At 37.3% G+C, this 144,179-nt stretch overlaps 3 protein-coding genes across 3 annotated transcripts; 1 reads left to right on the top strand and 2 right to left on the bottom strand.

The window, feature by feature from the left end:
- Positions 1-8,135: 8,135 nt before the first annotated feature.
- On the bottom strand, positions 8,136-9,920 carry LOC140240370 (uncharacterized). Its single transcript, XM_072320140.1, has one exon. It carries the CDS (start codon positions 9,918-9,920, stop codon positions 8,136-8,138), a length of 1,785 nt encoding a protein of 594 aa, XP_072176241.1.
- A 4,683-nt stretch (positions 9,921-14,603) lies between these two features.
- On the bottom strand, positions 14,604-31,678 carry LOC140241091 (leishmanolysin-like peptidase). Its single transcript, XM_072320858.1, has 8 exons — positions 31,475-31,678; positions 29,068-29,202; positions 19,975-20,168; positions 19,169-19,277; positions 18,362-18,459; positions 17,580-17,694; positions 16,915-17,028; positions 14,604-14,795 (listed from the first exon to the last, which is right to left on the bottom strand). Exons 1-8 carry the CDS (start codon positions 31,676-31,678, stop codon positions 14,604-14,606), a joined length of 1,161 nt encoding a protein of 386 aa, XP_072176959.1.
- Positions 31,679-44,706: 13,028 nt separating this feature from the next.
- Positions 44,707-117,006, top strand: LOC140241089 (uncharacterized). The gene is made up of 12 exons (XM_072320856.1): positions 44,707-44,711; positions 45,712-45,863; positions 50,579-50,890; positions 52,015-52,356; positions 52,815-52,940; positions 54,497-54,565; positions 55,624-57,170; positions 68,886-69,047; positions 87,676-87,858; positions 90,288-90,470; positions 92,931-93,113; positions 116,851-117,006. The coding sequence occupies exons 1-12, from the start codon at positions 44,707-44,709 to the stop codon at positions 117,004-117,006; spliced, it is 3,420 nt and encodes a 1,139-aa protein (XP_072176957.1).
- The last annotated feature ends 27,173 nt before the right edge of the window (positions 117,007-144,179 follow it).

The following is a 144,179-nucleotide window of genomic DNA, read 5'->3' as shown; positions in this document are numbered from 1 at the left end:
AGGGAGTTCCGTGAGCTTTCAATGTCTTATGACTGTATTAAGGTCACCAATGTGAAATCTTAAACGTTTGTGTAATACACAATAATGAGAAAAATTAAGCTGAAATATTACTATTCTAAAACATCGTGCAAGGCTTATGGCTTCAAATGTGATTAGATATTCTTGTATGTATTAATTGACATTCATTTGGACCTTTTGTTTGCTTTTTGTGTGCAACAGCTCAAAAGTGCACTATCTGAATTCATGACCTTTGTAACATCAACCAAGAGGAGAAAGGGTACACTAGAAAAAACGTAAATATTTGACGTGTCTGATATTCTCACCGACACATGTCCGTCCTGATCGTTCCACTGAAGAGCTGACGTCATTATATCCAGACAGGCAGTCGCACTGGTAGCTGCCCATACTGTTAGTACACTCAGCGAAAGGCGAGCAGTCATTCCCGCCTTCGCTAGCGCATTCATCGATATCTAAACAAAATACAAGAAAAGGTCACGCCTCTCTGAGAATGAATAAGAGAGACTTTATATCTGCATTACTTTCCAACTTCGACTGACTTTACAGATCGCTACATCTGTTGACCAGTGGTCTATTTCAAAGGTTACACTACATTATACATTATCAAGTGATTATGACAGCATATGTTCCTTTCAAGAAAACATGTAGAATGGAAAGGTGAGGGCGTCCTGGACAAATGAAAAATTAACGGAATACAATGAAATTTCGTTTGGAATGTCTGTTACCAATGTTTATTATTGACATCATTGATAAACCAGGAGTCCTTGTGAATAGTATTGATAACATTTTGATTGTCTGTATGTACTCTGAATGAAATTAGATTATGCTCTGGTTTTCCATTTAGTGTATTAGCATACGAATGAACTCAAGATGTTTCATCACATATTCCTAATACAAAATGGATAAATCATTTAAAAGATTTTCAATACAAGAGTCTTATTGAATCATACAAGTACGCTTACCATTAAGTGTCTTAGCATGCTAATTTAGCCCTGTAATATAAAATACTCTCACAAAACTGATGAATAAACACGTTTTTACCCTGAGCTTCGATGGATTGAAATCCCTATACATTTAAGAACGAGTTTTGTGCTAAGAAGATTGAAAATTCCGTTTAGTCCTGCAGTCATACCAACGCACACCCTTCCAACATCATCGAGGCTATTTCCTTGATCGCTGTAACCATGGAAACAAGAACACTCGTAGCCTCCAATGGAGTTATTGCAGACTGCTGCAGACGCACAGTCGGACAACCCAGTTATATTGCATTCGTTAACGTCTGCAAGATGGACACAGGAAAAAGAGATAAAATTGGAGGAAAATGAAAATAATAGGCTACACATGATGATGTTTAGCAACAAACGACTAAGGCAAATTTTTGGCAAGTAAAAATCATTTAGACAGGAGGAATAAGATACGCTTGATGTGTTCTTTTCATTTAAATGAACCATTGATATCTATTATCAAGTATTTCATTGACCTTACGGTTTACACCGGATTGCAGGTTTGCAGGTCGTGACCTGAATGGAATGTTTATCCCATCGCAGTGATACACAAGCTAAATACTAAAGTAAAATGAAAATTAGTGGACAATTTTCAATTTTTCATGCGGTGAAAACAACGGAAACCTTATAGGTTAAATGTCCTTGACAACCCTGAAAGAGTAATCTATGTGAAAGGCGAGAAATCAAACTAAATATTTGATTAGTCACTGCGTTAATAGCAGTGATAATCCCAAAGACGGTTTTTGTTTGATTTTCCTGTTAATGCTCTCATATTATAAAATGATGTAAATTCGTTTGGTGTATTATATTTACGCATTGCTATTATTTTTCAAACTACGTACCGACGGTGCATGGATAAGCACCTCAACAATAAACGCTGATCCTGTACCGTTTCTGAGTCTCTTTCTCGGTATAATATGAATTACATCATTTGCCGCATTCAAAATTAAGCATCAAAAAAAAAAAATCAAGAAATTGAATCTAGTCTCATAAGATGATCAAAAGAGATACCTGAATGAATCTGGACGAACATATATTGGGATTCTTACCTTGTACTTCTACCAAAGATACATTGATGATGAAAGTGTAGTTGTCGTAGGACAGGTCTTCAGCAGGGTAGATTTGGCCGTCGGTCATTGGACCTAGAATAGTGACGTCATCAGCAGTGCTGGATGGCGAAAGAGTCAGCGCCAGCTCCACCACGTGATTTTCGTTGGAGACCGACTCGATTTGGATATAGAGCACCGATGTAAGTAATTCTTCTACTCTTGACAATCGATTCAGTACCTGTAGAGTTTAACGATACTATGTTTTATGCTGCAGATTTGTAGACCAAGGAATTTTGCAAACTTATCAAAAGCATGACAAGAAAATAAAAGATAAAAAAATGCGGATGTAAACAATTACTATGATTGTGGTCGAATCTCTTTAGAGAAAAGTACTTGCCCTTTGAAGTAAGAAAAACTTTTCAAAAATGTAGACAGTTTATGGATACATGTTTGGGTGTTATACACACTGTTATATATACGAGTTAATGTATATATATCAGCGCTCTAGTTCTTAAACACCTTGTATTTATTGACAACAACCTTTTACACTCTTCTTAAAAGAGTTTTCTTCTCTTTCAGACTAATTTGGCACATACCGCGACTTCAAGGTCCTCATTAACACCGGGCTGCCCGTTTCTTGATGGCTCCGAGAAGTCTGCTGGAGATCCATCGCTTTGGGTAACAGTCAGCCACATGTTGAATCTTCTCGGTACTGGAGGAAGAAAGTACCAAAAATTTCTACATTGAAAATTTAGAAAAGTGAGCCCGTTATTACAATCGCACAGGGAGCAATTCTATTTAAATAGATAGACCATCATCTGGACACAACAGGAACTTCTCGAAGACATTTTGTCACTGCTCACGTGAGTCCTCAACTGCCAGTCACTGACGCGGCCTTTTAGTCTACTCCTAGCAGCTTCTACAACAGATTTGCATTTAGCTTATAGGACTACATTGCCCAATGATGAAAATGTTTCGAACGCTGTTAAAATTAGTAAGAATTTAATTACAAATATTCTTCGTTCCCTCGAGGATTGGAAATCAACAAGTAGGTCTACTATGTTGCCCCTCTCCAGCTTTCACATTATTTTTTGACTTGAGACAACCTTCGTCGTCCTACAAAATATCGTAGACCCGCTGATAAAGTGGAGGCCATTGATTAGTTGTAAGTTAGCTTTCCTTCCAACACGAGTTAACTTTACCTTGACACGTTTCGTTGATCCTAACTCGTCCGTTGGCGCACACACAATAACCGTCGAGACATTGCTCATAGGGGCTGCAATTCTCTGATGAGACACACATGGTCTCCGCTAAAAGGCAAATGAGATAAGGATGCAAATCAACAATTTAGCAAATTTGTAGATACAGTATTGCGTCCCTATTAGAAAAGATTACCTTCTTTACTTCCTTCAGTGGCTGAAATTTGACTTCACAAAGCTGATGTTGTTAATAGAATCAGAAGTAAATGACAAGACCAGGGGCCTGTTGCATAAAAGTTACTATTGTGGTAACTTTACCATCCAATGGTAACTACCATGGCAAAAAACTCAACAGCCAATAAAAATCAAGAATTTCATGGCAAGTTACCATTGGATTGCAAAATTACCATAATAGTAACTTTTAAGCAATGGACCCCATGATGTTGTTGATCATTGTCTTATCCAGGGTGTGATGTAATTTTGTCTGAGATTGGTAATAGCAATTATAATTACTCATGACGGAAATAGGATGTTACTTATCAGTAAATATATCCTATATTGGAAAGTGGAAATTACATTTGTAGTAGTAGAAATGATAATGATAATAATAATGATGATGATAACAATATAATAATAATAATAATAATAATAATAATAATGATAATAATAATAATGATAATAAGAAGAAGAAAATATCATAATAATAATGTAACAAAAATAATGATAACAGCAATAACTATGATAACAATTACATGTATATAGCGCTTGATACTGACGTTTCTAAGCGCATTAGTACGGAAATATATTAAATCAAAATACATCAATAGGTACATATATGACATCAACAACGAAAATTAGGATGGAGTAAATGTATAAGTTTTGAATGAAGTAAACTCTTCATAACATAATAAATATATTATCGGTCTTTGTACCGTATTCACAATGAGTCCCGGTGAATCCCAAAGAGCAGCGACACGAGTAACCGGTTATGAGGTCGTAACAGGTCCCTCCATTGTGACAGGGGGAACTGCTGCATTCATTCACATCTGTAGCATACACACACAACATAATTTTTAAAAAGTATTTGATCTAAGGTGCAAAGGCTTATTGTAATTTGCATTTGAAAAATCTTTACTAAAAAGCTATCAAAAATTTCTCTCCTGTGTACTGTATCAACATAGTTTCGCGAAAGTATGTATATACCTGCATAAAATCGCTATATACTCAGACATAACAACTCGACATGAGTATATCATACGAGCATGTATTAACATCCTAAAGTGAATATGCACAGTTCATTGTGGCACAAAATACACATTGGTTGGTTCATTAGACACAGAATCTCATTACTAGATTCCAAATCAGCAATACTAAAATAATCACATTTCATTATATCTCCCTTCATTTCACGGCCGTGCTCCTTATCATTTTAGTCATCAGAGGCCACACAAACAAATTTCAATAAAGGAAAAATATAACACATAATTATTATTTACCTACTTCACACGTTGTCCTCCTGTAGTCGTTTCCCAACTCATATACATTCCCCTGTTTACAAGTTATATACAAAAATAAATATAAATATAAAAAACTGATAAACAAACACACAAACAAACACATCATCCTATAGCAGATATCCATATGATATTAAGTAAACAGATCTACCTTGAGAATGAATGTTCCTTCAGCAACTTGTGAAAATCTTGATTAAGACAGGAAAAAAACTACTACAAAGGATTATGAAAGATAACTGGCTCTGCTGCAATATGCCACATTAACCCTCACAGTACCATTCGACAATCATATTCACATAAGATATAAACATACTTAGTACGCAAACATGATAAAACATGTTAACTCTTAGGCCAAAGGAATTGATATCATGGTTGCGAAATCCAGCAAGGCGACAGAAAAGTCGCAGTTTTCTGGAATCCAAATCTTCTCTACATTTAAGATGATTGACAGATGACAATTGTTATGATTGACATCTTTAATTATCTAAAGATACAACAAAACTCCTTTTTTCAGCTTAAAGTAAATCTACATTGTTAATTACAGCTGCTCTGACTTAATATAATCTTAAAACGAAAGAATAATACCGCACTGACACGTTTAATATCTAATGAATTGCTTGACAACTTTTGAGTGTGAAATGTATATGATTGTACAGGCAGAGTTTCAATAAAGCATGTATAGGGTAATTGAAGAAAGAAAACACAATGTAAGCAATGAAAGTAAACTTGAAACGTCATTGTAGTACAATTTGGTAGCAATAAAAAAAGTAATGTTAAATCTGTATTCCAAGTAAGCCAATGCGAGTTATCTTCATTTCAGTTCAACTTACAGTGACATACGGACAATGGTCAGCCGTTCCATACCGTCCGCCATAGTAGGCAAGCTCGGTCTCGTTCACGCCCGGTAAGGAGTCAAAGTACTGGAACAAAAAAGTGTGTTTTTAGAGGAAATGCGTTTAAAGGAAACGTCTTTCTGATTTATAAAACCGTGCTCCTTATCATAGTTCACTGTTCATAGCAGTATATATCTATAGTTTTGTTTTGGATTGAACAGATATTTCTCGTCACTTTCCACTCATCCTTTCTGTGCCGGGTCTGTGGGAAGCGTGTACGTAGTTTTTTCTGTACCAGTCGGGAAACTCAATACAGTGGGACTATTTACGAAAAAAAGAGCATATAGTACATGAATATAGGGTGAAACTCTGTTTCGTTGCTATTGGATTAGATTAAATTCTAGCTCAAATAAGCTGGCCTGGCTCATTTTATTCATCAATTGTTTTAAGGTACGAGAAGCTTTGTTTCTTTTCTGTTTTCCCCCTTTTGTTCTTTTCATTGGATAATTTACCCCTTTTTTCTCTTTTTTGTAAGTTCGTACATGTAAAATTCATCTATTGTTACATTGTCATATCCCTCGAGCAATGCTGAATAGATTGTATCATTTGAAAAAAAATAGAAAGATGTTACGTTAAACATTCATCGTCCAGCCATGAGTCTCATCAAACATATTGTCGGAGAAAGCGAAATGGCTCTTATTACGCATTGTCGGCAGTAGTCATATCCAAAACAATCTCGACTGCATGCTTCTTACGTTTTTACAAAGAAACTTCCAATTTTCTTTCCTCTCTAGAGTCAAGGTACGATCAGTAATGAGAAGCATTTTCGAATAATCATTTTATGAACAAACAAAACGCCCCAATATCTCGAAATAGATTGTTAGTCGCTTGAAATATGATGTGATAATCATGTAATCTGATATCTGCTAAATATTTCTGCCGACAAATCCGAAGAAACATCACTGCTGGAAAGAACACAGGTTCCTACAGTGTGTTCACAGTGTGTTCTGCCTGTCGGCTGTGTGAAAACACTCTAATCTAAATTGTGAAAAATGATTTGACATTATATACCCCTTTCATAAACTCAATAATGCGGATAATATCCGCAACATTTGGTCGTAAAATCGGAGCGGGGACAGAATAATGCGCTTTTTTTCGACCCTTCTATTATCCGCATAATAGCAACATCGGGACCAGATTTGGAGTTTATGAACGCAAACCCAAATAATGCGGATAATTGCCAGGGTGCGGTCAAACGTCACCTGTCTTTCCCGCAGGAGGGACGTGTGCAGTCACCATGACGATTATCCGCCTTTTTCAGGACTAGCGCTCGTAAAAATAATGCGGATTATTTTCAGAGTTTGTGAACGCATTTTTTATTGAATTGTCCGCATTATTCTTATGCGGATAATTGAAGGGTGAGTTTATGAAAGGGGTATTAGAACACTCAACGTTCTGTTCCACACTATGACTCGATGATTCACATTGTATTCATAATATTAAGACGCTTGAATTTAACAACATGAAGAGATCTCATACTGTGTTCACATTTTGTTCACACTGTCATTCACATTGAGCCTCACACTGTGGGACACTGTATTCTTTCTAGTATATAGGGAAAAGACATGTACTATAGCTACTTTAGTGATTGTACCAATATTTGCACAACCACTTGCACGCAGTCTGGTAAGATATTTTTTAACATTACAAGGGATACACTCGAGATGTGAATTTCGAGATATATTTGAATGTTCAAATTGTACTTGAAAATAAATGCTATTACGTTATGATTGATTTTTGAAAAAAGAAACAGTGAAAAATTATTGATTTCTATGTATGTTAATTCATTCACAAACCCTAGCTGCGAGAATAGTACGACAAAGAATGATTTGTAATACGGCATTTATATACCACTGTATACTGTCGTGACTGTATCCTTTTCAACGACTTCCGTCATATCTATACCAAAATGACCATAGTGGAATAAACTTAGAGAAGATGGCAAAGGAACTGATACTTTGCAAATATTGAAAATAGGCATTCGTTGATGATTACCAGACTTCATAATGAAATTTGTACGATCACATTTTGCTAGAATACCCTGCAAGTGATACGTTATATACGTTGTGTTGATAGGAGTAATTTGGAGATGGTTGGGTAGTTTTCTTGAAGTACCTGGTAAAGACTTGGAAGAGGTTGATCAAATCGCATTAGGTTACACCTGCCTGAGAACCCTCTCTCTGCGTCACACTGGGGAGCGTTGATTTGGTCACAGAAGGGCTCTATAGACTCTTCTCTTTGCAAGGGAAAAGTAAAGAAACTCAATTTTTTTTTCTTTTCTTTTTTTTTCATTCAGTATTTATTGGTAAAAAGCATATGCCATTTACAGCAAAGAATAAAAAAATCAATCGAATTACAAATCACATAATAAAAAAGTGCAGCAAAACAAAGTAGATACTTAAAATATCACATAACAAATATGACAAAAATACCTTGTAGAAAAAATATACAGTGCAAATTAAATGTCAAACCTCCATTTTTGAAAATGAATGCCAAGTTTGCCTTTCTTTTTAGAAATTCTATATTCTATTTCTTTATTATTATTTAAGTAAGCCTGGAAAGATTCAAAAGTAGGGGTTTTATTCTGGAATTTACAGACATATATGAAATACTTTACAGATAAAAAAATATATGATATATAAGAGTCTCCATAGAGACCGAACATTTTCTCAAAATTAGAAAAAATATAATTTTTCTTTTCCTTGTGATTTATAATATCTATTATCTTTTGCCATAGAGGTAGTATATGGGGGCATAGAATAAACAAATGTAAAAAAGTTTCAGGCGATTTATTACAAAAGAAACATAATGATGAATCTTTTCTCTTGATTTTAAATAAAAATTCATTTAATGCTATTGCCCTATAAAACAGTTTTACAAAAAAGGATCGTAATCGAGTATCAATGGTGCTTGTCAAATTTCTCAAAAGGATTTTTTCCCATATGGGAGAATTTAGGTTAAATGAGTCATTCCAAAAAGAAAGATGATTAACTGGGATGACCTTTTCCAACATTACATCATATACATACTTGGAAACCTTACGAGTTTGCATAAGTTTACCTACAGTCGTTTCAAAAATAAGATCTTGATTTATTTCTGAATGTGTGAGCCATTCTTGTGGAATATTCTTCATTAAAAAATTATACTTCCTCCTATCAGATTTATCTATATGATAATCAAGCACCAGCTCTTCAAATAATTCACTCCCAGGGTGAACAGGATCCAATAAGTCATTAATATAAATCAAACCCTTCTGTAACCAGTTATCATGTACAAAGTATTGTTTTGATCTGGATCGAATATTCTTATTAAACCATAAAGACTGGCATGCACCTATTTCAGAATAAGCTGATCCAAATTCAATTTTAACCAATTTTTCTCTGAATGAATACCAGGACCTTAAAGAATCGGCTAACTGAACAGATGGCAATTTATTTAAAATAGATTCTGGAGCATTAGTTTTCCACAAAATATCCGTTACCGGAGAGAAATTCTCTAGAACTGAAAGCTCCATACGTTTCCAGAAACTGTCAAAACTTTCATCATGTAACATTTTAACCCAATTCAATTTCTGAGAAAGAGCAAAAATCGAGGGGTCGATCATTCGTAAACCACCCTGGGAGTAATCATTACATAAATACTGCCTTTTAATCCTATCATTGCCCCCATTCCAAATGAACTTATACAATATAGTATTCAAAGATTTGAAAAACTTACTAGGAATCTTTATACACAAGACTGAAAATTGATAGAGGAGTTGGGGCAATAATAGGGTTTTTACAACACAAATCTTCCCAATTAAAGAGAGATTCCTAGCTCGCCAACAATTAAGTACACTTTTAATTGATTCTAATTTGGGCAAAAAATTCAAATTAAATAACTGATTTACATTCAAAGAAAATGTTATACCAAGGGTTTTAAATTGATTTTGTGTCCATTTAAGGCCTTTTTCAGAGAAAGGAAAGTCAAGGCAGCCTTTTCTAGAACCAATCCATACAGCCTCAGATTTTGAAATATTTAGTTTACAACCAGAACAAACAGCAAAAGTGTCCAACAAATTAAACAAAGTATTGAAAGAATTTATAGATCCATCTACAAAGCATGTGGAATCATCGGCTAATAAGGATATCTTTAACTCTTTTCCCTCCACAGGGATACCTTTAATATTATCATTTTGTCTTACAGCTTGAGCCATAGTTTCAATAACTAACAAAAACAAACCCTGAAAGATTCCCCTTTCCATGTCGATGGGTTTTGTTAAAAAACCGTTATTTAAGACATAGCTCTTTCTTCCAAAATAAATTGACCTAATCCAACCAATAAATTTATCTCCAAAATCAATTTTTTTTAAAACTTTCAATAAATAATTATGGTTTACACTGTCAAAAGCTTTTTGAATATCTAACAGAAGAATTGCTCCAGGTATTTCATGAAAATCAGTATACTGAATTGTATCAATTAATAATCGAATATTATTCCCAATATGTCTCCCTTTCATAAACCCAGACTGATCAGTATGAATTAATTGATCTAGTATTTTCTTAAGACGGTTTGCCAATGTTTTGGCAAGAATTTTGTATTCAACGGTTAATAAAGATATCGGTCTAAAATTCTTTAAAAACAAAGGGTCCTTATCTTTTTTTGGAATCAGAGTGATTATACCATTCCGCTGGGAAGAAGACATAAAGCCATTTTCCATGGAAAAATTTAGGGAATTTAAAAGTAAATCAGAGATATCTTGCCAAAAAACTACATAAAATTCTGCGGGGAGCCCATCAAATCCCGGAGATTTATTGTGTTTCATTGATAAAAGCGTATCATATAATTCTTTTTTAGAAAATGGTTTTTCCAAGAAATATTTATCATTCTCGTTTAAAGTAGGAATATTAATGGATTCCAAAAAATCATCCACAACTTCTTCATTATCCTCAATATGATTTTTATATAAAGTCTGAAAAAAGGTATAAATTTCATTCTCTACTTTAGTTTGATCTGAGATAACAACACCAATTTCGTTTTTAATTCTATATATACTTTTCTTTTCACCCATCCTTTTTTCAAGATTACAAAAATATTTCGAACTCTTTTCTCCTTCTTCTATCCAACGAACTTTCGAACGAATGATTAAGCCTTGGGTTTCATAATCAAAAATTTTATTTAATTGAGAATTCAAATTTTCCAGTTCTTCAATGTAGTGTTTATTACTTGTATCTCTGCTTAATTTCATCTGAACTTCCTCAATATTCTTAAACAACTTTTCTTTTTTGGAATTTCTTTCCTTCTTTTTCCGAGAACTATACTCTATACAGGTCGCTGTAATTGAGCATTTCAAAGAATCCCATATAATATTAGGATTGCATTCAGAATAACAATGTACAATTTTAAATTCTTCAATTTTCGCTTTTACGGTGTTAATGAAATCTGAATCATTATGTAAATAATTACAATTAAGTTTCCAAAACCCTGGCCCCCTTTTTACTTGCGAGTCCTTAAAATTTAAAACAACTATTGAGTGGTCAGACTGAATCCCAGGAAGAATCTTTGAACTAACACAATTATTAACAAAATTTTCTGAGACTAATATAAAATCTAATCTAGAAAGAGCTATAGGATTCTTTTGGTGTCTTGTATACTGTTTTAGGTTCGGGTGAAAGTCTCGCCAAATATCATGTAAATTGAATTCTTCCATTAAAACTGAAATCATATCCCTAGATTTAACATTTGCATGAGTTTGCTTACCACCTTTATAGTCCAAGTGTGTCAAAACAGCATTAAAATCTCCAGCACATATCAGGGGGGTATAAGTGAATTGTTCAATCTTAGCAAATATTTGGAGAAAAAAATCAGGGTCATCATTATTGGGACCATAAACATTCACTAAAGTTAAAGGTACATTACTAATTACCACTGATAAAATCAAATATCTTCCATTAGGATCAGCAAATAAAGAATTAAGAGTAAATGAAATATGATTACGAATTAAAATAGCGACACCCCTACTATTAGATGTATAGCTTGAAAAAAAGGCCCTTTCACCCCATTGCTGTTTCCAATAAGATTCATCACAAGGAGAAGAGTGGGTTTCCTGTAAAAAAATTATATCACTGTCAATTGACCGTAAGTAATGGAACACTTTTCGCCTTTTTATATGATCGTGTATACCCCGGCAATTGAAAGTTGATAATCTAACATCCATAATGTAAATATTTAACACACAATGAATTAGTACACATATGTATAAATAGAGATAACAAAAATATGTAATCCATAAAATCAGATTGGGTATTATGAATTTTAGCACTGAAAGCATTCCACAAGAAAAAAAAAAGCTGCATAAACAAAAAACTTATTCAAAGTGATTGACACCAACATCATCAAACGAAAACAAATTTAGGACAACTAATGAAGAAAAAATAGTTGCACTAGGTTACAAGGTAAAGGGCCTCAAATCAAAAAAACAGCCCAAACCAAAAGTGCAAGGCATGTGGCGATTCGAGCAGAACTGTAACTGAAAGATGACTAGAGTGCCTTCAAACAGAAGGATGCAAAATACAATACATGCATAAGTTTTGAAATTCAAACTCTAAAATAACAAACAAAAACAATTTAACGGTCTTATGACCCCTGTCTCCACCATATGAAATTTATACACACTAAAAAATACAAAAGTATTTTCAGCCCCAGATTATATCTTAAATCATAAGATATCACTACTCACCTTATCCTGACACTCTAGGGGTGACTGTATACAACTGTATCTCATCATTTAATAAACACACAGAATTCCTCAAAAGGTCAACCATGTTTGTCATCTTAAACAAGTCAAATAATTCCGGAAAAAATAGTGATACAAAATGTAGTTACCTTTGTACAATGGAAACAAATCGTGATTTTTTTATCATAATATTTGAATTGTGTCCAAATATGACGTGTGATAAATACCTTTTGTGTTTATCAAAAAACAAAAAACAAAAATATCCTTCAAGAAATAACAGTAGAATCTACTCGGTGCTCACTGGTCAAACTAGTGTAAGTGCTACTATTTTTTTATACAAGTATGGTACCGGTAATGATCATTTTCTAAAATGATGAAAGCACACATCTTTCCTGGTCACGACTATCTTAATGATAACATAGCAAGGTATATGAACCAATACAAAAACAATCAACAAGGGTGGCGATGTGATAATCGACTTTCCAGAAAATATACCATAGTGTTAAAGATTATGCTGTGGTGATCTTTCCGTCTGGATTTCTAAAGCACAGCTTGTCAGGAAAAATAAAAAAGGGGCGCTTGCCCTCCTCCTTGAGCCGCTTGAATGCACCAGCCTTGGATTTTCGAAGTTGAAGAACATGTTGTGAGAGATCCTCTGCAACGAATGCTTTGTGATCCAGGTACAGCGATCTTGTAGCCTTCAGCTTGTTGATACAAGCCTTGCGTGCCCTCTCCTTTGCAGTAAAGGAACCAAAACCTATGTGGATCCTTCTTGGATGATGTGGAGCATTCTCCTGTCCCTGAGGTCGAAATGACGGTGTTCGATGACATCGCTGGATATCATTGATGTCTTCTTCGGGGACATCTGCGAAGCGCAGGAAATCTTGAATGAGTTTCTTGCAGTCCTCCTTGTTGTTGGACTCCTGAATCCCAAAGACAACAAGATTATTACGTCGTGAACGATTTTCAAGATCGTCCAGTTTCCTCTCCAGCTTTCCATTGTCAGTCTGAAGCGCCTGTACAGTATCTCTCAGGTTAGCGATATCAAAAGAGAGGCTCTTGATCTTCTCATCGTGCTCTGTGACGATAGATGTGAGGTCGCCAAATTTTTTGTCAAGGAGTGACTCAATGCGAACATCCAGTCTATTCTCAAATTCAGTGAAAAACTGTACAAACCATTGTGGAGGTTGTGAGCTCGATAGGCCGGCGGCTGTTACAGCAGCGTAGCACGGCTTGTCCGTAGCAGATAGAAGCTCTCGTCTAGCAGAGGGGTCACGCGCTAGAACGTTCCCGGCGGCTCCGGGAGACTCACGAGGAGGAACCGCAGTGTCCGCATGATCATTGATCAACTTTGGTTTCTTTGCGTACGGTGAATTTTTCTCCATGATTGTGACCACAATTGCATACGAAATCCACACTGAGTTTCACAAAAGTTACAGAAAAGTAAGAGGAAGAAAATTTACCACTTAAAAGTCACTCTTGGTCATATTCGTCACCGATAAAAGAATTCTGCTCTCACCGTGAAGTACTCACGTCCACATGCGAAGGGCGGCCATTTTTTCCTCAAGAAACTCAATTTTGTTGATGATGCTGAAGGTTCACAGCAATATGGCCCCATCGTCTGATTAAAAAGCATTCAAAGGAGCAGACTTCGAAGTTAATCTGAGAAGTAAAATGGTCAATATTTTCACTCGCTTCAGATTTCGTATGAAAAATTGGTGAATGGGGTTATTGTCTGCACTGGGATCAATTTTATTCCCTTTTATCAGATGCAGTGTCATACACACTATACACATTTCGTCAGCACTTGAATTCATAATTGATATCATTTACGTATGCTTGGTTGTAGGCTTGATAATGTGTTCTTTTTATCACATTGTTGAATTTCATTCAATGCTTGGTTAGAAAGGATTTCTTTAAAAGAAAAACATGAGCTTGGTCTAAGCATAAGTACAGCATTTTCTGGTGCACTATAGAAGGGGCGGATCCAGGAATTTCGTAAAGAGGGGGCGCGTTTACAAAATTAAAGGGGGGGGGGGGGGGCTCGCACGCACCCCTCCCCCCATTTTTTTCTTTTTATTTCAACAAAAAATAAAGGGGGGGGGGCGTGCGCCGGTTGCGGTCCTCCCTGGATCCGCCCCTGCTATAGTGAGGGATATACACTTTCCTATAATGTCAGTATCAAAATCCGAAGGTTGAACTTAAAGAATCTCACCTGGATCTCTTAGTATCCATCCACCACTTGCAGCTCTTTGTGACGAAATCACAGCCAAGATTCTTGCCGTAATTAAAGGGATCAGCCTGGTCGTAAATGGCGCTGTACCAGCCCGTGTCTTCGAAGAAGGCGAGGGAGAGGCGAGAGAAGATTCGAAGAAAGCTGATAAAACCCGTCATACTCTCTCCCTACAGTGAGTCAGAGGAAGAGAGGAAGAGAGTGGAAGAGAGATGGAGAAAGAGAGGGAGAGAGAGAGAGAGAGAGAGGGAGAGGGACGGGAAAAGACGACGACAGCAATGATCTCTTTGTTTGTTTGTTTGTTTGTCTTAGTTCCGTCGTAAACATACATACAGATATAAAAAACATCATAAGGTACAAGGAAAATGATACATCATGCATAAAATGAAACATTAATACATAGCAAATGAATAGTATGAGGTGTCATCGATATACGAAAAAGAATAGAATGTAGGAATAGATAAAGATAACGGCTGGATAGCCCATAATCAGTTGCAATTTTCTGGTGGCGCTGGTCTCCCATGGGGACCCATTTATAAAGGTTAGGAAAGAAAAAAGAGAGTAGAAGGTAACATATAAAAATGCAAAATTATAATATTCTCATCAAACATTGTTTTATATTGCAATATTGTACAAGATCTCAAGGCAATATAAACTTTCTTGCTGTGTAAATACATTTCTTCTGTATCTAAGCAAATAGGTGGATTTATGTAATTGAGATTAAACTCGTTCAATGACGTGCAGTGGACAGTAGGCGGAAGGCTGTTATACGATAATTTGGCTCCCCTGGATAGAAAAATGCACGTTTGCAAAAGTTTGTCCGAGGATTTGGAAGGCAGAGGCTACGGTGCCGAAATTGGTAGGGTAGGGGGAATAGAATATATTTTCGTGTAGGTAAGTAGGCCGTAGGTGTTAAATTATTCAAATTTCGAAAATCATCACTCCGATATGAAATTTTTGACAAGATTTCAACGTTTCCCACTGTAATATGCCACGCATTGACATAACAGACAAGTGTAATTTAGGATTAATCTTCAGAATAATTCTTCCTGCTCTAATTTGCAGTTTTTGCAGTTGATTCTTCACATGAGGACTCCTAAATTACACCTGCATAATCGAAATGAGGAAGAATAAAATTTCTGCATATCAATTTTCAAAGAATTCCTGTTTACTTAATGTCTCAAACGACAAAGGAAGGAAATCATGCGGTCTAAGTTTTCACACAGATGATTTACATACACGTTCCATCTGAGTTCGTCATCGATGGACAGTCCTACAGGTATGTCAAGCTTTTCACCTGAATAATTTGTGACCTTTTATACTCAAATCCAATCTGTTGTATCTTTTCAACATTATGTCTACTACCAATGAACATACTCACAGTTTTGTTATAATTAACTCTCAGTCTGTCCTTACACATCCGACAATCTAAGATAAATAATTCCTTATTCAAAGGTGTTTGTACTGTTTGTGCACGGGTCTTTGTGAGAAAAGTAAACTGACGGTGTCATGTGCATATAAATACACTTTACATGAATTAAATACGAAAGGTAAGTAGTTTATAAAGATAATAAACAACAATGGACCCAATATCGATCCCTGTGGCACACCGAGCTTAATATCCAGTTCTTCAGAGGTACAATTACCTATACTAGTTACTAAACAATTTTCAAACCATTTGAGGGAGGGACGGTTAATACCTATCTGAAACGTATATTGACAAATATTTTAATCTCTTACGCCCGATGGACACCTTAGTATCTTGCGCCATTCATATATTTCACTGTAAAATGGATGAGGACAACGGAATTAACCAGGAATATCAGCAGTACTGGCAGGCCTGTTAAAACAAATTCAGTGATACATTCAAAGACACACAAAAAGAAGTCGAATTCTCAAGAAGCAAGCTTTCTATAGCTATCGATAATCATTAAACAATCTGCTTAGTGTAGTCTTATGTACTTCTATATTCGTGTCAGTCTGCTTCATAACACTTCCAGTAAAACCTCAGGAGACATCTTCCAAGTTCACAAAACGCAGAAGAATTATAAATACACACTTCGACTGCAAGTTATGACCTTCTATAAAGTGTAAAATGTGGAGGCGAAAAAGTAAAGACATACTATTCTACTGACAAGGCTTCTCCCTGTTGTAAAAAAAAAAGACAACAAACAATTTTACTGTTTTATTTCTATGCGTCATGTACGCGAAGAGAGAGAGAGAGAGAGAGAGAGAGAGAAATGGAAAAAAGAAATCAAGCAACATGAGAAGAGAGGATAGGAAACTTACTCCCATGATTCGTTGCTCGAAGTGTGAGAGACCGGTTCCTCCTGTTTGTCCCATGTTATCTTCTATCTCCACTCCTTCGAGTGTCGGACAGCCGAAATGTTCCCGCGCCTCCCTCTGTAAAAAGACGCAAAGAATTATCAGAATTTTGTGTCTACCTGCCCCTCTTTTTTCGAAAAACTCTTTCTCTCTCTTTCTCTCTCATATAATATATCATATACAAACATATGAATATACATGAGAGACATAATGCACTATGATAACAAAAGGCCCTCCGTTTTTCCACAGAACTCTTCTAGCTGAGCCAAGTTTTACATAACCGCCACTGACCGAGTAGATTTAATGAAAAAATCGTCCGAAATGTTAAATCCAGACCTATCATTTATATATATATATATACAATTCTTTTTTCCCGGGGGGGGGGGTTCCGTCCTCCTTTTTTGAATTTCTTTAAAGGTAATGTAAATCTATGGAAAGGAAATTGGAGCCGGATATTTTGTTGTAAAATGTGACAACGATATTAATGATGTTAATAATCATCCAAATAATGACATATCTATGCAGCCCATGTCCAAATACATTTTTCAATAAAATCATTTACGAATTCCATGAGATAATTACATTGATATTATGTTGTAGGAGAAATAGTTTATTCTGATTCAACTCACCACTAGATTTGGAGTGACGAAGAGTCGGACAGTACGATTGAACACGCCGTCTCTGACATCCCAGTCTAATGTCACTTCCTTAATAACAGCATCACTCCACTGGTATACACCAAGCCTTGAATAATAGTAGAACACAGTATGTTGATAATGAAAAAAGACACAGAAGATAAGAAATGTTGTTTATACACTCCAACCAGTTCTATAACCACCTCAAAGTACCGAAAACTATAACATCGCCGTAATATTCCCACTTGCCGAGCCCCTTATTCACATCTTTTGTCACTCTTCGACTCTTCTGGCAATAAGCGTTGCTAAAATCCGTCTAACGCTTATTGCAAGAACTAGACGTCTAAAAAAAATAAATGTCTTGAATCATACAGTCCTTTATAATGTCTATTGTCTATTCCTTAAGTCATATGTCGTGGACTAATCATTCTCACTGGCACTTTGTAAAACAAACGTGGCAGAGAATAGATTGACGCTCATGAAAAATGTTAATCTTCCTCGTGCAGCTTAGGATCTGTCGTTATAATAATTATTATACCGTCCTACAGTTCTATATAGGTGATTTTCTTCAGGCGAAAATTGCAATACCTCATGTCATCTTCATAGCAGACATTGAATCCTACTAAATTGCTCATTAGACACACTCTCAATTATGATACGATATTCGTATAAGGTTTCCAGTTTAAGAGGGTCAATTATAAAGGCATCACTTTCTCCAATAATTCCATGCTTTTTTTTACACCTGAATGACTGCCCACAAGCTGGACGCAACTTACTCGTAGTTGATTTCAGGTAGACCTGTTGTTTCGTTGACGGGAGTCCTCGGATCACCGTTTTCATCTCTGAAGAAGGCATACAGTGCGGGGCTAAAGCCCTTGACAAGGGAAAGAAGGCAATGGTATAAAGTACAGTACCATTATAATATGTATTGACAGCTTACAAAGAAATTGACTGAAAGTTTGCACACTTATCGACGGCTGAGGTTCTGTATGACATGATGTCTCTGAGCCCAACTCGTGTGCTCACAGCGTTATGGCACTGTCAAGGTGTTGAACCGGGAGACTGTTCGGAGCCAGTCCAAGGCTAGCTTGTTGTGGTTTTTGAAAATGAAGGTTTAAAATGTATGGCCATATCAATAGCCATTTTGCTGATTTTGTTTTTTTGTCTCGGCATTTTTTGAGTGTAGAAAGTAAGCGAACCATTGTTTTTTTTAATCAATTTACTTGAGGCACCCACTGTCATTGTTGTTAAAAGATTTTGGTGAAATGCATATCACCCGTAGTAACCCTCTCTTGTAGTAACTTCTCGACAAGGAACGAGTTCAATGTAACTTTAATAGTCTGACAACTAACGTTCCGGATGTAAAATTTCGCCTCATAATGTTTTTTGAAAGTGATTATAATTATGAAGGTCTACTGCTTTCTCAAAATGAATGACATATTGCCCAAGCATATCTTTTTGTGTGCTATTATTAGGTGATTAAATGATTATAAAACCTCAACAAAATTCTCCAACGTTTAATTTTATTCAAGACTTAACATGTGAGACAAAGTGGGAAAGTGGTGATTTGAGACTATACTTACTAATGCATGGAATATTTCATGCTGAATGATGATGTCAAAAATGTCCTCATCAAACTGAGCAAAAAAGTCTATCCACCGAGGACACATATTAATGAAGCCGATCAATGGTCTGGAGATTGGATGATGAGAACAAATAATCAAATGCAATGAAAACAACTCGAGGGAAGAATTTCATGAATGTGAATGAGAATAGATAAATATTCATCTTACTTTATCATATACAGTACAATTAATAATATACAAAATACAATCATAATATACAAAAATAAATATCAACAGGACATTACTAAAAAAGCACACAAGTCAATAAAGATTGCTGGAAATAGATTAAAAAAGTAAAAAAGAAATAAAGTTGATGGAAGTGATGAATCCGGAATAATATTATGTGTAATATATATATATGCCATTATACACACATGTGTAAAATGTCTTTAATTTAAGAAGTATGTTTCTCCCATTTAAAACTCCAGCACTCTTATACTGTTACCAGTCTACATTGATTTTGTTTCAAAATTTTGTTTGAAATCTGTCAATGAATAAAATGAATGCAGGGAAACACGAAGAAAACAACACGATAAATATAGATAGGATAATACATAGAAAAAATTGAGAACAAATCCTGGACATCTTTCAGAAAATGAAATTTATTCAAATTGTGATAATTATACAGTAATTGGTAAGGTCTTAACGTGACATTCATGTAAAATTGACGTTATCCATACCGATGTGACACATAAGACACTGTTGACGTAGGTCGTTGCTTTTATTTGACTAGTCTTCAAGTGACCAACAATACTGCAACACACCTGTAATCACCAGTTCTCAAATAACACGGACTAGCAAAGGCCAAGATGCCTCCGACACAGGAATCCGACAAGGCAGCCACGTGTAGTACATAGTGAACGTCTTGGACCCCGTAGCTGGTCGTGTCGTTTGCCTGAGGTCCTCGGCAGTCGTACAACCTCCCCGTTCCATTCTCCACTTCACACGTGTAACATGGCTATGAAGCGCAGTACAGAAGGGTAGTGTAAATTAATGATGAAAAACAAGTAAAATGAATACACAGCGACAAAGTTGATAAAGAATTACAAGACTGAATAGATAACTGACTACCGTAAATTCCGGGGTATATAGGCCTCGAGCGTAATGAAAACCTCTCTCAATCTTCAAATGAATGGTGATTGTTACACTTCATTGTTACTATAAACATTGTATTTTTTCACCTGTTTTCGCGAAGCAATGATACCAGTGGATTGGGTATCATGAAGTTATGATGCCCCTCCATAAAACCGCTCATTAAGGCTGACAAAATTTATAATTTTGGTAAATGATTATTCAACTGTCATAATATGTATTTTTTTAATGTTTATTGATATAATATCTACGGTATATAATGTTATACATGACATATAGATATAATTTTACATTCATATTGTTATATATTCATATAGCTGAGGTAAGGCTGAACACATCCATTTTTTGAATGTTAATAGACGGAATCTACAAACAGTTGTATAATTCTTTTTAGTACTGAATCTAAGTAACTTCCATAGGTGCTACGTCAACTTAAATGCAAGCAATGCGTCATTGTCGATTAATAATATTTCACAATGATCCTCTTTCTTTGATTTGTCTCATTCGATAATTTCACAAATACAATTCTTGATACAATTAACAATTAAAGGGTGTGTGCAGTTCTGGTCGAGGTGAAGATTTAGCTTTTAACGTTTTGTGAGATATTCAGAAACCACTCTATGAGATGTCAAAGAGCATGCGGTTTTAAGGGGTATCAGAAGTTTATTCGATGAAAATCGCATTTTGAAATGGCTGAGATATCCAAAAACAAGGTGAAACAAAGAGATACTAATAAAGTTGGGGCATGTCGCCTTTTATTATTAGCACTTTTTTGGATATCTCAGCCATTTGAAAACCAATTTTCATCAAATAAATGTTGAATCCTTCTTAAAATGACATGCTCTTTCATATTTCATAAGAGGCTTTTCATTATCTCAATTAGGAATTGTTCAAAACATGAATCCCTACCTCAACCAGTACTGTACAGTCCCTTTAAACAAACTAAACAATGCAAGAGAGATCGACGTCACCAAACTCACCTCAAGGTGCCTTTCAGGCAGGTCAATCCGACAATACGGACGAGCGCATTCGTGGATGCAGTATCTAGTTCCGTTTTCGATCTTAGCAGTGCCTTGGGGACAAGCCCTGCATGGTGGGAATCATCAAGACTGTGTTTAAGAATTAACGAGGCTAGAGTTAAAATCCCCATTTCCCTACACAACAACACCACCACCAACAACGCCATCAACGGCAGCAGAATAAAGATACGATCATGGCCCCGTTTCATAAAAGTTCTTTATCATCAACAAGTTCCGATAGTTGTTATATAACCTATTGGAATCCTTGCATCTGATTGGCTGAGACGAAATTTGTTATAGAAATGTGGCAGTTGTTACTGATAACAAGTTTGAGTATAAAACGGGACCCAATATTTATGTAAGGAATGACAACTTTCTGAACCGATTCCGGCGAGAATGAAATAGGCAGTTGCCCATATAGGCACCTAATGACATACTTGTATTGCATTCTGTATCATGTCCACAAGAAATCATAAAATTTCCATTTTTGATTTGCTAAAACGCAATTGTACCTAAACCTCAGATACTAATATCTATATCTAACTTCTCACTATTTCGAAATTATTCAGCCGTGGAGTAATACCGTACTTTCATACTAAGTACAAGAAAACCTGAATTCACTCATTGCTTTTTGTATGGTCATAACATAATAATGCTTAATAACTACAAACATTCAGGTTATAACTTTCTTTATTCTTATTCGATTTAGATTACGTTTGCCCTGCTGTGCTCACGAAATTTGACGCTTTATTTTTTAACTAATATTCAATCTTGTTCTTACTTACCTAACAGAGGAAATCGTACTTTATTTTCAGCTATGTACCTAGGGCCCTACGACAACGACGAATTCATTGAATAACGTGAGTGTGTATGCATATTATTTTGTTGCGTTGTTTTGTTGCGTTTTTTTTTTTTTTTTTTGCAAGAATAAGTCATCGAGTTTCTCGTCAAGAAAACCAAGAAAGGGTTTGCGATTTACGAGCTACAGGGAGGTCGATTCCTTGAAAAAGAAAACGAAAAACCCATGGGCCCGTATTCTACTGTAGACCAAGGTTTAAACCCATTTTAGACTCACCTATGGTTTAGCTAGACCCGAGGTTTAATTTTGTATTCTGCTAGCGAGGTTTAGTTAAACCCAAGTCTATTTCGGGTTTAAATTAAACCTGAAATAGTCTTGGGTCAAGCCACCATGGTGTCCTCTAAGGAAGAAGAAATTCTCCCTCTCTGAGTACTTTTCTCTCCACAAATCCACTTAAATTTATTATTGGCAGTGTATCAGCCACATGAGCGTGACTTTCTTGGATTTTGAATAGTTTTTACGGGTATTTATGTCGAATAAGGGCATGTTGTATTTTTGCTTGCGACGACTCGTGAAGCACTGTACATTACTGTGCAGTTTGTGTACGTGTGCGACGCACATCACAGGATACATGGTAAGCGTAGCGCTTAGCGCTAATTATTTCTGGCTAGCTAGCTTTGAATGCTCAGTACCAGCAGAGCCAACGCGCCGCGCCGGCCGGCGGCACGGTTGCTGTGTGCGCTGGATGGGACATGGCTTTTTGTGTCGATTGAATCGTGAATTCGGAATGGATTGGCGATTGATCAAGCCAGGACTTTGAGGTAGGAAATTGAATAAAAGCTTTTCTCTTAAGGCGTGCACTTAAGCATCAGAAAGATTGTCAGTTAATAAAAATGGAAACCATTCTAAAATATTTAGAAATAAATTTAGGCCTAGACTATATCAACCCTGTCTCGATATCATTATTAACGTTAGAAGTAGATTTTACCTACCGCACTAACCTAACTTTAGATCTAACATTAGTCCTGACGTTACAATAATGTACTCTAGCTATTCGAATAGGTTCTACTAACGTTAGTAGGACCCTACTCTAGCCTGACCAGACACTGTGAACAGGGTCTGACATGTGTTAGTGTTTCAACGTTGTAACCGACCATCACTATTGACGGCAAAATCACATAAAATACCTTTTATTTTGTATGATTTTAAGAGTAATATAATTGCAACACTTACCTACAGCATATTTTCCTGATTGTTGAGTTGAATTCGGCGTTTTGTTGGTATCCAGACCTTACTGTTGAATTTTTCGGAGTATAGATCGTGCGGTGGCATCTTTTCCTTCGAGAGCTTCAAAAAAAATCAACAAACTACCACGCATGCGCATTCAGAAGTGGTTGCTTTTTACCTACGCCCGTGCGCCCGTGCGTTTCATGTGTTACGTAAAACTTGTAGTAGATCCGCGCGTGCTGCACCGGCAATGATTTGACCTTTTTGAGTCGGGGTCATCCGACTATCTCCGACTACCTACGTTGTAGTATACGAGAGTGAATGCTATTCATATAACACGCAGATGAGGAGTGAAGCAGTAAGGACGTTTACAGACCTGATTTCAGCCATAGATTTCGGTAAGTCTTAGACGTAATTAAACAAAAAATCGCATACCGGTTATTGAATGATGATCATAGATTACGATAGTTCCTTATATTTTAGTTTTCCACGATTAATAAAGATATTCATGAAGGAAACAGTGAACGATATAAGCGCGATAACAACGTCCGCGAAGGAAAAGGGGTGCAGCGCTGTCGCGATTCGCGACAGCGCTGCGTGTAGTTAGACCCTACTCCTACTCCTAACGTTAGTCCTACGATCTAGGTTCTCGATCTAACAGTTAAGTCTATCTATGCCAAATCGACCTCGGGCTCAACCTACCCTCTAGTCCTGCATTGAGTTCTTGGTCTAGTCTTCAGGTTACTAGTATTTTCATCGTAAAGTCTAGACTAACTGCAGGTAGTTCTAATACTAGGTAGTAGCTAGTATTTCTAACATTTATATCTCGAGTCTCTTCTAAGTGTACAACAAGTAAGAGATCTAGTATGTTGATGTAGTAGGCGTATCTCGTGTGTACATGCGTGTGGCCGGCAAGCTAGCTGCTGTACGTATCCAGCCAGCCACCCGTTTTGTGCCATTGACATTGATCTGTGTGCTGGTACCCTTATCAGTCATCGTTAGACTCGATTTAAACTTGAAATAAACCTCCTCCTGGGTAGGTTTAATTTAAACCCAATTTAGACCACAGCTGGACTTAGTGGAATACAAATTAAACTTGGGTTTAAACCTGGGTCTAAACTGGTGGTTTAAACCCAGGTTTAAACCTCAAAAACCCACTTTAGACCCAGGCGTGGGTTTAAACTCGGGTCTAAGTTTTTAGCAGAATACGGGCCTTGGAGTTGCAATGATAACACCCATGAGACGTGTCGCTCTTGTTCTTTTGTGTTGATCTGATTTCAAAAGCTATTCATATGAATCCAAAGCTAATGCATGAAACAGACCATCAAGAAAAGACTGATATCGTTTGTGTTCTCCATTAATACCAGACGTCACTATAGTTCCATCCGACCATGGAGCTACGTAGCTCCATCATCCGACAGAGTCAAGGTTTCGAAAGCATAACTTTGCGCGCACAAGTAAACACATTCGTCAATATACAAATGATGCACAGGATAGAGTGTGTTAGTGAAGGTGCGGCGCGCTCGAGAGTATTGACAATGGTGCGACATGCACGAGGCGCAGAATAATCCTGTGCATCATTTGTTTTATAAAATGGGTCGAAAACTAACAGCATTATTCACGTACCTTTGTGGGTCAATACCAGTCAGCTACATGTAGCACTCGCTCAAAAGTCAAGATGTCCGAAGATGTTCGTCCCAAACATTTACGCACGTGGCACTCGGAAATCCCGCACATAAGTACTGTACGTACGTATAAGAGTATACGTACGCCATACGTGTTATGCACAAGAAAGGCCGCCGGCTGTTGTGGCAGCCCGAACTAGAAGTTGTTTACAGGATTGACAGCGCGTATAGTAGCGCGTGACGCACTTGTAACAACTGATTGAGTGCGCACTGCTAGTGTAAACATTGTGACGTACGTCAGGCCGTGCATTTACTGAGAAATTAATGCACGCGCACGTGGCTCATTTCAGCGCTTCCAATTGGCTACATTCTTGAACCCACTTTATAGTATACTAATGATGCACAGGATAGAGTGTGTTAGTGAAGGTGCGGCGCGCTCGAGAGTATTGACAATGGTGCGACATGCACGAGGCGCTGCCGAGTGCATGTTTGCAACCGTTGTCGCACCTTCACTAACGCCACGAAATAATCCTGTGCATCATTAGTTTTATAAAATGGGTCGAAAACTAACAGCATTATTTACGTACCTTTGTGGGTCAATACCAGTCAGCTACGTGTAGCACTCGCTCAAAAGTCAAGATGTCCGAAGATGTTCGTCCCAAACATTTACGCACGTCGCACTCGGAAATCCCGCACACTCTACTGTACGTACGTATAAGAGTATACGTACGCCACGTACTGTTATGCACAAGAAAGGCCGCCGGCTGTTGTGGCAGCCCGCGGCCCGAACTAGAAGTTGTTTACAGGATTGACAGCGCGTATAGTAGCGCGTGACGCACTTGTAACAACTGATTGAGTGCGCACTGCTAGTGTAAAACATTGTGACGTACGTCAGGCCAGGGAGGTGGAAGAGAGACTCTTCTTAGTGCTTACCTGAAGAAAATAATGCACGCACACGTGACTCATTTCAGCGCTTCCAATTGGCTACATTCTTGAACCCATTTTATAATACAAGTTTACGCTCATTAATATGTGGACCACTCTGAAAAGTAGCTCTGCTGATCAGGATGTTCTACCCCGTGACCTGGAAATAAATTCACTTCAATTCAATTAACGTTAAGATTAAGAAAACAACAACAACAACAACAACAACACCGTTACCTCGTCATATTTCTCTGACATTGTTCGATATTATACAGGTACTAATGATGCACAGGATAGAGTGTGTTAGTGAAGGTGCGGCGCGCTCGAGAGTATTGACAATGGTGCGACATGCACGAGGCGCAGCCGAGCGCATGTTTGCAACCGTTGTCAATACTCGAGAGTGAGCCGCACCTTCACTAACGCCACGAAATAATCCTGTGCATCATTAGTTTTATAAAATGGGTCGAAAACTAACAGCATTATTCACGTACCTTTGTGGGTCAATACCAGTCAGCTACATGTAGCACTCGCTCAAAAGTCGAGATGTCCGAAGATGTTCGTCCCAAACATTTACGCACGTCGCACTCGGAAATCCCGCACACTCACCTAGTATGGTAGGTGGTCAACCCATCGACCGGGTCTATAACGACCGACCGCGCATTATAATGGCATTGCGCGTACAGACAGAAAATGTACGCATGGGACTACGCGCAACGGTGTTCGATTCTTCACTGGGCTACGCTACCGAGTAAATGGGGCGAAAACAACTAGATTCCCTCTAAATTACCGAAATTTAGCAAAATCGAATAAGGTTTATCGTGTAACTATACATATAACTAGGCCTACCTTTGCTGACTCGTTGTCAGATGTAGCTTGTTAGAGTGTCCTTCCGTAATAAATTTGACGATTTTGACCGCAAAATTGTCACCTCCGCTTGTACGATCGTGCACACACGTTACACATACACATGACATAAACATTTTGTCGCCCGCTACGACCGTACGAGTTGATGCAGAAACGAGAAATGAATGTGAAAAAACAAACCGACTCATCTAATTTATTTCAATTACGATGAAAAGTTTCCTAATGAAAATCAAGTCAAATTCATCAAACAGTCCTTCAAAAGTAATATCGAAGGATTCAAAATATATTCAAATGTTATTGGGGAAAAAATGACGGCTAGAAAAAAACAGCGGCCTGTCGAAAAAAAAAAAAAAAAACGCATTTAAGTGTCCTTTATACGTATTGTCAGGGTGGTCGGTTGAAATGAGCAGGGCAACTGAGTGCGGAAAAAATGACACCCCACGCGTTCGAAGCCGCCATCAAGAGCGCGTACCTCAGATCGCATTTTCAGTGCGCGCTTGTGAATCCGGAGTATTTTCTCTACACGTGAGTAAAATTTCAGGCAAATTGTGAGATTTTTCACGTTTCTATTGATAGAAAAACGTTAGGTGTCCGGTATTATGAACACCCAACCATACTGTACGTACGTGTAAGAGTATACGTACGCCACGTACTGTTATGCACAAGAAAGGCCGCCGGCTGTTGTGGCAGCCCGCGGCCCGAACTAGAAGTTGCTTACAGGATTGACAGCGCGTATAGTAGCGCGTGACGCACTTGTAACAACTGATTGAGTGCGCACTGCTAGTGTAAAACATTGTGACGTACGTCAGGCCAGGGAGGTGGAAGAGAGACTCTTCTTAGTGCTTACCTGAAGAAAATAATGCACGCACACGTGACTCATTTCAGCGTTTCCAATTGGCTACATTCTTGAACCCATTTTATAAATGTGTCTAGTGCAGGACCCGAAATGAATTTACTGATCAGTGTCTGGAAAGATAATCTCATTTGGAATGCTGGCATAACGTCATGAATGAGATGGTGTCTTCTAGACAGTAGCTATAGATCTGTGCATTTTCGCATAGCGTGTTTAACGAGTTCGGAATGTCATGATCAATTCATTTTCCTGTCGATCAAATTGATCAAATGTTATACATTTATGGGCCTTTATATATTGAGGGTTAACCACGTTGCATCATGTAATGTATGTGTGGTGTAACAAGTTTATAAAAACTGTTTTCTGTGTCACTGAAGGGATTAGGTCATGTAGGTATGATACTAAAGTGAGTCCTGTGAAAAGAAATTGAAAATGTTTTACGTATGATTAAACGCCGTAAAATTGATGAGTAAACGATTCGATCAGGGCAATAGTTCCAGCATTGTTCATCCGGGGCAGTTTTAGTAAACTGACGGAAACGAATGTCCGTTCACGCAATTGATCTGTGCTCAGCTACTGTGACAGTAAAAATTTGAGTTGCAATTGACAAAAAAAAAAAAAAAAAAACTAACACGTGTAACAAAGCTCGATATTGAATGACAGTGTTCCATAGCTGGCGAGGCAAAGGTTGATTGTTCATGTGAATCATGTGAATATTAATACCAGAATTATTATTCAGAGTGTGACATACCAGTCGACAGCAATATCTGCTCTCTCTCCCTTTACTTGAAGAAGGTTGGCTATCCGATTTAGTGTTTCAGTAGTAATCCTCGGTGTAATATGCAAAAGCAAGAACAAGAATTAATATGTCAGTTAGCTGGACGATTTATTGGAATCCTACATAAAAAACTATAAGAAGATGAAAGATATACCCGTTGCCAGATAAGTGTTCAGGTTCAAAAAAAAAATTCCATTAGGCGATGTTATGGCCTCCTTAAATTGTGAACCCGTGTACAACTTTGGTGTAATGGGTTGCTGTCAATATCTCTCTTTCCCAAAACAAGTGGGCCTTTAAGATGGCACATCAAAATAACAAACTCACACTCATACACACATTGTATGAACAGACACACACCCACACATTTATGTGTCATGCACTGGCGAATCGCTTGCTAAGTGGAATGGTCTGAAAAGAAAGAGCGAAAAAAAAAATACAATTTGGGAGATTTGCAATTGTGAAGTGCTGCAAATGTTCTCAAAACAGTTCTTCATATAAATATAGAAATGAAAGAGCTGTCTGACCGAATTAGGGGAAACTTCTAGTGTCATAACTTTCTATTACAAATTTTCATTTTTAATTTTATTACACTTTCCTCTTTGAAATATTTCACTCTTTTTACTCCTTCGTTTTTAAACTAACTTTTATCTGGTCCGACATGGCCCTTTGACTTTACCTGTATGGTTTCATTGTACGTGCTTCCCAGTACACTCTGGTGGTACTCGACGTGTATAGCCATCCTCTCAGCATCGACGCTGCGACGCGACACGCGAGGCGAGGCGGAGGGATGGGTGTGTGCGTGGTCGATGAGCTGAGCAGGCGAAACAAAATTATGGCAATGTCAAAGACACACGTTAGACACACGTTATATACTACGCAATGTTATTATTTTAGGTCCAAGGAATGCATGAATACACGCTTTTCTTTACATTGTACATTTTGTGAGCATATTCCCCAGAGATGTGGATAAAAATGCCATTTCCCCAGTTACCGTAGCGTATTCTAGTAACTATCATGTCCTGGGTAACTTGTTTGAGTATCTTAGTTACACAGAAACATAATTTCGATTTCTGAAGAGGAAACATCGTTCTCAGAGAAACTAAGTAAATATAGAGCTGTAAAAACTGCAGGCTATAGAAGGAGATCAATTAACATCGAATCATGACACAGTCAGTAAGACATCTCACGTGGGTTCATGCAGTAAGCGCCAGACAAAAGCCATCATATTTGTAATACTCTCTGGTATCTCTCGCGTAAAGGAAGACCCCCAAAACAACGACGACAACAACAACAAGACAAAGCAAAGCAAAGCAAAACAAACAAACTAATGAACCAACCCGCATTTTCATCAATGATTGTAGCTTTAAAAATGGAGTATCTCTTTATATATGTATGGGATTCTAATTTGTTCCTTTTCACATTTAGAAGGGAGTACATGACTGCACGATATTCTTAATACTTGTAATAAGCTCCTGACAGAGTGGTGGACGAATTATTTTATTTAGATTTTTTGGAATATTCGTATATAAAGGTATTATTGTTGTAATAAGGAATGGCTTAGGAATATCTATCTATCTATCTATCTATCTATCTATCTATCTATCTATCTATCTATCTATCTATATATGTATAATGTGAGAGATAGTTCCCTGGGTCCCGAACGTGCGCGGTGCCGCATTGTCGGTTGTATATAATTGAAAGAAATTGGACTGAGGTGGGACGTTGCTCTCGATCTTAGACTCCCTTTTATTTGTCAAGCTTTCGGCCCGTCATTGGACCTTCGTTAGGACCTACCAACAGAACGATTATGATATGAATAACCTGAAGTGTCATAATATATAATGCAATTTCACATAATTGCCAATCATTTCCTTTATATACACAAATCAATCATTCAATTCAATACAAATATCCAATCTAACCTCAAATCATCATCAGAATAACATCATATGTGACAGTGCACCTCAAAACAAACACAAAGTCGCCAGGCATGAATTTTAAGTTAAGATCATATTCTGAAAGAGCAGACCTTAAGCTTTAAAATGATGTATAACTCAAATCAAATTGACTCTCCTAACCTATCTAAATATTGGAAAGAAAGCACAAACTCAGGAAAAGTGTGAACCGAGAAAAGAGGCTCTGAAGTACAGTGTCTATTCAAGCGCTTAATCTTTACCAAACCGTGCTGGCTGTGCAATGAATGGGACAAAAAACAGGAAGTAAACCACCAGAGTAACAACAATGAAGGGATTATCAGATTAAACTGAAATTAAGCATGCCTTATTGACACATTCTGTCCATAATTAATGCCAACTTTCAAAGCAGTAGCACTATCCTTTCAAAAGTTATTAGAGTCGAAGGTGAAGAGTGTGGACAAGGTTTTTCAGAAATGAAAAAGGGATTCTAAAGACACACCTAATCACACTATTCTACAAAAAATGTTCGAGATAAACTGCTAAAAAAACACACTTTCCTGCCCGTTTTATGATCCCAAATTTTAGCATAATGTAAAAGAAGACCCGCTCTTTCAGAAAATATGAAAAAGTCAAGTTCGGCTAGGTTTACCCATTTGACTTATTTTCAGTCCTCACGCAAAATCAGTGTGTGCGACTTTATGTTCGTTTTGAGGTGCACGGTCACATATGTCCAATATATATATATATATATATATATATATATATATATATATCTATATATATATCTATATATATATATATATATATATATATATATCATATTCTTATATACATATATATGTATGTATAATACATACTTGTTACTTGTTGAAATAATCCCAAAACTGCAACTCCGTTGAAGCTATACCGGGATGAACAATCCCTGCTGTGTGTCAACAAGGGTGCATACATACATACATACATACAAACATACATAACAGCGATTGCAGTATCACTTTGTTGTATTTTATAAACGGCTCTAAATTGCTAAATATTTGCTTTGTTGATGATATACAAACAAAGGAGAGTTAGTATTCAGTCTTGAGTCTCGGAAAATGAGGGGAAAAGGCTAGAAGATGACGACGAAAACTGTCACACATGGACCACCGTTACAGTCCATACACTCACCTGGTTATAATCTACACGCGGAGTAAAACACTTCCCTTCAAGAAGGCCTTCATGTGATAATCCCATGCATTGATGAAGGAGGGTTAACAACAGAGTAGCTCGCATGACCCCAAGGTCACACGAGTACGCTGAGGTTTCCATCTGCCCGCGATTTTTGTGTTTGTACCCAGTACCCATTGTATTGACATCCACGCTCAGCTGCATGGTCGAAGAATCGTTTCTGGATCAGTGTGATCTACAAGAGTTTTCATTTGCCTCCTGATTTGCGAATGATCATCCAGTACTTCAGGAGTCCTACGTTCGTAAAGCGCGATTGAAAAGCGTGTAAATGAAACATCTGTCCTGTACGAATGGTTCTCGAATCAGCTTGTCCGTGGCTGGCGCCACCGTTCACTTCTTGGGGTCATTGCCACTGGACGCCGCAAGATCTACACCTACTTCGATTATAAAAGCAGCAGCAAGTTTCACCCCGGCTGTAGACCCATGACAAGAGGGAGCTGCCGACTCAACGATGTGGTACATTCATTATTCCGATGCACTCATTAAGTGCGTTTCTTTACAGTCTACCCCAAAAGGGTTGCGTGACCCTTACTTAGTAGTTCGTTCCGGATAAATTGCTCGATATCCTTCAGTTCAGTGATTTGGTCAATGAAATCCCTATGTTGGATTCACCTTTAAAGAGGTCCCATTGACAACCATGCCTTACACTCTCCACGGTCTGCAAGACCTTATGGTCTCACTCTCAAGGGTACCTTTTGAGTCTTCTTATTCCGTCGTACCAAAGTCACCAAAGTAATACGGGGAAAAAGATTATTCGTATAAACAGATTAACATTGATTAAGGAATGTCAGCATGGTAGGAAATGATTACTTGTGGTTGCCTATGGGGAACGCCTCTTTATATCAAGCCCATGAAGGTTGTTTGACGTTTACACAATTTATTTTACTCTACAAATTTAACTCTAGACTCTACGATACTATTCAAGGCAAACTTCTAACAAAGACAGATTATACCGTATTATAGGATGTCGTGAAGTCGTTACCGCTGTTCTGACTTTTCATGGCAGGTTAAAGAATGAAGCTATTCTTACAACGAAATCGGCTGAAAGGAATATGTATATGAACAACGAAGAAAAAAAAGAAAGCTTAGTAAATAAATTGTTTAATTTGATACAGCAAGAAAGATTTTTTTTTTAAAGTTCATTTTTTACTGATAATCATAACAGCAGTAACAAGTACTGTGTAAAATCTGACGGGAAGATCAAAGAGAAAGGCAAAGGCTTGAGACAAATATGATCCCCTGTGTAGAGTCCAATATAAACGAACATTGATTTCAGAGTCGAATTTAGAATACCCAATGAAAGTAACAGATGGAATACACAAATAAGTGAAATTTATGAAACATATGTTACTTCACTAAACACACGAGTAGAACAGACAGAACAAAACTAACAAAGATGGAAAGATGAATTTGGTATAATTTAGAATGAACCAATAGGGTGTCTTTTATGATGATCTAGACTTGAAAACGATTTGAATACCTGGTCCAGTAAAAAAAAAACATAAGAAAAATGTTTGGAAGTTTTAGTGCTGACCATATACTCTCAACACATTCATATGAGGGATGTAATCCTCTACTAAACACTTACACAAACACATACGATGCCAGTCTTTGCAAATATGTGTTTGTTTACTGTATTTCCTTTTATGATTTTAATACAATACAATTATACATTCACATTTTAAACTGCACATAGAATTGTGAAGAGTGTCATAAATAAAATTGTGTTCTCATAATATGGGCACAAGTGCTAATGTTCATATTATGTACGTGTTTCTTGAGTTTGCTCGTGTCAGTTTTTTTTTTTTGTTCGCTTCGTGCATGGCATCCGTACCTCAAACTCTGCCCATTAATACATTTTTCTTCGCATTCCTTTTGGAAATTAGGGGGAATCAAATCATCCTTAAAGGACAAGTTCACCTTCACAAACATAAGGATTGAGAAAATGCAACAATATTAGTAGTACACATTAATGAGAGTTTGAGGACAATCGATGCAAAAGTTATGAATTTTTAAAATTTTTGTGTTGGAACCGCTGGATGAGGAGACTACTACAGCTTGTGAGTCATATGCGTACAACAGGATAAAGAAAATGTAAAGAAAATTCAACATATTTTCACTTTTTTCGCATAATAAAAGAGCACTTGACTTGTCTCTTTCTAAAAGCAGGGGGAATAATATTACCCCTAACATATGTCGGTAACGAGTCAAGGGAATATGTACTTTTTTCAAAAGATAGAATTTTGTGAAATTCTCTTTATATTTTCTATATATTGTTGTACGCATGTGACATCAAAGTTATTCATACACTGCAGTAGTCTTCTCATCCAGCGGTTACTACACAAAAACGTCAAAAATTCATAACTTTTGAACGGGTTGTCCGATTTTCCTCAAACTTTCAATGACGTGTTCTCCTAATATTGCTACATTCTCTCAATCCTTATGTTTATGAGGGTGAACCTGTCCTTTAACATAATATACCGGTAACAAGTCGAAGGCAGGCACGCTTTTCATAAAAACATGGGAAGACAGGGCCACGTACCACCAAACCCATAAACATTATACCTCGTCATCGGTCTTTTTTAGAATTTTACACTCAACAGGGCTGGACTAAGTCGTGAGTGCTCACAAGTTCCATTTTTTTACTGCAATATTAGTGCAAACTAGCTTAAACTGCTTTATTGAGAAATAGAGATTCAGTAAGATATGCATTTCATGGTTCTTATACCTCATTGTGTGTGCTGTTCCAAAGTGATGCCTCACTCGCGCACATAATGCATTGATAATTGCTAATTATGTCTATGATCAGTTAGACTGCAGAGTGGCCCAACTATGATCAGTAGCCGCGATCTTACAAAATTTATCTGTAGAGGGAGACAAAGCGAAGAAAACTCGCACCTCATCCCCATTGTTGTTGTTGTGGTTGCTATTGTAATTTTAATACAATAATGCAGTCAGCGGTGACTTGTAGGGGATGAATCTGAAAGTGTTGGAAGGTCTTTAGTTTACTGGTGGCTCCTCTGCTCTCAAGTTGGATTTCTGTATTAAGGGCCAGGTGACCAATATCGTTTCTCTTTGACACATGTTGAGTTAGGTCCACCGAATATACGTTACGTCTTGGGGAAATAGATACAACAGATGCATATAAAAAATGTGCAGACTTGTTGAGAAGTTTCGGAAGAGGGCGCTACCTCTTATCGTCACACAGGCGGCGGGGAGGCTCAGTAGGTAGAGTTTCTGCATGCCTTTGAATCGAAAGGCTCGAGTTTGGGCTCGGATTCCAATCCCAGTTTAACCGAGCAATGTTGTGTGTTGCCATTCCGTCCTCTCTAGAAGATGTTAAACAGCAAGTATCTCTGATAAACACAGGTCCCGTGTGTGCGATAATCACAAAGTATGCATTAAAAAAAAAAAAATCCCGTTTCGTTCATTTATTGTAAAGAGCAGAGTGCATAACTCGTTAAACTGGTCCACCCCAAGCACTCACAGGTAAACCCACGAAGGACCATTCAGAGCAGCTGAATATGGACTATCCAGCCATTTTATCAGATGGAAAAAATGATTCCCCACCCCCCCCCCCCCCAAAAAAAAGGGGAAGAAGAGAAAAATAAGCAACATAATACGGATACACGAAGTGATAGTTCTTGAAATTATATCGGTCCTCGGTTTGTTCATATGCACTAAACACCTGCTATCACTGTGTTAAAGTTTCCCTTGGCAGTTCAGTATAAACCTATTCGGTTATAAAGCACTCTAAGTAATGTTGTGCATAAGTGTAGGGGTGGGGCTTCTAAAAAAAATAATGATTCAAATTGCTATGCAAGTGAATACATCATGTACTGTTAAGTATACTGAAATCCACAAGTCATGGCTGAAGTAAAGGTTAACATAAGAAACAGTATACAAAAAGCGAGGACAGGATGTAAAAAAAAAATAACCTTTCATTATTATTCTTAGGAAGATTTCGCATTTCCTTTCTCGATCACCATATTTGATAGTATTTATCTTGCATGATATAGTATTGACATTCAAACATTAATCATAAACGTCAGATGACTTGCTATAAAATTCTATCTGTATAACAAAGTTATTAAGGCAACACGTTAAGGATGACCCATCAATAATGTCGCTTTCACAGGTGAGGCCAAAAATCTAAATTATTTCCTCATTCGTAAACAGTTTTGAGAGGCCTATATTACTTAATAGGTAATGCATTTTTGATTTCATGTACTGGCATCCGACCATCAAAGGTAAATGTTTAGGATACCAGCGCCTGTAAACGAGAGAGCTATACAAAAATGATCCGGTCTCTAATGGGCGTTGGCTTGATTTGACTTTATTTTTATATCTAACAAAATAATTGTTTCATTAAAAAAAATAATAATAATAATTGTATCTTAATAGTCACCAACAATCGACATTTGCTTTGACATGTTCTGCATGTAAATGATTTGCATCCCAAAGTAATTCTGTGGCTTTCAATGGTCAAATAGCATGGATAGTCATAATTATATACAGTTGATCCTGTCTACGCCATAATAATGATGATGAGAATGATGATGATGACAATGATACTACTACTACTACTACTACTACTACTACTGATTATAATAATGACAGTAATAATACACAGACATTCAGTCATACAAGGCTTTGACGGCGGCTCAGAGAAAGTACGAAAGTATCTCAACTACGTCCGGCATAGGTTGGCTGGGGCACTTTGTGACTAACAAGACATTCTTAGAAAAACAAAACAAAACAAAACAAAAAAAATGGATCTATGGTAGGGTCGATTGTGACAACGTTTATTTCTGACACAGGGAGTTTTCAAAAGCTAGCTATGGGACCCAAAATGTAAACATTGACGTGGATATGTGGAGATAAAATTATGGGTTATGACTTTCCATCGTTAGTGTTAAGTGTTATATCTATATTGTTAGGGAAAAAATGAAATTGCGAAGCTGAATGACAACTTCTCGTTGCTAAATTGAATGAATTTCTCTTTTAATTGTATGAAATAGAGTTCATTAGGAATGATGATTACAATTTGTATTTGTAAGGCTCATTTAATCGAAAATGAAATAAGATTCGTTATTCTCAAGGTTTGTAAATATGGTAACATTTTCGTTTTTGTGAAGGTTTGTTTTTCCGATAAAACGTTTATCCGAAAACGTGGAAAAAGTTTGGTTTATACTCCGAAATTGCAAAAAGAAAGTACAGAAAGCAAGCCATATTTTGTTTTCGATTAACAAGCTTTAGACATGATGAACCCATTGACATGAAATGAATTGAATGCTTAAAGATCGAAAATGAACCATGTAGAGTGTTGATAAAAATTGATTGAACTTGAACGTCTTTTCTTAATTACGAATGGAAATGTGATGGAAATAAAAAGGGACAAGCTATAACAATGATGGTTAACAGTATAGGGAACAGGTCGACTTTTCGACGCTCATGCCCCTTTGATGCAGGCAATAAACTACAAATGACATGATACACAGGAACTGAGGAGCAATCCAACAACAAGAACAGATGAATAATTAAAAGTTATCTGCGTTATTAGTTTTTATATACATTAGCCTGTTGCGAAAATATGGCAAAGAGTCTTGTTCTGATTGTTGCTAAGTTTTGGACTTGTGATTGAAATACTCGAAGACCCCAAAAGAGTTTGAGTTTTGGCGCATGAAATACGGTGCACCTGCGTGACATTGTAGATGTCGGATTGTTTGTACAATGTTAAAAATTTACATTCATTATCAGGAGAAGAAGATTAAACATGATTAATCGGCAAAACGATATTGAAGGAGATTTGTGTGTGTGTGTGTGTGTGTGTGTGTGCGTGTGTGTGTGTGTTTGTCTACTAAGAGACAGTAAAGAGACTTTAGAATCGGCAAAACACTGTTTGTTTGTTTTTTAAAACAGGTAGTTAAATGATATCAGAGTTTTGATTTGTATAATCTAAGATACGCTGAATGTAAGGACAACTCACTTGAAATATGAATTGTTAGGATGAGGTCGTCTCTACCACTGTTCATATACTATGCGACCATACTAGAACTTCTGCGACCAAGTAGATACAAAAAAAAATATACATCCGCACAACTTACATTATCTTCCTTACATCTTGTTTCGACAATACAGTTCATCTTACACGTGTCTTACGGAAAGTAAATGTTTCTTGATTCATCGCAATCCTCCCTGCATGTATAGTCTATCCCTCTATGAATGGCCTTCGTACGCCTCTTTACTTCATTACTGCCCTCCATTTTTTTTTATTTGTCGTTTTCGCATCGATGAGTACAAAAGAAAGACACACACAAAAAACCCCGATATAAACAAGAACAAAAGTACAACGCTAGCACAAGAACACAAATGATGTACTTGTCTCAATACTTCTTTAACATTTCACTTGATCTTGCTTGTAATCATTCTTATTATGTCTTTGTTCTTTACTCAAATGAAATCATGATAACACCCTCCCGGAAAAAAAAACACTAACAACGTTAACTATAGAATCATTAATGCTTTACTGTTTCCACTGCATGTTTTGCGTTTCTGCCTTTGGTGAGCCTTTTACCCAAAGCTAACAGTATAAGAGTTTGCAAGTGAAGACAATGGACATAATGGGATCCTTTAAAATTTCTGGTAACTTTTATTGTATATTACATACTGATATTACGTATTTTACGATAAGACATTGATTTGGCATACCGCTATATTTTATAATCCAGTCAAAATATAAAAAAGGAGGTCAACCCAAAACAAATTCCAACAGAAACCATTCCAATTGCTTTTGATCTGGAAGAGCTATCAAAATAACATATTAAAAATTCCCTAAAATTCGATTGGTGGATCAATGCCTTATTTGCATATATTTGTTTGAGAGATTTATTTTCTGCAAACCAATATACATAAGTTACATAATCATGAACATGTGGGAAACATACAAAGTAAATTTAATACACAGTCGGTTAACTTGCATAAACCACGATATAAAAGGAAATCAATGATATAATACAGTATGCATGTCTATGCAGCAGGGATTACAATAACAATTGTAGTTAAGAAGCGATTTTTGTCATTGTAAGCATTGCTTGAAAAGATGGCCGGCTCGAGGAAAAAGTAGGGACGTACTAGATAAGTAACAATACAAATTCTGCTGCGAAGATAGCAGGGGAAAATAAACTCTGATGTGTGATGGTGGTGAATGTGCGTGCAAGTGCTTGAAAGTGCACAAGGGCATATAGGCTGGAATTTAGAATAATAGGATTGGTTTTCTGGAAGAGGGAACGATATGCGATGTTGCTATCGGGAGACCAACATTAGTCGTATAGATTATTTGTTTTTAGTTTGTATTTGAAGTATACTGTCATAAAATATGCTTCTTTAAGTTTGCTTTGAATGAAAACAAGGAGACACACTGTTTCAACTCCTCAGAAAGAGTGTTCCATGTATCCGGACCGTGATGTCTGATCGACTTTTGGGCAAGTAGAAGCTTTGGATTACTTAAATGAAAATCATGGGAACGACGGGTAGGTATGAATGAATATGGTCATTGGTTACTAGGGCATTATGAAAACTAGAAATGTCGCTATGGCAACTGATGCCTCCGCCATAATGCATGATTCTCCCAATAGGTGTATAGTACAATGTCTTCACAATGTGTGATGACAGTTTCACATGACTGGCAAAATATCGAAATAACAGGTTTGACACAAATATCTTGAATGTTCACTTTCCATGAAGTGGGTTTGCTCTGATTGGCTAATAAAGAGTGCAGGTACACATATTCGGGGAATTGAAAATTTTTACTTGACTTCTGACCGACCTTATTATAAGTTTAGTGCACTGAGTATAATTTTGAAGGTATGAAGAAAGAGTGTAACTACAGTACAAAATATATCTTTTTTTTCAATTAAACCTGACCTATGACCCTTAACCTTTGACCTTTGGCCTTCTGGCTGAAAATTTCCAAGAGAATCTCCATTAAGTAATACATGTACATATATTACATTTTAAAACTAATAATGCAATCATTGCATATACTAGTATAAGAGGGAAATAGTAACATTTGTAGGAGTTGACCTTGACCTTTGACCCCCCTGACTATTGACCCATGACCCCTAAATTTCCTAGACAATCCCTGCCAGTCAGTACATGCATACGTACCAAGTTCCATGAAGATACATTGAACCATTTGCGAGAAAAGTGATATTGCAACATTTTCACCTAACATTTGACCTTTTGACCTTTGACCTTATGACATGAAACTCTCTCTGGAGAATCTTAACGCGGTAGTACATGTCTACACTAAGTTTCAAGAAAATAACTGCGGGCATTGCATAGATATGGGGGAAATAGCAACATTTTTAGCATTTGACCTCGACCTTTTGACCTTTGACCTGTTGCCAATGTCACTAAAATCTACTCAACTACTTGTCCCATCATACATCATCCTTGGACCAAGTTTGGTGAAAGCTGCTTCATCCAGTTTTGAGTTATCACGTAAACAGATACATTTCAGGATTTGACCTTGATCTTTGACCTTTGACCTCTGTCCGATTTCACTGAAAAACTAACCAAGTAATTGTCCCATCATACATCATCCTCCAACAAAGTTTGGTGAAATTTGCTCTATTCAGTCTTGAGTTATCGCGTAAACGGATACAATTTCATGATTTGACCTTGACCCTTGACCTTTGACCTCAAGCCGATTTCACCGAAAATCTAATCAAATCATTGCCCCATCATACTTCATACTTGGACCAAGTTTGGTAAAATTCCAGTAAATATTACTCAAGTTATCGCGTAAACAAAAGCGGACGGAAGTACGTACGGACGTACAGACGGACGTACAGACGGACGGACGGACAACCCGAAAACATAATGCCTCCGGCACCACTTCGTGGCGGAGGCATAAAAATGGTAATAAATTTCGTGTGTTTTTATACACAAATATGGCAGTTAGGTATAAATGTATAGCATGGGCCTGTATAATTTTTAGGCAATAAACCATGGGATCAGTGTGAGCCATATATTCAAAATGGCCGCCATGTAACCTAATATATCTTGGGACATAAAACCCATAGAAAATCTAGTTCTTGTGTCTAAACTTATGTTGTTGTTTTTTTATGTGCGAACGTTCATAATGTGTACGCATTTCTTAAGTGTGCTCGTGTCAGATTTTTTTTTTTTTTCGCTTCGTGCATGGCATCCAGACCTGAAACCCTGCCATTAATATTTTTTTCTTCATTCATTTTAGATAGTAGGGGGAATAAAATTATCCTTGACATAACATGCCAGTAACAAGTCGAAGGCTTGCTCTGAATTTTCATTAAAAAATGCAATATTACTAAGATTATGCAAACTAGCCTAAAATGCCTTTTGAGATGTAGATTCAGTAAGAAATGCATTTCATGTGTCTTATATCTCATTGGGTGTGATGATCCAAAGTGATACCTCACTCACGCACATAATGCATTGATTATCATTATTGCTAATTATGTCTATGATCAGTTAGACTGCAGTAAGTGGCCCAACTGTAATCAGCATTTTCGGTCTTACAGAATTCATGGGTAGAGGGAGACAAACTGAAGAAATCTCACACCCTACCCCCATTATATTTGTTGTCGTTGTTGTTGTAAATTTAATTTTACAATTATGCAGTCATCGGTGACTTGTAGGGGATGAATCTGAAAGTGTTGGAAGGTCTTTAGTTTACTGGTGGCTCCTCTGCTCTCAAGTTGGATTTCTGTATTAAGGGCTTCGTGACCAATATCGTTTGTTTGTTTTTTTGACACAAGTTGAGTTAGTGCCTGGAATATAAATATCACGTCATGGGGAAAAAGATACAACAGACGCATATCACAAATGTACAGACTTATTGAGAAGTTTCGAAAGAGGGCGCCACCTCTTATTATCGCATGGGCGGCGGGGAGGCTCAGTTCTCTCTTCTTCTTCTTCTTCCTTTTTTTTTTGGGGGGGGGGGGGTATTTTTGTCATGCCGTCCTCTCTAGAAGATGTTAAACAGTCAGAAACTACGATAGATACAGACCCCGTGTGCGGGATAGTCACAACGTATATCCAAAAAAAAAAAAAAAAATACCGCTTCGTTCATTTATAATTGTAAAGAGCAGGGTGCATAACTCGTTAAAGACTTCCACCCCAAGCACTCACAGGTAGACCGATGAAAGACCAGTCAGAGCAGCTGAATATGGGCTATCCAGCCATCTTATCGCATGATAAAAAAAAAAATGACTCCCTCCCCCTCAGAAAAAAAGAAAACAAAAAACAAGAGAGATATAAACAGGATACTACGGATACTCAAAGTTATAATTCTTGAAATGAAATCGGTCCTCCGTTTTTTTTTTTATATGCACTTAATACCTGTTCGTCTGTAAGGGTTGGGGGGGGGGGGGTGGGTGGCTTCTGAAAAAGTAAATGATTCAATGGGTTATTCAATAAGTTGGATTCATTGTTATGCGAGTGAATAAATCAAGTACAGTTAGACAAACTTAGACTCATTAGTCATGGCTGAAGTAAAGTTTAACATAACAAACATTATACAAAAGGCAAGCACAGCTATACAGAACCACAACTTTTCATCATTATTGTTAGGAAGATTTCGCATTTCCTTACGCATTTCATTTTCGGTGTATTATGTTTCATCATATACTTGTCCTTCATTATCCTTCAAATTAATGCCACCATCGTTCGACAGAATGTTAACAGGTTTAATCTGTAAAAAAACTGTTCTGTAGCTGTTCAGTAAAGATAAGAGACGTAAATGTAATCGACATAACACTTTATATCTACGAGTATAAGTCAACTTCATCATAAATTGAAGTCTGCCTGCTCCCGAAAACAAAGCACATGCCTTATGTTTACGAGAAGCCAAATACAAATTTCAAATTTGTATTGAAAATATATCTGTAGAGAACAAGTGCTCTGATGTGCAATCTACTGAGAGGTGACCGATTGTGTCTCCTCAAACATTGTGCAAGTAACAAAGTACACATTTGACATAATGATACATGTTATCTCCAAGTATGAATTTCAAAGTCCAGTCTTTATCTATACATATAAAATTAACAATCAATCATCATTAACCATTAACCTTGTTGACTAACTGTAAACTCGAATAGTTCTCTTTTACAGGGTGAAAAAAATGCAACAACGTTAAGCATGACATATCAATAATGACGTGCATTTCTTTTTCTTTTAAGTCGCTTCGTCAGATGTAGCCCAAAATTTGAATTATTTTCTCGTTCGGAAACAGCCTTCTAATATGTCATGTGCTGGCATTCGGCTACCAAGAAAGATCAAAGGTGGATGTTTCGGATATCAGAGCCTGTAAAGAGTATAGACTTTGATGATCGTTGGCTTGATGTGACTTCATTCTCATATTTATCAAAGAACTGTTTCATGGAATCGAAAATGAAATAAAATTCGTTATTCTCATGGTTTGTCGATCCGATTATGAAACAAGTTTTTTTTTTATAGAAAATTTGTTATTCCGAAAATTCGTTGATCCGAATATGAAAAAAAAAAAACCATGTAAATAAAGTTATTTCTTTTACGATAAACAAGCCTTCGAAATAATTGAAATCATCGACATGAAATGAAATTGTATGCTCAAAAATTGAAAACGAACCATGTAAGCCCGAAGTAAGGTGTTGATGAATATCGTTTGAACTTGAACTTTTATTTTCTTGACTAAGAACGCAAATATGATGGAATAATACTGGAAGGTGACAACCTATATCAAAGATGGTTAACTTTATCTCCAAAAGGTCCACCTTTCGACACTAATGCCCTTTTGATGCAGGTAATTAACTTCAAATGAAATGATACACAGGAACAGAGAAGCAATAAAAAAACCCCAAGAAATAATGAATAATTCAATGTTCAATAAGTATCTTCGTAATGAATTTTGATATACATTAGTCTGGCGAAGTATCTTGGGGCCGATTGTTTCAAAGTTTTTGACATGTTATAAAAAAAATAAATGCATGATTACGACAGGAGTGTTAAATTTTCCCTGCAGGAAAGAGTACAGTGTTTCACTGTGTGAGAAAATAGGTGCACACAACACAGTGTGAAATCTCTCTGCACTATTAAATTTGAGCGTTCTAGCAGTGTGAACACAATGTGAGTCAACAATTCACAGCGTGAAAGAAAGCATCACTTTGTGAACACTCTCTGAAAACCAAACCACAGAGTGAAATAATCTTCACACTATTAAAATAGCGTTTTCACATAGCCGACTATGTGAACACACTGTATTCTTTCCAGTCTAGGTTGGTGCATACAGTGCATACACAGGTGTACATTGCATATGCGTGACATTGTAGATTTTGCGTTGTTTGTACTATGTGAATGATTTACACATATAATCAGGGGAAGTAGATGACATAGCAAGATGAAGCAGCAAAATGATTATGAAGAAGAAGTTGTGTGTGATTGTGTGCATTTCTGTCTACTGGAAGACAGCGAGGGACTTTAGAATTGGCAAAACGCTTTTTTCATGGTACTAAGATAATGTCAAACTAAGATAAGTTATCTGACTGAATTAAGGACAGCTCATTTGAAATATTAATCATTAGGATCAGCTTATCTCAACCACTCTTCATATCTACAGGTATACATGTAGGTGTGTATGTTAAAATGTGTAGAACAGACAAATGCATCCGAAGGACCTAAAATTATCTTCCTTATATCTTGTTTCATCTTAATGCAACCTAGCTGAGAAAGCCAACGTTGAGGCACGTTTCTTGCTACATCGCAATCCCCACTCCATGCATGTAGGCCTATACTATATTCCTCCAGGACCATGAATGGCCTCTGTAATTGTCTCTTCACGCCTCAATCTTGTCCCCGATATGACATTTCGTTGGCGTTTTTGAATAAGGAGTACAAAAGCAAAGACAAAAACAAAAACAAAGACATAAAAATCCAGACAAAGCATTACACACGCACACAAACACAGACAAAACACTTGCCTCACGGCGTATCTGCATGGATTTGATCGGGGAGGGGAGGGGGGGGGGGGGGGGGTGTAGGAGGAGGTGCCCCCTTCCCGCAGTGAGAACTTTGTGTAATTTTATGTTGTAATTGGTGCAATTTCATGCAAGTTTTTGCGTGCAAATTCAGTATTCACCGACGTGGGTGACATGCGGTTAGTGTTGTAAAGCGTCATTTTAAGGTACTGTTTACAATGGGACGGTGATTTAATACATGTTTGTGTTATAACATCTGATGCATACGTGTAAGTCAGTTGTATCACTAATCTCATGATTATCATATAGATATTTTCCAGTAAAGTTTAAATACAAGGAGATATCTCTATACCCAACACTATTTTTCTCAGATATCAATAACTGTACATGGTTTGGTCTATGGACAAAATTTAATTATGACAATTGTTCACATTTTGAACGTTAATTATACTGCTTATTTTCTGTTACACTGGTTGTTTCTGTCCCTTATATATATATATATGTATACTCACATTTTTGAACTATTTGAAGCACTAAAGCTGTTTTTTTCTCTGAAAGTGGTAAATTATGCCTTTAATTTCACCTGGAACATAGTACAAAATCAATAATAGTAACGTGTAAAAAGTCATACATAATCCGCGGAGTAATTTATCCACGTCAAATTATCGTGAAAGGTTGAAGTGGTACCACCCTACCGCGACAGTAAAAAAAAGAAAGAAAGAAAAAAAGAATAGGCGTTGTCTGCTTTTTCACGCACTGTGTTAAACTGCATCCATGCACCAGGTTCATAACTCAAATCACATATTAGATTGGCCTTTGGTCGAGGACAAAGTAAACAACATTAGAATATTATATCACTTTGTCTTGCTCTGTATCACTCGAGAGCAGTACCAAACACAATCTATTTACCAGTAACCTGATTAAATTTTGAACTATGTCTCCAGCAATATAATGACTATCAAGATGTCAACAGTACGTGCTATGCCACGTATTAAGTCATGTTCGAGACACGGGGACTTTTAGACAATTAGATAGCACGCAAGCTGCGGAGAGGCTCATTTACTTTCTTACACTATTCTTCCTAAAGAAATTCCGTTTCTCCTCTAGAAGGTTCATTGCATGGGATATGCTCAACTATCTCAATTTTCTTGAACTGTGAGAGTTGTGATTATTTGACAGGATTGCAGGATGCTGGAATCAAAACGTGTACTCACTTTACGGTTTAAAATATATCTATTATAGACAAGCTATGATGGATAGAGGCTGGGACAGAGTATACAATCTCGTTCTGCTCCTAACATTGACAGCTTATGTGGTCTGTGGCTCCACTGGTAAGTGTGACTATATGAAAATATTATTTCTTTGAACTTTCACTCCTGTCAGTCTAGGGTATCATGGTCCCGCTGATTGATATCACTAAATAATGTGTTTAAAATAATTGGTAAATCCAAGTGGACATGACATTATCCAATATGGCTGTTCATACAGGGAAATTCTAAAAGAGTGTGCACCCATAAGTGATACATCCCTTTTCAAACTCACATTTTTGTAATATTTCCCTATGAAAATAGGCTGAATGCAATGATTATTCAAATCAATCTCCTGTTTCATACCGAATGTAGGTTAGTGTATTTTTTTGATGTCATTATATATGCCTAATTTATTTTTTGGTACATTCACCGATGTCGGTATAAATGACTAGATAATCTACTAATGATACAACTAGAAACTTTATTATGTTTTCCGAGGTTATTGTTGCTGTTGTTGTTGTTTCTTTCAAGCAGTATTTTTCGAGTAATTTTGGAAGAAAACAATCATCGTGTCCAGAGAAAAACGCATAGATGAAATTTGAGCAGGGTTCTCCCGTCTTGCTTATGTACAGCGTCCGACCATTCTGGGAAGCCGAAGTACGTTCCAAGCTATATAGGATTAATAATATGTCCTCAGTCGGGTTTTCAGGGCTTGATTTGAAATATAGATTCGTTGTTGAGAAATAAATGCATGAAAAAAATATACATCCCTTATTCATTCTTGCCTTAAAAATTCCGGAAGTCAGATACCGTCTCTCTCTCTCTCTCTCTCTCTCTCTCCTCGGTGTTTTAAAATCTTTTTGTACCCATTTATCTTAAACTGCGAAAAGCATTTAAGGCGAGTCACCTTAAATGCTGGGAATTAATGAATTCCAAATGAATGGAACAAGACAGTCACTCGATTTTAAATGGATGAATGTTTCACTTTTTCAAAGGTGGTGGAATTTGTTTGTCTGACGGGTAGTGTTACTGTTTTTTTTTAAACAAAATTAATTATGGCAGTCAGAACAAAGTATAAAAGGGAAAGTTTTTTTCAGTAATACCTATGCATGAAGAGAGCAACATGCAACACATCGCAGTAATGGAATTCATCAGCGGCGAATTTTCACCAAGAATATATTTTCAGCACCATTACCAGGTGTTCTCTAGAGCAAAATAACAACACCAAAAACAGGAGCAACAACAACAACAACAAACAAATAAACAAGCCAAGCACATACACAACATCATACAAACTGCTTCAGGATATCATAAACATTTCAAATTCATTATTTTCTTCCGTCGAGATGTTTTCATTGTAACTGACTGACAAATTGCCCTAGTCGATGTAGGGCAATTTGTCGATCAGTTGCAACATAAACATTATAATTTTATTGAAAAAGATTTATCATAATCTTCGTGAAATTATGAAACAGATGAGTAAATTTATCATCCACACTCACTCGTAGTGATATTTCAAGGAATTATCTAAATTTGTTCCAGTAATATTCATTTGAAAAGACTGGTTAGTGAGTTAACGGGAGACCTCAAATTTTATTGCGACTGATAACACCATTTTTAGAAGCCGTGCGCAAATTCATTGGAAATGATATACGATCACCAATTGCATGTTCCATTCCCATCGCGCCTATGTAACATTTCAAAAGTTCTCAATTTACCTTGCATCCTAAGGTTTACATCGATTACATTTCCTTTAAATCATGCCTTTTCATGAATCACCCCTGACGATGCCTGGAAATATGAACAGATGAATTTATAGTTATTCACATTTAATTTATCAATACAACGAGACTCACTGCTAGGACACAATCACTGTAGAGCAGATACAGTACCGATCAATGGCAACCACAACAATGAGTATACATTAGTCTTACTCTTTGTGGATTCGAATATTAAGGGAAGATTACCACCCCCCCCCCAAAAAAAAAAATAAATAAATAAATGAGGGTACAGAGATATATCGTTTCCTGATATTTTCAGGTCGGCACAAATACCTTCTGACATAAAGCACTAGCATTCCATCCCTCTTGAACTGGGTATCATCATCTATCATGATATGCCTCACAATATCATGACATCATAAATCATGCACTTGGTATTATTGGTGGCGTCTCATCACGTTCCCATACAAATCCATCATTTACTAAGATTTTGAAAACCAACGATGTGCATTATTTGTTTCAACTTGGTCAGTTTATGTTGAATTACAACGAAAATGCACTTTCCAGTATTTTCAATTCAATGTTCCCACGTAACCAGTTTTTTTTTTTTTCACATTTTCATGACATATATATTCAAATTCATCCCTCTCGCTGACGGATGGCAGAATGTGAAGATCAAATTCGTTTTTGTTCACACAATTTCATGAATTTTTCATTCAAATTAGTCAGATGTTGTCGATTCTTTATTTAGATGGTAAACCAACTTATTCTTACGTTGTCTCGTAAATTGTATCGTTACACATTATTCCCTAGCCATTTGCTTTGCAATAAACAATACACACGAAAAACACGTATGCCAACCAAAATGGATTGAATGATACATGACAGTCAAAAGTCCTAACCCAGGACAGTATCACTGTCAGTGTGACATTTAAAACTTTAACTCGTAATTTTCAGGTTTTCCGCATCATAATGCATGAAGCAAACATTAAATTTTATACTATGGAAAGCAGCAAACGTAATTATTTATCCATTCTTTGACATAAAACAGGCTACAATTCTACACTTAAATTTTGTCGTTAACCATGTTTGCCTAGAAATCGTTTGTCAGTGATTTCTTTTGCGAGACGGTTCTGTTTGTATCAGTGTGTACTCGGATTGCTTGTGTGTGTGTGTGTGTGTGTGTGTGTGTGTATCTATGTTCTGTGTGTGTGCGGGGGAGGGGGCACTTGTGTGTGTGTTAACTCCTGAATGTAAAGAAAATACACGAATGACTGGAAAATCACAGATACAGATACAGATAATATGAATGAAAATTCAAATCAATCCTGCTCTTTTGAGTGCTGCGAGTGAGACTGACGATTTTGAACTGTAAATGACGAAAATGTATGCCAAATTTCTAAATTGAATGGACTTTATTTGAAAATAAATGAGGAAAGACGAATTTGAAAGTAAGATTGGCCTAATTCCGACATCCTGCGACGAAACTGAAGTAAACATTTAAAAATTGAATGGAAAAAGTTTGAAAATGAATGGGAAAACCTATATTATTCCCCTAGGCAATCTAATAAGTTTTCGTTTACCCCTTCGGAGAACTTAATTGACTCAGAATATACTTAAATACACCGGTTGTAGATTTTGCAATTCTTGAAACTGTAAAATAAACAAAAAAAAACATATATCTCTATCTTTGTATTCTTTTAAGTTCAAGTTGCAATTCTTTCTGGTAAATCCTCCCTGATATTTTCTTTTTTCATTAGCTATAAGGGCTCATTATAACTCGGGATTCATCATCCATCCATCAATTGATCAATCAATCAATCACTGATTAATCCATGAATGTAGTCATGAAAATAGAGATCAGGTTTAAGTTTTCAGATAATCAGTTGACGTGGTGTTTATTACATGTAACAGAATCTCGGCGTCAAGTGATTGTCAGAATCCTGTCATTGCTATTTCGTGAAGATTAAAAGCTATTATACAAACAATGACAGAACTTTGAAAGAATTTACATTAATGGAACGTTCATATAAGACGTTGCTCATGAAAGAAAAATCTTCAATTAAACATTGTTCGTTATTTATGCAAATATTTTACATGTATCCATGATATCATACATTTTTTATCTAATCTATCTACTGCTTAAAACTGTTTTATCACACTACGGCATCCAGAAAGCTTTCATATACGAAGAGATTACCTCGCAGTGATTTTCCTACCTATAAGCGTATGTAAAATGACGAGATCTTGCGTTTGCCACACTCCATTGTCTAGCCTCAGATGTGAACACTGCCCCCTTCGTTCATGGAAGGAAAGGGGAAGATATCCGACTGTCATGTGACGTCCAGGATGAGCCTCTCGCTGTGGTCTGGGTTAAGGAGGACATCTCAGATCAAAAGCCACGGACAACAAAGGCTACATTCTTCGATGGAAAGGCTGAGAGCAAGGATGACCGGTTCCACATCGACAAGAACTTTAGCCTCGTCATCACTGACTTGGCGGTGGCAGATACGGGTCTCTACCATTGTGATGTTACGCTGAGGAACTTTGAGAGTTTCTCGAATTCCACTCTCATGAAGATAAGCTGTAAGCAAGCTTTTGTTATCATGCGACCGACGATTAGGAGGAGGCTGTCAAAAGAAAATATGTTTTCATTGACCTTTGTGATATTAAATTGAAAAAAAGAAATGCAAGGTTGATGCCCATGGTAAACGATTTACTAGAAGTGTGGAAAGACTGGCCTTTTAGTATATCATGTGACAAAGCGTTCTGATTTCAGATTCAGAATTGTTCATCTTTTGTGAGAATATTCACCATTTTTTTGTGATGATATTTTTTCTAATATGTACTTTTATCATTATCTTTATTATTGTTATCATTGTTATTGTTATCATTGTTATTGTTATCATTGTTATCGTTATCTTTGTTATTGTTATTATTATTATTATCATTATTACTATTATTATTCATACTACCATAATCATACATATTTGTGAATAACATACGTATTTTTTCATCTGTTCATTTGTATTCATTTACAATGAGTTTTCTTTACTCACGTTTTCAATCGTCTAGCCTCTATGGTAGGCACTGCGCCGAACGTTCGGGGATGGAAAGGGGAGGACAACCAACTGCCATGTAACATTCCAGAAGAGCCTTTCGCTGTGTACTGGTCAAAGGAGAGCGACTCAGATCAGCAGCCGCCGACAATCAAGGCTACATTCCTCGATGGAAACTTCGAGAGCAGGGAGGAACGGTTCGACATCGACAAGAACTTCAGCCTCGTCATCACCAGCTTGCAGGTTGCTGATGAGGGTCTCTACCATTGTGATGTGGTGCTCACGAACCTTGATGACTTAAGGAATTCCACTTTTTTGACAGTGGACTGTAAGTAACTTACTGCTATCATGATTCACATTCTTTGCAGAGTGTAAACAGTAATTTATGAGTCTTACGTGAGACATGTAAGCAATGAAATGATTTGAGTAAAAACCAATTATGGACGCTTTGCTGTAATTTTGCATGTCCATAATTCAGGTCGCTAAAATCGTTCTTATGTTCTAATATTGGAAGTGAGCAGGTCAGAGAGTGAAGTGATAAGTGAGTTAACTACGTGAAACGTAAGTGGAATTTTCGTCTCATGAGGGGTAGGTGATGTTCTTCTGAAAAAAAAAACCCAACAACATATGTATGTTTCCTGCTTATTATCGTCTTGTTTTTCTGTCCTCTCCACTAATCAAGGAGGGCATGAATGACTGATGCAGTCCTCAAAACAGAAACGAAATTCAATACGCAAAAAAAAAAGATACGGAACACACATTTTCTTGCCTGCAATCCATTCTACAACATAGTGATGACTGCCACACACACCATAATAATACATCGAAGAGAACAATCGCACACCATGTGTAGGTGAAGAAAAAAGAAGAAGATATAAATGATTTTGTCCATTCGATGTCCAGTTAAGAGTACACAGCGGTTAAAGGGATGCTATATCTTTGGTAAGACCAGAATTCAGTGTTTGACTTTTTGGGAGATAATGTTAAAGAGGATACAATTAAAAGAAATTGAAACTTTATTTATGACACGCCTTTTGTGAGGACGATTTTATTTTACTCTGTTCTCGGCTCAGCCATTTACAGAACGATTTTTTATTAAATGAACTTTTTGATACCTCGTATAATTGTATGCCCTTTATTTTTTAGTATTTCTAATCAAGATCTTAATCCCCACCTCAACGAAAACTACACCTCCACTTTAACCTCAATTCCATTCTCGCCTTTTGTAAGACTTGTGAAAGTGCAGCAGAATGAGGAGACTGCAGGCAATTAAAACTGGGCAGCTATGGCGATCGCTATACACTGTGCACATTATGTGTAAGCGTAGGTCTGTCATGCATATGCTTCATTTTTTTCTACATTTGTTACATTTTGTGTCTTCAATATTTGTTCTAGATTCCCACGTAAGATGACAAAATCACGCCGTTTTAATACTATTCATTCTTTTAAAAGCGATGGCGTCAAAACATGTAATCGAGGAATGCGTCGATGAGAGCCAATCCAATAAAAGCCGGTGCACATACCAAACTTCCTCCAACACTCCTTTCGTTAACCTAACGTGTGTCGTCAGTGAATTCAAGCCTAACATTTCAATGTCATGGTCCAAGGAGACGGGGGAGATACTTAACTCGATAGTTTCGCACCAGACTACACTATCTGACGACACATACGAGAGGTTCGAGGCAATCACTGTGTTTGTGCATGACGGAACAGAAGAAACCTTTATATGCGTGGCTACCGGTGATCCTCTAATTGGAATCTCGACAGCTGAAGTCACCGTTCTGTCTCCATCAGGTTGGGTGAAAAGTTACCAATAGTTTGTGTTTCGTCATGAAATCATGATCATGAATATAGAGTTTGGTTTTGATAAACAGTCATAGCATAAAATGACTATAAAAGTACTCAAAATATATCTTGTAACAAACATTTTTATCATAAATTGTTTTGGGGAAGATCAATCTGATTGCATAATTTTGAGCAAACATTCATTTATGCAATCAATCATGGAAGTATCTTTTTCAATATTGCAGACAAATACATAGAAATTGCTTTCACAAAGTGAGATAAAGAGTGAGCTAACTCCTTTTCGTAGTGATTTTTCTGAATAAAATGCCAAAATACGTATGACGGTTGGATCCATACAATCGAGTACTTCTTTGGCAATATAAAAGACGTGAAATTTTAATGCCTTCAAATTCAAGTAATGGAAGAAAGGTGTTTCAAATAACATGTATACCTATTTCGAATTTCAGAAAAACTTGGTGATATGGATCTCGTCATTGGTCTAGCCATCGGTGTACCTGTCGCCCTAGCCATCCTATTTCTCCTTGTTGGAATCTTTCTGCAAAAATATCATCCTGAATACTTACCACGGAAAGGTGTGGATATTGACAGACTTAGTAACCAATTTGATAAAATCGTAATGAATAACACTTGATCTGCGTTAGGTTAAAGGGTTGGTGTAGTGTTGGTGGAGATAGGAATGGGACTTTTATCTTTTTGCGAGGTACCAAGAAACCACTAATGAAGTTCATGACATAGTACAGAGGACACCATTCCAAGAGGAACTCATAAATTTTGGAATAAATGAGACGTCCAAAAGCAAAGTACAAACAAGTAAAACAAAGTGATCCTAATAAAAACATTGGTCCAGACATTTATTAGGATTGCTCTGTTTGGGATATTCAGCCATTTAAAAACCAATTTTCATCAAATAAAACGTTGAATCACTCCTAGAATTGCATGCTTGTTCATATTTCATCAGAGGTTTCTCATTATTTCATTAAAGAATACTAGAAACCTGAATTTAGGTCTCAACCAAAACTTTACGATCCCTTCAAGACCAACTGAAAAGAGTGGGTTGTAATTACTGTATCATCTCCTTTTTGTTATTGATATTCGCCCCTTTTCAGTACAAATAATGCTAGTCAATCAGATCTGTATCATAAACGTGTAGGATTATAGTATACCCACATCATGAAATACATTTAACTATACTATGGAAAACATAAAATGTAACATACAAACAGAAAGTAACTGTTAATATTACGCTAACATTACGGTGGTGAATAAGAAAAACATAACATGTAACATTAAAATAGAATGTAACTGATAATGTTACGCTAACATCACAGTGGTAAATTTTGAGACGCTCGATAGATACTATCAAGTACGTGAGTACGGGAGACAACAATCGACGTAAATATTGTGATTTCGATTGAACGAATGCACATAGCTATCATCACACAATGTGCATATCGTCTGCCCCATCAGTGGAAAATCAAGGAAGGGGGGGGGGGACGGCACGTCCCCTTTGATGTATATATTAAATATATTAGTTTTTATTAAAGAAAATGATTATAAAGTTTTTGTACCTCAAAAGTTTCCCTGAGTTTCCTTGTCTTAGTTTGTGTTTCAGGGTTAAAGTACCTTTCATATAGCTAACACTATGAGACTTACTCGCCCTAAAGTGCTCTCATGTCTTTGTAATCATGCAATAATGGTTTCGTACAATACGTGTATATTGATTCTCGCGGTACTGCGTCGAGTCAAACTAACGGCTCGTTCGAATTTTTCAGAGCCCGTTCTGCTCTGGTATGAAACCATTATTGCATGATTACTAAGACATGAGAGCACTTTGGGTCGAGTAAGTGTCACAGTGTTAGTTATATGAAAGGTACTTTAACCTAAAACACAAACTAAGACAAGGAAACTCAGGGAAACTATTGAGGTACCAAAACGTTATATTACTTTAAAGTGTACACCAGAGAATTGCGCTAAGGCCCATGTTGTATGCTTGTCAGCTAATGAAGTGGCACCTTGTTGCTTTTGCGCCCTCCCAACTCCAAATTCCTGGATCCGCCCCTGCCCATACACACTGGGTTTTGATTTTTGTTGATGCTCTCGTCTTTGTTGGTGTTGTTATGTCTCACAGGATGTAGCTGGAATCCCTGCAGGGGACAAGCCAGAACACAGCGATCTTACGTGGAAGGATTGATGATGGGTATGAGATACTTCAACACGATTCATCTTATTTTGTGGTCTAATTTTTGGTTAAAAGCAAAATAAAAAAGAGAGAAGGAGGAATTTGGCTTTAGAATTTCCGGTAACAACCACAATAAATTGCTATTCTTTTACTTGTTTATTCCCTGATCATCTATAGCGTGTACAAAAAAAAAATGTCAATCATTACATGCACGAATCGACAACAATTGTACTACTTCTGTATGTGTGTGTGTGTGTGTTTCTGTTTGTTTGGTTTTTGGAAAGGGTGGTAGTGTATTCCATTTTATTCGATTCATTTTATCTGGCAAACAACATTAGATCGTCCTGAACTCAGTATACTTGGAGGAGGTCTTCTTATGCTTGAGTTCTACAGTTTATATCTAAAGGCTCTTTTCCTCCAAAGTATGGCAAATTATGTTCTGAAGCTTCTTGTGAAGCTGCATTACGATCTAGATGTATATTTCACAGTTCAAACCCCCTTGAAAAGTGACAAAGTATCCCCAGTGCCACACAAAAGTGGTTACAATGAATCCTACTAATTATCACAGTCTGTAGGGACTTCATAATCTGGGAAAGAGTGGGTTGAAAATAACATTTTTTTTTTAATATCCTGTCTGTTCTTTTGTGTCTTATAAAGTCATCAACGTTTTGTATGAAAATATCGGTATAACATATTTTCTTGGATTAAGTTTGACTTTGAAAAATGACCAGAAACTTGTCAACAACATATATATATATTTTTTTTTTCTAAGTGTCATAAAAAACAAAACATTTGTTTTCGTTATTTTCTTTTGATAAAAAGAATAGTGACTGTGCCTTCCATTCAAATTTTTGTGGTTTCGCAAAACGGTAACTGGTCTGAGATATTTGCAGAACATGTGATTTACAAATCAGTTACGCTTTATCGACATGTTTTTTTCGGTATTTCATATAAAGTCACGAAATTATTTTGTTTTTGGTCGTTATAAGTAATTGAGAGCATAGAGTGGATGAACCTTAACTAACTTACATGGCTAAATGATTTACCTTTGTCTGTCCTTTTTGTTTGCATTCAAGGATCAGTAAACCCGGCGTTGACAAAGAAGCAAGTGAAACGATGCAAAGAAGATCTGAAGGCGTATTACCGTAAGACGCGACGCAAGGTCACTGTTGATCCCCTTAACTTTATGGAACGTGTAAACTTGGATGATATCTATACCAATCTGAGTCTGATCGACTTAAGCAGTAATCAGAAAAGGCCACTATCATACAAGGACCTTTTGACCAATGAGGGAAATGCAAAGCTTTCAAAGCGCCTTCTAATTACAGGCGACGGAGGTGCTGGCAAAACAACGCTTTGTGCCAAGATTGCCTGGGACTGGTGCCAGGGAAAAATTCTCCAGAATCTTGATATGGTGATTCTAGTTCCTCTTCGAGATGTTATTGATGTCAACAAAAGTATTGGTAGTATTGTGGAAAGATATCTCTCTGATTCAAATGAAACAACACCAAACCTGATAGACGACTACATTTCAAAAAATCTACATAACGTTCTCCTGTTGTTTGATGGGTTTGACGAGTTCAGCGGGAACCTAGAATACGGAAGCAGCAGTGACGTCATTCGCATTATTGTTTCGGAACAATATGCGTCTTGTAAGGTCATTGTGACCTCAAGGCCATGGAGGACAAATGAATTCACACTGACCAAGAGTCTTGCTGACGATTACACCTTTATTAACGTCGAAGGATTTAAGAAAGAGGACTTATCGACATATATCAGGAAATACTTCTATAGTAGAAAGAAGGGAGCTGTTGCTGAAAACTTGATCAGCTTTATTGAGGAAAATGATGTCATCCGGTCGAACATGGCCCCGTTTCCAATTTACTGCGCAATGCTTTGCCTTATGTGGGAGGAATTCAGTGAAGAGAGGCGACGAGAAATGATGAAAATGCAAACTTTCTCGGAGATTTTTGGAGCAATGATCTCTTTTCTGAAAGAACACTATGCATCAAAATCGTGTGAAAGATTGAAGAAACTGGACGTGGTTGAAAAAGTAAGGGAAGCTAGTAAGGCAATTCAAGACGTAAGTGACATAGCACTCAACGGTTTATTGGACAGAACTTTTTCATTTCCTGAAGAACAATTCAGAGAGAGTGGAGATGCCATGCAAACGTGTTTAATGGTCGGAGTTTTGACAACAGAAACAAAAGTCATCGGCAGAGAACGTCGGCAACATGCAAACACGTCATCTTTTGTTGAGTCAAAGGTTTTGTTTCCACACAAATTGTTCCAGGAATATACTGCAGGGTTATATATTACGATTCTATTCTCCAAAGATCGTCTTAAGTACGACCATCTAAAGTACAAACTTCTTCCTCGATCTCAGGAGTTCTGTTACCTACTCTACTTCGCCTCAGCTTTAAAAAAGGAACTTGGCCTTGATATCATTCACGGCTTGATAAAGGAAGGTAACCAGGATTTATGCATTGACGTTGCGTTTGAATGTCATACTAAGGAGGCGTCCAGAGCAGTGGGAGAACGATGGCAAGAATACACTTTATCACCAAACTCGTCAGAGCATACAAACTTAGGAGTTGCGTTCATGGTGGACTGTGATGAAGTGGTGAGTGATACAACTTGATTCCAATAGTCACACATATCTTTTAAAGGGTAATGCAATTCTAATTGTGTCTGCATGTCTTTCACTGTTGATTAGGTGCACATCGACAACCTTTCATTAGTGTTTTCGAATAAACAGATGGAAAATTTTACGTTATTATCAAGTTGTAGATTATTACGTCAAGATATTAATAATTTTCCCTCATTGTGCAGTCGCAAGGTTTAGAGAAATGTGGTTGTATACAAAGTTGCCATCCCGTGTGTTGTTTTCATTGGTATTGCGTATAAGGTTTATAAGGAGGATTAAAAAAAATGATTGACAGGAGTTATTTTTTGTTTAGTTTAGTCTTTTTTTTTACATTTGAAAATATTTACATTTCAAGAGGAGATAAGGAAAAAGAATGCTTTACACTCTAATAAATCAGATCGATCCCCGGTATTCGTCAATAGTCATTTAAATTCATGCCTAACATCTCCGTTCCTTCTGTCACTCAAAGTCGTCAATGAGCAAGCATATTTGAAATAATTGCACCCAACTTCAAGACTATGGGGTTGTCAGTTAGAGGGTCGTAGTGAGCGAAATTTGGACTTTCAGATCAGTACTTAGCCTTCTTGATGTTATGCTCATTTGGCAAGTGAAATGAAACATTTTTTCTTTTTCTTTTTTTTTTTAGGCTACTAAAATTTCTTGAAAATGTGGGAAATGTAAGCTCTGTTTTGGAAGTGCTTCTTCTAACGGAGAGGGGTTCACCTTTATCAACAAACAATATTCTTAAAGATCATTGTACAATAGATCTTTATGATGTTTTTCGTCATCGGAAACAGATTAAAGGAATTCCTGTTACTGCGGGTCCCTTTACGTACAGTACATGTATATATAAATTTGATTACATTATTACAACGTAATATTGCACAAACGCTTACATCTTCTTCGTGCCGTGTTTTGTATTAATTCCATTATAATTTACACGAGCTCTAGTTTGGCTAGTTAAACATTCCTTTTCGATGTATGTACTGTGCACAATGCACAACACAAGTTCAGTTGCAAGTAATATGGGGTTCCACAAAAGAGGAGCATCCCCCTCCCCTTTTAGAATGCCGTAAATGTCGACGTTGCGCGAACTCTGACGGGCATCCAGAATCGTGGCACATTCAGGTCAGTAGTTTGCCAGAGCATCATCTTTTTTTAAATTCAAATAAAACAAAGTCCCACACGTAGAACGACAAATAAGTTGAAATAAGCAACTACTGGATGACCGTAAATGACAGAAATACAACAAGAACATATGCCTCCAGACTCCCAAATTTTGCTCGAGAAATTCACCTTGGTAGGAGGTCTATGTGTTACCTCTAAGCCCAGTTTTTTCCTTATGGGGAAGACTTCTTTATATCATTACATGCCCCCTCTTTTGCTTTTCCAAATGTATACTACCATGCTCTCGTTAGCTTTACGCTTGTCCGCACGGATATCACATTTAGCCCACCACTAACTTGTCAAATGTGCATGCATGCTTCCATCCGTGCGTCAACTATAAAAACACGGTAGTTCTCAAAATGAATTGAGTATCTGAATATAAGAACGACCTAAGTCCATGGAAGACCATTTCGAGTAAACTTAAAAAAAAAAACACTTCGTATCTTTTTTATTTGTTCAATTGATATTCTATTCAACTGTGACGGGAAGGCAACATTGTATATACAAATTAGAACATATATTATTATGACAATTAACGTTATTATTGTTATTATTATTATTTATAGTGCGCTTTTCCCACAAGGCCCAAAGCGCTTACAATTAATTCAAAACATGTACGGCAGTATGTGTAATTGGATAAATGTTAGCTACGAACTAGTTGCTACTGAAAAGATATGTTTTCATTTCATTTCATTTCAATTTATTTTCATATTTCTCACATATATCACAATATAAAGTAAATTGATACGAAATCTATACAGAACATAATTCCAAATAGAACTTCACCGGAATGTTCAAAAGTTTGTCTTGGTATACACAAGGTCTGTATACATGCGAGTTAAACTGAGATCATAATGCGAAAAATATGATGGGGCCTGCGTAAAAGCAAGCTTGTATAGAGCCGCAGGTCCCGTGGTAAAATCAGATTAGGGGAAGCATAAGTACAGATATTTTTAGACCATACTATAATTGGGGGATCCGATTAAAACGAACAAGATCAAATCAAATGTTGCTATATAAAATACAGAATAAAACACTGAAAGGTCACATGTCGCAACTATAACCTGCTACAAGTAATGACATTGAGAGAACAACGACTGAGATTGTAAGGATTTAAGTGGGTGTGGAGGTATAGATGATGACGTAACAGTTTGGCATAAAAACATGAATGGAAGGTGGGCTAAAAGAATTTTGTCGTGAATATAAAATATACACACAAGGACAATGGAGCTCAGGAGTCAAATTCCAGCGGGGTCCTAAACCATGCAGGCCGTGTGACCATGGTAACAGACAGCTACCACGCGCAAGAATTCGAACAATCGAGTGTAACAATAAAAACTTAGAGAGCGCAACAGGCAGACTGATCGAAGAATAATAATGTACATGATTAGGATCTCGTCGGACTACTACTAGAAGGTAAATAAGATAGACAAGGGAGGAAATACTGAGCAACAAGTACTATACAATATGCATGCCGTAGCTGCTCAAAAGATATTGTTTTAATTTTCGTTTGAATGAGGTTAGAGTGGTGCAGCTTGTAAGTTCCGTAGGGAGTTCATTCCAGTACTTAGGTCCAGTGAACATGATAGTTTTTTTTCGCAAAAATTGTTCGGGTACGTGGAAGGTGATACGCATAACGTTGGTGGGTTGGATAATCATGAACTGTATAGTTTCTTGTGAACATTTTGGAAAATGCATCTGGTAATTGGCCAGTTGAGAATTGAAACATAAACAGGCAAACGTTGTAAGAAAATAACTCAGGAATTTTCAAAATTTTATTGCTCATAAAAAGTTCATTCGCATGCGAGAAATATCCAGCGTGGTTTACAATTCTAATAGCGCGTTTTTGCACAATAAATAACAAATCGATAAGATTTTTAGAAGCATTTCCCCACGCCAGAATCCCATAATTAAGATAGGGAGATATCAAAGTTGAATATATACTCTGTAGAATATTACATGGAAAATAATAACTAAGTTTGTTTAGAGCCCCTGTATTTCTAGCAATAATTCTACTTACATAACCAACATGGGTTCTCCAAGATAAATCACTATCAATGTAAAGACCCAAAAATTTTGAACTGTTGACCTGTGACAAATCAATGTTGTTGATCTTGACAGAAAAAGGTAGTACAGGTAGGGAATTGCTAAACAAAATATAATGAGTTTTTTCAATGTTTAAGGAAAGTTTGTTTGCAAAAATCCAAGATTGAACAGAAACAAGTTCTTCATGTATTATGTTTATAAGCTCATCAGGATTTGGATGAGAAAAGAACAAATTTGTATCGTCTGCAAAACAAACGAAGGGAAGGATCTTAGATGAGTTCTGAATATCGTTGATATAGAAAATAAAAAGAAGTGGACCTAACAGGGAACCCTGAGGAACCCCGCAAGAAATTAACTTAGGTTGGGAATCGTGACCGTGGATACTTACAAATTGTTTTCTATTTGTCAGATAATCAGAAAACCATTCTACGCCTTACCCCGAATTCCGTAATGATTTAATTTATAAAGTAAAATATCATGATCTATTGTATCAAACGCTTTTGAAAAATCAAGAAAAACACCAACAGTATGAGATACATCATCTATAGCATGAGCTATCTTATCAATAAACTTGAGTAATGCGTGAGTTGTACGATGTTTTTTGCGAAATCCAAATTGAGAATCAGTAAATATTTTTGACTGAAGAAGAAAATCAAGGGTACGTTTATACACAAGTCTTTCGAGTATCTTTGAAAAGGAAGTTAAAAGGGAAATAGGACGATAATTGTTAACAAAATCTTTTCGCCCTTTTTTAAAAATGGGAACAACTCTGGCTACTTTCATTTTACAAGGAACTTTACCACTAGATATAAGGGGTGAAATTTTTTCATGAATCACGTTTTTTACCAAAAAAATTGTGATTCCATCGTCTCCCGAACTTTTTTTGTTATTTAATCTATCAACAATCTTTATTATTTCATCTTCAACAATCGGTACAAAAAATAAAGATGCCACATTCCTATTACCCAGAAAAGAGTAAAATTCCTGGTGCGCTGAAGGGATTTTGTCAGCCAGATTTGGGCCAATGTGTACAAAGTAATCATTAAAAACTTCAGCTATGTCTATGGGGTCGTCAATACGAACACCATCCTCTTGAATATAACTAGGAGCATTATTGTCAGTATTACATTTCAACGCCTGATTTATCACCCTCGACGTACCCTTCACATCATATTTGCATTTATCGAATTGATTCATGAAATACATCCGTTTGGCTAACCGTAATGAAGAAGTAAGGATATTACGATACCGAGTATATCGGGACTTATTCATAACAGTGGGTACTTTACGATATTTACGAAACAGTTTGGTACTTTTATCTCGATGAAAATACTTTCAAAAAATTCTGTCATAAAACTGAACTCCTCTAATAACCGATGGTTTAAATTTTCTGTGACATAAAACCCAACTCCACCTCCTTTCTTACATAATCTATTGTTTGTTATAAGTTTAAATTGATCAATGTGAAACAAGGAGGCTTGTTTGAAAACACTCACTGATGGAGACTGTCTAACGGTTAGTGGTAAATTGTTCCAGTGCTTTGAAGCAGACACAGTAAACGTCCTATCACCGGCTAAGGTGCGAGTAACAGAGTATTTGAGACAAAGCAGATCACTAGATGACCTCAAATTTCTAGTAGGTGTATATAAAGTCAAACAGGCTTCTAAATATTTCGGAGCTTGATCATTGAAGATTTTATAAACAAACAAAATTAATTTGAAAATTATCCGCTGCTTAAAAGGAAGCCAGTGCAACGACTTCAGAAGTGGCTGAGATGGGTAGTCCCTAGAAACCTGAAACACTAATCGGGCTGCCCAATTTTGAAGTCGCTGCACACGATCCAGTTGGGTTGAAAGAATGGAAGAGAGAAGCCCGTTACAATTACATTTACATTAATTGTGGAGAGGCCATTTTGTGTGATGGACTTGGGTCGTTCTTTGAATCATATACATAATATTCTGCTATAGAGATGAGAGAAAGATGAGGGAGGGCGCTATAATATAAATGTAAGAATGACCCAAGTCCTTCATGCTTACATTCAATAAGATTTAACTCATTCATTTCAGAAACTTCCGGGGGTAATTAGGATTTATCATTTATACACAATATGAGTCCATGCATAAGCTACAATTTCCCATGTCAAAATGAATTTGGCCAAAAATTGGACTTGGGTCGTTCTTATGTTTTGAAAAGAAGCCTAATTAGTAAGAGGATTCACTTTTATGTTGGACAAATCTATCATACATCACTGCTCGTCCCCATATAAAGGTCATGCCTTGGTGGGTACAGCAATGATTAACACGTCCTTCTGTAGTGCCTAGTACTATAAGGACTGCGAAAGTTATACCAATGTACAAAAAGGGAAATGATATAATTATGTGACCATGCACCACAAAACAAACAAAAAGTCGCCAGACATGGATATCTAGTTAAGGAGAGATTCTGAAAGAGCAGACTCTAAGCTTCAAAATTCTAGACCATTAGAGACCATTGTTTATTAGATTGAACATTTTACCAATACATCAACTCTATGAGTATAATCTTGCCATATTTATGTTTTTATATAGCAAGGAATTATTAACAGAGCTATTTAGTTCATTATTTGCAAAGAATATTGATATTCATAATTATAATACAAGATTAAAATTTCATATTCGAGTTCCGTATGGACGAACTAAATTTTCACATTCATTTATAACTTATCAAGGACCAAAACTGTGAAATGATTTACCAAGTAGTATAAAAGATCGTTTAACGTTGAATTCATTTTAACGAAAATAGAAAAAGAACCTGTTGATAAAAATTTCATAGAATCTGTACAGTTTTCTGTCATATCTGTAATGATATCTTAATTTGTTTGATTTTTTAGGTGTATCTGGTTAAATGACATTTAGATACCCCCATACACACACACACACACACACACACACAACACTGCAATACTCTCTATTATTTCTGTACTCTTTGGGGATCTTACTGATACGTTTTATATATAAAACCATAAAAACTTATCATGATCCCTCCACAAATCATCCATTATGTTGTTATTTCCTTTCTTTGTAATTCACTTTGTGTTTGTTGAAACACCTTTTGGTGAATATGGTATCTTATGAGTATTGTTCGTTTGGTTTGTATATTCCAATTGATGTTCATTATATCACATTTTATGTATCCTTTGTATCCTTTTAATGATTATGTGGAAATAAAAATGAGTTGAATTGAATTGAATTAAAAAATTATGTATAACTTAATTCAAATGCATTCTCCTAATCTATATAAATACTGGAAAGTTCACACTCTGGACAGTGTGAACCGAGAAAAGAATCTCTGAAGTACAGTGTCAATTCAAGTGCTTAATCTTGACTAAGCCGTTCTACCTGTGCCATGAATTGGACAAAAGCATGATGTACACCACAATAGCACCAACAATTAAGGGATTACCAGATTAAGCTGAAATTGAGCATTGTCTATCACCTCATTCTGGCCATGATGAATGTCAACTTTCAGGGCAGTAACAACATCCTTTCAAATGTTATTAGAGTTGAAAGTGAAGAAGTTGCAAAAGCTTTTCAAGAAATGAAAGAAGCCTATAAGAAAAAGCTGATCACAATACTCTACCAAAAAAAAAGTTGTAAAAAAACTGCTGAAAACCCACTTTCCCCTCCAGTTTGTGATCCAAATTTGGGAATAATGTAGAAGAATGATAGGTCTTTCAGAAAAAATGGAAAACTCAAAATTGACTTGAACAAAAGTTCACCCATTTTTCCTTTTTTTTTTAAGTCATCACGTAAGATCAAGGGGTGCGAATTATGTTTTTTTTTTTTGTGATGCACGGTCACATATGCAATTAACGGTGTTCTTTCTTTTATTCTCTTTACAGATGACTGAAATTTTTTTTTTCTCGCACAATAATCCTCTTACCCTTTTAAATGCAATAAATACGATAAATTCAGAATAAGAAAATGTTGTCCAGTGGATAAAAGCCAATAAGTTATCTCTTAATCTTCAAAAAAACAAAATATATGCTTTTTAGTCATTATATTGAAGCATAATGTGTTGACGTTGTTTTAGATGGTACTTCACTCGAAATTTTTTCTTATGTAAAATATCGCGGAATAACAGTTGATCATGACTTTCATGAAAATTCCATATTGACGGTTTATGTAAAATTATTTCACGTAATATTGGTATGATTAATATTAAAAAAAGTTTAAATTTTGTTTTCCGTTATCGTAGCTTCTTGCATTATATTCATCCTTAATATTGCAGTATTTGAATGACGGTATTCTCGCGTGGGGAAATACATATCAAACACTTCTAGATGAATTACTTTTATAACAAAAGAAATCACTCCGTGTCATATGTCATACAGCATTCTTGTCCCATACTGCCCCGATATTTTTAGCATAAAATATGTGAAATCAATGATTTGTATCTGTTTAATTTAGGACAATTTATGCATGACTATAATAAGAATATTTTTCCAAATAGATTTGAAACAATGTTTGAAAGAAATCAATCTGTTCACAATTATCCAACAAGGCGATGGAATGATTTCCATTTGCCATTTTGGAGAACTTTGTTGGCTCAGAACTCATTTACCTACGATGGGCCAAAGTATTGGAAATCACTTCATAGCAATATTACAACAGCTCAGTCTTTGAACTCCTTCAAGAATAAAATGAAATTGTTTTTATTGAAATCTGACAACATTCAACCGAGTAAGCTTCGTTTTACCATCCCAGTCAAGTCATTATTTCTTTAAACATTATATAATTATGTTTTTTTTTTTAAACACAAGTCCTCCTTATATGTCCTTTCAATGTTCCGTATATACCAATGTGTTTATTCTCTTCTCCTCTTGCATTTTCACAGGTATAATTGCGTATCAAAAAATTTACATTATAATTAATTCAGGTTGTATTTTATCACTAATTTTACATCATGGAATCCAGCTTGCGTCCACGATAACATGTGCTGTAGATTTTTTTTTCTTTTTCCTTTCTTTTTCTTTTTTCTTTCTTTTTCCGTTCCCAATTATTTTGAGTTCATGTCAGCTGACATCGATTGGTTTTATTTTGTTTTGTATTGCTGTCTTGTGTATTTTGTGATGGCCCCATATCGTTCAAGCTTTTCTTCTTAGTGGGACCCTCTATTTATATCCCCTTCCTTAGTTAAGTTGTATTATACGCTTTATGTATGTATGAACAAAAACAATTGAGGGTTTTTTTTCAGCTGCTACTCATTTTCATACGTACTTTGTTAAATCACATTCTGCAATTGTTACAAATTGAAATACCATGTACATATGCATTGCATATTATTTCTTTGATTGATGGAAGTGAAAATAGATTTGAATCTTCAATCTTGATTCTTGAACAGCCAATTTCACAGTTCCCAGTGTTTCTCTGTTTCTCTATTATTAAGAAATAAAATAGAAATGTTTCCGAAAAATATGTTTTTTAATCGTTCTTCTAAATTAGTTGATTTTCATTTTTGATTTCGAGGTAAATATCATACTGGCCATGCTTTTCTGCAATATATAAAAAAGGTCATCACCTCGTTAGATTTTTTTTTTTCACATACGATTGAAATATTCCTGGATGTCTCCAAGGCCTTTTTCACGATTATTCACAAAATGTTATTCTTCAAAGTTTCTGCTAAGTTTTCCCTCTCTTGTTTCAAAACATTTACAAAAAGCTGCATCGCTTCGGCGATCCCTCGCATTTATTCCAAAGTTGATTTACATCCTTTGGGTTTATGTCAGGTTAATGTGTGTGTGGGTGTGTGTGTGTGGCACACATACACACACGATAGCTTCTGACCACAGGAGCAAAGAGACTTAACCCGTTAAGGACGAGTCCCGAGTATACTCGGGCAGGTGTCTATGGGAAATGTGTGTTGTAGCAAAATCAGTCCGTCCTCAACGGGTTTGGGACGAACACCGATCTCGGGCTTTCCATAGCTCAGTCGGTAGATCACCGGTCTAGTAATCCGGAGGTTAAGGGTTCGAATCCCGATGAAAACATATTTTCTTTCCTCGAAGTTGTCACTATTTATTATTTGTGTGTGGTCAGTTTTCCCTTTCTTGTTTCAAAATATAAGTATATTATATATATATATATATATATATATATATATATATATATATATATATATATATTTATATCGATATCAATGATTTTCGCACATCTTCTGCTACGCTCTTTTTGGGCGAAGACTCCAATCTTTTTTTTTTCTCCAAGAGACTCCGAAATTCTTTTACAAACTGTCAATGGAGAGTTGACATTTGGAAACGGGCAAATTATCTCTCAATTTGCCCCCCAAAAAGGGGGTAATGTTTATGTCTTTTAGTTATTCACTTGAAACGCTTCCAGGCAATGTTATATTAGATGGCACCCCTGGGATTGGTTTAATCCACTGAATTCCATTGTGTTTATGTTGACAGTATATCTATCTTGAAAATATAATGTTAAATATTGTTGTATGATTGTATCTTCGAATATTAGTATTATCGATAAGTTGAGGTTTTTCTTCCCCATTCATGCTTTAGTTGATTTATATCACAATCTTAAATTTCCTTATCTCAACGATTTTTTTTTTAAAATCTATCTAATGAAAGTTGACAAACGGATACTAGCAACCTATTTCTCAATTTGCAAAAGATTAAGTTCATGTCTTTTAGTAATTCACTTAAAACGCTTCCAGGAAATGTTATAATAGATGGCACCCCTTAGGAGTTGTTTAATCCATTGAATTATTTGGTGTTTATGTTGACAGTAAGACAGTAATCTTGAAAATATCACGTCAATTACTGTTGTAGGATCGTATCCTGCAATATTTGTATATCAATAAGTTGAAGTATTTCTTTCCCACTCATACTTTACTTAATCTACACACTCTTAAATTTCCTTATCTGAACTATCGTATACTTGGGGAATACGCATCAGTATTTGTTACACTAAAATTAGGTTCGGAGAATTTTACATATCACTTACATTTACAACCATATGGCCACATTGGTGAATTGTTGTACTGTATAAGGTAAAGATTTATGTTTTTATCAATTAAGACAATTTATGTTTTATTTTAGAAAAAAAAAAGCCCAAGTATTTGATAATGTGTTTTTCTAGAAAATGTCAGTTATCACAATGTTTCCAACAATTTAGGAAATTCAATAATTTCATTTACCCTTTTATTATTATGGTGAGTTGGCACAGTCGGTAGTGCGTCTGCTTTACGATCCTACGCACCCGAGTTCGACCCTGAGTATGGACTTAGCAATGCTGTGTGTGATCATAACGTCCCCTCTATCAACGGACAAAACACTCTGTCCCTCGGATAGGACATAAAATGGAGGTCCCGTGTCTGAGAGAGTCACAACTCATACACGTAAAAGATCCCGCTTTATTCATTTATCGCAAAGAGCAGGGTGTTTAACCCGGTGAAGTGGTCCCACCTCACATCCAACTGGACCCCATAGAAAACCAGCGTAGCGTAGCTCAATATGGGCTATCCAGCCATCTTCTCTATTTTGATATACACAGGACAAAGTTTTTGTGCCCGAATTGGTGATTTAAAAACCGTAAAAAGTCTTGCTGTATTTAATAAAAAATTAAGGACATTTTTGTTTGGTTCTTAAATAACACTTGAAGAAGGCCTACACATTTGTCATCTCATTTGCATAATTATTTCGATGTTTATTACATAGTGTCTGGCAATAGCCCTACTTGCACTGAGGACCCCTGCTACCCATAAGTAGTCCTTCCTTTCTTCCTTCCTTCATCGTTTTCCCGTCCTTTCTTACTCTAACCTCCCTTCCCATTTTCTTTTGTTTGTCCTCTCTCCTTGTTGACAGTGAGCGTTTTGAGCCTGTGTAGTGCTTTTGCCCTTTTTTCTGCATTACAAGTTCTATTTTTGAGCGGTTCATATTTTTACAAACTTGTCTTTCACATGGGCCTCTCTTTTCTAATGACACAATCATTTGGAACATTAATTTCATATATTGTTGTAATACATTGAACTTTTTTTTTCTCCTTGAACTTACATCAACAAAAATGTGCCTTTGGAAGTACAATCTAATTTGAATCAAATTAAATTGAATAGATAAAATCTGCCCAAAACAACACAAACGAATACGTAAAATTTGCAAATAGGCGTGACTGCTATGTATCGAGTAAAGCATCATTAAAAAAATATATATAAATATTTTTCATATCCTGATGACAATATTTCAAACACTTTCAAAATGACGTTTATCCGTGTATTTTGCAGACCGTACGCAAGTTAATGAAGCTATTTCTAATATTGGCTACCAACTCTTGTGAAGTGTGAATATCGAAATTTATTCAGCGTGTTACGTCTTCCATTTAGTTATTTATTGCTTCGACTCCAAAGCAACTGTATGTCATCTTTTGCAAAAAGGTTTGGTTTATAATACATTTTTATTTTGCAACAATTTCTATTTATTCCCATCAGCAATCACTGTCCATTCAAGATACGACCTGTGGAAGAACTACGTCGCATGAATTGGCGAAGAGTATCTGTTCAAGCCGTGTGTTGAAGCACCTCACGATAATCCACTCTCAATTTCACATGGATTTCTTCAAAATCCTCGGCGCAAGTGGTTCAAATTGCGAGGTAAGACCTATATGCAATAGCTTCATTTGTAAAGGTATTCTATGCAGCTCAAGTTCAAGTGTTATATGATATTTGTGAATATGTAGTAATTCTAGGGTCTTGTTCTTGAACAGGATTCCATAAGTGATTAAGATAACTTAAGCTTTGCAACTGATTGACAAATTGCCCTACATCGACGTAAATAAGCACTGAATTGATCAGTGTTTTAGGGCAATTTGTCAATCAGTTGCAATGAAAACATCACGACGGAAGAATTTTCATGAATTTGAATAACTTAAACTTGTTGCTATATGAGTCCCTGCATCACAAAAGGAACAAAAAAAATGTCAGTGATATAGATTTTTAGTTAAGGGCAGCTCCTTAACATGCTGAAAGAGCAGGCTCTAAGCGTTAAAATGATGTATAACTCAATTCAGATTGACTCACATAACACATCTGAATATTTTGAAGAAAGCACCACTCTGTTAAGTGTGAACCGAGAAAATAGGCTTTGAAGGACAGGGTCTATTCAAGCGCTTAATCTTTTTATACCGAACAGTGGTGGCTGTGCGATGAAGGGTTGACAAAAAACAAAACAAAACAGATCGTAAACCACCGGAGCAACAACAATGGGGAGATTATCGGATAAAGCTGAAGTTGAGCACGATCTATTAACACATTCTACCCATGATGCCAACTTTCAGTACCAACTCAATGCTATCATCCTTAACAGACGACAATCCGTGACTGGGGCGACAATCCGTGCCGCCAACTCCGTCACGGATTGTCGCCCCGAGCCGGGGACGACAATCCGTGTCGCAACAGGCGTCGATCCGTTTCACGATTAGGGAGGGAGACTAGGAGTTGGAACAACTGTGCGAGGGAGCGGAGCAACCAAGTGTGGGGTTGGGGATTCTGGAAGAGGATGATCCCCCTCTCACACAATGAAGATTTTGCAAATTTGAGACCTGAACTGGTGCACCTCTTTGGCGAAAGAGTCAGAAAATAGACATTTACAGATAATAATCATTGAAAGACGAAACTGTGGTTCGTGTCCAGCGACATCCCATATGTAGGCCTACTTATTGATGCAAGGAAGTTGTCAGGTGGAAAGGGAGGGTGTGGGAGGGGGTAGCCACCTTCTCCACAAATACTATTTTGCATTTTTAGGATTAACATAAATCAATCAGATGTACACTGTTGTGAATATTCGGAAGAAAAATCCTCAGAGTGTGAAGAGTCGAAATTAAAGGATAAGAACCCAGTGGGGGAAGGTAAATTGAAAGAGGATGGGGAACTTTGGAATTTATTAGAATTAAAGTCACAGATATGGTACACAGTTTTTGATGGGTTACGTCGGTATGTGTGGATAGTATAAAAGAGATGCAAGAAAACAAGGAATAAGACAATAATGCAATGGCTATTATCTAGGCCATCATCATAATGATAAACATGATTTCCGAGTGCTGAAGAATAACAGTTAAAGGTGGATGATGTAAGCTCAAAGGGAGCCGCTGTACGTTGAAGATCCCGACAACAGTAAATCATTCCATTCCAGACAATTCAAAGCAAAGAATGGGTTGCATGGGAAACGTTAGAGATTCAATACGCAGGTACGTGCATGCATCACGATCACCAATGAACTCGCTGAAGTGACGAAAAAGATTAGGAATTCCTTTATGATGAAATTACAACTTTACTCGATTATCTGATGTGGGAGCCTTAGAGAAGTTGATTGGTTTGGAGGGAGACTGGAAGAGTTCATTTTGCTGTAGGTTAGTTTTCCCGCTACCACGTAAAATGGGTGCACATCACGAGACCGATACCCAAGAGTCAAACAGCCCACAAGTCATAGAGCCCACTAGTTATACAGCCCACGAGTTGGGCACTAAACAAATAATGCCCACGATTTCGATATCAAGTAAAAAAACAAAATGCCCACGAGTTACACTACCCATGAGTTCGACACTACGCACAAAAGTGTCACGAGTCCGACACTACGCAAACAAATTCAACAAGCACGATATTACTCTTAAAAGGCTCACAAGACTGACACTTGGCAAAGAAGGCCCAAGTCCACCTTTAGACCAATTGATTGCATAAGTTGTCCATATAATGGAAAAGGAAGACATGAGAGATGGAAAAGGAGAGTTGCTAGGATATTACCCCGTCAGTTGCCCTCCCTCACCCCTGAACTATTCAAGATCTTTAATTGCATTTGCGTGTGTATTTCTGAAAAATAAACAAAATTCAGATAAAGTGTGCATGAGATCCTTCTTCATTAATTTAAAAAATGTCAAAGCAGCCTCGTTTTCCTTTTTACATTTAACGGTATACACCTATACTTAGAAAAAAGAAATTAAAAAGGAGTGGACATTTAGATCATCCTACTAGAAAAATATCCAGCTGTGAAATACATTTACAGGAAAATATTCCTAAAAATTGTCAGTGTTGCAGTACAAACCCGCTTTACCTCGCATTTTGTTTAGATTGATTATGCATGAGGGGGCTGAAAAAAAAAATCAAGTACAGTTGTTTTGAACCAAAAATTTGCACCAGATCGCTGATTTTCAGTTCTGAAAACACAAAATCATCTTCGCTTGGGAGGAGAAAATTAATGCCCCTTATGTACACCCTCGTGTGCATGATTTTTTTTCTTTTTGATTGCTCAACAGACAGCGTTCATAATATCCAGTGTAAGAATCAATACAAGTAGTTTATTTAAATTTCACCATTTTATAGGCAAACAGTATAATTATGATTTACATCAAAATGTACTGCTACCTTAGTAGGACTGTTTGAAGTCGATAAAATATGCAAAACCTGCATCAAATCTACGATTTACGATTGTCAACATCAAAATGCAAAAGTTCTCACTGTGGGAAGGAGACAAACCCCTCCCACACCCTCCCCCTCGCTCGCTCCGATTGCTCGGGCTTAGTCGCGTTCATTAGATCAGTGTTAGAATTAAGACAAGAACTTTTTAAATGATACCATTCTCATCGGCGTCAATCCGTACTGAGGAGTGGGGGGATGATTGACGATAGTCACCATCACCACGATTACAAGCCCATAACCGGACCGGCGCAGCCCGGGGGGGGGGGGGGGGGGAGGGGGGAGGAGGGGGGAGGGGGGAGGGGGGAGGGGGGAAGCTTGGCGCAATTTATCACGTTGTTAGTGGATGGTCAACAACACTTAAAAGATATGTCTAAGCTATCTGGCACTATTCATTATGATCTGTTGTTGTTTTTATTTTTGGAGCCACTCGTGGCGCTATTTCATCACATGGTTTGATACCGGCCATGTGTTGCTATGATAGGAAATGTAAAATACGCATCACCCATTATTTATCATCAGAGCGGCGAGGACTTTGCTAAATCCATTAGAATTTTGTTATGTTTTCCTATTTTTTAAAAGTAAAAAATGGTATTGGCCAACTTATCGCATCCTTTTAAGCTTATTAAGAAAAAAAGAAACATTGTAGACAACACTCTTGCGTTTTGTGAACTATTATGTCATTTGAGTGTAAAGTTTATTTCCAAGTTCAACAATAACATAAAAAAAGAAACTGACTGTGACTTGCCACATGGCATTTTAATGACAATTCATTATGCAGTAACCACCCCACAGAATAGGTTCACCGACCTGACATATTATCCAATCTCAACTTGGAAATGCTAATCTATGCTCATGCATTTGTACTGTTGTTTGTCCACATTCTATGCTGTTATGATATCTCTATAGAATGACGAGCACCTGCTTACATTTAAATGTACTTGTTTTGTCCGACTATTGTACTCGCCTGACATGCCTCAATTGGCCGAACAGCTCGCCAAGTCGACATACTTATCATTAGTCAGATGTTGTTTTGGCGCCCTTGTAGCGCTACCTTGTCATATTGTTCGTTGATAGTCACATCTCCCTGATCATGTACATTAATGGTTGAATGAGTTTCCTTCAATAGCCATGCATTTTCTGATGTCCATACAACAGTGGTACAGACTCTGTCTGAACTATTTTTACACTGGTTCCGTTCCTTTTGACTTTCTTTCTCCTATATATATTGTTAAACAAAAGTACACCAAAAGGTGTATATATAATTTGATATCTTCTACAAAGTCGCCATTAGAGTAAACGCCATGATTATGTATTATGTTACTTTTCTGCCATTTGCTTCCGCCATTTGCTTCTGTGTATTTTTGCTTCGGAAGCCCACAGAGACACTTGATTTGTTCTTGTTATTGTTTTGTGTGTGTTCTATGTCACTCTCTGTTAAAGCCTCTGTACATTCTCACTTACCTTATTCTGCTTTTTCTCGTCTCACTTCCGTCTTCTCCGCAGCGATCTTCTGCTTATCGTGATTTTGACGTCGTTTATGCTGATAGATTACTCCAGTGTTTTGCCTCTTTCTGGCGACTGGTCATTTTCTTGTACCATCCCCTTATCTACGATATCCTAGTTTTGCTGAAATTGCAGACTTTTGTAATCTCGTCTTGTATCTTTAATTATGGCTAATTTTCTGAATGCTCCTTTTAATTCCGTATCGAATGATGACTTCTTTGAATTGTTTAGGAACACCAGTTTAGACTCTGACCCTGTTAGCGGGCTAACCAACACACGACCCACCCCTTATGATGATTTTGTTACCATAGTTACCGAAAGCCTGAATACAGCATCTAGTGAATTGCCTCATGATTTTAGTAATGATTCCACTCAAAATATGTTGTGCAATTATATCACAGTGAATCAATACAAAGATATGATTCACAACTTCTCTGAGGACACGTTTTCTTTATTACACTTAAATATAAGGAGTTTGAATAAACATTTTGATGATTTAAAGTTTTTATTAGAATCTGATGAAAGTCAGTCGTTATCGGTATCGGATTAAGTGAGACATGGTTAACTTCCAATGCGGAAAATTCTTTTGCAATCGATGGTTACGATTTATTTGTTAATAAAAGGACTGATAAGAATGGTGGGGGTGTTGCATTGTATATATCATGTTGCTTTGAAACTTTTGTCCACGAAGGTATTTCTAGAATGGACAATGTTGTTGAATCTTTGTTCATAGAAATTCTCATCCTAGGATGTAGAAATCTTATGGTAGGCATTATATACAGACCTCCTAACTCAAACGCCAATGACTTTTTAACGCATTACTCAGATTTGGTAAATTCACATGTTTTCCGAAATAAGGATTGCTTTTTGCTCGGCGATTTTAATATTGATTTGCTGAAGTCTGAGCATGACAATATCTCCAGTGATTTTATTCACACACTTCTATCCTCATCTTTTCTCCCGCTTATCTCCAAACCCACACGTATTACAGATCGTTCTGCCACCCTCATTGACAACTTTTTTTGTAATATTTTACCCCTCCCCGATTCTTTCATAATTCTTTCAGATATGACTGATCATTTTCCAATAATGACTTATTTTACTCTTAAAACATCATCTAATATTAAGCCTCCGTCATTTCCTTTGTTTAGTCGTAGAGTTTCACCCGAAAAGCTAGCTAGTTTTGATGTGGCTCTCGAGAATGCTGACTGGTCAGGAGTGTTTGGTAGCGATGATATCAATATATCTTTTCAAAATTTTATGGAAATATTTAATAATTATTTAGATGATGTAATTCATAAACAAAAAAAATAGAACAGACTATAAAAAAACACCCAGGTTACCTTGGATCTCAAAATCAATCCTTCCTTCAATTAACAGGAAAAATCGTTTGTATCATAAGTATAAGTTGGAAAAAACTGAGCGATCGAAAAATAGATATACATCATACAAAAATACTTTGACAATGATTTTACGTTCTGAAAAGAAAAGATATTACTACAAGCAATTCTCGAGATATAGGTTTGATATGAAAAATACTTGGAAAATTCTGAAACAGGCCATGAATGTTCCGAGTAAACATTCTGACATTGACAAAATTAAAGTAAATGATGAATTGATTAATGATTCGCTTCATATTGCAAATATTTTTAATTCCTATTTTTCAAAAATAGGTGAAAATTATGCTCAAACTATTCCTGCAACAGAAACTCATTTTACTGAATTTTTAGGTCAGTGCAACTCTGATTCCATATTTTTTACACCAACTAATAGATTTGAAATTATTGATATAGCTTCTTGTTTTGAGAACAAACGAAGTTCTGGTTATGATGACATAGATAATTTCATACTTAAGGGTGTTATTTCCTCGATTGCTGATCCACTTGTTCATATATTTAATTTGTCAATCCTCAACGGTGTGTTTCCGGATAAAATGAAATTGGCTAAAGTAATACCAATATTTAAGAAAGGTGATAAACTTGAAGTCAGTAATTATCGCCCAATTTCATTATTGTCTTCACTGTCCAAGATTTTAGAAAAACTTATTTATAAGAGAATGAGCAATTTATTGAAGGTACATGAAGTTTTTACGAACTATCAGTATGGCTTTCGTGAGAAACATAGTACTTCGCATGCTCTTTTATATTTCATTTATAGAGTAGTTCATGCCATTGATAATCATTCTCATTTAGTTAGTATTTTCTTGGACTTCTCCAAGGCCTTCGACACCATCAATCATGACATTTTACTTTATAAATTATCGCATTATGGAGTACGTGGGAAGGCCTTGGAGTGGTTCAAGAGTTATTTGTTCGATAGAAAACAATTTGTTACAATTAAAAATAATGATTCAGTTATCAGAGAAGTCAAATGTGGCGTCCCACAGGGAAGTCTTTTAGGGCCGTTATTGTTCATTATTTATATCAATGATTTTTGTCGTGTATCTGAGGATCTCTCTTTTATTCATTTTGCAGATGATACAAACGTATTTTTTGCCCATAAAGATATTGATTTTCTTGTTCACAAAATTAACATTGAATTGAATAAAGTGACAAATTGGGTCAGAGCTAATAAGTTATCACTAAATGCTCAAAAAACGAAATATATGATTTTCAGCAATACTGTTGATAGTTTAAACACAAATATAGTTTTAGATGATTCTCATCTACAAAGAGTATCAAATATTAAATTCTTGGGGGTCATTGTAGATGATAAACTTTCCTGGAAATCACATGTTGATAATATTTGTAATATAATATCGCGTAATACAGGTGTTATTAATAGATTGAAATTTCATATTCCACAAAAAACATTACTTATGTTATATTCGTCGTTAATATTGCCTCATTTGAATTATGGAGTTTTAGTATGGGGCAACACGCATCAGAATTTACTTGAAAGAGTCACGTGTCCCTCCTGCAAAAGAAAGCCCTCCGCATTATCTGCCATTCCCCTGTACGTTCTCATACAAACACGTTGTTTACCTCTAATAAGCTCTTAAAAATTAAAGATTTGTTTTTTGTATAATTTAGGCCAATTTATGTACAAGTATTGTAACAATTTGCTTCCATCTATCTTTAATTCCATGTTCCTAAAAAACCAATCATTTCATGAATATCCCACTAGGCGTTCCAGCGAATTTCATTTACCCCTCTTACGCACGATTCTTGCAAAAAATACACTTATTTATATCGGCCCAAATTATTGGAATTCTCTGAATCATGATATAAAAAACGCCCCATCCATACATTCTTTCAAGAGGAGACTGAAGTCCTTTCTATTGCAGTCGTATGAATTTGCAGGACACAACTAGCCATTTGGCCTTCTTTCTCACATACAGACTTACTTTTTCCTATTTCAAGAATAAATTGTAATCTTTTGGATGTCTGCTGCTATCTACGCTTTCGCCAAAAGAGTCAAAGACATGAATTTCTGTCTTATTCCTGTTCTCACGTCCCTTCATTTCCTTGCTTTTCTCCTTTCAGACGCTACAATCACTTTTTCCCCCTCCACAACCATTATCTGCTTCTCTTGATACGCTTCTGTCGAAGATCGCTGTCTCTGTTGTGCATTCTCGTTTGCTATTTTGTCTTCTATTTGTTCAGCGTTTCCATTCCGTTTTGTCCCGTACAGCCTTTTCTTCAGTAGTTGTTTTGCTGTTTAGTCTTGTTTCATGTTTGTTCGCGTCTGTTAGTCTTGTCCATCCCGTTTTGTCCCGTACAGCCTTTTCTCCAGCAGTTGTTTTGTTGTCTAGTCTTGTCCTATGTTGTTCAAGTCTATGATAGTAAGTATATTTATCTGTGAATCTAGCTCTCAGTGGGCTTCCAGACTTCTTCCTCTTTTTTTCCTCTCCTTTTGTATTTATGATGCTTCAATTAATCTTTCCATTGATGTTATTTTTCCAGAGGGGCCCACATTCTACAAGCTCTGTCTTTTTAGTGGGTCTCTCCATTTTTCGCACTTTAAGCAAAGTTATACATGTACCTTATTTCGATCACTTTTGTTTTTTTTTACTACAACACATTCTTTTCGATACATAATGTTCTGTTTACCTTATTCTCTGTTGTCAAAAGAAGTGCAACTTATATGTTTTGTCGAAAAATGAAATAAACTTTGAATTGAATTGAATTGAAAAAAAAAATCAAATTTACGATTTACGATTTTCAACATCAAAATGCAAAAGTTTTCACTTTGGGAAGGAGACAAACCCCTCCCACACCCTCCCCTTCGCTCGCTCCGATTGCTCGGGCTTAGTCGCGTTCATGAGATCAGTGTTAGAATTAAGACAAGAAGTTTTTAAATGATACCATTCTCATCGGCGTAAATCCGTACTGAGGAGTGGGGGGATGATTGACGGTAGTCACCATCACCACGATTACAAGCCCATAACCGGACCGGCGCAGCCCGGGGGGGGGGGGGAAGCTTGACGCCCCCCCCCCCCCCACACACACACACTTTACAGGGAACAAACGTCCCACTCTTTTCCATGCAAAGTGGGAGGGAAGTGGCAGCAAAAATATGACGACTTTTTGTTCTTGTTTTTGTTTGTTTGTTTGTTTTTTCTTGTCAGCCGACTTTCGGCGGAAAATCAGACCTTAAAAGTATGAAGACTTTTTGGTTGCTGTTTCTCTTGTCTTTTGATGTCCTTTCTTCTTGACTGACCGGCGATTTCCCCCACCCCCCTTTCAAAAACGTAGCGCAACCCTGAATAATGCCCAAATAAATTCAATAAAATGCTAATAAGGATATCCATTTGTTGAATAGCGTAGTAGATATTTTCCCGTAGCTATTTATTGTATTCTTCAATTTTCTTGATTTAAGTCAGTAAAGCAATCATCACAGGGGCATCGTTCCGTTTTAATGATAGGGGGTAGGGGAAGGACTTTGAGTTTGAATATCTGTGCGAGGGAGTGGAGCGGCCTAGCGGGGCGAGGGTGTGGGAGGGGGGTATCCCCCTCCGTGGAAAATTTGACATTTTCAGACCTCAAATTCAGCAATCAGGTGCACACTTTTGGTGAAATTTGGAATTTTTTTCCTATAAAAAACAAGTAAGAAAAATAAATAATCATAGATAATTGAATGACTACGTCGTGGTATTTCAGCTCTTGCTCCGCCTGTGCGACATCACTGTGAAGGCCTACTAAATAGTGGGTCCTATCACCGCCGTAGCCAGGATTTGATCTTAGGGGGAGCGGTTAGATGCGAGGGAGCGATGCGAGCGAGGGGGGAGGGTGTGGGAGGGGGGTTTCCCCCTCCTACAGCGAGAACTTTTTGCATATTGATGTTGTAAATGGTGCAATTTGATTCATTTTTTTTTGGCGTGTTCTTTCGACTTAAAACAGTCAAACATGTTTAAGGTAGCAATACATTTTATGTAGATTATTATTGAACAATTTTGCCTTTAAAATGGTATCATTTAGAGAAAATTCTTGTCTCAATTCTTACACAGAAGATCATGAACGCGATCATGAGTTTTGACAGTGTACAGTCCAAAAGCGGTCGTTTGTAGCTATATTGTTTTTCGTTTTGGATACTAAGGGGGCTCACCGGGCGCATTTGCTGGTAATCTAATACTGGCAGCAACATCAGGAGAATGACATAGCAATTACATGCGAGCGAGCGAAGCGAGCGAGCTTGAAAATTTTGACATTTTACAGTCCCAAAACTGCCGTTTGTAGCTATACATTTTTTCGCTTTGAAAATTAAGGGGGGGGGGGGGCACCGGGCGCAACTGCTGCCAATTACCCGGCAGCAACATAAGGAGAATAGCATAACGATTAAATGCGAGCGAGCTTTAAAATTTTGACATTCCACGGTCCCAAAACTGCCGTTTGTAGCTATATCTTTTCGCTTTGAAAAACAAGGGGGTTACCCGGCAGCAACATCAGGAGAATGGCATGACGATTAAATGCGAGCGAGCAAAGCGAGCGAGCTTGAAAATTTTGACATTTTACAGTTCAAAAACTGCCGTTTGTAGCTGTACTTTTTTTCGCTTTGGAAATTAAGGGATGGGGGCGCACCGGGCGCAACTGCTGGCAATTACTGGCAGCAACAAATATCTCGTAAACACATTTATGATGTAATCTGGGGAAATTTCAATCCCAGAAGTGTATACCATTTTTTAGGGGGGGGGGAATCCTCCCTTAATTGAAAGTATCTAGATATCTCCTCTCACCCAAGGAACATTTGCATTTCTTTAAACTGAAGTAACAGACCTGGTGCACACTTTGGATGAAACATTTTGAAATCTGTCAATCTAAAGTGTATTAAGTAGAAATGATTGAACGGGGAGGGTATGAGAGGGGTTAGGCCTATCCCCGTCTTACGCGAGGGAGATTTTGTATTTTCAGAAATGAAATTCAGCCATCTTTGGGTGAAATATTTAGACAGTCTTCTATCAAAAAACTAAGAACATTTCCACATCTCGGGAGTTACGAGGAGGAGCAAAATGATCTGTTTGTCCCCAATACTTTTATGGGGGAACCATCCCCCTCCACCTCCATTGACTCCTCTGCATCTGAGGGAGCTTTTGTAGTGGAAAGATCTGCTGCACACTCTTTGACAAATATAAGGAAATAAAACGTCAATCTCAAAAGTGTACAAAGTCTATCGAAAGGGACCCAGTAGCTTTTGCATATTTATGATTGCAATTCAGCGATCCGGTGCATAATTCTGGCGGTATATGTCAATTTTCCATAAAGAAAGTTCGAGATTTGTCCTCATCTCGGGAATTGCTTGGGGGACAAAATGATTTGTCTCTCCCAACTTCATCCACTGCACACGATTGAACTTTTAAAGCGCTCGGTTTCACGCGCTTGCGCTTTTTTTTTCGGGGGGGGGATATAATGGTATCTTGGCAGAACAACGAAGAACGGTTTCCACAGAAGTCGAGTTGTAGTGGCAAGGTATAGTGACAGCTCTTCATGTAACCCGGGATAACTTGTGACATGCGACAACTAACACACTAGTTTTCCTCTGATGAAAACACTATTGAGAACAAATTGCTGGATAAAGGTGAATATAGTTTTATTCACTTGAATAAATTTATTCCGCGAGATCAGTTTTGTACATTATGTGTTAAAAACCTTAACATAAAACAGTAACAAGACAAACAAGGTTAAACAAACAAGCACAGTTTTTTCTCCGTATGTGTCTCTATGGCAATCTTTGTGGACTCTAATAACATCATTATGTTCGTAATTCCAATCGACAATATAGAATATTATCCTTTATGTCTAACCCCATTCCTTTGGAGGGTAAACAATAAACATTATCAGAAACGAAAGTTATATAAGGACCGTATAGGCGAAGATTGAAAATTTGAAAGTTCATCTCGTATTGAAGGAAATTTTACCTTTTTAATAACTTCAGTTACCTCACAGGAATAGATTAAGCAAACCGTACTTTAATTGAAGACAACCCAACGTTTACTAACTATAAATCTCGCAACATAGGCCTACATATCAGAGCACTCCTGAAGCCCAGGTCTATCAGATGTTAACATACTGTAGCCTTTGAAAGTTCAAACACAATTGGGCATATGATGCCGACAATTTGAATAATTTCCTGAGATTTTTTCTTTAAAATTCTTGTGTATATTTATTACCATTTAAACACCATTCATATTTTCAGAAATCAAAATGAGTTCAGCCCTTCCTTTTCGTAGAGATAGTTCTATTTATTTTGCTCACCTTTTTTTCCATCTTTGTCAAGTTAATGGCTTCATATCCGGCCCCTACTAAGCACAATGACATGATATGCAACTTTATTTTCGAACAACATTACAGGCTCATAAATACAGTTGTAAAATTCATTCAGGATCACGGCACACTTCAGGTTTTATACATTCTTACCAACGTGTGAAAATGATTTGGTAAGGTACAATATCCCTTTCAGTACTCAATTCCAAGTAGGTTCTATTCACTGGAAAAAAAAAGTGAAAATTTGTTCGTACTATTCTGGCAAACTGTTAGAATGTCTTGCCTTTTCTATGGGATTGTTTGATTAGGGATGAAAGAATCCATTTTTCTGTTCGTGAGATGAATGTTGCATATCAATAAAATTGGCTGCGAATAAACTTGTCTTATTTATCTATTGATGTATGTTTGATAACAGGTGAACTTTCTTATGTTTTTTGCACATCCCCCATGAAAACAAAAAGAAATCTGGTTAATAGGTCTGAACCATTTATCTAAAGCAATGTTCATTAGATTAAAGGCAGCCGATCGCCATCCCTTATGTTACGTAAACTCCGAACGACCGAAGTTTGTGCATGCAATTGCGCAATGCCAGACTCGGTGCTATATCCATAAACGTGTGGGACAATGCTGCCACTGAGAAGTGTGTGTGTGTGTGTGTTTGTGCGTGTGTGTGTACGCATCATACACAAATATTGTCACCGCGAGCTGCGGTGATTGGAGGAGAGAGGCCAGAAGACGCGTGGCTCTTTTGGCCTCTCTTCATGCGCATGCGCCTGAGAGTGTGCGTCCATTCGGAAGCTCCCGCGTGTTTTTTTTTAGACGGCACAGATTGGGGAAACTAAAAATCTATCGGGGACCTTATCCCTAAACCTAACCCTAATCCTAATCCTAACCATCAAACCCTAACCCTAACCCTAACCCTAACCCTAACCCCAACCCTAACCCTAACCCTAACCCTAACCATAACCAAAAACCCTAACCCAACGTTTTTCCCATAGGTTTAACACGCGCCATGCCCCAATCTGTGCCGTCTTTAAAAGAAACGCCTCCCGCGATGCCCCAATCTGTGCCGTCTTTAAAAAAAAACGCCTCCCGTGGCTCACTCGGACAGCCATTTTGGGTAAGGAGATTTGTAGCATAGAGCTCTTGCAGGTTTGGCGTGTTGTTCGCTGACCCATTGAGCCAGCGCTATTCTCATTCGGGGTCACTGCATTTGATACAGAATGGGGGAGGCAGCGTGTTGCGTTCGTCTCCGTGCCGCACAAACCACTCGCCACGATTGAGTGCCTTTAAAGGAGGTACTTGCATATGGCAAAATATGGGAATCGACACCCGTTCCTTTTTTTTTTTTTTCTGGAGGCAAACGAATTATACTAACTGAGCAAAATCACTGAAATCGACTGAAACTCGTACAAGGCTGTTTACGAACTCGTTTGTTATCTAGATCTTTGGGTAACTCATGCGGAGCTCGACGTGAGTCGCATTGCGCTCGGCATGGTGCACTCGTTCACGCCTACGTCCATGGCCCTACAGACTGTGTTGCATCAAGGAGGTGGGAAGAGCACCTCCCTGGTTGCATGCAGCTGGTTGCCATCTGGCTGTGTGGCTACTATAATACATGTAGTTCAACATCCGAAGCATGCATTACGGTCGATTTTGCTCTACATGCATTGGCGTGTGAGAGAAGTTTGCGAGCGCTGCTAGCACTGTTCAGCAGTATGCTCTCGTCACGAGGCGGGCGTCCGAACGTCATGGCTCATGCATTACGGTATGTAGCCTCTAACCTAGGTGGGGATGCAGCTGGTCTGATGAGACGAGACTACGAACAGTGGATGCGCGCGAATACACCGCCTATAGACCGGGGGCCCAGAGCATTTATTCAGCTGAAAAGGGTCACACTTTTTGATGGTCTCATCATATAAGGATGTGGCCAAGGGTCAATAGAATGAATTGCTGGCAAGTCACATCCTGTACCGTAAGCCTAGGGGCCACAAGAAGGGACCCCCCAAATGGATTTATTCAGCCGAAGGGGGTCACGGACAAAAGTTGGTGGATATTGTTCCTTTGGGTATACTTATCATGAAAACAGCAATGCCAGCTATTTTATCCTGTACGGGGTCCCAGACAGTAGCCCCAAAGGCCCCCACAAATATGGTGTTATTCAACTGAAAAGGGCCACGGCTAATTTCTTTTGCAATGGAAGTAGTTCCCATCAGAGATATCCAAAACACCAATGCCAGCTATTTTATCCTGTACGGGGCCCCAGACAGTAGCCCCAAAGTGCCCCACCCCCCATAGGCCCTACGTACAAACACACACAAACATTGATTTTATTCAGTTGAAAAGAGTCACGGCTAATTTCTTTTGCAATGGAAGGAGTACCAATCAGAGATATCCAAAACACCAAAGCCAGCTATTTTATCCTGCACGGGGCCCCAGACAGTAGCCCCAAAGTGTACCACCCCCTATAAGTCCTACGTACAAACACACACACACACATTGACTTTATTCAGCTAATAAGAGTAACGGCCAATTTCATTTGCAATGGAAGTAGTACCCTTCAGAGATATACAAAACACCAAAGCCAGCTATTTTATCCTGTACGGGGCCCCAGACAGTAGCCCCAAAGTGCCCCCTACACACACACACACACACTCACACACACACACACACACACACACACATAAACACACACACACACACACACACACACACACACACACAACACACACACACACACACACACACACACATATTGGTTTCATTCAGCCGAAAAGGGTCACGGCTAATTTCTTTTGCAATGGAAGTAGTACCCATCGGATATCAAAATACCAAAATAGTCAGATATTTTATCCTGCACGATCCCCAGACAGTAGCTCCAAAGTATTTTGCTTTATTCTCTTTATTGTTTGCATCTCTTCTTCTTCTTAAATATGCGCTCCTTCGTCTTCATTTTCGCGACAACGACAACGTCCCCCTCATCATCATCAGTTTTGCTGTTCTGGCAAACATTTTCCAGCGTATCGGCTACGTTCGATTTTAGAGCGGCGAGAGCGAAGACATGCGTAATTGAGTCTCGGAAAGCGTAAGAATAGCGTAGCTAAAAGCCCCCTCACACCTGAGCGAATGTAGGGGGACGAAGGGGGACGAATGGGAAAAACGCACGAAATGCGCGCGAATTCAACGATTTCAAATAAAATTGCCTTCAAATCATCCGATTATAAACTAAAGTCGAATATGATTACGGAAAGGTAAGCGAAGGATAAATATGACATGTGAAGGATAGCGATTTTTCGGTTCACTTCTTTGAGTAAATTGAGGCCGAAGGCGAGTGAAGGGTTGATATGACCCGATAACACGAACGAACAATGAGCAATGGTTTGATATGGCGTGCGATTGGAAACGAAGACAAAAGAATATAGATCAGGCGTTCTCGTACGTGTGTGTGCGCTCCTTGGGGAGTATAAAAGCGACCAGGTCAGTCCAGATTTCAGTGCGGCCAGAGAAATCATCTACGCAACATTTACATTTAAAGGACGTCAAAGATAAACAGTAAAATCAGCCGGAAGATTCCAGTATTTTTGGCACTGTAAACATTAATGTTTTTTTTCGCAAAAATTGTGCGAGTACGTGGAAGGTGATAGTCATCACGATGACGAGTTGGGTAGATATGAAAAGAGTTATTTCTTATGAACATGAGTGCAAAAATGTCAGGAAGCTCATCAATTGAAAATTTATACATAAAAATACCAACATTATAATGAAGCAAATTTTGCAAGAGATTTTAAAGAGTACAGTTATGAATATTTCATGATAATCAGTGGCACATAAATCTGTAAGGCTGGATGCATCTGGAAGGGATATAGGTTAGGGCGGTCCGCGGACTACAATTATTTAGTTAATTTGCCCAACGCCTGGCAGCCCTGTCAGGTGCATTCAGTGTTACGGTATTTTTGTGTTATTGTATTGATTGATTGTTTTGAGCTTTGTAATTGATTATACCTTGCATGTTTTCTGCCAAATGAAATAATAATACTAATAATAATGATAATAACAACAATAATGATGATAATAATGATAATAATAATAATAATGTGATGAAATGCAACAATATATATATAATATATATATATGAACAGTTTGTTTGCAAAAACCGATAAGTCCATTTTTTGTAGATTTTGAAGTACAGTCTCTGTCATAAAGTGTATAATAATACCTTTTTAATGATATACTGGTCACTACATATAAATGTACGTTTTTGAAGTTATGGTCAAAAGAAGCGACATTTTTCGTATTATTCTCTTTATTTTTCTTGACCTTTAATCGCAAATATTTCCATTTGGCAAATATGGACTTGTCGGTTTTTGCAAACAAACTCTTCATATATATATATATATATATATATATATATATATACATATATATGTATATACATATATATATATATACACACATTTGGTGATTCTATCCTTCTATGCTACTCGGAGTTTCATGCCACCTTCATTTATTTTTTTTTTTTTGCCTGATGATTGCCCCTAAATGAAGGTGGCATGAAACTCCGAGTAGCAATTAAATACGGATGAACCTGCTGTCAACCGAGTGAACTTGTTCCAATACTTCTACATATATATATATATATATATATATAATTATATTGTATAGGCCTATACATTTATATAGTTATATATAGTTATATCTATATATAATGTATATACATATATATACAATATATATATATATATATATATATATATATATATATACATATATATATATATATAATGATTATATGCAATAAATGAGAGAATTATAGACATTATGTTAGTGAAAAACATGCCACAGCAAATAACCGCCTTTTTTCAGAGCGACGATATGCCATTGCCTTGGTCATGAAACATCTTTCTGCTATTTCACAAATGAGTTGGCTGCAATAAATCTATACGTACCTTCTGCTTTTGTTGATTGGTATATGATGGACGGTATTTAAAGTGAAAAAAACATAATTTTGGTAAGAGTTTAAGAACCTGTCTGGCACCATTTCACATTTGCCAGCAAAATCATATCGAAAGAGTCTACAGAGAAACTTACATGGCTGACGCGATTTTTCGGGATCGCGAGTTGTTTCGGGGAATTTCGAGATCAAAAGTAAAAATGTTGCATGCGCGCTAAAAAGGTTCTTTGATGCGTGCTTTGTATAACTCGGACCATAACTGCGACTTGGTGCTGTTCGTTAATCCGAAGGTTCGCTATTCCGAAGGTTCGTTATTCCAAAGGATCGTCTATCCGAAACACACAAATTCCCTGTACCTAGAGGTTCGTTAATTCCAAAATGAAAAATGGTTTGTTAATCCGAACATTCGTGGCATTTGTGTCATTGAACTTATTGGTGATAGTAATTCCTTGACAAATAATCCTCAGCTTACTACAATCAAAAACTGTTATGGGACCCCCCCCCCCCCTAATGAGTACAGCGCTCTTTACGGAGAACATCTTTTTATCCCCCACGGTTATTCAAATATTTTCTTAATGTAACAACACTTTCAAGACTTCACCATTAAGAGCTTTACACGTCTTGGTGATCACGGAATCCTTCGAAGATTTAATATCACACGAGCTGCAAGAAAAAGAAGGGCCGCTTGGTTTTTATCCTGTATGTATCCAAAAATAGAAACAGGAATGTTGTGCTACATGATCCGGAGAAAACTTGCCGTTGTTTGTTACAATTATCGTATGTGAAAATAGTACCTGGGCCCTGTTTCATTAAGCTGTTCGTAAATTTGCAACAACAAAAAATTACGAGCGACTGGTGATCAGTTCTGATGTGCTATACTTATCAGAATTTACATAATTCAGTGCAAGAAGTGATCACCAGTCGCTCGCTAGTTCTTCGTAACGTTGTTCGTAACACCACCAGGAATTATGTTTCAGGATATGCAGAAAGTTATTGTTATGCCGTTGTATGTATTATATTTCATTACATCGTTTCTTTCTCTTTTTTTTTTTGGGGGGGGGGGTCGGAGCTGATATGGTCACAGAATAATTTCGAGCTTATCTGCTTATGTGACCGATGCGGTTCGACAAACCTTTCATTAATGATATTGTGGATTTATGATCTGCCGCAATTTAAAAGGTTTGAACATTGGAATCATGAACTTTGGTTAAATGAACAATATTTACTTCCATAAATTCTTAACAAAATTGTAGGAATAATCTTACAGCGGTATTGTTGTATTCATGAATACACAAACTTTGTTCGTACCTTCTGCTTTTGTTGATTGGTATATGATGGAACGCATTTAACTATCTAAACTTATTCACATTCTCTGCCAATGCGGCTTTTAAGTAGCTTTAATTCAAAACATGACTACGAGCATAAGAAAAGGAACTCTCACAAGATTTATGAACGACGAACGGCAGAGAGTTGAAGGGAGTGATTGCTTTATCTCAAATACCGATGGCTTTAATTTCACGAATATGTAAGGCGCGTTCTATCTTCTTCACTTGTATTGCAGCCATATGTTTAAATAAAACTACTTTGTTATTCCTTATTTACATGATATTGTTATTTCTGATGACATGTTTTGCTTTATTTCTCTGCGTTTGTACAGATTTGCAATCTGATGTTGCATTTTCAGAGCAGTGACAAAAATTGTAAATATCACTCCTCGATGGGAGGGGACTTGGCCCGATGGGTGTGTACATTGCCACTTCTTTTGAGCTTCACTCTGACATGCGATTTGTGGCCTGAAAAGTTCTTCTCAACAGCCGCTGACTCAGCATCATCATGTCAGGTATAATCAACAAGAAGTGTGCATAATTCATATTTTCCATGCCTATGATCCTTACTTGAATCATTTTTTTTTCTCGTCACTCTTAAGACTTTTGATCAAATTATGTAAAATCTGAATATTATTATTTGTACGGTCATTCAAGAGAGACCTCAAGAAAAAGCAACCAGAGAAGCAAAAAAAAAAAAAAAATGGTCGTTAGTTAAATGCTTCTTAGAATTGAAATAATGTGCGGGAAGAGTGAACATCGCATGTATGCAGTGTTTTCGATGACAGGGTTACTTCATGGTATTTTGACAATACAATGAATATACTTTATACCCATCGTCCTCCATTGACTTAATCTTTCTTTTTATGTAAACGTTCTTGCTCTTGCTGTATACACTGGTATGGATAATATGTCGTAGTTTGCCGACTACCGTAATTCGTCTTAAATGTATTAGCCCACATTTGTAAACCTGCAGCAATTGGTCTCATAGTTAGCGTGGAGTTTGGGTATGATTGCAGTAACACCTGTGCAAAATTTCGTTCCAATTAGTCCATTACTTTCATAAATATAAATGAAAATGCACCGTATGCATGCGTATAACGCTCGCTAGCTCCGGTCCACGTACGATACGTGCATGCGATACATGTGTAAGTTACATGTACGTGGCTAGTCCGCGCTCGTAATTCGATTTTGGGTCGGGTTGACCCGGTTTGAAAATTGATTTTAAAACGATGATTTTCTCTCTTTTATCGAATGGTATAGACAAAGAGCAACACGTGAGGTATGTTACTGTTATAACTTGTACTTGAAGTCATATTGGACCTGTTTTGATTTTCGTGGGTTTGCAAATGTGGGCTAATACCTTTAACTCTCAAGAAAAGAAGATGAAACAGTCAAACAGACGCAAGGGAGACGACAGACGGGGAAAGACGAATAACAAGCGACAATAATCTTGAGAAATGCACAAATCAGATTCCTGACTCAATTGACTGGGTTCTGGTCACTCGTAGTCTGCTTTTTTTTAAACACAAATTATGTGTATTCATAAATAAGGGATTGGTCATTTACTTCATCAGAATGTTAACGAATATTCACCATTTACAAAAAGCACAGAAAAGAATGTGGCTACATTAATCACCGGACTGCAGTGCCTAGAATGATTCAATAATTCGTCTATTTTTGTCATTGCAAAGTGTACTGAGCGCCTGAGAATAAAGCACGCTCGATAGGTATTGAATTGAATCATGACTTGTGTCATTAGACTTGTTGGTGATAGTAATTCATTGACAAATAATCCTCAGCTTACTGCAATCAAACAATGTTATGGTTCCCCTCACCCCATGAGCAAAACGCTCTTTGCGTAGAAAATGTGTTAATTCCCCACGGTTATTCAAATATTTTGATTTGATTTGATTTATTTCTGCTTAATTCCGTTACATCAAATATGGTTATGTACACGACATTTATGACAGACAGTTTATCGACACATAGTTTTCACAATGTAACAACATTATCAGAACTTCACTATTGAAAGCATTACAGGCCTTGACGATCACGGAATCCTTTGAAGATTTAAAATCACACGAGCTGCGAAAAAAAGAAGGTCCGCTTGGTTTTTATCACATATGTATCCAAAAAAAGTGACAGCAATTCGTACTACATGATCCCGAGAAAACTTGTTTTTATTTGTTATTATTATCGTATGTGAAAATAGTACCTGGGCCCTGTTTCATAGAGCTGTTCGTAAAGTTACGAAAAACTTATGAGCGACTGGTGGTATCTTCTGATGTGCTATACCTATCAGAATTTACATAATTCAGCACAAGAACTGATCACCAGTCGCTCGGTAGTCATTCGTAACTTAACGAACAACTTTATGAAACAACCCCAGGAATTTTGGTTCATGTCGATGAGATTCGACAAACCTTTCATAAATGAAATTGTGGATTTATGATCTGGGCGCAATTAAAAAGGTTTGAACATTGGGATCATGAAATTTGGTGAAATGAGTAATCTTTACCTTCATTAATGCTTAACGATTTTTTGAGAATAATCATACAGTATTATTGCTGTACAATGTATTTATATTTTCACAGACTTTGTTCGTACCTTCTGCTCTTGTTGATTGGCATATGATGGAGAGTAATTAACTATCTAACCTAATTTGAATTCTCTGACAATGCGGCTTTTAAGTAGCCTTAATTCAAAATATGACTAAGAGACTAAGAAAATTAACAGCCACAAAATGTATAAACTACAAACGGCAGAGAGTTGAAGAGAGTGATTGCTTTATCTCATATGCCGATGGATGGAAGGCGCGTTCTATTTTGTTTCATTTGTATTACACCCATATGTTTAAATGAAACTGCTTTGTTATGCCTTATTTACATGCTGTTGTTGTTTCTAATGACATATTTTGCTTTTTTTCTCTGCGATTCCTCAGATTAGAAATCTGACGTTGCATTTTCAGAGCAGTGACAAAGATTGTAAATATCACTCCTCGATGGGAGGAGACTTGGCCCGATGGGTGTGTACATTGCCACTTCTTGGGACATTCAATCTGACATGCGATTTCTGGCCTGAAAAGTTCTTCTCAACAGCCGCTGACTCAGCATCATCATGTCAGGTATAATCACAAGAAGTGTGCAAAATTGATATTTTCCATGCTTATGATCCTTATTTGATTCATTTTTTTCCTCGTCACTCTTAAGACTTATGATCACATTATGTAAAATCTGAATATTATTTGTACGGTCATTCTAGGTAGACCTTAAGTAAAAGCAAACAGAAAAGCAAAAAATATTCGTTAGTTAAATGCTTCTTAGAATTAGAATAATGTGCGGGAAGAGTGAACATCGCATGTATGCAGTGTTTTCGATGACAGGGTTACTTCATGGTATTTTGACAGTACAATGAATATACTTTATACCCATCGTCCTCCATTGACTTAATCTTTCTTTTTATGTAAACGTTCTTGCTCTTGCTGTATATTGTTGTATGGATAATATGTCAGAATTTGCCGACTACCGTAATTCGTCTTAACTCTCAAGAAAAGAAGATGAAACTGTCAAACAGAAGGAAGGGAGACGACAGACGGGGAAAGACGAATAACAAGCGACAATAGTCTTGAGAAATGCACAAATTAGATTACAGACTCAATTGACTGGGTACTGGTCACTCGTAGTCTGTTTTTTTTTTTACACAAATTATGTGTATTCATAAATAAGGGATTGGTCATTTACTTCATCAGAATGTTAACGAATATTCACCGTTTACAAAAAAGCACAGAAAAAAAAATTGGCTACATTAATCACCGGACTGCAGTGCCTCGAACGGTTCAATAATTCGTCTATTTTTGTCATTGCAAAGTGTACTGACTACCTGAGAATAAAGCACGCTCGATAGGTATTGAATTGAATCATGACTTGTGTCATTAGACTTGTTGGTGATAGTAATTCATTGACAAATAATCCTCAGATTACTGCAATCAAACACTGTTATGGTTCCCCTCAACCCATGAGCACAACGCTCTTTGCGTAGAAAATGTGTTAATCCCCCACGGTTATTCAAATATTTTGATTTGATTTGATTTATTTCTGCTTAATTCCGTTACATCAAATATGATTATGTACACGACATTTATGACAAACAGTTTATCGACACATAGTTTTCACAATGTAAAAACACTATCAGAACTTCACTATTGAAAGCATTACAGGCCTTGACGATCACGGAATCCTTTGAAGATTTAAAATCACACGAGCTGCGAAAAAAAAGAAGGCTCGCTTGGTTTTTATCCCATATGTATCCAAAAATAGTGACAGCAATTCGTACTACATGATCCCGAGAAAACGTGTTTTTGTTTGTTATTATTATCGTATGTGAAAACAGTACCTGGGCCCTGTTTCATAGAGCTGTTCGTAAAGTTACGAAAAACTTACGAGCGACTGGTGGTATCTTCTGATGTGCTATACCATGGCTCGACACTAACTTTTTCGTTTGGTGGCCCGATGGGTCCACCAAAATCCTAAATTTCAATTTTTTGGTGGCCCGAGAGAAAAACTTGGTGTCCCGAAAAAAGCTAATAAAAAACATTAAAAGTCCTTTTTTTTTAAATGAGTCAAATATTTAAGTTTTATGATAGTAAGAATTGGAAGTTGGACATATCTACTCATAAATAAACTTCAACAAGCTTGCAACACTCACTCTCAGGCACTCATTCAGTCCTTTTCATCCATCCTTTAAACAAATTTAACTGCTAATTTCCGGCGCACAAAGTTACGAATTTTTTGACATACTTTTCAAAAAAATTTGGTGGCCCGAGGCGGGTCACCAAATTTGCCCTTTTTTGAAATTTGGTGGCCCGACTTTCATTTTTGGTGGCCCCGGGCCACCGGGCCACCGTTAGTGTCGAGCCCTGGCTATACCTATCAGAATTTACATAATTCAGCACAAGAACTGATCACCAGTCGCTCGCTAGTCGTTCGTAACTTAACGAACAACTTTGTGAAACAACCCCAGAAATTATGGTTCATGTCGATGAGATTCGACAAAGCTTTCATTAATGACATTGTGGATTTATGATCTGGGCGCAATTAAAAAGGTTTGAACATTGGGATCATGAAATTTGGTTAAATGAGTAATCTTTACCTTCATTAATGCTTAACGAGATTTTGAGAATAATCATACAGTATTATTGCTGTACAATGTATTTATATTTTCACAGACTTTGTTCTTACCTTCTGCTCTTGTTGATTGAAATATGATGGAGAGTATTTAACTATCTAAACTTACTGGAATTCTCTGCCAATGCGGTTTTTAAATACCATTAATTCAAAATATGACTACGAGCCTCAGAAAATTAACTGTCACAAAATCTATAAGTTACAAACGACAGAGAGTTGAATAGAGTGATTGTTTTATCTCACATACCGATGGCTTTGATTTCACGGATATGGAAGGCGCGTTCTATTTTGTTCATTGGTATTGTACCTATATGTTGACAAAATTTCTTTGTTTTTCCTTATTTATAAGATATTGCAGTTTTTGATGATATGCTTTGCTTTATTTCTCTGCGTTTCTACAGCTTTTCGATCTGAGGTTGCATTTTCAGAGCAGTGACAAACATTGTAAATATCACTCCTCGACGGGAGGAGACTTGGCCCGATGGGTGTGTACATTGCCACGCCTTTTTGAATTCAGTCTGACATGGGATGTCTGGCCTGAAAAGTTTTTTTCAACAGCCGCTGACTCAACATCATCATGTCAGGTACAATCAACAAGAAATATGCATAATGTATATTTTCCATGCTTATGATACTTATTTGATTCATTTGTTTTTCTCGTCACTCTTGCGACTTTTGATCAGATTATTCAAAGTCAGAATATTATTTGTATGGTCATTCAAGAGGGACCTCAAGTAAAAGCAAACAGAAAAGCAAAAAATATTCGATAGGTAAATGCTTGTTAGAGTTTGAATAATGAAGCGGAAGAGTTAGCATCGCATTTATCAATGTTTATGCAGTGTTTACGATGACAGGGTTATGTCATGGTGTGTTGATATATTATACTTCATACCCACCGTCTTCCACTGACTTTACCTTCCTTTTTATGTTTTTTCTTCTCTCACACAAATAATGTGTATTCTTAAATTAATGATTGATCATATACTTCATCAGAATGTTAACAAATTCGCTGTTAACTATAAGCACAGAAAAGAATATGGCTACATTAATCACTGGGCTGGAGTGCCTCGAACGGTGCAATAATTCGTCTATTTTTGTCATCGGAAAGTGTACTGATTGCCTGAAAACAAAGCACGTTCGATAGGTATTGAATTAACTTGTTAATGATAGTAATGCATTGAAAAATAATCCTCAGCCTACTGTGGCACAATCAAACACTGTTGTTGACCCCTCTGAAAACTAGCCTTTTACTGACGACAGTGTTCCACCCCACGAGTGGAAAATAAAAATTGAATTGAAAATTGAATTGTTATGGGTCCCCCCCCCCATGAGCACAACGCTTTTTTGCAGAGAACATCTAGAGATAATACCCCACGCTTATTCAAATATTTTCACAATGTAACAACACTTTCAAGACTTCACTATTAAAAGCTTTACAGATATTGATGATCTCGGAATTCTTTGAAGATTTAAAATCACACGAGCTGTAAGAAAGAGAAGATCCGCTTGGTTTTTATTCCATACGCATCCAAAAATAGTAACAGTAATCTTGAACGACATGATCCCGAGATATTCCAACTTGTTGTTGTTTGTTATCATTATCGTTCGTGAAAACAATACCTGGGCCCTTTTTCATAAAGCCGTTCGTAAAGTTACGAACAACTTCCGAGACTGGTGATCAGTTCTGATGTGCTATACCTATCAAACATTTTCTTATTTTCAACACAAGAACTGATCACCAGTCGCTCGTAAGTCGTTCGTAACTTTACGAATAATTTAATGAAACAACCCCAGGAATCTTGTTTCAGGATGTGGAGAAAACATATTGTTTGTTATGCAGTAGTATACATGTATATATGTATATGTATATATATATATATATATATATATATATACTAGGTGTTTCAAAAAACATTTCCCACTTTTGATCATAAATATTTCAAAAACTATTCATTCGAGAAGACTGTCATTGATATGAGTAATAGCTGGATAAAGTACAATTTGGTTGATGGTAATTTGCACGTGAAGGCATAAATTAGTTTCATTAAAACTAAGATTGATTTTGAAGTAAGATTTTGGTCAAATTTTAACCCTCTGTACAAAAATTGAACTTCGCACAGGAACCAATGATGTGTATGTGAGTGTGTGCTGACAATGGCCCTGAACAATGGACATGCCTGAACCACCTGTTGGCTAGGCGTCAGTCTGGCGCTCCATGTCACATGAATGCTTAATCAACAGTTCATGTGGATTGCCCTGGGCACTGCTAGTCTGAATTCATGCACGGTAAAGTGCTTGCAAACACCACATTTCATTCCAGCTGACAATCATTTTCAAATTTTGCTTCACATATCAATAAATTTGGGATATAAATAAGCATAAATGATCTAAAGTTCCTCATTCTAATAAACTGTCTACTAATTAAATAGTCTGACAAATTTTTCGCTTTTTCGATAAAAGGAAATCATTTTTGGTAAAGAGTTCAGCAGCATTTATCATCGGGGCAATTTGTTTCAGAGTAGATTTATTTAAGGCTCCATATACACAAGTGTATATATACTCGAATTGATTTTCTTTCATTCCTGTCATCACGTTTACGATAGAACAGAAGGTATTCATTGTAATTTTGTTTTTTCAGAAGGAGGGAGAGCACTGACGCGACTCAACGGCAGTATCGACAGGCGTTTGACTTTACACAGATACTGCCAGAGGCAGAATAAAGACTAGCTGTGATAGTGGAATTTCTCATGAATGAATAATGAAGCATTCAAACCCTGGCCATTGTTCAGGACCATTGTCAGGGTGTTAACCACACACTGCCATACACACCCATTGACCCCTGTGCAAAGTGAAATTTTGTACAGAGGGTTGAAAATAGAACAAAGTCTGGAACCTAACTGTGAAATTAATCATGAATTTTATAAAACTTATTTCTGCTTTCATATTTAAACCACCTTCAACCAAATTGTACACTATTCAGCTATCACTCATATCAATGACCAGTGTTATCTGATTTATAGTTTTTGAATTATCAAGAATCAAATGTGGGAAATGTTTTTTGAAACACTTATATATATATATATATATATATATATATATATATATTTACACACATATATATATATATATATATATATATATATATACATGCCTATTCTTAAAAATTTACCTTCATTATAATCCTTTACAAAATTTAAGAAATAATCTTACCGCATTTTAATTCTATTTCTACATCTCTATTCACCATTTCCAGAACGTTGCAGAATGCGTGCGCTCTTTCCAGTATTTAGATAGGTTAGGGGAGTCTATTTGAATGGAGTTATACATCCTTTTAAAGTTTAGAGTCTGCTCTTTCAGAATCTGCCCTTACTGAAAATCACTGTCTGGCGACTTTTTGTTGGTTTTGTGGTGCAGGGTCATATATAGGCTTTATGTTATTGAAAAACATGTCTGTCACAGCAAACCACCTCCCTCTGTTTTCTGAGTGACGAGAATCTGCCATTGCCTCGGTCATGAAACATGACTAATACGTACACCCATCTCGCGAATGAGTTGGCTGCACTAAATCTGTACGTAGGGAGCGTATAAGACATCCCCACAGACTTTCTTCGTACCTTCTGCCTTTGTTCATTTGCATAATCATCGACAATCTTTGCTATGTGAAATTATTTCAATTTTCTACCAATACGGCAATTAGGGAGCGTTAATTCAAAATATGACGTCGAACCTAAGAAAGAGGAATTCTCACAAAATCTAAGAACCACAGACCTGTACGAACGGAGAGAGTTGAAGGGAGTGATTGCTTTATCTCATATGCCGATGGCTTTAATTTCGCGAATATATCTGAGGCACGTTCTATTTTCTTCATTTGTATTATTCCCATATGTTCAAATAAAACTACTTTGTTATCAATTACGTACATGATATTTGCTGTTTTTGATGACATATTTTGCTTTGCGTCTCTGCATATTATGTAGTGTTGATGATGACAGAGTTATCTCATTCTGTGGTGTGTCAATAATTCATACCCGCCGTCCTCCACAGACTCAACTGTATTTTTTATGAATACTATTGCTCTTGCTGTATACACTGGTATAGATGATATGTCAATGTTTGCCGAGTACCGTAATTCGTCTTAACTCTCAATAAAAGAAGATGAAACTGTCAAACTGACGGAAGGGAGACGACAGACGGGGAAAGACAAAGAACAAGCGACAGTAGTCTTTAGAAATGCCAAAAATTAATTACTGACTCCAATGAGTGGGTTCTGGTTTCTCGCAGTCTGTTTTAACACAATCCAGTTTTTTTATTCCCACATTAGTGGTTGGTCATATATTCCTCTAGAAAGTTAACGAATTCACTGTTCACCTCAAAGGCAGAAAAGAATGTGGCAAAATTAGTCACCGCACTGCAGTGCCTTGAACAATCACAATTGTTCACATGAGTGTCATAATTGCCCCACACTATCAGCTTGTTATAAGTTATGTAATGAAAGTATGATGTGGCATATATCTCTTATCCCGGTATATCACTGAATATGGCATCATGAGAAGGCCTGATTAATCATCGTTAAAATGACATCTAACTTGCTATGATTGGACCGGTGTTCTTGGAATGTGCAAAAAAGCTGAGTATGGAGAAAAATCAAAAGTAGAAAGTCGCAACAATTCTGCTATTGAAATGTTTGGTTGAAAAACGCCACTGGAATAAGCAATGCTGAAATGAGAGCACTTTCAAAAACTCCCATTTCCTACCCTTTATATAGATGACTGCTTGGTCAACCTTTATTCTGTCTACAGATACTACTGCAGTTTTCAATTCATGGATGAGGCCTGGAATCTAGTGATAATCTCACAATGCATTATTTTCAAGAACATTCCTTCCCTGAAACGGCAAAGCAAATGGGAATTATACTGTTTGGCATAACACGTTTGCTCTTTTTTGCAATATTTAACATTTGACCTTTCCTCATACTCAGTCGTACTTTGCATTCCATGAATACATAATGTAAACAAGCGAGTTGGCGTTGCAAAGAAAATTAATCAGGCTTTCTTATGTCGAACTTGAATGAAATAATGTAATTGTAAGAGAAACATGATCTATCAAATTAGAAATACAAGACTTTTTTGAGGAATTTAGTAATTTGTAGAGGAAGACACATTGAAGAAACTCACACCTGAACTTCACCCCTCTAAATAATTATATTTCTTTCATTCAAAATGCCTTGTCCGCATTCTATTTTTCAAAGAGGTATTGCAAACTTACTTTCAATTTCAAACTGTTTCGATTTTTTGAAGGATAAACTCCCAAGATCTGGTATGAAACATTCGTCTTTCACCAAACATGAATTTATGTAATCATAAAAAAATAGCATGACAAACATAGTAGTTTCAGAGAGTGCTTCCTTGCCAAAATCGGAAAACTGATTCCGATCTGATTGTGTGCAGAGATGCCATTAGTAGGAAACAACACTGCTGGCACGCATCGACCGAGCTAAAATGTGTAGGCCTATAAACTCTCTATGCGACATCGCACATGAAAGATGTTACTTTGAGGATGATTGTTTTGCAAATTAATCCAGTTTTAGTGTGATATGTTCCAATTTCTATAGTAGCTTGAGGGAATTACAGTTTTCGAAGGTACCACCATGCCTGTTTCATAATATGTTAAACCACGAACAAGGAAGACAAATTTAGACAAATTGTCACCCCGGCACAAATTGTCACCCCGGCACAAATTGTCACCTCCTGAAACAGGCGTCAAATTGTGCATGGACCTAATGGCACAGATTGTCGCCCAAGCATAAATAGTTTTCTGGCGACAATTTGTGCTCAGGGCTGACGGTACAAATTGTCGCCCGCCCTCGAAGCACATTTTTTGGGGTAATCATTTTTGATATAGTCATTGAAATTCCGACGCAAAACTTGAGTAAACATGGCTACATCCATGAAAACAAGCCGTGTTCAAAGTCACGGTGAGGTTTTAAGGATGGGTGTATGTGCCACTGCGCCTATATCCTGAGGCAGGATTCTTACGCCACATTTTGGTAAATTGCACATTTTGGTAAAAGAAATTTGTTACCAAAATGTGAACTGAACATCTATGGATTGGCTTGAGAGTTGATTCGGTCAAGGAATTAATGTGATACGTTCCTGCAGTAAAGGTAGACAATACACTTTTTAGCTCACATTTTGATCACTTTTTTTTTTTAGGGGGGATCATCTGTAGGAGGATGGGTAATAAGGTTGTTCCTGTTGGGCATATTGCCCCCATGGGTATCCCCCTCCCCCCCCCCCCCCTCGGGAAATACGTAGAAATTTGTGTTCCAGGCCAAAAAGCATTACACGCAAGATATGTTGTACGTGGATATCTTTACAGCTGAAGAATTAATTTGTTTATGGGAATGCCCACGGTATCAACCTTGGAGACCGGGAAGGGGGGGGGGGGAGGGTGAATACATTTTCATCTTCTTCAGAACCAGTGGGCGGATTTCAGACAATCAGACTTGGTGAGGATCACTCTTAGGGGTATATAGGGTCCCAAAGTTGTAAGTAATTGTAGGTCAAGTGCATTGGTAGGAGATTTAGCATTCCGAGTAAGAATTCATTAAAGCGGGGTTCCCACTATCACGATTGGCGCCACGATTGAAATCGTGGTCTTAATCGTGCAGCAAGCGTGATGGTCTTATCAGATTGTATCAGATCTTAAGGTCAATCGTGGCAATCGCGTTAATCGTAGGAAAATTTTGGACGGTTCAAAAATTTTCTACGATTAACACGATTAGTTTTTGATCGTGATCATCGCATCAGATCGTCTAGGATCGTATCCAAACGCAGCAAATCTCTTCTAATCGTGCTTCTTAATCGTGTTGATCGGGATCGACTTTTTCACTTCATTTCCGCTTATTATTATTATTATTTTTTGCCCATTTGCCCTTATTTTACTCATAAATTAATTTATTTTGTATTCTGATAGGTGGTAGCCTGCATCTTTAGATTTTCATTTCCAAACGGTAAATTGTATGACGGTGTGGGGTTTAATTGTCATAATTTTTAAGGTACATTATCAAAATCATTTTCTTAATGATTTCATAAAATGAAAGTTATATTACAGATTTTCTGATGTTTTCATACATTATGTTAATGATGTTTTCATTAATGAGTTGTTATTACCATTATACAGACACACAAAATAGGATATAGGATAACTTCTGTAACGAAAACAAAAAGTGAGCAAAAATAAAATAGCAATTGTATGTCTGCACGTATTGACTAACGTCAGTACAAAGATGAGAATAATTTAATGAATCGTGCTTGAATGGGTACATATCAAAGGCAAATGGTTGATTTTTAAAAGTATATTACAGAGTATTTTTTTTTTTGGGGGGGTGCAGTATCCTGCTGTTTGTGTATTGTACATAGTAATTAAGAGTTGTTGTTTCATCAGCCATCTTTTGACCCCTTTGCATCTATTTTGACACTTTTCAACATTGTTCAATGTATATTTTTGTATGTTTGGTAGAGCATACTTTTAGAGGAAAATGTTTATTTTCAACTCTCATTATTACTGCAAATGTAAAGGTGACCATTGTCGTGGATGTGAGATCACCCGTATGATTATGACAATGAAGATCACTCTTATTATTTTTCACAGTTAGTTATTCAATAAGTGTAGCAATATACCCCTACGAAATAATTTTGCGTAAAACCTCCTTTTTTGTTAGAAAGTGACATCATTTTGGTTAGGGAGTCACTTTTCTGTTATATGTGTATCAGTTATGTTAAACATTGTTAAGTAAAACACTAAATCAAGCCGAATAAACCAAAATTTTAATAACCCATGAGATAACGACATTTTGAAATAAAAAGGCATATGATACATACACTTTGCGAATATGAAATCGAACACATAAGGAATACTATCCATTCGGCCAACTTCCTTATATCGAGCGTATATAACACATAATACTATGTTACATGACATTCAAAATGATCCTATCCTCTTTCTCAGCTTCTATTTCATCATATAATTATTTTTTTTTTCATGTAAGGTAATTTTGTCTTGCTGTTTGTTTTTTTTCTGGGGAAGAGGGGTAATCATCTGATCTTATGTATTTGGGTTCGTCATTTCATTCTTCTTTTTTTGTGAGGGGGGAGGGTGAGCATATCGATTTAATAATCTATTAATTTTTTTTTTTTTTCGTTTAATATTAGACGAGGGAATATCTGAGGTTATGGCCGGCCTGGGTGCTGCTTTCTCTCTGATAACAATATAATCGTCATTAGCAATACTGCAAAGGTTACGTTGTTATCATCGTCAACCTGTCAAGCCTTGCCATCATCAATGGTTGTGGATAAAATTAATAGGCCTAATCACTCTGCATAATTTAAGGGAAACAATGAAATCCATCGTCAGCCGGACTATAATATTCCCATTCGGGTCCAATCGCGCCTTAAATGGGGGTCGATTCTGATCCCGATCGTAAAAAATATCGTATCTTATCTCAGCAGCCCGTATTGGTTCGCGGTATTCGTATTGGAACGTATCAGTACGTTAATGCACGTACCAGATCGGGGATCCTGATCGTAATGGTCATGTTAGATCGGTACCAATCGTGAACTCACTCAGGACAATCCTGTCGGATCGTATTTGAACGGCAGACCAGATCGTGACAGATCGTATCCCTTGAAATAGACTAATCGTGACCATATCGCATCCAAGCGTACCAACACGTATTGACTCGCATAACCTCGTATCCAAACGTGAAATTTCAGATGAGTTCAACAAATTTTCCACGATCAGTTATGAATGTCCAATCGTGGCGTTCGCAATGGATCGCACGATAGTGGGAACCCCGCTTTAAAGTGATCAATAATTGTTCAATGCAGCACAAGTGTTCAGTGCTAGTGATTTTGTGTGTGTGTGTGGGGGGGGGAGGGCATTTTTCTGGCATAGATATGTCAATGTATTGAGACCCTGTGCTGCCATGGCACTTTCATAATACTGGGTTATAGGTGGGAATACAGTTTTAATTTGTTTTTGTGATGATTGTGGAGCAGCAGAAAGTTACCAAAATGTGCAGGACATTGACGGCACATTTTTGTAACTTTCTACTGCTCCACAATAAAAAATGTGCCAAAATGTGCAGTTACCAAAATGTGTCGTAACATGTCACGACACATTTTTGTAACTGCACATTTACCAAAATGTGCCGTAACAAGAACGTTACTCACAGCGACGTTGATTTCAGCTGCTAGTTGCGCGCCGTGGTATGGGGACGCTTCCGCACAGCTGATAGCATCAACACACGTTCACAGCCTGGTTCACAGCAGCCCCTGAATGGAAGTGCGCTGTGTTTTTGAAAGCTTAGAGACTTGTGCATGAGAAACTTTTTTTTCCGTATTACTTCGTAAAAGCGGTAAACCAACCATTATTCAGGAATAGATTAGGCCAAGTTCTCCCACTAGAGCTAATTCAATAGCAATCAATGCTCTTTTCAGGGTGTTTTTAGCTGAACATTTATGGACCGTCGTGATACGTTGTAAATCATAGAATTGTAGTGCTCGTGGTGTATTGTTTCGATTGCTAAACACCCTTTTTTTTTTAATTATACCGCAATGATTTTATTCGCTGAATGAATTGAAATCCTCCATAATGTTAATAAGCCTTGAGAACTCATGAAGGGCAGCCAGTTCATGCTTCTTTTTAGGGTTTATCTTATTTCAAATGTGTAGTTCAAATCTATCATTGCTAACTATATTGAGTGGCCATGACTAATTCCATATCTGCTTGTGAAAAAACATTTTCCATTAGACTTGAAAATTTCGCGAACTCAATTATGAATAAAATCTAAACAGAAACTATTAAAGTTGAAGGAAAGAAAGATGTCATTCACAGGGGTGAATGTTCAGATGGGAGTTTCTTCACTTTGTCTCCCTTTACAAATTGAATTTGTTATGATCGCAACTGCTGATCTGTAAATCAACAAACATGTCAGAAAAAAAGGAACCAGTGGGACTCGAACCTGTCATCTACTGCTTTTCGGGCAGCGACACTACCGCCATGCTGTCCCTAGCTGCCGGCAGTGACACGATGAACATGGAACAAATACCCAAGCCCCGAAATTCCGACATTCTTATTGTAACATTGTAACAATGTCGGAAGTTGCGATCTTAACAAATTTAAATTGTAGAGGGAGACAAAGTGAAGAGACTCGCACCCAAAAAGTAAGTTCCCCCTAAAACAAACCTCTACATTTATGAATCAGGAACCTTTCAGGAAATCAGAATACAGGACCATGTAGCTGTATTTCTCGGCTACCTTTCATGTGAAATTAAGTGGATATCACTTGTTCACACTTGAGTGAGCATGACTTAAACTCAAAATGTTCACATTTTGAAGTTAAGCTCAATTTTGCAACTGTGATTTGGTAATGTTGGAAAAAAATTCAATTTTCCAGGATTGAAAGGCATGCAACGTACAATTGATGTGCTTCTTATTTGTACCATGTGACTTGTGCACATTTCATGGTTGAGTGAACACGGGGTGAAAATTACCAAAATTGCCGATTTGACATGTTTCTCGTGGTAATATCAATCAATTGAGATTGAATTCGTGTGTTGAACAGTTTTTATATAGAATTCACGTAATTTTACGGTTGAATGAGCAGATTAAAAACAAAGAAAAAGAAAAATTTAAATTATGCAGTAGGAAATCCAATAACTTTGCGCACTGTCATCAACTGAAATGAAAGGTAGCCGAGAATTATTGCTACATGATCCTGCACCCACATTTCCTGAAAGGTTCCTGATTCAAACATTACAAAGGTTTGTTTTTAGGGGGAACTTTATTTTTGTTTAGTGTTTACATCGTTCAAAGATTTTTGATCTATTGCTACTGAGAAATAGGGAAATGCTTTAAATATTGCCAAACCAATTTACACTCGGCAAAAAAGAAAGTAAATACTTTTTCAAGTTTATATTTCTTATAGAATGTTTGGCTAACGTTTTTTGGAACCATATACCATATAAAAGGAAATTTAATTGCCTAACAATGTGGTAAGTCAATATAAAGGAAAGCTTCATGTATGGGTGAACAGCTTTGGTTTTTTTCCTCCAAGGCACAAAAATAAGAAAAAAAGGGGCAAAAAATCAAGTTTTCAGTCAGGCATACATGATCGTTCATGTAAGCTTAACGACAAAAGACAAATCAAACACAGTAAAAAACATGAATTCAGTTGCAAGAACAAAAGATCAATGAACTAGGTCACTTTCCTTCTGTTTGCGTGTGTGCCACACACATGCACACAGCTATGGCTTCTGACCATTTGAGCAATGAGAATTAAGGGTTTCTGGAACGAACTAGGGCTTTCTATAGCTCAATCGGTAGATCAACGGGCTAGAAATCCATAGGTCTCGGATTGGAATCCCGATGGCTCTTCGCTCATTTTTCCACTAAGATATTTACTGCTCAGTTTTCTTCTGCTTCCGTGATCATTTTTTTTTTTAATTAAAAAAAGACACACACACATACTGCAAAACTTTATCGCAACAGGGATTCGCCTGTGCAATGTATTCATCGTTATTTTCTTTTTATTTTAGCACAGTCATATGACGTATGTTAACATTCATCTTTAACAAAATCGATAAGTTGTGGATAATGCAAGAAAGCAGTTAACCTTATTCTCATAAATATCATACAATAAGTCACTTGTAAAGGAGCGAACAAAATTTATTGATGTAACCAGGATCCCTTTCAGTGAAGAAAATGATACATAGAGAAATTGCAATTATGATTATTAGAGAATACGTGATGAATTGTATTTATTAGTTAGAGTGACAGGGAATATTAATTGAAAGGACACCTAGAAAATAGGAAAGGGGTTTTAATTGGAGAAATGACATTGCTCACAGAAGAAAAATGATACTCATCACAAAGAAAGCGAGACCATCAGCAGAATGAGAACACAACTTTTTTTTTATTGTATCAAGAGAACGGGGCACTCAGAGGGAGAAAATGGACAATTTTTAGATATGATGTTACTAGCGTAATCATGTTCGTCTGATAAGGCGGGTCTTTGAATGAGGAGAAAATGGGATTTTATTTTAGAAGTTTACAATTACGCTGAAGGATTTGTGAATATCAATACATATTAACCCGTTGAGGACGAGTCCCGAGTATACTCTGGCAAGGGTCTATGGGAATTGCGTGTTGTAGCAAAATCAAGCCGTCCTCAACGGGTTAAATTCGTTACCCCAAAATTTAACGAAAGTTACCTGTTTCCTGTGAAAGGTTACCATTTGGGATGCATGTTTCGCACGACCCATTTTATACGAAATTTGCTTTTTTTTTTTCCTGTCTTGTTGTTTTGACCAAAAAAAAAAATGAACATTTATCCTTTTTTGCGTTTTTTCTTTTTTTTGCTGTTTTGGTTTGTTTTTCTTTTCTTTTTAAATGAGGTTCGACGTGGACAAGATGGGAGGATGTAGTTACAGAGATTATTTAGGTTGGAGTCTGTGTACAATTTACGCATGTCGCGAAGTATTTTTAAATCGGCAAGGGAAAGGACTTTCTGCCCTAAATTTGCAGGTGCCGAATTCAATGGGCCGAATGCATAAACGCTAGCAATTGCTTGTGATAGCCTTTTACTCGAATCCGTATGCATAAAAACAAGCAATTGCTTGCGAGCAGAAGCTTTTGCTAGCAAGCACAAGCAATTGCTTGCTGCCCTCAAGCAATTGCTTAGAGACCAAGCATTTGCTTAAAAACGTGTGCATAAAACGTACCTTTTGCTAGTTCTTGCTAGCAATTGCTTACGATTTTCCAAGCTCTGTAAAATGAGCTTGAGCTTTTGCTTAACCGGAACGTTCCCTTTTTTAATCATTTTCATATTCATGAAAGAAAGACCGCACTTGTGAAGGAGTGGTATAAAATCTACAAGAAATTACTCTTGAGTAGTGTAAGACACTTTTTCATTTCAACACCGGGAATGTCCAGTGGTTAGCACGCAAAATGTGATGAAAATCAGGATGTCTGACTTCAGTGGAGAGCAAGGAGACCTCTCTCCGCGTGCGATCTGGCAGATCCGGGCTACTATAAGCCGCAGTGATGGGAATCAGCCAGTAATACGTATGTGTGTGTGTATAGATGTGTGTGTGTGTATGTGTTTGTATGTGCATTTCATAGCTCTTCTGCTATGTCAGGAAATGTTTCCTCACACACATGCCCTTTCAAATACATGCTGTCACACTCGCCTTTGTTCTTGTGTTCGCACAGGCGTGAAGTCCCTTTTGTTGAAAACGCAAGCAATTGCTTGTGCGGGACAAGCAAAAGGTAATAGCATAAGCAAAAGTTTATGCATATAGATTTAAGCAATTGCTTGAGCTAGACCTTTTGCTAGACGAGCTTGTGCTTTTGCTTGAAGCAATTGCTTACAAGCAATTGCTTGTTTTATGCATTCGGCCCATTGAAATGTCGAGAAGAATTGAGTCGACTTCTGATTTATCGTTCAGATAGTCCTTTAGTTTTTATTATAAGTACCTTTAAATACTTGCAAATAGACGGCCGGTTGAATTTAGTACAATTACAATGTGGGATGATACTAGGAAAGAAATTAATGTGGAAAAATATTGACTCCACAATCACTGGGCCGAATGCATAAAACAAGCAATTGCTTGTAAGCAATTGCTTCAAGCAAAAGCACAAGCTCGTCTAGCAAAAGGTCTAGCTCAAGCAATTGCTCAAATCCATAATGCATAACCTTTTGCTTATGCTAACACCTTTTGCTTGTCCCGCACAAGCAATTGCTTGCGTTTTCAACAAAAGGGACTTCACGCCTGTGCGAACACAAGAACAAAGGCGAGTGTGACAACATGTACATGTATTTGAAAGGGCATGTGTGTGTGGAAACATTTCCTGACATAGCAGAAAAGCTATGAAATGCACACACAGACACATACACACACATCTATACACACATACGTATTACTGGCTGATTTTTATCACTGCAGCTTATAGTAGCCCGGATCTGCCAGATCGCACGTTGAGAGAGGTCTCCTTGCTCTCTACCGAAGTCAGACATCCTACCTGATTTTCATCACATTTTGCGCGCTAACCACTGGACATTCCCGTTGTTGAAATAAAAAAGTGTCTTACACTACTCAGGGGTAATTTCTTGTAGATTTATACCACTCCTTCACAAGTGTGGTCTTTCTTTCATGAATATGAAAATGATTGAAAAAGGGAACGTTCCGGTTAAGCAAAAGCTCAGCTCATTTTACAGAGCTTAGAAAATCGTAAGCCATTGCTAGCAAGGACCAGCAAAAGGTATGTTTTATGAATTCGTTTTTAAGCAAATGCTTGGTCTCTAAGCAATTGCTTGTGCTTGGTAGCAAAAGCTTCTGCTCGCAAGCAGTTGCTTGTTTTTATGCATACGGATACGAGTAAAAGGCTATCACAAGCAATTGCTAGCGTTTATGCATTCGGCCCATTGTATATTAAGCTACGACTTTGCTTGTTTTATCCTTGGTTTAAAAAAAAAAACTCAAAACAAATATCAATTTCTGCTGTCTTTCCTCTCTTTGGTTCCTTTTCCCCTTTTAATCTAAAATAAATATTGAGCAACCGTTGAATTGTATAGTGAAAAGAAACCAAAGTAGAAGAATAAGAACTTCCTTTCACCTGGCACTACACTGTTATATCATTGATATCATTACCTCTTATATGTGTTTCTTTTAGGCAAGCATTTTAGATTAGTGATATTGATTCTTAAAAGATTAACATCCTCAGACATCTACGTGTTTGTTGTTATTTTTCTCCTTTTGCAGATCCGCACGCTTAAAATGATGTCACACCAGAGTTGGGAATCAATGCCAGCAGCATCAGCAAACTTGGCTGAATTTCTTTGTCGTCTGCCTTTTCTCTACCATGCCGATCTGAACTTCCAGAACCTACCTGACATATTTTTCGCGACTATGGAATCACATGACACACGCAATAAAGCAAGTATTAGACGTAGTATATTGCGTTTATCGATGAATAATGTACGTACTGAGTAACCTTTTAGCAAAACATTAACATTTATTACACAAGATTAATTTTTGTATTTTCCGATATCCGTCTGTTCAGGTCGATGCAATTTGATAGTAGTTCCGTGTTATTGTCTGAAATAGTAGTGGAGCTGGTGTACTTCACTACGTCGAACAAGTTTATGCCGGAATTGTCATTACAACAAAAGACAAATTCAGGTCCCCAAATCATAATCTATGATCTCTTCATTATATACTTTATATAACGATTACTGTTATAAAACGCTAGGAAATCCCGAGATTCGTTGCAACGATAATATTGATCCATGTTAAATCTTACAAACCTTGACATCATAATCACATGGAGTTGGCTTCCTGTCATTCGTCCATAATCCGTTGAAGCCTGTGTTAACTAGGAATATATGTTTCGAAATGTATGGGTATTTTTACCGATTTATTTATTTTATTTCAGTAAATTTGATTTATCATTTCTTATTAGCATGAACGCAAAGTGTAATTGCTAAAACTGTGTTGCTTAGTTGTTGATTTTTTTCTAAAACAATCATTAAGAGCAAAATAAAAATTGGTTTGAATTGCTACGGGAAACTTAAAAGATCTATTGTGTTTTTGTTCATTATGCTACAGATAAAGGGCATAACTATCGACGGAAAACCGTTAAGAGAGTTGCTCGCTGACTATCAAGGAAGGAAGGCACACAGGTAAATGTCGTTCTTTGGTGCTTAGATGTTATCTCATCAGTCGTGAAATGTTGTCTTAATCAGACTGAATTATGTCTATTAATGTTTTTACATTATTGAGAAGATTGTATTTCGTTCGTCGTGTATCATATCCTGAAGATTAGATAGATATTTTATTGGGACAGCCACTTAGAAACAATAGGAAAGTAAAAAATTAACCCTCGGTTGTAAACTAAACACCAAGAACAAATTTCACGCATTTTCGGTGACACATTTTTCCGTTCAACAGATTATTAGAACGGGAGAGAAATTGTAATGTCTCATGTATTTGGATGACGGTATGACTATGATTGTAATACGGTATAAAGCGCATTTGAGGCGGACGCTGCTCTCTACTTTTCTCTTTGATCACGCTTTTGGCCTGTCATTTCCTTTATCATGATCTACAAGGAAAAGACATTACAACATTTATCTATGAAGGGGCATAATGTGCCATAATATAATAAGTACACTATTATACAGTGCCATATGATAATTGTGATGAAATAAAAACATAAATCTTCTGAAATACACTGTATTACCTTTGCAGAAATTAATCAATTACCTCAACATAAAAATGCAATCTAAATGATCATCTCATCGACAGAAACGTGTTGGGTATGGTTCAAAACTAGAAAATAGGTTCAGTTCGTGTACCATACCTTCAAAATATACTAATCATCGTTTGCAGTACTTTAAACGTGATGGCTTGATTGTATATATATATATATATATATATATATATATACATATATGAAGAGCTTGCTTCCAAAAGGCGCTAAATCCAGTGAAAAATGATAGATTTAGCGCCTTTTGGAAGCAAGCTCATCATATATATATATATATATATATATATATATGAGTATATGAATATAAGAACGACCCAAGTCCAATTTTTGGCCAAATTCAGTTTGACATGGGAAATTGTAGCTTATGCATGGACACATCTTGTGTATGAATGATAGATCCTAATTACCCCCGGAAGTGCCTGAAATAAATGAGTTAAATCGTATATGAATGTAAGAATGAAGGACTTGGGTCATTCTTACATTCATATTACAGCGCCCTCTCTCGTCCTTCTCTCATCTCTATAGCAGAATATCATGTATATGAATCAAAGAACGACCCAAGTCCATATGAATCAAAGAACGACCCAAGTCCATCACACAAAATGGCCTCTCCACAATTAATGTTAATGTTAATTGTCATAATAATATATGTTCTAATTTGTATATACAATGTTGCCTTCCCATAACAGTTAAATAAAATATTATTGGACAAACAAAAAAGATATGATTTTTTTTTTTTAGTTTACTCGAAATGGTCTTCCATGGACTTGGGTCGTTCTTATATTCATATACTCATATATAACCCTGCACCACAAAAACATGATTTTTTAGACAGATTCCGAAAGAGCAGACTCTAAGCTTTTAATGATATTTTATATTACTTAATTTATACAGACTCTCCTAACCTATGTAAATTTTTTGCAAAAAAAAAAAAACACACACCATGGAAAAGTCTGAACCGAGAAAAAAAAAAGCAAAATGCTCCTAAGTAGGCCTATACGGTTTATTCCAGAGCTTAATCTTTACCAAGCCGTGCTGTCTGTGCGATGAATGGGACAAAACAGAGGATGTAAACCATCGTAGCAACAACAATGGAGGAATTTCAGATTAAGCTGGAACTGAGCATGCTCTGTTATAACATTCTGTCCATAGTAAATGTAAACTCAATATTGACTTTGTTGAACTATTTCACCTCTTTTGAGTCATCAGGGGAAAATCCAAGGATGTGATTTTTTGTTGGTTTTGTGATGCACGTCATATATATCTTATATATATAATTTACCAGTCTCGGCTTGTACCTTTTTACGTCATTCCGTTTGTCAAAGTTGTTTTATTTTCCCTTTCTCTAATTACCACCATCACTTAGAAAAATTGTCAGTTTCGTTATAACACATTATTTGGAAGAATCAAATTTAATGTAGTCATCCACGTTTTTATCCAAATGTACGGGACTTTAAAAATTAAGAATGTTTTTCTTCCTAACAAAAATCACAACCAACAGGATAGTCTTAGATGATATCTAAAACCAAAGAATGACACTATTACTTTTTGACATCGACCGCCGACATTTGACGTGTTTGTCCATAGGTTTAGCATGTTTAAATGGACGAAAAGTATTTCTTCGCGCACACCTTTGTACCAAAATTAAAATGACCGGTTGTACCATACTAGGGGAGAAGAGAGAAAACAGAAGTGCTGGTTCTTCCCAATTCTTCCAGGATTGATAACTCTGATTACGATCTCTTATCGTGAATATATCAAAATCCACACCTTAACCGTGTTCTGGGGGAGGGGACATTTCATGAAGCGTTTTTTTTTTTTTTTCCGACCAATTTGTCGGACATATTTGCCCTCAGCCAGTCTCTGGAAGTATATTAGTAGCTTGTAACCGTTTGCCATAAAAATATCCTACCAAAAGCCTTTGTGAAATCCCCCCCCCCCCTGGTTTTCGGTCATCAAAAACTGCCCTTAACAATCACCTTCGTGTCTCGTTTTTTAAAGGAGTGCGAAAGAGATGAGAAAACAAAGATCCTCGGAATATCCTCATTATTCGGGGTATATGTTTCATGCAAAAACTGTCATTCTTTAATAGCAAGTCATCCTTTGTGGCGATCAATTATAAACCCTTTTTGAAGACATAGTATGCTCTTGCTTCACACTGTTATACACTACAGTGCATATCACTTATATACGGAGTATAGAGGAGTGCTTTCTGTTAAAATTCACAGTTATGGTGAATTCCACAACGTGTTTCAAAATCTTGATGTTAAAGGACAAGTTCACCTTCATAAACATAAGGATTGAGAGAATGTAGCAATATTAGTAGAACACATCATTGAAAGTTTGAGGAAAATCAGACAATCCGTTCAAAAGTTATGAATTTTTGAAGTTTTTGTGCAGGACCCGCTGGATGAGAAGACTACTGCAGTGTATGAATAACTTAGATGTCACATGCGTACAACAATATAAGGAAAATATAAAGAGAATTTCACAAAAATTTCATCTTTTGAAAAAAGTACGCATTCCCCCGACTCGTTACCGACAAATGTTATGGGTAATATTATTCCCCCTGCCTTTAGAAAGAGGCAAGTCAAGTGCTCTTTTATTATGCGAAAAAAGTAAAGATATGTTGAATTTTCTTTTGCATTTTCTTTATACTGTTGTACGCATATGACTCACAAGCTGTAGTAGTCTCCTCATCCAGCGGTTCCAACACAAAAATTTAAAAAATTCATAACTTCTGCATCGATTGTCCAATTTTCCTCAAACTTTCACTGATGTGTTCTACTAATATTGTTGCATTTTCTCAATCCTTATGTTTATGAAGGTGAACTTGTCCTTTAAGGATATAATAATATAATAACCCTTACGAAAAAGTCCTGTGGTACTCCTGTGGTAATTACCACAGGACGGTACCACAGGACAGTACCACAGGACAGTACCACAGGACAGTACCACAGGAATTGTCCTGTGGTATTTTGGGACATACCACAGGACGGTACCACAGGAATTCCTGTGGTATTTTGGGACGTACCACAGGAAAGTACCACAGGAAAAGTACCACAGGACCGGTACCACAGAACAGTACCACAGGAATTCCTGTGGTATTTTGGGACGTACCACAGGGCAGTTCCACAGGAATTCCTGTGGTATTTTGGGACGTACCACAGGGCAGTACCACAGGACTAGTACCACAGAACAGTACCACAGGAACTGTCCTGTGGTATTTTGGGACAGTACCACAGGTCGATCATTACCACACAGCATTACCACAGGGCAGTACCACACAGCATTTCCCTGGTACCACAGGAGAGTACCACACAGGATAGATCGAAAAAAAAATCTGGGAGAATTTTAGCCACATATCAAGGGATATTCCTGATAAGTGAGTGATGAATTTCAGGACAAATATGGCCCTACTTAATAACCTGTCCTACTCCTAACATATAACCTCAAACGAGAGTCTAATGGCCAAGTGCCAATCTAGTCCTATAATAGATCTATATAGTCATATTCTATTCCATCGACCGTATCAGTACATAATATATATGGCCGTCTATCCGTAAAGCATTAAGGCATGGTTACTAACTCGATTATACTTTATCATCAAGATATGAAATTACACTTCATAACAATATCTATGATATTGGGAATAACATAACATAATTAGACAATCTTTCATAAAGTTCAAAGTAAGTTCCATCATTAATATTTTGACTTTTGAAGTCATATATGTATTTTCTAAAATCTAGAGTGGTTTTTATAAATATTCATGAGCTATGTAAAAATTTGTACCACAGGAGTACCACAGGAGTACCACAGGAGTACCACAGAAGTCCTTATGAAATTTCTCATGCTTTACATCAGCACTTCCACTAAATAGGTAATACTGTAGGAGTATAGGACAGGATAAGTAATGGCAAATCAATTACTATAAGTCACAGCATAACTCATCTATCAATTAATTGATTGAGAAATATTAATATGTGCATTTTTGCTTGTATTTTTGTTATAAATTTCAGTTGATTCTGCCTTACAATTTTCCTGTGTGGTACTCCTGTGTGGTACTGCTGTTTGATATTCTCCTGATGTGATAGTCCTGTGATAGTCGTACTGTCCTGTGGTACGTCCCAAAATTCCACAGGACAATTCGTGTGGTACTGTCCTGTGGTATGTCCCAAAATACCACAGGACAAGTCGTGTGGTACTGTCCTGTGGTACTATCCTGTGGTACTTTCCTGTGGTAGGCCTACTGTCCTGTGGTATTGCCCTGTGGTACTGTCCTGTGGTACATCCCAAAATACCACAGGACAAGTCATGTGGTACTGTCCTGTGGTACTGCCCTGTGGTACGTCCCAAAATACCACAGGACAAGTCGTGTGGTACTGTCCTGTGGTACTATCCTGTGGTACTTTCCTGTGGTACTGTCCTGTGGTACTGCCCTGTGGTATTGTCCTGTGGTACTGCCCTGTGGTACTGTCCTGTGGTACGTCCCAAAATACCACAGGACAAGTCGTGAGGTACTGTCCTGTGGTACTGTCCTGCGGTACGTCCCAAAATACCACAGGACAATTCTTGTGGTACTGTCCTGTGGTATGTCCCAAAATACCACAGGACAAGTCATGTGGTACTGTCCTGTGGTACTATCCTGTAGTACTTTCCTGTGGTACTATCCTGTGGTACTGTCCTGTGGTACTGCCCTGTGGTACATCCCAAAATACCACAGGACAAGTCGTGTGGTACTGTCCTGTGGTACTATCCTGTGGTACTTTCCTGTGGTACTGTCCTGTGGTACTGCCCTGTGGTATTGTCCTGTGGTACGTCCCAAAATACCACAGGACAAGTCATGAGGTACTGTCTTGTGGTAATATCTTGTGGTACTGTCCTATGGTACGTCCCAAAATACCACAGGACAATTCCTGTGGTACCGTCATGTGGTATGTCCCAAAATACCACATGACAAGTCGTGTGGTACTGTCCTGTGGTACTATCCTGTGGTACTTTCCTGTGGCACTGCCCTGTGGTACTGTCCTGTGGTACGTCCCAAAATACCACAGGACAAGTCGTGTGGTACTGTCCTGTGGTACTACAGTTGTATCCTGTGGTACTTTCCTGTGGTACTGTCCTGTGGTACTGCTCTGTGGTACTGTCCTGTTGTACGTCCCAAAATACCACAGGACAAGTCGTGAGGTACTGTCATGTGGTACTATCCTGTGGTACTGTCTTGTGGTACTGTCCTGTGGTACGTCCCAAAATACCACAGGACAATTCCTGTGGTACTGTCATGTGGTACTATCCTGTGGTATTTTCCTTTGGTACTGTCCTGTGGAACTGCCCTGTGGTACTGTCCTGTGGTACGTCCTAAAATACCACAGAACAAGTCGTGTGGTACTGTCCTGTGGTACTATCCTGTGGTACTTTCCTGTTGTACTCTCCTGTGGTACGTCCCAAAATACCACAGGACAATTCATGTGGTACTGTCCTGTGGTACTGTCGTGTGGTATACGTCCCAAAATACCACAGGATAATTTTTATGTATACTGTCTTGTGGTACTGTCCTGTGGTACTTTCCTGTGGTACTGCCCTGTGGTACATCCCCGAGTACCACACGAGCCTGTGACATAGTACCACACAGTTCCTGTGTTAACATATATTTGTGTGGTACATTGTGTGGTACCAACCAGTACCACAGGGAGTACCACATGAGCCTGTAAAACAGTACCACACAGTTCCTGTGGTAACACTTATTTATGTGGTACATTGTGTGGTACTGACAAGTACTACAGGGAGTATCCTACAAGCCTGTGGTACAGTACCACACGGTTCCTGTGGTAACATTACAAGTGTGTGGTACATTGTGTGGTACCGACAAGTACCACAGGGAGTACCACAGGACTTTTTTGTTAGGGAAATAATAATATGTAACGGTTAACTTCCCAAAGCAACTATACATTTCTGTAATTGGGCTGAATTTTGTTGTTGCACGTAATTGTGTAGGTTTGAATTAGAGTGACGTTGTGTGCTACTGTTACAGGAAATATTGGAAATGGTAATGGTTGTTATCAGTGACCGTGTATTTAATTTTCACGTTTCGTTCAAGCCGTTTCAGGTACTTAATACATACTCGTAACTACAGTACTTGTGACTTTCCAGCTCAAAACCCACAAGACAATAATAGTATATGTGACCGTACACCACAAAACAAACAAAAAGTGGCCAGACATGAAATTTTGGTTAAGAGCATATTCTGAAATAGCAGACTTTTAGCTTTAAAATGATGTATAACTCAAATCAAATGGACTCTCCTAACCTATCTTAATGTTGGAAAGAAGGTACACACTCTAGAAAAGTGTGAACTGAGAAAAGAGGCTCTGAAGTACAGTGTCTATTCAAGCGCTTAATCTTTACCAAGCCGTGCTGGGTGTGCAATGAATGGGACAAAAAAAAAAAAAAACAGGATGTAAACCACCGGAGTAACAACAATGAAGGGATTATCAAATTGAATTGAAATTGATCATGCCTTATTACCATATTTTGTTCTTAATCAATGCCAACTTTCAAAGCAGTAGCGCTATCCTTTCAAAAGTTATAGGACTTGAAAGTGAAGAGTGTGTGCAAGGTTTTTAACTCTTTATGTGCCATGGTGGAAACCCCCTGTGTGCCACGTTATTCTGAGACACGAAGATAGTAATGCTTAGAGAAAGAATTCTGTTTTTCCAATCTGTATAACTTCTACAAAATTCTGTTTAAAGCTGGACATGATAGTGAGCAAAGTTAAAGAGGAATGCCAAACTTTACTTGGCATATACAATGTATAACAATTCTATTTTCAATTTTTCTTTTGAATTACCAGTTGCTACATTAGTGTAAAGGAATGACTTTTGCACATAAAATAGTGACAGAAACTTAAAGTGTACATGAAAAATCTAGTTGGGAACACCGCTTGATAGTCATTCACCACATAGAATGCAAGCCGTATGTGAGAGGAACAAAAGCGCGAGAAACGCTTTGATTGTACCGCGGGATTAGCGATTTATCGATTGGTTTTGGCGGCTTTGTTTGTTGAGCAGAATATGCGAAGTTGGCACGCCGTCGACTGAGTCCGACGTGCGAACGTGGCACATAAAGAGTTAAGAAATGAAAACGGGACTCTAAAGGCACACTCAATCACACTATTCTGCCAAATAATGCTCCAGAAAAACGGCTAGAAAGCACCCTTTCCTGCCTGTTTTATGATCCCAAATTTTAGCATAATGTAGAAGAAGACTTTTCCTTTCAGAAAATATGAAAAAGTCAACATCGGATCGGTTGACCCATTTCACTTATTTTAAATCCTCACACAAAATCAGTGTGTGCGACCTTTTGTTCGTGCTGTGGTGCACGGTCAAGTCCATTTTTGAAGATTTTGAAGTACGGTTTCTGTCATAAAGTACAAAATAATACCTTTTAAATGATATATTGGTCACTTCATATAAAGGTACATTTTTTAAGTTATGGTCAAAAGAAGCAAAAGTTTTCTTATTATTCTCTTTATTTTTCTTGACCTTTGATCGCAAATGTCTCCATTTGGCAAATATGGACTTATCGGTTTTTGCGAACAAACTCTTCATATATATATATATATCTATATATATTATGTATATGTACATATACATGTATATAATTGTACAGTACATTTATGTATGTACATATATATATATATAATATATATATATATATATATATATATATATATATATATATATATATATTGTTACGGATTTGTTGATGATAATATTACGTCTTGTGAGTTAGACTATAGCCTGCTATCATGGTTATGTAACGCTTTGGAATGTAACGGTCTTGGCCTCGCTTTCCCTTCGCCCATCTGCGACAAGTCCTTCTCCCTTCCAAGTCCCTTTGATTCTCCCGACTGTTATCTTCTCCTTCGGGACCACAGTGTCCTCGCTCCACTGACCTGACTTGGCCATGTCCTCAACTTGCCCTCAGCGAATTAGGTCAAGGACTAAGTTCTTAGGTCTAGCCTTGTTGCCAATTAACCGTACTCTCTTGAGGCTTGGTCGCGTGCCGCCCAGGCCAGGCCCAGGGACGTATGAATGGTATAAATACTGGCTCCTTGCAGAAATTAGGGAGTGTATCGAGTAGAGTCAGTCGGATTGAGATTGCGGGGTCGGACTAAACACTTTTCATCTTAACACTGCGAGTCGGGCTGGAGAGTCAGCCAAGAGATTCTGTGCTGAATTGTGTAACACTGAGAGGTGGAATGAGACAATAAAATTGCTGTCAGGTCCGGAAGACATTGTGTCCCCTTCACTTTCTACTAGCTGTCCGACTGAACTGCGTGCTGAGTGTGTGGTGCGATGCGTTACAATATATTTCTCATTAACTGATAACGAAGGTTCCCTGTATTCTCATCATCAGAACCAAGGGAAATTTACCCCACTTTCGTTACACTGGTGGCAGCGGTGGGATGGCAACTTGAACACGCCATCGAGACTTCTGCCTTTTTCTTCATCGAAAATGCCACACAATAACAGATCGACAGAAATGCCAACGGCCAGAGATGCAAATGGAGGAGAACGCAAAGCCTTGTGAATTTTGTGAATGATTAATTCTTGGAGGATTTAATCGCAATCATTTTTTGCTGCGCATGATAATTTTCTACCCAAAGACAATGAGGGGCCTAACTTTTCTTGCATTAGTAGCTCTAGTCTACTTACTGGTGCCAGCTGATGCTGAACAGAGTATTGAATCACTGGCAACTCTAGGACCAATGATCACCGAAAAGGTTTTCGTCAACAGTGTGAGCGGAGACAATGAAATGATCAGCATTAGATTCACATCGGGATTCAAAGGTATCAAGTTCCAACGCACCTTCAAGGACTTTGTGATCCAGCGCGGTAATTTTCCTCGAGGAGATGACTCTGAAGGCAAGAAAATTTACGACAACAGGTTTGGTGGCAACTTCAAGCTGGCCCACTACGGACCCGGTTTGCTGAGTATCGCCAACGCTGACTGGGACATGAATGGATCGCAGTTCTTCGACACGACAGCTGAGACATTTTGGCTGAAGGGAAACTACATCTTTGGATAAATAGACCCGGAACATATCACCATGGAAACGGAGAGACATCGACCATATACCACTACATGAGTGAGAAAATCAAACACCAGGAAGGACAAAGAATAAAACCCTATAATAAATGCGCACAATGGATTCACGATTTGGTACGCCGTGCTCAATGGGCCTCAAGCACTAGCTGTTTTCCTTCAGTCATTTATTGTCATTGTTAAATTTACTGTTAAACTCAACATTATGCGTAGTGTTGTCACTTGGAAATATCCCCACTTCTGGGATACATTCGTGGAACACCCTTCACGCCACAAATGAGGCAACTTGCCGCATTTCGTTATGTTTCGATATTCTGCAGAAATTGTATGGAAGAGGTTGCGCGTACGGCTTATAGTTATGTAGATAGTAGTAGAATAGATGATGAGAAATGGTTAAGTTCTCAAGTCATGGATGATGATGGGAGTATGGTCCCCATTGTAGACTTAGCGGAATAATTCGGTGATGCGCATTGTTGTTCTAATAAACGTGTTGTTATTGGTAATTTGCGCTGCGACTCTGAAACAGTTGCCATGGCTGATATATTTTCAGGCACAAAGATCCAATTTGTTACGACATGCATATAATGAATGAAGTGGCAGTTTATCGAGACATAACGAGAGCAGTGTGCGTAGTTTGGTTAAGTGGCTATGATTATTTTAGGTTGATCACACACATTTTTGGAAAATAAGCATTAATCGATCATGGTTTTGCATCATTGGAAAACTTTGCCCGTCTTCTGACGAATGTTGTGGGTATAGGGAGGCCATCTGCCCTGCGTCTCTGAAACAGACGCCTTTGCTGGATTTGACTTCCAGGTCGCAGTTGGTTCCGATCCCATGAAATTTGTTTGAAAATGGCTACAGTAAGATGAAGTGCTAAGTTTGTTTTTTTTTTTTCAGTTGTTTTATGTTCTTTGAGTTTTGATCAAAATAATATTGACGGCATTGTTAAATGACTGGCTTATTAGGAAAGCACATGAAAGGACGAAGATAATAACTCAAAACCAAAGGTTTCATTGGTGGTATATGGTCATGCCTTAGCACTTTACTTCTTCTCTCACTCTTTTGTACATTTTCTGCGCAAAGATAATTTTGCTGCAGCTGATTCAATATAGTGCATAATATTATGTTCTGGGTTTGAAAGTCGACAGCTGTCATACTTTTGCTAGCGCAGTTTGATTGTTACACTTTGTTATCGCTTTCAAGGATTTAACAATATCCTTTTTGATGATTTGTCCGACTTTTGGCTTTTCCTCTAAAATCACCTTTACCTCTCACCCCTCCCTAGCTGTTTATTCTCGTCCTCTTTCTCCCTTTACGTTTCTCTGCCACTTGTTACGTAAGGCCTGATCTTGCAGTCTAATCTCTTTCTGAAGGCCGACTGGCTTTCTGCTCAACGTTCTCTCGTGGTCAGTTCACTTACGACTGTTTGGACAGGTCAGTAGCAAGCTCCCCCAGGGACAAAGAGTAAAAAGGTGCTGTCGTCAAGAGTTTGCAAAGTAGGCCTATGCCTTTATTCAGCAAAAATTATTACTTGCTTCCTTGTTCATAAATGTGTCTTCCGCACTATTTTGTGCATTCGTTTTGAATTATTAAATGTTATGCTCATGCTCTGTAGTTGAACTGTTCGTTATTATGTGTTATTGCAGTTTCGTAGCCAATATAGTGTTCCTATTCAACGCACTCCCTCTGTGAAAATTTAGGCGAGCGACGTATTTCTTTCGCTATTGTTGATTTTACATGTTGCACTTCTCGTTAACACTGATTTGTTTTTTTTTTTTTTGGTGTGATTTGTTTATGTGGGCTACACCCAATTACTTGACGCTGCTCTAAAAGTGTGTTCATTTCATTTAACCTGGTACTTGTAAATATTCTGTATATGCGTTTATCCGGACTGCTGTATTTCATACAACAGCATTGCTTACACGGTATTTTAATGATATCACTTTGAACCTGATTCATTACTCTCTGGTATACGTCCATTTAAAGTCCTTGACACTCAATCCAATGGTCTCTACTTAGTTGTACATGTTTAGTGAATCTTATTCTTTCTTTTTTTTCTTAACTCCTCGTCACTGAGGACAGTGACTTTTTCTACGGAGGGAGGCAGTGTTACGGATTTGTTGATGATAATATTACGTCTTGTGAGTTAGACTATAGCCTGCTATCATGGTTATGTAACGCTTTGGAATGTAACGGTCTTGGCCTCGCTTTCCCTTCGCCCATCTGCGACAAGTCCTTCTCCCTTCCAAGTCCCTTTGATTCTCCCGACTGTTATCTTCTCCTTCGGGACCACAGTGTCCTCGCTCCACTGACCTGACTTGGCCATGTCCTCAACTTGCCCTCAGCGAATTAGGTCAAGGACTAAGTTCTTAGGTCTAGCCTTGTTGCCAATTAACCGTACTCTCTTGAGGCTTGGTCGCGTGCCGCCCAGGCCAGGCCCAGGGACGTATGAATGGTATAAATACTGGCTCCTTGCAGAAATTAGGGAGTGTATCGAGTAGAGTCAGTCGGATCAGGGAGGTGTGAGAGAGATTGCGGGGTCGGACTAAACACTTTTCATCTTAACACTGCGAGTCGGGCTGGAGAGTCAGCCAAGAGATTCTGTGCTGAATTGTGTAACACTGAGAGGTGGAATGAGACAATAAAATTGCTGTCAGGTCCGGAAGACATTGTGTCCCCTTCACTTTCTACTAGCTGTCCGACTTAACTGCGTGCTGAGTGTGTGGTGCGATGCGTTACAATATATTTCTCATTAACTGATAACGAAGGTTCCCTGTATTCTCATCATCAGAACCAAGGGAAATTTACCCCACTTTCGTTACAATATATATATGAGTATATGAATATAAGAACGACCCAAGTCCAATTTTTGGCCAAATTCAGTTTTTCATGGGAAATTGTAGCTTATGCATGGACTCATCTTGTGTGTAAATGATAAATCCTAATTACCCCCGGAAGTGCCTGAAATGAATGAGTTAAATCTTATATTAATGTAAGAATGAAGGACTTGGGTCATTCTTACATTCATATAATAGCGCCCTCTCTCGTCCTTCTCCCATCTCTATAGCAGAATATCATGTATATGAATCAAAGAACGACCCAAGTCCATATGAATCAAAGAACGACCCAAGTCCATCACACAAAATGGCCTCTCCACAATTAATGTAAATGTTAATTGTCATAATAATATATGTTCTAATTTGTATATACAATGTTGCCTTCCCATCACAGTTAAATAGAATATTATTGGACAAATAAAAAAGATATGAAGTTTTTTTTTTAGTTTACTCGAAATGATCCTCCATGGACTTGGGTCGTTCTTATATTCATATACTCATATATATACATTCATCTATTTATTTATTTATTTATGTATTTATATGCTATGGTGGAAACCCTGTGTGCCACATTTTTCTGAGACACAAATGTTGTCTTGCTTTGAGGAGAAAATCTCTATTTCAAATATGTGTTACTTTTATTTATATCTGTTAAGTTGGACATAACTAGAGTAAAGTTGAAGAAAAGATGCCAAGCTTTTCTTTGATGTAAATTGTACAACAAATCCGTGATCCTTGTTCTTTCAAATGATTATAGTAGCTAAATTATTGTAAAGGTGTGACTTTTGCACACAAAACAGTGATAGAAAAAAAAAATTGCTTGATAGTCAATCACGACATCAAATTCAAGCTATATGTGAGAGGAACAAATTCGCGAGAAACATATTCATTTTACTGCTGCAGTTCGCGATTTATCGATCGGTTTCGGCGGGTTTCTGCGTTTCAGCGGAATATGCGAAGTTCGCACGCCGTCGCCTGAGTCGGATGTGCGAAAGTGGCAGATAAAGAGAAATAATAACTTGTAAAATAAGATAATCGAAGCCTATTAAAAAGTAATTGAAATGAGATGACAGTTAGATATAGAACCATTGGAAATAATAATTAAAACTTAAGGTTTGATTCACTCAGTCATAAAAGGATCCTTGAAAAGGCATTCTATTTCTAAGTGAAAGTAGCTCCTGATAGAAAAAAAAAATCACATGGGCCGTATGAAAGCCTATAAACATTTCTACAGTGAAATACATTTTTCCTTGAAATACACGATATGTGCGATACGCAGATACACAATATATCAAGCATAACATTAAGAGAGAGGTCTTCCTTTATATCGACAATAGCAACCTGTATTTTACAAGATCATGATCATGATGTTTTTAGTGGTATTGTTCACCATTCTGATCATTGCTTCTCATTTTAAAACAGAGACGCAGCAAAAGCAGCTACTAAGAGTAACGGGAAAGACACGTAATAGACAATGGTACTTGGCATGGAAATTTACCAGCTTCTCAATAACTTGGAAAGAGCAAAGATGGAAATGTTTGCAGAAGTACTTTCTCACCAGGACCAGCTAGGGAGGTATTAAGAGGAATGCACCTTGGGTATTCATGACAGAGACAAGCAAGAGAACGAAATCCGGTCACGAGACCTGGAACGTCACAAACAATATGCCGACACTGATAAACCAGGACCGACGAATGAGAAATGCGAAACAAGAACAAAATAAAAAGAATCGGGAAGAGGTAGAGGAGAAGCAAGAGAGGAAACGTTGGCAAGCGAGATCACAAAGGCACGGGAAGAGAGACATTGAACCAGGAATATACGTGAAAATGCACAAAAAAAGAACTTCACATTTTTTTCTCATTTTCTTCTGCAATTGAACGCACTGTTCATTGACGTTTGTATATGAAGTGGTGCCTCATAATAATGATATTGATTACACGTATAACGACTGTTTTCTACTGTTAAGATAGCCGCATATATTTAAACATGTTATGAATATTGATATCACTGATTTTGTCTTGTTTTTGACTGTCGGTAATACTTTTTACCAGTAAGATATATCATATGAATGTTTTGAAATGAAAAATGCAGTCGAACATGAACGATATTGTCATTACTGAGCCCTTTTTGGATAGTCTTCCACCGAAACTCTAAAGAATTTCTTCCATGAGTAGAGGATGTGAACTTTTTTCCTTCAAAACAATTCATAAACTCTATCATTATTCCTGGCTCATCTTTCTCCTTTGAATGTAAAGTATCCAACACTTTCTATATAGTTGGGATGTACAACGCTTACTGCAATATTACTCTCAGCGTTGGACCATTATGTGGACAAACAGCTGACATACCTTGCAAAAACTGAATTTAATCAACAATTTGATTCTTGATAAACAGAGAGAAACTCTCAATATTACACAAATAAGCATAACTCACGCTGTTACAGAAAGATTGGTCTATCCTTCTGCTGTGAATTTGTCTTCAAACAGACTTTGCACATGTATTCAATTCGGATAATAGTCAGCATAATATGCTGATATGATATCACGCACATACAATAATTCCTGGGTATTATTTGTCATTTAGCCCAGTCAATGTTATGCGGTGTCTGTGTGGGATAGTTTTTTTTTTCCGTTCTATTTCATCGTTATATAAGATACGAAGGGATGATCGGAAATTTCCACATGCAAAGGCAACTCGCTTTTTCTGTGTATACTATAACGGATACGTTTAGCGGATTCATCGTTATGAATGTGGATGCGATGTCAAATTGTTCATGTCGCTGTGCTTTAATTGCCTAAACATGTATACAAATGTGAATCTCAGGAAATCAGAATATGTCTTAAAATCTGATATAACATTGACTCGTAAGAAAGCAGCATGCGAAAAAAAAAATGTGTGATAAAGTAAAACACGACAACGAGGACGGTTTTATTTTGCTACAACACGCATTTCAGACACTTGCCCGGGTAAACTCGGGACTCGTCCTCAACGGGTAAAGGTACAAAAAAAAGACAAGTTATTTATGTTGTATTTTATAGCATACTGAGAAGTATGTGTCATTATTGTAGCTCATTAGTTATTTTGATTTTTTTATATTTTCCTCAGACGGATTTTCATCAGTCTTCACAAAAAACTCTTCATATTCATTTTGTAAATTTCTCCACATTTCCTCTTTTTCTCTACATTTTTGTTTCGCATACTTAATCGTGTATTCTTTAATTCGTGTTTTGCACATATCCCATCTAACTTGTGCATTCATTTGAATATTTTCCAATCTAAATTTAGCAATTACACGCTTTACATTTTCTTTATAATCATCGTCTTTCAACAAGGAGTTGTTCATCTTCCATACTCCACTTCCTCTCTGATTATGCGAAGTTGTTATTCGTAAGGTGATGGCACAATGATCACACTTTACAACTGGCTTTATTTCTGTTACCTGAACAAAAGGTAAAAGAAAGTTTGATGTTAGCCAATAATCCAATCGCGAAAAAAACATTCAGCGTTAATTGACGCCAAGTGTATTGCTTTCTGAGTGGAAAAAAATGTCTCCATACATCTATCAGCTGAAATCGCTTAAGTAATTTCTGAAAGCAATTCACTTGTTTATATGCATAAGATACGCCACGAGTATCAAGCGAAGGGTTTTGCACACAATTCCAGTCCCCTCCTAGTATCATTAGGTCACTATCACGTTTCACCTTCTTTAACCATTTGAACAATTTTCTGTAAAACTGCTCTTTTTCGTTACGTTTGTAAGGTGCATAAACATTCACAATAAGATAAAAGAATTCACCACTGTACAGTCGTAATGCTACAACTCTTCCATCAAAATTAGTGTGGCATTCAAGTGGCTTGACAAATTCATTTTTACGAATAAAGATGGCTACACCTTTTGAGTGGTTTGAACCATGATTGAAATAACAATGGTAACGGCCTTCTACTCTGATAACTGCTTCCAATTCCGGTGTTAGGAATGTTTCTTGTAGCATAACAACATCTGATTTTTGATGATTTATCCACGAAAATATTTTCTTTCTTTTGCACTTATCTCTGATTCCCCGTACATTGAGAGATAAAAGAGATATGCTTTGAGTTTTTGAGAACGTCATATCATGTACTTCTTTCAACTTTCTTTTCGATTTATCATCACCACCGTGGGTTTCATTATCATTCATTTGTTTACTTGTTTGTTTTGTATGTTTTTCTATTTTCGTTGACTCCCTCTTTTCCCTCCGGATTTCTTGTCTTTTTTCACTTTTTTCTTTGACTTTGGAGATTTAGGTGTGGCAATTGGTTGATCGTCTTCAGTGCAGGTGTCATCGGAGGAGATGTTATTCGAGTCGTCGCTTGCTTGCTCTCTAGCGCTTTCTCGAGTACCATCCGTACGCTGAGGTGACGCTGTGTGTTTGGGACGCAAGAAGTAGGATATATCCTGCTGGTGTGGGGTCTTCGGGCGTACGCTGGAATCATCGCTTCGCTTGGCATTCAGCGTTGGGCCCGTCTGAACTTGTGAGTTGCTTTTGTTACCACATTCTTGGTTGTTTGTTTGTCTGGAAGAGGAGTCGCGAGCTGTCATCAGGGCATCGTTAATGACATCATTCCATTGTTGCGAAGCATGTGTGTCATTCGCGTCGGTTGCTGCCGCGGTTTGGTCATGTGACTTCGATGGATTCCTCACACTGTCACGTGAGCTGCGATCAGCTGGGAGGCTACGCGACGATGTACTGGGCGTGGCAGTGTTTGTGTTTTCCATGCAGCTTGTGCTTTTGTGGCCAGTTTTGTTGCAGATTTTGCATTTGATACTGTTCGAGCACTGTGACGAATGGTGACCCCTCTCTAAACATCTTGAACATGTTATCACATGCTCAGGTTGACCATTATGAAACACACGAGCACGAAACAAATTTGCCACCATTAGGGACCGAGGGAGGGGCTGAGATGGCGGATCTATGTAGCACACTCTGTCCCCATTCAAACAGTCAATCAGTACACCATTCACTCTGAGTTTTTGCCGAATGATTTCACCTCTCACTTGACATTTCATTTTTTCTAGAGTAGATTTGATCAGTTCATCACCCACAGACAGAGGGACATCTTTGATCAACACACGTGTTAAGTGTTCATTTTCTGCTTTCGTGTACGGATTTGTGTCATAGACGGGAATTGTAGTACTTCTCAGTAGTAGGCCATTGGTAACAAGGCCTGCTCTAGCTTCATGACTGTTTACATAGACTCTCCATAGAGAACCGATGCGTTGTACACCGGTGACATACTGGCGGTCTACCGAACGAATCAACGCAAGGTACAATTCCTCACCTGTAAGGGTGTTGGTGGCGTCTCGCCGTGGGACATCTCTTGCCTGTACGAAGACTGGCTTCGGTCCCTTGGGTACATACGCTTCGGACGAAGGAGTAGCCATGTCAGAGTACATCTCAAAATATGACAAAATATCCGCTGGTATTCATTCAAGCAGGTGACTACTGTCCACATGTATCACACACGTTGAAACACATCAATATTTAGAGTTCCGCTAAGAAAACGAATACAACTTTACTTGAATTATCTGGAGCTGCCCGGGTAAACGTCGTAACGCTTTCACGGACATGCGCAGTTGATTAGTTATTTTGATATCGAGGAATGTTTGAATGTATCTAAGTGGTTTTATATTGTAAATTTCATTTCATTTCTTTCCATACTTCCATACTTCCATGCTATAAGTAAATGAAAGTATGTGTGTTGGTGCGTCTTTGCCTTTTTATCTCATATTTTAAAAGAACATTGTAGTCAAGTATTATACTTCCCTGTACGTACGCTATCTATTGCAAAGATGTAGTCATAAGTGAAAAACAGGTGTGCACTTATAAGTGTAACTCTCCTTTGCTCTCTTTCACTTTGCACAAATCGTAGTCCTTGCCGCCACCACAATCCATTTTCCCTTTTCTTTACTGGCGAAACAGGCCTACAGTTGCTTCCCATGTACTTCATTTTTAGTGACAGACGGACATGACAGGAGATACTTAGACAGATAGGCCTAAATCTAGATTGTGTTCGTGTAAAAGATTTTCATGAAAGCAAACAGGCAGTTTACGTGCACGTGTCATGCAAAGCACTTTATTTTTATTTATTCCTCTTTGCTAGTTTATTCTTTATTCCGTAGATTACAATATATTTGATGCCTGGGGTATTTATTTTGTCATGGAAAATATATTTCGTTTCTTGTCTAATGTTTTTGATGTTACTCGGAAGCCCCACGATTATAATGAGGTACCGCTTTTGATCAGGTGAATTTGTCTGTCTCGATTGTCAGTAGGCCTACATGCTACCCTCTAGCACTTGCCTTGTGAAGTTGTTTACAACGATCCGTGCTTATAGAGCGAAGTTGCTTAGAATTAATTGTAGGAGAGCTAACATTACCTCTTTTCCTTCATATCTAACGAGGAGATATTCCAGATCGGAGTGGGATTGTGGATCAACTACACACTAACTGCACACTAAAAATATAACCTACAAAGTCAAGAATTTTTTGTGCTGAGGTCATAAATTTATTTTGACATAATACTCATTTGATCCACGATTCTTTTTAGAAATTCTATATTTTATTTCTTTATTATTATACAATTGTGATTTTATGTTTCCGTATTAAATTAAGGTAGACGACATCTGTATTTATGACAGCATTTGGCAGTGTTTGGTGTTATAATTCTTATGACGTTGTAGAGCAGTATGTGTCAATGTGTATTAGCAATAAAGTGTGATTCTCTTTGGCTTGATTTAACTTTATACAATGAACTGTAAATTTCATTTTTTTTTTCTCCTTATTTGGTGACTGTTCGTGCATTCCGACATTAATGCGCCAAATAAGTTATCGTGGCCGACAAGTTTTCCTACGAAAGGTTTAGGAAAATAATACTCACAACATAATTGTTTTCCAGTTTGCAATGTATGTAAACAATACATCATGGGTTTAAACAGCATTGTTTTACCTTGAATGCTTATGATTTTTTGTTTCATTATTTTCCTTTTACTTCACTTTTTGTTACTACGTCCTAGATGGAAATAACAAACATACTTTGTGTGTTGTTGGCCTTTTTTTCCCTCCATCATATTTTCGAGGTGACCTCCATGTTTGGAAAATGTAAAACTTTATATGAGCGCCCTTCCCTCCAAGGTTAGTTGTAGCGTTAAGTTGGGACGACGGACGAAAGACGGACGGATAAACGTCGCAGGTGGTCCCTTACTCTCCCTTCACGTCCGTTGGAAAAAAAAACACACACAAACAGACGCAAATGCATGCATGCACATATACATGCATACATGCGCACATATTACATGCATGCATGCGCACATACATCATGTATACATATATACGCATCGATTATACACGCGCATACAGAGAGAGAGAGAGAGAGAGAGAGAGAGGAGAGAGAGAGAGAAAGAGAGAACCCCGCCATCAACACAAAGACTCAACCAAACATCACACCATACCAAAGGCCATGTAAATCCTTACACATACACACCACACATCCACCCTCACAGAAAGACCACTGCACATGGCATACAACACCATACACACTGCACACATGCAATCAAAACACAGACAAACAAACCACCATACATGCACACAATGGTAATGACAACTTTTTACGTTTCTTTTTTTTAAGTTTCCCATGTTAACCAAATATACATACTCCACAGTATGTGCAGCTACCATCATTTTGCTTATTTCACAAACTGTCGCCATTGAGGTCAGAAATTGGAAACTGCACCAGCAGCACAATTTTTCGCCAGGCAACAAATTGTGCAGAGGTAACAATCTGTGCCGTCCCTCCCTGCACAAATTGTTGCCCAGTGCCGCTAGGGACACTTTGTGCCGCAACTCATGTCTATCTCTTCACGGTTTTGAGTCCCCTTACAGGTACTTCTGGAAACCAATGAGTATTACATTCAGTTGACTGGTTGTATAGTGGAGCAAGTTGAGTTCTTATAAGTAGGACGGAAGAGCCTTCCTCCACAGTTTGAAATGGGGAGGATGCGGGGGATACCCACTTCGTCCTTATTGTTTTTTTACAAATGACCGTTTTAATCTCAGGGAAATAATTAACCGCTCCAAGCATAACACTGATTCCTCGTGGCATAATAATTATTCCACTCTATGAGAATGACATAGCTTCCGATGTTCAATGGGACGCTACGTTATACACAGCATTGCACAAGGAAATAAGCCCGCTCCAAACTTTCCGACACCGATTCCCGCCACGCAAACATCACGCTACTTGATGAACATGACAAACAGGGCATACACATTACATACAACATTATTTTGTATACCAGTGGCATTTCAACGTCTGCTGAATATGAAATATCTGATGCAGTCTCCCGTGAAATAACAATGTGAACGTTATTATATACGCCACTTTGTGTGGGTTGCGCCATAACGGAACAGAGCAAGTGGGTGCGTCTGCACTCCCCTTGCCTTATTTTTTTTTCTACATACAAATCCCTTCTGTCTTTATAAGCTACATTGCCTTGGTGTTCTCGACGATTGCATTTTGCTGAAAACTGCGATTGCAATGAGGATTTGACAAGCCTGTCGATCAACACGATCAAAACTAACATTGACTCTATTCTAACTGGAAAGTGTCAGCCGTAGACCAATTATGATGGAGAGAAGATACGCCCTCGTTCTGCCATGTCTGCTACTGGCATTGACTGCTTCTGTATTTTCTGGCACTGCTGCCGAAGGTAAGTGTAACTTCAAATCTATGAACGTCAATCCATATGTTGATCTTTGTCGGGACTCAATCTGTAAAATGATTTCACTGAAAGGTATGTTTAAAACGAAAGCCAACCTGAATATCTTGGAAATAGTATGAATGAGCATGAAATAATACTATGTTACATTTGGAGTATGACATTTAATGAATTCAGGACTTCATTGGATAGGGGGCTTGACTTGCGAAAAAAACACACCACTCATTACATAAAATCGATGTCATTTTCGTTGTCATACACTTTTAAAATAGTTGCCCCCCCCCCAAAAAAAAAAAAAAAAAAAAAAAAAAACACCAATTTTTAACCAACACTGGGCACCATGCTGTCCACACAAATATTAGTTAAAATCTGCCCAACTGATGTTGGGTAATGAGTTTGCTATGTGGTTGGGCAAATTAAATTGCCCATCAGCTCTTGACCAATCAGAATTTATCCAACTTTGCAATTTCCCAACCGTTGGTTATATTTGGAGTTGGGTAATTATTTGCCAACCAATTTTACCCAATTAGATATTGCCCTACTTCCATTCGTCCAACTGTTTAGCAAGTTGAATTTTGGTTAATCAAAAATTTTGTGTTGAATTTACTTGATGTATGGGTGTTTACCAGAACATGTGAATGTCAAGACATTGTTCATATTATTATCTAACCTATAATACACCTATACAGCTTGTCGTATATACCCACAAGTGAAACAGGCTTTGGCTACATCCTAGACATATTTATTACCAGGCATATTTCATTTACATATATACGGTCATTTAGTTGTAATGCTTTAAGTCATGGTTACCATGTAGATAACACTTTTATTATAAAGATATGAAAATACCTCATCAAAGGTACAAGTTAAAATTGTGAATATCACGGCAATAATATTCAATAGATTTATAATACATTTCAAACTTTTCAGAGTTTATTGACATCATAAAAACATTAAATTTAACAATATTTCATCTTTTTCACGAAAACAATATTTGAATGACTTATGAATATTCATGAGCAAAATCAAAACAAAACAAAACAAAACATAGTAGAAACCAATAGAAACCAACTGGTATTAGGGAGGTGAGCCACCTCCCTGCTGGTATTAACTGGCATCAAAATTTCAATGTTTTAAGCACTGGCAATGAAGTGGTTGGCAAGTCCAGTCAGGTATATGGGTTTCAAAGTGTGTCATCTAACTATTTGCCCACAAACCGACACACACACGAACGTACACACACACACACACACACCCAAACACACACAAAACACAAACTAGCAATATTGTATAGGAGTATCCTGTAGTTTGTTCGCACAGACAGATACTTCCACAATGTTGATTTTTTTAACCCCTCTGGCGTTGACGGAATAAAAGGAAACGTAAGAAAATTATGTCAATAGGGCCTATACGTCCACAATGTAGTTCTTGCTTTTTTAATATATACATTATTATAATGTATATAATGACAATACCGTGCCTGTGTGTTGTCCCCCGTCCTCCCCCCCCCCATTCCTAAAACCGAGAACCCCCTACAGTAATTCTTGGCACACCCTACAAAATCGTAAGGTTCGGCCATCGTCCCATACGTAGGCCTATACCACACACACACTCACACACACACACACACACACACACACACACACCGTCACATACATAGACACATACACGCGGCGTACCCGCACATTTTTTTTTTTTACTTGTCCATGAAAATTTACCAACTTAGAAAGGAACGTAACAAAATTACCCAAGTAACGGAAAGAAATACCTAGGCTTAATGTGCAAAATAATGTTGGTAAATTATATAGGGCGAATTTCTGTCCAAGCGTCAGTTGCCCAACAAAAAAATCCCGACACGCAAAGGGAATGCGTCACTTACACAACGGCAGGGCAAAAAGTACCCAACTCTCCATTACCAATTCTGTTGGTAAATATTCGCCCAATATTGAAGTTAACATAATTGCCCGATGTTGGTTTAATCACGTAAAAGCTCAATTGGGTGATAAATGCCCAGAATGATGATTTTTTTTTTTTTTGCCAACTAACAATTACCCAACTAAATTCACCCAACATTTTAAGAGTGTAGGGATAGCCTAACAATCCGGGTGCTAACAGATGAGACAAGTGCGAATGAACCTTAATGTGTAGATGCAGCGTGTATAATGATGAAGTTAGTATCAGTTTGATCCCCACTCACCTCATTGAAAACTTTGTTGAGAGTGTTTCAATTTTATCAACAGTTTAGATAGCAATTTTACAAGAGGACGGGGTAGCAGAAAACAGTGAAACATGTCATTGAATTGTTGTCGTGAAATGTGTCGGTTACAGGGTTTATATGTGAATTGAGAGAGTCAGCAAAATGATTACACAGTATTAGAGTGTAAGGCACTGCCCCAGAAAAAGACCATCGTACTATTCAAACCATTTGAGACCACATGCGTGTAATGCAACATTATATGCTACTTTTTGTTGACTTTTTTTTTATACAATGGTCATTGCATAATTATGTGGCCACAAGAGTGAAACACGCGTCATATACTTTAAAATAATGTCTATTATTGATCTTAACTGAACATAACGTACACTTTTCTGTAGAATGTCTTTCGGAAAATTTATAAGTAATAATTATGGACAAATGTATGTTGCGATCATTTTTAAGAAATGTGCATTGAAATGTATTCTGTAAACCATAATAACTGTGATTGACATATGACATTATCGACTAAATCTTCGTTTGGATTTTTTTTAATGAGCTTATCAAAGTCATCTGAAAGAAAACATCCCCCCCCTCCAAAAAAAAATATATATATCGCCCGTATGATTGTCATGCTTGTTTCGCCACTAAAAAGCGTCGTTGACGGTTTTGAGATCAACATAAATCAACTTGCATTTTTTGCGCTGCACAAGGTCCTTTACGGTGTGCATGCCTTTGTGAGACATCATACAGAAATCGACGTGCGTATGGCAAGCCGTTTTTACATTTAAAGTTAATTTCTGATATCAAAAATTCCATTTTGTGATATCAAAAAATCAAATTTTTGATATCAAGAATTCAATTTGTGATATCAAGAATTAAATTTGTGATATCACAAATTCCCGTAAGTGTAGCACATGAACTTAATTTGTGATATCAAGATATCGAATTTGTGATATCACAAAATCCATTTTTGATATCACAAATTCAATTTGTGATATCAGAAATTCGAATTTCTGATATCTACAATTCAATTTGAGATATCACTAAATGAATTTGTGATATCAGGAATTCGAATTTTTGATATCAAAAATAGGTTTCACGTGAAAAACCAATGGTAATTCGTGATATCACAAAATGATTTTTTGATATCACAAATTCGAATTTGTGATATCACGAAATAAATTTGTGATATCACTAATTTCAATTTGTGATATCAAGAATTCTTATTTGTGATATCAGAAATGCGAATTTCTGATATCACAAATTCCATTTTGTGATATCACGAATTGAATTATTGATATCACAAAATCGAATTTGTGATATCAGTAATTCCCAGGGAATTCGAGCGTTAGTTTTGCGCTGAAATTCAACTGTGAATTCGAGCGTTAGTTGAGCGCAGAAATACACGGGGAATTCGAGCGTTAGTTCAGTGCAGTAAATCCCTGTGAATTCGAGCGTTAGTTGAGCGCAGAAATACAAAGTGAATTCGAGCGTTAGTTTTGCGCTGAAAATCAATTGTGAATTCGAGCGTTAATTGAGCGCAGAAATACACAGGGAATTCGAGCGTTAATTCAGTGCAGTAAATCCCTGTGAATTCGAGCGTTAGTTCGGTCGTGATTTGGCAAAAAGGTGTATGTCTGCCGTTTTACAGCGACTACAAAGCCGAGAAAATCGACTTTAAAGTTTTGGCAGTTTCCTTGACTGTAGAAGCCACCTAAACTGTGCAACGCTCAGGGATTCAATTCCATGATTTAGTATACACTTCAAATTTCATTTCCTGATAATTTTCTTGCATCTAACTTTAAAGAATACTTCAGAATTAGCACTTTTAGCATGTTTAGAGACATACACCTTTTTGCCAAATCACGTTTACAGGGACTGCGACCCACGCTATTTTGGCAAAAAGGTGTATCTTCACATACACCGTAAGAAATCATGCATTTAACTTGGCAAAAAGGTGTATGTATAGAGATACACCTTTTTGCCAAATCACGTTTACAGGGACTGCGACCCACGCTATTTTGGCAAAAAGGTGTATCTTCACATACACCGTAAGAAATCATGCATTTAACTTGGCAAAAAGGTGTATGCATAGAGATACACCTTTTTGCCAAATCACGTTTACAGGGACTGCAACCCACGCTATTTTGGCAAAAAGGTGTATCTTCTCATGCACCGTGAGAAATCGTGCATTTAAGTTGGCAAAAAGGTGTATATATGTATAGAGATACACTTTTTTGCCAAATTAAACGATAACAAAATATACCAGAGATTTTGTAGGGAGAAGGGTGTATGTGAGACCATTTCTAATCAAATGTTAACTCTTGACAATCTTTACTTCATTATTACAAAAAGATTTAAAAAATAACAATGAAGAAAAATATCAGGATGCACAACTTGTTCATCAAGCATAGAAAAATGTGCGCAAATTACAACTCACCCTAGAGTCTAAATATTAACAAAACATGGTCTCATGGATATGCATGGTTAAGGATTACAGCTGAAGAATTTTTCTTCTTCCTTCTCCTCCTTTTTTTCCAAAAACTTCTACTTCCAATGAGATGATTCATCATATTTTTAGCTTTGTGCCCCTTTTTTTCGACAAAAGGTTCGTTTGCTTTCTCTACTGAATGCTTTAGCAAACAAAGAGGCAGTTGTTTGCACATCATGTATCTGTTCTTAAAAACGCAGTTATCATGCTGCTCCCAATTTTTGCAATAAATTCAATAAATGTGAAAATTCAGGTAGGATCATTTAACTGTTTGCATCCACTGAGCACTTTGAGCAGTACATCCAAGTATCATTTCCAAAGACAGGGACACATCTTTCTCCAGACCTTTGTGTGTAACTGCCACTAAATGTCTGTTAGGTAACAGCCCCATACGCATAGCGTAATGGGTAGCCGATCTTACAGTCACACAGCACACCATTACACTATGTACTAACTATACACAGCCCAGTTGCTGTACATGGTACGTCGCGACAGGGCTGTACGCGCGCGACCACCAACCACTAGGAGAGCGACGAAATCGTATTACGATAGCTTTGAATTTTGATACTTAACATCATTTTTGTCACCTCAAACTCAACGAGTATACTTTTCAATATTTACTCTACATCTGATGCTATCAGTATTCAAATGTACGCAATGAAACTTACCGAAATTGATCATCATATCCAGCATGTCCACACGGTACACAATCTTTCACGCCAGGCCTAACTATACACAGCCCAGTCGCTGTATGGTACGTCGCGACGTACATTACCATGTACAGCGACTGGGCTGTGTATAGTTAGGCCTGGCGTGAAAGATTGTGTACCGTGTGGACATGCTGGATATGATGATCAATTTCGGTAAGTACAGGCTTCTACATGCAGTGCACAGCACGGACAGTGCAGGGATCACTGTCATTTTGAAGCGTAGAGAACTCTCATCCCACAGCCACACTTGCCGGAAAAGCTGTCATTTCAACAGAAATGCTAGATTTTACGAATCTGCGCATCTAATGGCATAGAAGTGGCTATACTGTAGAAGTCTAGGACAAACGTTAGATCTGAACTTCTAGATATTAGGTTCTATCTACTCACCGACTAGCAACAAGGAGAAACTTCTGCAGTGCAGTGGGCTGCCAGTTTTAAGTCAGGAGCATGGCCCGCCACCGCACCGACCGGTGAAACGGTACACATACATGTCAGCAGCACGTATAAACAACAGAGTATATAATATACACAGAGTATAAAAGATACACCTTTCTGCCTTATCATACTTCGCAACTATAATTCATGATTCATTCGGCAGATGGATGTATCTAAAGATACACCTATCTGCCAAATCTTTGAGCGCTCCCCAGCGTGCACGGTTAGAGGTGTATCTAGAGATACACCCTTTTGCCAAATCATGTAGTTCTCTATCCTGGTACGTCATTGTACGTCAAGGGTGTATGTAAAGATACACCCTTTTGCCTAATCAAAAGCAGGAAAATTGATAAAATAATACAGAGATAGCCCCAAGTATCTCGGAAACAAATGATCGATGACTTACGAAAGTTGGTCACATGAAAATTTCGGCATCGAAAACCCCCCAAATGGTAAAAACCAAAAACATGATATTTTTCAGACATACACCTTTTTGCCAAATCACGACCGAGTTGAGCGCAGAAATACGAAGTGAATTCGAGCGTTAGTTTTGCGCTGAAAATCGACTGTGAATTCGAGCGTTAGTTGAGCGCAGAAATACACAGGGATTTCGAGCGTTAGTTCAGTGCAGTGAATCCCTGTGAATTCGAGCGTTAGTTGAGCGCAGAAATACAAAGTGAATTCGAACATTAGTTTTGCGCTGAAATTCAACTGTGAATTCGAGCGTTAGTTGAGCGCAGAAATACACAGGGATTTCGAGCGTTAGTTCAGTGCAGAAAATCGCTGTGAATTCGAGCATTAGTTTAGCGCAGAAATACAAAGTGAATTCGAGCGTTAGTTGAGCGCTGAAATACACAGGGAGTTCGAGCGTCAGTTTAGTGCAGAAAATCGCTGTGAATTCGAGCATTTTATAGTTTAGCGCAGAAATACAAAGGGAATTGGAGCGTTAGTTTTGCCCTGGAATTCAACTGTGAATTCGAGCGGTTTTGTTTGTTGTGTTTTTTTAGCGCAGAAATACACAGGGAATTGGAACATTACTTTTGAGCTGATATTCAGATGGAAGGTATACTACTGCTAACTTTTTTTAGAACAATGTTCAAAATACCAATAACTATATATGAGAGTTTATAATACACATCCATCATTCCGTAAATGATCGTCAAGGTATATTCGATGAATTATTGATACAAATCAATTGTTTTGCACATGTTATCATGAATTCAATGATACTATGTTCACTTAGGGCTTACATTTGATTCATCGTTTTGGTCCTCAAATTGTCATCTATTACTACATTATTGTTAATTATGATACATTTTTCATGTGGTAATCCCCTTTACAGTAGACTCTTCCACCAAATCGATATTATGTGTGGTGGTATGTGTATGTGTTATAAAAGCATATACTATGTGTTTGTATTGCGGAGGACCGACCGAGGGCAATCAACCCTCTGGTCTGTGTATGTCAGCAGCGGAGAATAAGAGAGAGAGAGAGAGAGAGAGAGAGAGAGAGAGAGAGACTGTGAGTCATGCGGGGTGCGAGAGGGAGTCGTAAACTTGCCAATTTAATGTCACCACTGGTGTCGGCTGGTGGTCACATAAAGCAACGTGTTTCTCCTAAAGACATTTTCTCACTCCTCAAAATCAGTCCTCCAGAACAAAGGGGTGTATCCATTAAGACCAATTGTGTTGGGTGTACAGTTTGCCTGCCCCAGTATGTTTATGATTTTGTAAAATGATTTAAAGTGTAATCATATAGGCAAGTTTATTCAAGAACCAAAACCGGGGAGAACAAAACTGGGACGCACAAGCCCAAAAGTCTTCAGACCAGATCAAGAAGAGTGAAGATATCCAGATCTTATGAGGAGTTTATGCAACAGTATGCATGGCAAACAAACAGTTAGAATTTGTAGTAGGAAAAAAGCAGTGGTACGAAGGACTTCAATTTTGTTAATCTGCGCAATGAGAAATCTTTCTTATTAAGTAACAGGGGGAGGTCGGGAGAGAGTATCTTTCACATGACAGAGTAAAGAGAAACGCAAACAAAAGTTGTAAGTCAACCAGTCTCTGCCAAATCAGTGGCAAGAAATGGAGGGAAAAAATGAGAATATAATAATGACTTTGAAGTAATTGACAACATATAAATAATGACATTTTAGATATGTTGCTAAACGATTTATTTTCATCGATTCTTTTAAAACAAATTCCTAATCACTTTAAATGAAGACGAGTTGCCAAAACTCTTCATTTAGGTTTTTTTTTTTTTTTGTAACTATCGTTATATACAGCCTGTACTATGTAAAGATAACACCTGAAATTCCATAGGAATATCTGCGATAAACTAATGCTCAAATTCACAGTGTATTTCTGCGCTCAACTAACGCTCGAATTCATTGTTGAATTTCAGCGCAAAACTAAAGCTCGAATTCCCTGTGTATTTCTGCGCTCAACTAACGCTCGAATTCACAATTGGATTTCAGCGCAAAACTAATGCTCGAATTCCCTGTGTATTTCTGCGCTCAACTAACGCTCGAATTCACAGTTGAATTTCAGCGCAAAACTAATGCTCGAATTCCCTGTGTATTTCTGCACTGAACTAACGCTCGAATTCACAACTGAATTTCAGCGCAAATCTAATGCTCGAATTCCCTGTGTAATTCTGCGCTCAACTAACGCTCGAATTCACAGTTGAATTTCAGCGCAAAACTAATGCTCGAATTCCTTGTGTATTTCTGCTCTCAACTAACGCTCGAATTCACAGCTGAATTTCAGCGCAAAACGAATGCTCGAATTCCGTATGTATATCTGCGCTCAACTAACGCTCAAATTCCCGTTGGTTTTCTGCACTGAACTAAAGCTCGAATTCCCTGTGTATTTCTGCGCTCAACAAACGCTAGAATTTACGGTTGAATTTCAGCGCAAAACTAATGCTCGAAATCAAATCATTTCTTTGCGAAAGATATGTGCTGAAATTCCATGTAAATTAATGATATCACAAATTGGAATTAGTGATGTCACAAAATGTATTTCTTGATATCAAGAATGTGAATTCGTGATATCTCGAATTGAATTCGTGATATCACGAATTGAATTTGTGATATCACTAATTCGATTTCGTGATATCAAAAATTGGTTTTACGTGATAAACCAATGGGTATTTGTGATATCAAAAATTGAATTTGTGATATCAGAAATTCGAATTTTTGATATCACGAAAGGGAATTCGTGATATCAGAAAATCTTTTTAAAAAGCAATATGGCTTGCCATACGTGCGTTTATACACGCAGGCACCGACGGCATGTACACCCGGTATTCAACCATTGTGACACTGTGTGCCATTATACCTAGCACTTTAGACGACACTGAAGCGGCTAGAAGTATAAAGGATGCAGCCGCGTACGAAATGGAAAAATCCATCGGGAACTTTGAACCTGGATGGCTTTATGCCAAAAGAAAAAAGTCTTAATAATATGTGGAACAATAATGGGATACATTATAATAGAAGAATGCAGGAAATCTCTACTCACAAACGAAAATGCTATGGCAAATCGCATGATAATAAACTTGATTTGGAAGATTCTAGAAAAATCATTGGGCCTTAGAAATTTGTGGCAAGTACGCCTAACATAAGTAGGTATCGGAGTGAGTTGTAGTCAGTAGATGTCAGTAGTGTGTGTGTGTGTGGGGGGGGGGGGTGTTTCCTCTAAAATTAAAAACACGGTCTGGTTACATTGTTTTGGGTAGATGCTCAAAGATTAACTCCTGCTTTCTTATGTTTTTGTATCTTGTTACTTTAATTAAGACCCGGTAACGTGGGGATATTATGAAGTGGTAAGACTGGTCCGGCTCTGATAATCTAACGTAGGTCAATAAGGTCATATTCATCCAGGGTAGCCTCGTTAGTATTGTCATTGCTCTGCCAGAGGGCCCTGCCATTCTTATTCCCCTATTGTTGTCAGATAAACATTTATACACCTGTGTCGAGAGGGATAGTGTGGATAAAAAATCATGTCTAGAAGGAAGTAAGCACTGAGCGGGATTCGAACTCGGGTCCTCCGATCGGGAGTCGGGAGCCTTATCCACTATGCCACAGCGCATCCACTATATTAGAGAATCTCCGTATTAGAAAGTGTTGTTTACATTTTTTACATCCGTATTAGAAAGTGTTGTTTACATTTTTGATAACTAATGTCTATGTTAAGTATACAGACACAGCCGAAGAGTCTCGATTGGAGTCAATAGTTATTGAAAAAGCATACGCATTCATACACATGTTATTCGCTGACATGTAGATGGCACGCGTTATTCTTGAGAAGAGGAAGTGTCTTGGGTATAAATTGTTTGGGCCCACCGTCAAAGGATTGTCTGTCAGACTGGCGTAGCGTATCATTGCGTGGGCATGATGTAACGTCAAAACTCAGACTTCGCTTTTTTTTTTTTTCAGCCGCGTACTTAAGATTCTGTGTGTGTTTTTTTTTTTTTTTAGTACGTCAAAAGAGTATAGCTTTTTTAAGCAAAAATTCTAGAGCGTATGGTTCCTAAAACCGTTCAAATGGTAGGCTGCCATTTTGTGTATGAAGGCTATCCGCAAAACGCGACATATAAAGAAAATGCAAGAAAAATCATACATAGTTATGATTTTCCACTTAATTTCCATACACAGTAAAAGAGAAATTCACCATAACATACCTCTTTTGGAGAGCAGGGTAAATGGTAATACCCTTGACAAATACACGCAACGATTCGAGGGAATTATGCACTCATAACACATTAAAACAAAATGTTGACAACCATCCCTTTGAACATTATAGGTATGCACCCTCCCCAGCTCTATACCAATTCAATTCAATTCAAACTTTATTTTCACATTTTCAACAGAATGCACATACAATAATTCAAAAGTTTGACATGTACATATTTTGTACATTGATACACACGTTGATACACACGTAGCAGGGAATAACATGTTCATGTCTGTGATCATTACAAAATGAGCTATGATTCATACTGTAATATATCAATACATTCTGTGGGGAAAAAAATGAGGTACCGACTCAAAACACTATGTGGATACCTCATAAGGAAGAGAAAAAAAAAGTGCAGGAAAAGAGGGAAGAGCGAACAAAAAACAAATGAAATAAAAGGTGGAAAAAAGAAAACCAAATCTAGAGAGAAAAACATGAGACAGATAAAACTACATCGGTTTGAGGCCAAAGCCAACATAGACGATGAGCCATGGCAGGACAGTATACCGTACTTATGAAGCGAAGAATGAGCTGAGTCAAAGAGAAAACACTGAAGCTGCCAGAGAACAGTCAGTCGTCACTGCGTGCGAATCTCGCACAGAGCGCGGAGGACGTATGCACGCTCAGAGCGGTCATGAATACATAATTAGCTGTGCAGTGTTCTTTTTAAACTATCGTTGTGCAGCCCCAGCATAATATTTACAGCTCATTTTTACATTAAATGAAATAAGAAAGCTCAAGGTCTAATTCAATGACAATGATTTGATAATATTGGGAAGGGAATTAGGGTAAAAATATGAGTAATTGCACGCGTTGAAAATATAAAATTTAAACCAGAAAGAAGTGGGTCGAATACGTTCTTAACCACCTTGCATCTCTTTCAAACTAAATAAGTAGGATACTTGATTATCTTATTTTCAAAATATGGAAAAATCAAGTCACTCTATCTTTTATTCCTCATGGGATCCAGCAAATTACAACAGTATGTCACACCTTCGTACAATGCTGGATCGTGATTGGTCAGAAACGACGGTTGCATGACGTCATCACATCGTCTGCTACTGTAGTTGTTTTTTTTACTTCCTGTGTCGGGTCTCGAAGACTATGTATAATATAACGTGTATACTTTTATTATAGTAGGTTTATTCTGTCATATTCTGTCAAAATGTCGTAGATAATTATTGAAGGATTCGTTATCGCCACTTTGTGTTCGTATGGATTTGTCATTTGTTTGACTACTTGCAGATACAAGCACGTCAGCAATTTCACACGTTGTAAAAAAAACAACAAAAAACACTTTGGTTTAGTCCCGTATACTAATATTTGTGTTACGATGTTTCTTATGCTTTTTCCTTTCTGAAATGTTCCATTGTGATTTTCTTTTCATGTTTAGCTTTACATCAAGTTGTCTTGCAAGTTACGGTTTAATAAATAAAATAACCTTGTGTCTGTGTTTTTTTCCTTGGACAGTCTCACTCCTTCAAATTATATTTCTGGTTTTGATGATATGTCCGCTAGCAGATTATGATTTATCCATTTATTTTTTATTTGATTTTTTTTTTTTATTGGAACTTGGAAGCTGCAGCTGGGGACTACTGGTGATTTGCATGAATGTCAATCTTAAATAATCTGATGAACTATTATTCATGCCACATGTTTTTATTATTATTATTATTATCATTATTATTCTAGAGCCCAAAGGCATGGATTCATGAAGCATGCAGTTTCGTTTTCTTCTCAGGGTGATTATTTAAAATGTTAATCTCCCCTTTTTTTTTGGGGGGGGGGGACTCCCGATTCCACAGAAGACTCTCTTGAAATAAACAATTATGAACCAGCATAGAATCAGAAGCATGTCATTAAACAGTCTCCCTGATAATTGTATTTCAATGTTGGCAGCTCTATATTATGATTATACAAACAAAATACTTTCAACGACACGCTAAGCTTCGCGCCATATATAGGAAAAATCTTGACTTCGGCGATCGCAACTTCCGGTGCAAGTCTCTTTTAGTCAGTTTTTGAACGAATTTTTAAGTAACTTAATAGATATGGCATCTTTTCGATTTTTAAAACAAGTATCGGTACATGCTTCCTCTACCGAATAAAAACAAAATAGAGTATAAAAAATTTGTTACCAGCCAGGATCCAGCAAAATAGAGGTTTATGTTTCGAATACATCAAAACTACGAGCAAAATATAAGGTAAATTTAACGAGAGATTAAACATTGAAAATATTTTTTATGTAAGTATATATTAAGTTTTATATCAAAACGAAGAGTAGGAAACGGGTAATTGGACTCACCCCACCATGTCGAAATCGTATACACTAGCGCTAACTGCATGGCAACTGTATTGGAGCTTGTACAGAGTCTCGCAAAATCCCGTGAAAGCTCAAATTCGCGAGACGGTCATGCGCATCGAGTAAACACTGGCACACGGAACCTCATTATGCCTAATTTGCATACGGCGTGACGACTGATTGAGAAAATCTTTGAGAAATAAGTACCATATAGATAGAGTAGGTAAGTCCGTTTGCATTGACGTATAGGCCTAGTTTATTTTATAGCTGCTCTTTCAGAATCTGCCGTCAACCCAAAATTCATGTCTGGCGACTTTTTGTTGGTTTGTGTGATGGGGGGTCACATATGTTTTGTTATGATCCCAATAAAGTATTTGCAACTTACAATGTACCAGTGATAATGTTTCACTATAATTTGTATTTAACAGCTTTGTATCAACTGTATGTGGGGGGAGGGGGAGGGTAGGCGTATTAAATGAGATCAGACCAGAAGCCAATCTGAGAAGTGGAGTCATTCATAGTTTTAAACTTTAAAAGCACAAACGGAAAATGCTCTTTATACTTCTCCAGTCATTGTGTGGTCGATTTCTGCACACTTTTAAAGTTTGCACCTAGACTGGTAAAACCTATTGCATTTATACCCACGCAGGAATAACGTATTGTGTAGAGAATTGAAGATTATGTAATTTATTTCAAAGCACTGATGTACCACTTGTTACCAGTTATTGTTTTTGCAGAAATACAAAATGTACATGTACGTGGTGGTGGTGGTGTTTAAAAACTGTTGCCAAATTTGGTGAACAAAATTAAATGGTAAACAGAATTAAATGCTAACAACATATTGTCATAGGTTATAGGGCAGCAAATTCAAACCTCAGCTTTAGGCCTGCATTGTATAGTTTACTCTAATGAATTTATGGCTCTGCTTTTAAAAAAGTGTAAATTTTTATTGATTCCCAATGTTATATATTTTAGATCATGGTTGAGGAATTTTGTTCATTCATGCTTGTGAAGCTGTGTGGGTGTGGTATCCTTGCTCTTTTCCCCTTGGGATTCTTGTTATCCTTCACCTCATAAAACGATGTGTTCTTTTTAAGGGGCGTCACCAGCTTTTTTCAAAGGGGGGGGGGGTGCGTTTTGACAGTAAATGTAAACTGTGATTTTTTTTTTGTATTTGATTTATTGGCTCCTGTGTCATCATGTACATTTACACATACATTATATTGTACATAATACATGTGATTGTATACATGCACCATGCACGAATCTCTCGCTATGAAGGACTATTCGGGGGTACATTTTGTGACGGCGATGATCTATTCCGCTCCTTCAGTGCGGAGGGATGTGGGAGGGGAATACCCCCTCCCACGGTAGGAACTTTTTGTAAAAACAAGAGTGTAAAAGTCGCGCTTACAGAGCATAGTAAAAATAAATATACTATGAAGGACTATTACGGGGGTACATGTGACGGTGAGGTGTGAGATCCTCGGCGAGGGAGCGAAGCAACCGAGCGAGAGAGGGTGTAGGAGGGGGATATCCCTCCCACGGAGGGACTTTTTGTGAAAAGAAAAAAAAAGAGAGAATTACATGAAACAATTAGTTGCGAGGGAGCGGAGCGAGCGAGCTTGAAAATTGTGATATTTTACATTCCCAAACTGCGGTTTGTGACTATATTTTCGCTTTGGAAATGAAGGGGGGCGCACCAGGCGCAACTGCTGGCAATTACTGGCAGC

This window comes from Diadema setosum, chromosome 17, assembly GCF_964275005.1.
Source record: "Diadema setosum chromosome 17, eeDiaSeto1, whole genome shotgun sequence".
NCBI lineage: Eukaryota > Metazoa > Echinodermata > Echinoidea > Diadematoida > Diadematidae > Diadema > Diadema setosum.
Note: the sequence above shows the minus strand (reverse complement) of the source record. Positions and strands in the feature narration are given on the sequence as shown.

Excerpts from the sequence above, each read along its gene's own strand:
- LOC140240370 (XM_072320140.1), bottom strand. The coding sequence starts at position 9,920 with ATGGAAAGGGGAATCTTTCAGGGTTTGTTTTTGTTAGTTATTGAAACT.
- LOC140241091 (XM_072320858.1), bottom strand. The coding sequence starts at position 31,678 with ATGCAGCTGAGCGTGGATGTCAATACAATGGGTACTGGGTACAAACAC. Across the intron at positions 18,460-19,168 it reads ATGAAATATTCCATGCATTA|GGCTTTAGCCCCGCACTGTA; the intron begins GTAAGTATAGTC and ends TCCCTTGTCAAG. Across the intron at positions 17,029-17,579 it reads TCGTCACTCCAAATCTAGTG|AGGGAGGCGCGGGAACATTT; the intron begins GTGAGTTGAATC and ends GTCTTTTTACAG.
- LOC140241089 (XM_072320856.1), top strand. Across the intron at positions 54,566-55,623 it reads CGTGGAAGGATTGATGATGG|GATCAGTAAACCCGGCGTTG; the intron begins GTATGAGATACT and ends TTTGCATTCAAG. Across the intron at positions 87,859-90,287 it reads ACTCAGCATCATCATGTCAG|ATTAGAAATCTGACGTTGCA; the intron begins GTATAATCAACA and ends GCGATTCCTCAG.